At 40.0% G+C, this 107,296-nt stretch overlaps 3 protein-coding genes across 11 annotated transcripts; 1 reads left to right on the forward strand and 2 right to left on the reverse strand.

The window, feature by feature from the left end:
- Window positions 1-18,460: 18,460 nt before the first annotated feature.
- Window positions 18,461-21,445, forward strand: ptger4c (prostaglandin E receptor 4 (subtype EP4) c). The gene is made up of 2 exons (XM_042429625.1): window positions 18,461-19,701; window positions 19,822-21,445. Exons 1-2 carry the CDS (start codon window positions 18,838-18,840, stop codon window positions 20,416-20,418), a joined length of 1,461 nt encoding a protein of 486 aa, XP_042285559.1. The 5' UTR covers window positions 18,461-18,837; the 3' UTR covers window positions 20,419-21,445.
- Window positions 21,446-21,869: 424 nt separating this feature from the next.
- On the reverse strand, window positions 21,870-40,260 carry LOC121909184. 2 transcript variants are annotated; one of them, XM_042429627.1, is made up of 5 exons: window positions 40,094-40,260; window positions 39,122-39,430; window positions 25,308-25,378; window positions 23,868-24,087; window positions 21,870-23,653 (listed from the first exon to the last, which is right to left on the reverse strand). In XM_042429627.1, the coding sequence occupies exons 2-5, from the start codon at window positions 39,234-39,236 to the stop codon at window positions 23,145-23,147; spliced, it is 915 nt and encodes a 304-aa protein (XP_042285561.1). In that variant the 5' UTR covers window positions 39,237-39,430; window positions 40,094-40,260; the 3' UTR covers window positions 21,870-23,144. The 2 variants fall into 2 exon arrangements, with proteins under 2 accessions (XP_042285561.1, XP_042285560.1); XM_042429626.1 differs by lacking the exon at window positions 40,094-40,260 and having other exon boundaries at window positions 39,122-39,749.
- Window positions 40,261-46,224: 5,964 nt separating this feature from the next.
- On the reverse strand, window positions 46,225-91,623 carry st3gal3b (ST3 beta-galactoside alpha-2,3-sialyltransferase 3b). 8 transcript variants are annotated; one of them, XM_042428518.1, is made up of 13 exons: window positions 91,464-91,623; window positions 88,620-88,767; window positions 81,060-81,122; window positions 80,512-80,553; window positions 79,243-79,285; window positions 77,873-77,965; window positions 74,142-74,236; window positions 68,466-68,529; window positions 68,273-68,368; window positions 67,872-68,058; window positions 55,909-56,055; window positions 53,878-54,024; window positions 46,225-49,701 (listed from the first exon to the last, which is right to left on the reverse strand). In XM_042428518.1, the coding sequence occupies exons 2-13, from the start codon at window positions 88,726-88,728 to the stop codon at window positions 49,612-49,614; spliced, it is 1,176 nt and encodes a 391-aa protein (XP_042284452.1). In that variant the 5' UTR covers window positions 88,729-88,767; window positions 91,464-91,623; the 3' UTR covers window positions 46,225-49,611. The 8 variants fall into 8 exon arrangements, with proteins under 8 accessions (XP_042284452.1, XP_042284451.1, XP_042284453.1 ...); XM_042428517.1 differs by lacking the exon at window positions 91,464-91,623 and adding an exon at window positions 91,245-91,457; XM_042428519.1 differs by lacking the exon at window positions 91,464-91,623 and adding an exon at window positions 90,565-91,206.
- Between the last annotated feature and the right edge of the window lie 15,673 nt (window positions 91,624-107,296).

Genomic DNA, 107,296 nt, shown 5'->3' on the forward strand with positions numbered 1-107,296 from the left:
ACAATTTAATCTGGGCCAACGTGTCCTGTACCCTAAGCCAATTAACTTTCTCAAAATGAGAGGAAACCAAGTGAGTGGCCAGTGGTAGCCCCAAAACAATTCTGACAAACTTGTTCTGTGACATCTGAAGTTTATTTTTGATTACCTTTGAAATACCATCATACCAAGCACAACAGGTGTAGTACAGGCGACATTGAGCACCAGTTAAAAATAAGCCCCAAAGTCCAAAAATATTGAGATCCTAGCCAAAAAATATATCCTATGATTAACTTTTGTAAGCACCTTCAAAGCCATGTCCTCTCCAGATAAATGGTTATCAAATATCCATCCAAGATAATTAACTGTGGATTTTCATCAACACCAAGATAGTAGCGAATGCTATCATTTTAAAGCTATCAGACTTCCTTAAATCACATCTAGAACCAAATAAAATAGACTCAGTTATGCCAAGATGGAGAGATAACTTATTTTCACTACTAATGAGTCTCAATACCAGCCATCTACCAACCAATGTAAGTTTTGAGCAAAAGGTTTTTTTCAATAACACTTTAATCTTTGTGCAACATAAGTAAGGCAAAATCATCTGCATAGAGAAAGAGACCACATGAACACACTGATTTTAAATCGTTTACATAGAGCAGGAAAAAAAGAGGCCCCAGGATGCTTCCCTGGGGAACTCTGCACTCTCGGATTTTGGGATGGGATAGTAATCCATTAACATCCACCATTTGTACTGTTTTTGAGATAAGAACCTACCCATTTGACTACTGACTCACTAAACTTATTAGCTTTAATACTCTCTATTCCACACCAGACAGACCTTCAACACCAGCAACATTTATTTCCCAGCATTATGTGGGAATGGAAAAATACACCTAATGTGCATTACAGGAGATGATATTTAAAAGCTTTAAGTACTAAGTGCACAGTGCTCTTTTATAATGATTTGGAGCTCACGGGGTCCATTTTCCTCATCAGTGACATGCATTAGAACACATTTTCATTAATGATGAGTGTCTGGTTTTATATGTCAAGTGGCACAGGAGGACACTATTTGCATTTCTCACCTGATTTTTAACACTCCCATCATTAGGTGTGGAAATGGTGAATGTTTGTGCTTCCCACCTCCCTCAGTCCCACAGTGACCTTATTGATGACCAACAGGACATGTGTTGATATCAAATTATAAACCAAATAACTATGACTCACTAGATTAATGTATGTTTTTTATACTTAGTATAGTTGGTGCTGATGTGGTGCTCCACACATCAGTTTCACACAATTTTGAGGCTAAACAAATACCAAGCAAAGTAATTTAATACACTGTATTAAATTGCTTTGCTTGCCCGTCTGGCATTACCTATAATGAAGGTTTTTTTCTGGCCCTGAGGACAAAAACACAGAGCAAATGTGCTGAAATGGTGTTATATGAGAGCAACATTTTCTTTCTAACAATATTTTCTTCCTGTCTTGCCTCTCTATGGATCTGTCCCTTTTTTCCCTCCAGTCTTCTTGCCCTCTTGCGGTGCCTTGGTCACAATGTGTTTCTGTACAGTAATAGAGCTACAGACAGAAACAGAGACCTTGCATGTACCCTGTCAAAGTAAAGGGCACATCTACCAACTATCCACCTATCCACCCCCATCCTCCACCCTCACACACACAACCATTAACTAATATTCATACCGCAGAGCTTGAAGGTGCTTCCCAGTCCAGCAGCTCATTATGTGTCTCTCTATAATATGCAGTCTAAGATGGGAGAGAGAAGCTATCCACAAAGCAAGTATTTTGTGCTGGTTCTAATTTAAGGCGTCCAGCAGTTTGAGTGATTCACAGTGAATTATTTATGCAGAGGGAAAGGATCAGGAAGGTCTAAACCAACTGTTAGAGAGTTGATCTCAGCAAAACCTTCATGTTCTAGATGAGGGTAAAGAGAAGGAGGATTGTCAAATGCAATTTAATCTTTATATACAGTAACATGCAGTTTTCTTTAAGTCTCAAACCTCTATCATGTCTGTTTGTTTTGAGTATAGAAGTCTCTGGCTGCAGGTGGCTTAGCATGATTTACTATATATAATGGCATCATATGCACATATACACACCCTCGACTGTATATCAGAGATTACCAGAAAGTGGTTGAAAGTGAATATTTCAGCATTGACTAACTGTTCCTTTGTCTTGGGTGCATTAAAATAAAATAAAAATAAGGAAATTAAAAAGCTGTAATTAGAGAGGAAAGGAGAGTGCTTTAACTGGAACAAATGCATTTCTGCTTTTCAAGGCTTACAGTAACTTGAAAAGGAAAGAAAAAGGAAAAAGTCGAAAACTAATACCCTCTGCATTTTGCAATATTAAAATTCAACAATACACCTCCCATTTTCATTTTTACTGTTCATTATTATCCTTAAAATGCAAACTCTTGTGACATAAAATATGCAATCTACTACACACAAACTGTAGCACACTACTGCCATGTGTAGAATGAAACTCGTGTGAAACAGACTTTGCATTTGCATTTTCAAATTGGTAAACAACATGTTACATAAACCTGAATGAAAATTCAAACAGTGTTTTGCTTTAATAATACCTTGGACATCTGCATTGTATATACATGCAAAAATGTTCAGTTTCTGTAGATGCAAACAGTCTGCATACAGACTGTCTTTTTCTGTATGCAGTAAAATCCTGCACACGCCTTTGATATAGAAGATAGGATCTTCACAGAGGAATAATGGCTCATTATTTCCGAACTGGAATGATATGGCTTATTACTCACCTTGCTGTATCTGAGTATGCAAATGCAGACTATGACATTGGTCCCATTACAGTAATAACCCAATCCTTTACTCACATCTTGGACTGCCTCTAGCAATTAGATCATTTGATGGAGAAATATCTTGAAAGAGATGGAAGGTACACAGATTAGGATGGATGGAGATATGAAGGCTAAGTGCCCACCAAAGATGTCACAAAACGGTGACATCAAACACACAAAGGAACCAACTGGAGAACAAAGGAGCTAAAAATGTATGGCCACGGTAGCAGCCTGTCATTATAGACAGCATACACTGCACTAGAGACAACTTACTCATCTGATATAACTCTGCAAAGGTTCCTTGGATCTAACTGTATTTCAAGGGGTTGCAAAATTTACAGAGTTCTTCCTGCGGGGAGCTTGAATTTCAGCAAAAAACATTGTAGTTATCTGCACAAATTAATCTGTGATTTTATGTATGAAACAGAAAAGAGTTAATTTGATCATAAATATCTAATGGAGCATGAATGTATTTACCAAATGTTATGTATAGCACCTTTCAGGTTTTGAGGTACATTAAATACAACTGTGAAGGTAGAAAAAAAGGTCAGAGAGTGAGTGAAGATCCCCTCCAGACATGTTTTAAAATATATAAAAAATACTGCTTGGAATAATAATATGTGTCTGATATGGTTTACCACCAAAAAATTCAATTATCTCCTCAAATTGTATTAAAAAATGACATCTAATCCTTCTCTCTCATTGAAAAATCCAGAATGTACAAATATACAAAAATGTTTACCAGACAGAAGATGTCTCCTACCTACTACTCTGAAAAGTCCATTCTCAGGCTGCGTCCTGAATCAGTCCCCATAGTGCTCTACATTTACCCCCCGCAGTGTTCAATTGCTGAGTGTGCAAATGTATCCACTATGTAGTGCCCTCAAAAATTCCACATTGGAACAAAAAAAGTAGTGTTCATGACATGTACATCACCTTCTGCTACAAAATCCCACAATGCAATGCTCCACTTTTTATAGATGCGAAAATTACCATTGCACAACTCTACAGCTGATGGTGTGGATGCAAAATGACAAATTGTCCAAAATCTTCATTTGCTGCTCGCTACTGAATAAACCACTTTGCATCTGTTATGTAGGGAGGAGTAAATGAGTGAATAAGGGAGTGATTTTGGACACAGCCTCAATGTACGTGCACTGGAGGCTTCAAGTTTCCACATCACACCCCTGTAAGATGCATGCTGGACCGTCATTGGCTACAAGCTACTTCTGATCTCACAAATCATGCATGTACAAATGTCTTAAACTCAACTTTAAGTGTTCTAGTGTCAAACTCTGCACATACATCATTCTGCACAGTGAAGCTCAATGTTGGAGATGCAAAACATTTGATTTTCTGACTGCACCAGATTAAAAATGAAGGGATCACCAGAGTCACAAAGATTCATCCTGTGTGGAAAGCAAATGTCTGTATTAAATTTCACACAATTCAAAGTGTTGCACCATCTCTCAAGCAGAGAACATGTATCTTTTTTAGAGTGAATCCAAAATGATGTTCTGGACTACTTGTTCCGTAAGATGATAACAGTCAAGATAACGGAGATGCAAGGAAATCCAGTTAGAAGTTAGAATAAAGAATTTAACAAATATGGAGACAGATAGAGAGCAAATTATAGAAAAGAGTGAGTGCAGTGACTTAAATACAAGTAAACGTTGACAGTAATTGCCTGAATTTTAAATGTATGCTTATTTTTTTATAGTTTATAGTTTAGATCTTACTATAGTTTGAACTCTAATGGAAGGATAACATGTTTGAAACTCTGGAAAAAGCTATTTAGTGAGCCTTCAGTCAAGATTTTTGTTGTCAAACTATGGTTTCCAAGGTCAAGAATGAACTTTCAGACTCATATTCCTCTATGGTTTGTTAAATTCTACTAACTCCTGAGTTTATGAAGCCATTTCAAATCCCTATTGGAAAAATGTTCTTCTCTCGTGTGAAATTGAAATTTTATTTACACCTTTTTTTTTTAATGTGACTGCAACGAATTCATGTTATAAAACTCCTGATTGTGTGGTTGACACGCTAGTTTATTCTTTTTCTGTCTTCATTTTGTTTTAAACTTGAATCATCGTATGTAATTTTCTATTCTAATTAGCTTCCCTTTCTCTCACAAACAAGTTTTGTATTTAAAAAATGTTTTGTGCATCTACTGCAACAACAGTCTTCTCTTTTCATTTGGTGATTTAGGACTTAATTGTTTTTGTTATAATGTACGTATCAAAACTATGAGTTATTTGCTATAGTAAAATTAGAAAGTTGTATGCAGCTTATTTTGAGTTGGGTTAAGAATGCAGGTTTAGAGACTGATATCCAGTGACATGTTTTGAGAAAAAACTGCAATGACACATAAATTATCTCAAAAATGTGACTTTGTATCAGCTTGTCTCAATGTTGAAGTGTTGCGACAGTATTTTTTTCCTTTTCTCCTACTGAAGTACTGATGACATGTGGCAGTGACATCATATGTTCAGCAGCTGGTTATAAGTCAGAGGTGCTGGCAGAGAGACTGCTATGTTGTCAAGTTTTTAGTAAACACACAGGCAGACAAATCATTGGAGAATAATTCTAAGAGCACTTTTAGGCAAATATTGTGTCAATTTAAATGCATATATAAATACAAGCAGCAGCATCTCTTGGTTTGTCTATAGCAGTTTTTCACAGTTAAAATATTTCAATTAGTGGGATCAAACAGACTTGTGAGCTTTGGTGGCAGAGATGATGACAGACTTTTTTTCAGTTAATTAGTTTGCCTGTGGCACCATGTCTCTGTCTCTCGGTCTTTACTCAGTTGCGCTGTTTACTGTAACAGAGGTGCTAAACTGCTTTTAATTGCTTTTGAAAGTGATTAAGCTCAAATCAGTTTTTATTTCAATTATTTTAATTATTTTATTTCAATTAGGAAGTCTGTTTCATACCTTTACGATGCTTCTTATCTACTTACGAGATGTGTCGGTAGCGGGGAAAGAAGTGCATCTGTGATCTTGTCTGTGGTGGTATTGATGATGTAGTTTGTCCTAATCCCTCTCACTTTAATGAATGACTATTGATCAATTGCTGCTGTGTTAAGGAAAGGCTAAACCAGTAAACAAGGGTGAGACTAAGCAGCGGATGACAAGATGAAGAAAAGAGGTATCGAGATAAAGAAATATCCAGAGTGTCTTAATTTGTCCTTTTAGTTCAACACATGGATTGCATAGCCTGAAAATGATCAACAAAACAAGAACTGTGGAGACGCTCTTTAACATTTGTTTCTCAAATGTCTAGTTTCATTTTGTTATTTGAATTAATTTTAGTTAAACCTGCATTAACTGATTTTTGGCCTCTTAGAGGCTGTGGAAACAATTTGTGAACTCGACACTGACACATCAAAATATAGAACTATTCCTATAAACTCTCTGTACTTATATTAATAATTTAAGGATGGAGCAGTGATACATAACAATACTAAACAAATACTTTGTTGTGGTGTGCTTGATGAAATCACCATTTTAACTATTAAATGAGAATTTGTTTCAACTCATTAAGTATTTAAAGGTTTGTAATAAATAATGACTAATGTTATTTCAATAACTATAAGTAATAAATTATACAAGCACTTGTTGCATAATGTCCTTCCTGTAGATATAGTGGGAGGATGACTTGCAATTGAAAACAATTTATCCAGTTTGTTGTACATTAAATGTGAATGAAAAACCCTGGGAGTGAAAACACAGCAGACAAGTAGCTCTAGGAGATATTCATCCCTCCCACATGCACAGTCCCACACACACACATTCCCCCTAACACAACCACTGATCTCTTGTTCCAAAAGTTCAAGTCTTATAGCCTACAACTCTGCTTTTAGTTGTTCAACCTACACACAGCCCACTGTCCATGTAATTTAACCCTCATGAAATCTAGCTGCATGTGTGTTTTGTCTTTGGATTGTACAGATATTTTAGCAATTACCTCCGAAGTGCGGATATACCCTTATAAAAAAATCATAATTTTGTTTTCATTACAGGCAATGAAAGATGATGTGACTCTTCCCATTTGCTCTATAGTAGAGATATGAAATCTAATACTCATGCCTCATGAAGTAGTACTCAAAACCAGTTTTATTAAGCCTCCTGGTTTCATTCAACTTGTCAAAATTCTGGAGATAATGTGATTTCTTCCTCTCACTGGTGTAGTATTCAACCAATTTGCATTGTGTGAAACCGATACTTTAAGACACCATAACGGCATTAAGATTAAATGCTTCAGCAGTGCAGACTGATATTGCTTGTGGATTCCACTGGAGGAAGGATGAGGTGAGATGATACCAGTTGGTGTCATATTAATAATACCTTTGGAGGTGATGTGGAAGCAAGCTGCAGCCACCAACCTGTAGTTTAACAGAACGTTAAACCAAATGACCCTGAGGACACTGCTGTATTGTGCATTTTGTGTTTGGTAGACTTTCTTCTAGGTAAAACTAAATTTCTGCAAAAGAAGCAAGAATTGTTCACTGTGGCTATGGACAAATTACTTTTATCAAACATTTACCAACAACTATTGCATTTTCTTCAAAATAACAAATTCATGAGAATTTATAAAAAGAGAAACACTATGTAGTTGCCTGAGCATTGTTCACATCATTACTTGACTTAAATGTCTTGAGGAATAGTTTAACATTACAAATACACTCGTTAACATATTTGACAATGAGAAGATGATACCGAACTCATGTGTATTTACATTTATTCATTTATTTACCATACACGTTTATATGGTAAATATGAAGCTACAGCTGGCAGGTGGTTAGCTTAGCATAAAGACTGGAAACTGGGGGAAACAGCTGGCCTAGATCTGTCCAGATTTTTAAAACACCTGCCTACCAGCACCTCTAAAGCTCATTAATTCATATGTTATCTCTTGTTGGTTTAATCCATAGAAATGTGGGCTTACAAGGGTTATGTGACTATTGTGACTATATATGACTATTTTTTGGCCGGAGGCAACTGCCAGGCAGTAGACCCTTTTCACATCATCTTTGACATTTTGATTTGTCAAAGCAGGAAAAGCCCAGGTGAAATTAATAAGATTAATGTTGGCTGCATTCCATTTAGGTGAGCCAGTTTCAGGGCTCTGGTACTGTTCATATTCACTCACCGACATGGCTTACAGGGACAATTAATGGAATGGAGCCATCGTTAACGCTATCATTTACAGCTGTGCTTTTCCTGCTTTGAAAGGTCAAAATGTCTGCAGTGAAAAGGGCCTATTAACCACAGATGTATTCAGAAGAACTGGATACTGCACTCCAAAATGGTGTATTGCTGATCCATGCATTCCAACACAACACATAGTGTCTGTTTTGGACTAAAATGAATGAAATTCATCATCACGCGTACGGCTACAATAACAAACAGGTGGTTATCTCCTATGTTGGCCAAAGAATTCACCCTGACCTCCTCCCTATGTGTTCTTTATTGCTTTAAAATGTCACCTCCTTTGCTCCTGTCATAATTACTACGGCTGCTAGAGGCTTCTGTCACTTGAACATAAATATGTGTTGTTTGTGCATAGAGGACAGATCTTGTTGTTTCTATTGCGAGGACAGCCTCTAATAAAAAGAGTCATTTTAGGTTGTTTGTGATGCTTAGAAAAATGTAACCACCTTTTCACAGCTGCTCCTTCTCTAATGATTGCGCGTGGGAAAATGCCTTCTGGGCCAGTGTGCATTCTGAGATACTGCAGTACTCAGTGTGGCCACCATGCCAAAATAGCCTCATAGAGGCTATTGCAACCAGCAGAGACTCCAAGAAGTCAGTGCTCCTGGCCAAGAAATAGTCCAGCACATAAAACTCCCTGTAAAACAGCAAATTGTCATTATTACACTTCTTTTTTAAGATTAAACAAAAGAGATATAATATGCTAATTAGTGAGCTTAAAAGGTGCTGGTTGGTGGACTTTTTTACCTTTAGATTCAGGGTACCTGTTTCCAGGCTTTATGCTAAGCTAAGCTAACTGTCTCCTGCTACCTCTGGGCAAGAAGGCGAATAAGCATTATTTCCCAAAATGTTTATTTTATTCCTGTAATGTGGCATAAGAGGACCTTTCCAATTAACTTATTAGGTCCTTTTTCTGTGGAGTTGTGAGACTAACTATTTATTATTTCAGCCTTCAATGTAAGGTTGGAATACTGTCCCACAGTTCATCAGGTGAGGATTAAACTTTTTCTTTTGTTCTTCTTTTGTTGTGGACCAAGAGTCAACTGAATACTGCAGCAGCTTATTTCACCCTTTGGTTTCTTCCCTGTGTTTAAAAGTGTTACGTGTCAGGAAACTCACCAGGTGCACTCTTTGTCTGAGAGGAAAACTTACAGCCCACCATCATGCCACATGAGTGCTCATCCTTGTTACTGAGGCAGCTGTCAATCAGCATGAAATGCCTTCACAATCATATAAATTATAACAGATGCCAAATAGGAACGTAATGAGAATTTCTAATTAAAATCATCATAACATTGACAAACATCTTATGTGAAAAATACAGATAATGTCTTTGTATTTGAAGACTGACACTTTTACATCTGAGCACACACAGTCACATACACACATATAGACATTGTTTTCCTGAACACATGCTTAATGAGTATGCGACGCTATTTCATTGTGCTCCCACGTCAGAAATTAAGAAACTAATTAAAGCTGCAAGCAGCAATGAATGGGCCCTCACGCCCCATGTACGTTGGGCTGTGACGTGGTCAGGGGGTCTGCATGTGGACTTCTTCATACGCAGGCGTTTTTTGGGCAGTGCATGAAGTGGTGAAGCTTTTGGGAGCTAGAAAACATCCACAAAGTAACAAACATACCTGCGAAATAAATGCATGTTGTAGTTTATGTTGTTGAGAACATACTATGTAATATCATGCAAACCTGATGATGTGTGTTGGAAGGCAGACTTCCTGTGTTCAGTAGGTGGCACAATGAGAAAGAGACAATATGGAAGCATAGTGAGTTTGTGTCTAAAACAAATTTATTTCCTAATTTTCATCAAGTCTATTTTTAGAAAAATAAAGACTTTTAATCCACATGACCTGGTCAAAGTTTGATTGAAATGTGTACTGTCAGGTGTTGAGAGACAATAAGTAAATGCAGCTGGACACAGAAAAATACTGATATATTTGAATGGAGAGTGTGAGTGAACCGCTAGGTGCTCGGGCCCTAATAAAGGAAAAACTGCAGTACAAAGCTACAAATTTTAGTTTTGATTTTATTCTTCTACAGCACTTTATCACTAAACTGTCACCCTCACTCCATTTTTTTCCCTTCCCCTCATAGGTCATCCCCACTACTGAATTATACATATAAGACTTATAATTGTTGTAAAATAAATGATAATAACACCAAACTTCATACAAAGTTTGTATATAATGTACTGTACGTATAGACCTTTCTGCTGTATCCTACAAAAATGAGCTCCATTCAACCCCCACACCCAACCCATTGGGTTAAGGTTAGGGTTAGGGTGAGAAACAAACAAACAATCAAACATAATTACAAACTAATTACGCAACTACGCCAACATATTAAACATCACATCTGTTGTTCAAAAACTTGGCACAGATCAGTCAGTAGCCAGAAATGTGTTTTCTGTATGTTCATCTGTGTGATTAGATTTCGTGTGGCTTACATGATAAAAATGTCTAATATCCTGCAGCCACCTCACACATAAATGGAAAAACACAGTATGGAGGACCATTATCACTGATGGAGGCACTTTGTCTGGCAGTTATCAAACCAGTTATCATCTCCACTGAGAGAGAGAGTGAGTGTGTGGGGGGTCTCCTCATAATGAGGGGGATAATGATGAAATTTCTCTTGGCATAAATACTAGAGTACAAACACTCAGAGATAAAACTTGTTTATATTTAAATTGAAGTGTTAATTATTAATTAACATTATAAATGCCAATTTCTTGGGAAAAAAATGTAGCCTTCCACCACATATACACTCAGTGTTTTGCATTTTGGTGTATTTTTCTATCAGTCTACATATAATGATATATCATTATATGCCTTGAAATATATATATTCAAAGGCTGTTGCAATATTGTATCACATTTATTCAGTTTGACACACAATGAGCTGCTTTTAAAGCACATCCAGAGAAGAGGCGGCCAATGACTATGCCAGTTACATTGACTTACATTCATTTCCTGGAGACTTATTCTAAACTTAATCATAACCACCACATGCCCAACCCTAACCCTTACCCGAACCTCAACATAACCCTAAACTAATCTTAACTTTAAATCAAGCCTTCACCCTAAAATTAACAATTTACATTAAGAGGACTTGCTGTTTGGTCCCATAAGGGCAGTGAGTCCCCACAACATAAGGAATATCTGGACCACATACACACACACACACAGACACACACATACACACAGATTTATTTAAGTCACTTTTGGAGACATTACATAGATTTACATTCATTTCCTGGAGACTTACTCTGACCATAACCATAACCACTACTTGCCTAAACCTAACCTTAACCTAACCCTAACCTTAACCACTGCCTCAAAAATCAGCATTTTACCAATTGGGAACACGGCTTTGGTGCCCAGTTGCACAAGCCATCCCCAGTCAGCTAGTCTTAAGTCTGGTGTGTGTCCCTGAAAGTAACTTAAGTCATACCTACACACACACACACACACACACACACACACACACACACAGACACACATTTTTGTGCATGTGTGTGGGAGGAACAGATTTGTATCGTGCCTGGGTTTATCACACCTGCATCTAATGTACAACAGACCATATTGTACGTTCAAATCAGGCATTAAGTCATTCAAATCAACAACTACATTAACAGGAGAATGACACTAAACACAATAAAAACTAAATTTCCCTCCTCAATCAGCCTTCTACTTTGCTACAAAGCTGGAAGTATTAACAGAAAAGGAAAAAAGGAGAAGAGTCAAACACTGGATGGAGAGAGAAACAGAAAGGAGAAAAATAAATTGGATAGAAGAGGGGAGATGAGCCTTAGCTCCCTAGTGTAACGAGCTTGGCAGGCTGCAGCAGAAGCAGCCGTATGATTGGACGTCTGTGCGGAGAGACAGCGAGGGAAGAAGAAAAATCAGATAAAACTGGATGATGACGTTGCAGTGGCGCAATGCCACCTCCAGCACTGAGCTGTATGAGGGAGTAAAGCATCACCACCAAATTACAGCAGCAGTGCTGACGTCACCAACATGGAGCCATTACCACATCTCGTTCAATCACTTCACCCAGAAAGGAAATTTGTCGTCACTCTGACCACTTGGGAACAGGACTGAATGATAGGATGTGAGAAAACTAATTATTTGTACTTTTTAAATTGGTAGCAGTTAAAAAAGTAAATTTGGAGTGTTGTCTTGAATACTAGGACATCCTAGTGGAGAGATCTGAATACTGTTTTGTCATTTGTATACACACATTGTACATTATGATACATTTACCCAACATTTTGAATCATGGTGCTGCTCATTGCCCTCTCAATTGACACCTGTATAAATTGTGAGGATTACTGACATTCAGCAACATTACCTTGATACAAAATTGATGATTTAGTGACTGCAAGGAGGCATTTAACAAGACACTGCAATTACTTTGTTAGCTACTAACAATGAAATTTAGAATAAGAGCAAAACAGAGAATTAGATGAGAAGATTGATATGACTCTTGTGTTTGTTAAATCACAAAAAAACATATTTTCCCGTACGTTTTTAACTATTTCTCTGTAAAGCAGCCTGGCCTGTAGAACTAAAGGTGTTTGGGAGGCCACACAAACACAAATACCGATTGATTTATTTTTTCATTTCAAGCTGAAAAGGTCACAGTGGTGATCATTTGTGTTTTTAACACAAATAAACAGAGCATGTGATATCAAATGAAAAAAAAAGACTTGTATGTCAGCGGTCAGCCAGGTATAATAACGCTCTGTGAATTTGTGATTGCAGATGTGTCACATACTGATCAATACTTAACTTGGATATTGATTAGGCCCACACCCAAGACAGAAAATTGATTGTAGTGTTTTGTCTGTAATAAGCAAGGAGAATCTTCTAACGCTGTAGAGCTTTATTGCTCAGTGAGAGCTAAGATCCCCACTCAAACCATTAAGACCATTCATCCAGCCAGCGTGGTTTCCATATATATCAGCCTCCCCCCTTGACAGCTAGCCTAATGAATGTGTATATCAGCATCTCAGCATCTCAGCATCCCTCCAGACTGCACATACCCTCCAAAGACACTTGATTATGGTCACTGACGTCTGTAGGCTTTGGGTTATTACAACAGACTTCAACCCACAAACACAAACACACCCAGGAGGCATCTGTCCATGAGAGGAGGAGAGGAATCCACTTACACAGACAGAGACAGAGAGCTCCAGCCTCTGCCACAGTCCACCATTAGACAGACCTTTCCTCCATAGTATATGATGAATTCTTTAATTTCCACTGATTAGATTATCCTGCTGCTGAGCTCACAGGTGTGTGTGTGTGTGTGTGTAAAGAGTGTAAATGGTGAAGTTTGCTTGTATAGTAGGCCTACTATGAACACACTATACCACTATAATTTGTTATAGTACCTTTATACCACATATCATGCTATTTAGAACATATACTATGTTACAGTATATTAAAAAGCACATGTATCTGTAACATCTTCTCATCAGATCCATGTAGCTTTTCACACCATCAACAATACAACATACTGAATACCGTAAACCTCCCAACCTTTCTTTTGTCTAACTGAATAAATGGTTTATAACACACTATTATGTGGTCATAAGCAGATATAAGACATTTTAAAGTGTTTTTTAATGTAGGCTACAGTATTTGTCAAGGATTATAACTAGAAAATTATAATCATAACTCCAATTAAGATACGTTCTATATTATTACTACTATGTGTAATCTAATAAACACTGTATAGGCCTACTGTACCTCTGTTGACAACTACATCATACTGTGTTATGACCTATTTATTAAATGTTTACATACTGATATAAATGCTAAATAGTGGAACTTAAAGTGGTTATAATCAATACATTTTATAACAACGCATCAAAAAACTCTGCAGCTGTCCTTGGCTTTGGAGCTTTACAGTGAGTTTCAGATCATTGTTTAGCTGTCCAGCCCTGTAACTTTACTGTTTCGGTGCATTCTCACCACACTCACACACATTGTTTTCAGCTGTTTTTAAAGGAAAAGCTCTAAAACCCTGTTATACACTACCTGCTCAGCACCAAATGGCAAACAGTTTGGCACAGTTAGAGACTAGCTGGTGAACATAGTGGAGCATTTAGCAGCTAATGAGCCAGATATTTCCCTTAAGAGCTGATAGAAACCAAAAACTGAGGTAAAATAGAGTGAATATTAGACTTACATTCACCACATGGACAGAAACATGAATCTAAAGGAATGATGCCTAATGTTGCTCTGTACCTGCTGGATGTATAAATAACCAACTGTTTTCTAACAAGTTCAACATGTCAACTTAAAAGTAGAGATGCATCAATACCGATACTGATATCAGAAATTGGCCTGATACTGACTCAAATAGCTGGATCAGGTATTGGTTACAATGCGCTGATCTGGTATCTGATACCATTATTTTAATAAATAACAATTCAGTAAATTTATCTCTATGTATTTAGTTGTCACATTTCGTTTTGCAATGTTTAAGTCAAGCCTGATGTAGCATTACACATAAAAGAATGATCCCAGTCTCTTTCAAACAGTGAGACATACAGCTTATTAATTAAACACTGGTATCAGATCAGTACTCAGTATGGCCGATACCCAGAGCCCAGGTATTGGTATCAGGACTGAAAAAGTCGGATCAGTGCATCAGTACTTAGAAGGTGATGATATGTCAATGTATTGTTCACAACTTGTTTCCACTGCTTCAAAGTGACCAAAAAAATCCTTTAATGCAGGTTTAAAGTTTTGTTTGTTCAATTTGTTTTTTGAAAATATAATTAAACTGTCAATGTTTAGGTAAGTTAGCATTTATTACTATTACCACTGTGAGTGGCCAAAGCATGAGCTTTCAACCATTTATCTGTATCCTACTTTTAAATAACACATTTGAAATGTTCATCCATGAGTTATATTTTTATGTTTACCCATCAGATTACTATTATCTCATTATTTCAACTGTTTATCCATTAACACTTCTGGTTAATTGTCACAAATGTTTATAGATTACTTTTAGCCAACAACTGAAACAATAATGTATCCAGTACTTTCAGCTGTTTCAACTTCTCTGCTCACTTGCTATCTAGTTTCCATGTAATCTCCATGACAACACGTGGTTTTAAAATGTTAATCTGACATTCAGGTTGGTGAGAGGTCTGCACTGTGCACTCCACCTGGTAGTTTATTGTGACAACAAATGTACTAATCTATCTAATATATCACCATCACACCAACTTGTAATTCTGTTTGTGGTTTAATTTCCCACCTAAAGACAAATACAGTAGGAGGATCTATTTTTTAATCAAATCATAATTTCTTGGCCCTATTTTTTCAAATTAGCTGTGCTTCTCTACAGTCTTTCCCAATATCTCCTATCACTGCTCAAAGCTAAAACCCCATAGAACTGCAACTTGCTTTTCACAGTCACTGACATATTGACATAATCTGATGATTAAGGAGGAGCAAGCAACGCTACACCTGGGGCTAGATTCAAGTCTGTGGCGCTTTTTACATTCAATTTGCGCTTTCAGTCTGTGCTGTTATTAGCGCCCGATTAACAGCCAGCAGGTATTTGTGCAGTCAGCACCGGGATTGCCCTGCAGGCGCAGTCTGCAGACTGAGTGTAAAAAAGAGATGCTGCATAAAAGAGAACCATAACAAAACCAAGCCCGCAGTACAATTTCCAGATGAGAAATACTCAATTATTAATCATGATTACTCACAAAATTAGAGTACAACCTCAGCCATAGGCCTGTTTATACTGTAGGAGTTATTAAACGAACTCCAAAGGAAATGAAAAAAAGAAACGGAATTACGTAATAGGGCCCACAACGCTTATTAAAAATATATGATAGAGAGGAGAGAGCTGAGAGAGCAGCAGGGGCTGTTCTGTGCGCTGGTGATGAGGCTGATCATAATTTCACACTTCATTTAGCATCAACTTCAAATATTATTTTAATGAACACACACACACACAAAAACGCCACTCCCCTTCTCCTCTTTGTTTGGTGTCAGTCAGATGTTCATTTATCTTCTCGGATGAGTGTTTATTTATTTATTTGTATTCATTTGTTTACTTTTAGTTAATTCAGTGCAGCTCTTTGTATATTGTTGTGCTGCGCTCAGTCTTTGTCTGAGATCTACGCAACAATAAATAAACATATATATATAAAAAAACATATGAATTAAAGCCTCTCTTCCGAAACATAACCTTCGTTTTAATACCTGCTGAACGCTTTTCCATAAAACTGAGCCTCGCAAAATGAGCAGTTGTTCACACTTTTGCCAGTTTGGAAAAATACGGTGCAAAAGGCTTGCTGGAGTTGAGATCCATTGGTGAAAAACTCCAGACACATCCATGAAGTGAAATGAAAGCATGGCTCAACTTGATTTGACACCGTGGTCATTCATGTTAGACTTTTCCTCATTAGAAGTCGCTGTCTGTCTGAGCTGTCAGCGATGTTTTGTACAGTGGATTCATGTTTTATACTAAAGAGTGGAGTGTAGTTAAAGAAGACTTGTAACTGACCCTTTAAATTTGAACCTCCAGTGTTATACTTTTGGGAATTAATTTGTTTAAAATAACAAAAGAACAGAAAAATAACAAAGCTGTTCCAACTGCCAAAAAATTTAAATTATTTCTGTCGATGGTGTTTCCTTCTCCATAAATAGAGTTTGAGCTGTGAGCTCACAGAAACTCTTTTGTTGTTTCAATAAAGGACGCGTTGTGTAACAATACCCGGAGGTCAAAAGCAGTCCACAGATAATCATGAAGGGCCATAAATATATTTAACCAATAACATTGACAGTTCGTCCCCATGAGTCCTCTTCTACAAAGCAGGCATGTGGAGCTGCGCTGTCAGTGATGGAGTTTATGAACAAGAAGCTTTCTCACTGTAATATCTGGGCTCTTGTTCTCATCAGACTGTACTTTGTTTTAACATCAGATTACAGGATTGCAATCATATCAGAAATACTCTGGATGCATGCATTGGAAACATGTTCAGGATTATTTTTAATGGATGTCGATTGTTTTCAAAACGTTAAAACATTTCCTGATTGCATTATCCGAGGACAATAGATCATTTGTGTGTTTTCGATTGGTTGTGTCATCGACTGCAACTTTCAGGCACACAGTCAATACTGGGTTAAATGCTGCGTTTATGGTTTCAAACAGCAGCAGCAGCGTGTCTGTTCATGGTGCTGATTGTGTTGAAGGTGCTGACCTTGGTGCTGAAGTGGACCTGTGACGTGATGTACTCCATTTCCGTGTCTTTGCTTTTATTTCTGGATCATATGTGGCTACGGAAAGTACTTTTGTTTTCCTGAATAAGTTAGCTAGTCTATAGAAGAAACCCAATCGCCAGAAGAAAACGCTGGCATTGAACGTTTCTGCAAACCACAGAAACGTTGAATATATACGTTTCAACGCGTGAAATAAGTATCATATTAACATTTCTACCCGTTGAATAATGATGTTTTATGGTGTGACAACACTGTGGCTAAGGTCTGGTTAGGTTTTGGCACAAAGACCACTTGGTTAGGGTTTGGGACAGATCGTGGTTTGGGTTTAAATAAAAATAAAAAGATAAAATAAAAACGGCCAATGTCTCCCTAAAAACACCAGGTTTTCTCGCCAGAAAAACGGCTGCAAATGTCCGGACGTCTCACTAAAAACACTCGCTTTGCCGGTTGAGACGGGAAGCGGGCATTGGTTTCGAGGTGGTCTCGAACCGTGTTCTTTGCTGACTTCCAACTTGCTGCCAAGAAACTTACTAACCATGCACCGACCTCTCCTCCCCGTAACAGGAAAGTCAGCTCATATAGATCGCATGTGAAATGTTGAGATGATACGTATTTTGGAAATGTTGATATGATATGTTTTGTTGAAATGTTATTATGCTACGTATTTCACGTGTTGAAACGTAGATATTCAACGTTTCTGTGGTTTGCAGAAACGTAAACTGCCAACGTTTTATTCTGGCGACCAGGCTGATAGAAACCCAGGTAATGATAATCCTGCGCTCCTGTGCTGAGCCACCACATGCCTCCATTTATGGGAATCTTGCAATAGTGAATCAGATGGATGACACGCCATGTGGCCTAAGGCTATCAATTCAGAATAGATTTTGCAGTTTTTGTCATTAGAATTTAATGGTTAGTAAAGATCAAGCAAACAGGCAGAGGTAATCATATTGTCGATAAAGAGAAGATTTCAAGACTAGTATGCTGGTGAAACTCTGATTATTATTAGATGTATTTATAATGATCATAGAAAATATTAGTGTTTAGTTCATGGTCCTTGTTTTTTTCTGAAGTTTGAAGCTTTTGAACTATTTGATACCAGATGTTGGCATTTTGCTCTTGGGTTTTGTGAACTGACGTTGTTGGCATTTTACCTCTAATACGTGGCGAGTAATGAAGTGTTGTATATTGATTCTTTAGCTGCAGAAATGTGATCCTGGGAAACCTGGATCGCTGAGCCTACAGCCCGCGCGTCACTCTCCTGACATCAGCACACAGCTTAAATACCCGCAGCACCAAGCAGTGTAAACACAACCAGGCACACCTTCATATGGGCGCATCGGGAGCCAAACACACTGCTGGACACAAGAGAGTCACTTCAATGTGATGCACTTTATGCTTTCACTGAAATAAGATTTTCACCATGTAGTATTACAATTAGTGATTATTTACTTGCTCTATATTTCCAGAGCAAGTTTTCTGAACATTAGAGAAGGCTCCTGTACTTTAATTCTTGTGCATTATTTGTTTTAATGATGATTAACGACACACTTGCGTTTGGAGAACTGGACACTAATGTTTCTGAGCCGCTGCCGCCTCTCTCTCTCAGCCAAAACTACAGTGGGGTCCCAGCGCTCCGACTGGAGTCAAAATCTCTGGTCACCTCAGCCACGATGTTCGCTGTGGGAGTCCTGGGGAACCTCATCGCCATAGTTGTGCTGTGCATCTCCAAAAAGGAGCAGAAGGAAACAACTTTCTACACTCTGGTCTGCGGGATGGCAATCACCGACCTTTTGGGCACATGCTTCACCAGCCCGGTGGTGATCGCCACCTATGTGGCCAGCCGCTGGCCTGGAGGAGCCCTGCTCTGCCACTTCTTCTCCTTCTCCATGCTCTTCTTCGGCTCAGCCGGGATGTCCATCCTGTGCGCCATGGCTGTGGAGCGATACTTGGCCATAAACCATGCCTATTTCTACTCCCAGCACATAGACCGAACCATGGCGCGCTTTGCACTCCTGGTCACCTACTTGGCCAACATTGTACTGTGTATTATGCCCAGTTTTGGCTTCGGGCGGCATGTCAAGCACTTTCCGGGTACTTGGTGCTTCCTGGACTGGAGGGCGATGGATCCACTCGGCGCCTGCTATTCCTTCCTGTACGGCGGAGTGATGCTGGTGCTGATTGCAGTGACAGTTCTGTGTAATTTGGCGGTGTGCAGGTCGCTGGTGGGGATGAACCAGAGAGCAGGAATAGTCAGGACGGAGCTGTGTGAGCAGGGAGGCTCACGTCGCCGCTTCCCTCGGCTGCCGTCGGTCACTTCTGCAGCGGAGATCCAAATGTTCTGGCTTCTGGTCTTCATGACCATCGTTTTCCTGGTCTGCTCCATCCCCCTAGTGGTAAGGACAACAGGCTATTTTATTTATCTATTTTATGAGGTGCACGTGCATATAGGTGCATATATTATTACACTTCATTACGTCTCAGTCATTCTCTGTCTCTGTATGCCTATCTGACAGGTGCGAATCTTCGTGAACCAACTTTATGACCCTGCTTATATTTCTGCTGGGGGGCAGCCTGACTACCGGAGTGACCTGATGGCAATCCGCTTCGCCTCATTCAACCCCATTTTAGACCCCTGGGTGTACATTCTGTGCCGGAAGAACCTGCTGCTAAAGGGCTGCGAGAAGCTGAAGAGGTTAGTGACCCGGGTTAAACAGGGCCGTAAGGACAACATTGTCTGGGTGGGAGGTCAACACTCCCCTCCTTCTTTAAACAGCGACGACACCAGTTGTGCGTCATTACGCACAGCCAGCCACAAAAACGACGTGGAACACCAGGTGTCCATCAAGATTGAATCCTTTACAGACTTCGCAATGAGACAAGCGTGGGACTACGACACCGCCCGGGTCAATTTCCATCCGTTCAGCGTCGAATCCACCGCGATCCTCGGGTGTGAGGAGGAGGTAGTGGCTGATTCAAAACAGGAGGCGACCGCGAAAGCTTCTTCAGGACGCAGCGCCACGCCGCTGCTCTCTGCACACGTTAGAAGAGGAGACATCGTCACCTGCACGTTCAGCACACCGAGTTCCTGTCACTCAGTGAAATGCCTGTAATAGACAGTTCATAATAACATCACTTTAAAACATCCCAGCAGAAGCAGCTACTTTATGTCAGGTGCAAAGCAAACTTTTAAAATTACACTTGGAGAAAACGCTGCCGGTGTTGAAATTCACACTATTATCAGTGAATTTATCACTAGATGGTTTTAAACCACCAAAGAGCCATATCTACTTCATTGATGAAATACTTGACTCAGAACTTAGCAACTGACTGTGACTCAAATTAACATTTCAACACGAGCACTGGGTTATCATGCATTTCTTGCACATAATTAAGTCCTCTGCAGAGAGGTGTCTAAGGATAAATACTCAGCACGTTTTTAAAATTTTAACCAGAATGTGTCTCCATTTAGATGAAGTCCAGAAAACCTGTGCCAGAAGTACACCAAGCTCCAAACAACTAGAGTTTTGTTCAGTTTGTATAATTGTTCACCTATCTTATATGATGTGGAGGTGGATAAAAAAAGGGGGCGGGGTAGCAATGGTTTGGGGGTCACTAGAGGGGCACACATCCAATTTGCATCCTCTAGGAAATTTAGCCAATAGTTAAATTATAGAGGACTCTGCTGCTGAAAGTAAATTAAGTCAGTTGTGAAAATTTCCAAACAGGGAAATTTATACAAAATATCATCATACCCTACGGGTACAAATAAAAATGTGAATGTATGAATCTGTATGAATCTTGAAAATGTGCTATTTGTGTATTCATACAAGGCATCACTCATGTGTTGATATTACACTGTATTTCATACTTTTTATCTACTTGCTGCTAATTTACTCTGTGCCATTAAACAGTGTTGTATGACACAGGGAAAACTGAATGTATATCTTTTGTTAAATCTTGTTTTATATTATAAATTTGCATATTATGTTTTGATAACTGTTGTTGTAAACCAGCAAAAGTGAACATATCACCTGTTAAAAAAAGAAGAAAAAAACAAGTGTTGCTGTGAGTTGTATGACCTGTAGTGTTTGCTGGATGTGTTGATGGGTCTGTGCAGAGAAATAAAATGACACTGAAGATGGCACACTGCCTGCTCTGCTGTTTAAAGAATAATGAAATCATCTTTTTATAAGTAAACATTCCCAGTTTATCAGACAGGTGGCAGGAGAGTGATAGCCTACTACTGTCATCTTAAAATGGAGATATGAGGTTGACATGTGGCCCTGTGCACTTTCAACCAGCAGGTGGTGCAAGAACATTAAAAAAAGTACAGGTTAATCTGTAGAGGGGAAAAATAGTGTTAGTTGTGGTCACATCCTGTACTCTGTCATTGTAAAGGTAAATGTAATGAACAGTTATAACCAGGTGTATATTAAAAAAGAACTTTATTCCCTTCGAGGATAATGCCATACAAAAATAAATTTATAATAATAATAATAATAATAATAATAATAATAATAATAATAATAATAATAATAAATGACATACTGGTAGTGTGTAACTGAATTACTCAACCACTTTAAGATGAGAAATGTTGAGGTCCTGTAGTATAAATGTTTCAGTTGTTTGCTGTAGATACATTCTGGACACATAAAACTGATTTTCTGTTTCCATTATAGTTCAGAAAAGATGATAAAATGACTCAGTATCAGCCACAACAATAGAGATCAGCTGTCAGACTCAAATGTGTGAGGTACGCTTAAGCAGATGTATTTGTAAGTACACCACATCATTTCACTGTGGGTCAATTTGTTTCTGAAATCTGTTATTTATGTTTTTTAATAAATGTCTGTCTGGGGTGAAATGTGAGAAAGTGTTTTTAAGCTTTGGCATAGTGTTTTTGTTTTCACATTTCAGAAATATAAATGGCATCCAGTCTCGTTCCACTCAGAATCAGCTGTTCAATCCAGGTTTATGAGGCATTTGACAGCTCGGAAAAAGAAAATCAGCACCTTTATAAACAATGTACGGGAGCAGAATAACTGTCAACATGAAATCTAAATCTTGGCAATAAATAGATATTCATCTACAATATAGAGTTCGTAAAAACAGCTCTCATATGAAGCTATAATAAATAAATAATTTATCAGAAATAAATATATTTTTACTTTTATACAGTAATACATGAAGATGCATGGCATCCATTTGGCTGAGTTCACCTGAACATAGAAAATGTAATGTCCCTGTTTTTGTGTGGAAAAAAAAAAGATATTGAACTTCTGGGAGGAGCTGTCTTCACTGTGAATAATAGTGAACATTGTATCAGTCTCATTTTTTTAGTTTTTTTAGTCTGAGTCAGAATATAAACACAGTGTCAGTCCTTTAACTGTGTCTTTTCTTTATGTCTCTTGAGCTTCAGCCTTCGGGTCTCACCCAAATCAAAACAGTCTTGTTCACATAAAGAGTCTATTTTATGAGTAATAACCGGTCTGGGGTATACTGCTTTGGGTACCAGTTGAAAACAATTCACTCTTTGAAGATGCAAACAATAAATCCAGACTGTGATTCCCTGACGACCTCCCCCTCAGTCTCTGATTTTGACCTTTGCCCTCAGTTGTTCAGCTGCACCCAGACCTCTTCCTCCTTAACAGGAAGTGAACAAGTGGTCTCCATCACTTCCTCTGCTCTGTGTGTGTTACAGCGCACCCTCTCTGGCTCTTCCATGCACCCCAGCTTTCTCGCACATACTGTAGCATCCACACTGAGCCTCCTTTCTGTTCAAGACGGACAACAGCTGACCTTTCCCTTTTTGTCCCCCTCTCCCTTGTTCATTTCTTCAGCCAATACACATGCAGCTGGCAGCAGATAACGACTGGATGGTCCTCCACGTGGTCTGAGCATCCATGAAGGAAACTGGCTCATACCGGTCGGGCCGGCAGCAGGGGTGGCTGCTGACCTTGCGGGTGGTACGCCGGGGCAGCGAGCCGTTCTCCAGCAGGGCTTTGAGTGCCAGGTCGTAGTTTGTTCGTGAAGACTGACAGGAGCCCACGCAAAACTTGAAGAGGACAATCTCATCTGAGTCAAAACCCAGTCCTAGGTCCCGAACCTTCATCTCTCTCTTCTCCACACGGCAGTCCCTGCTGCTCTGCTTCGGCTGTTTATTACCTTTACCCTTTCTGTCTCCAGTTCCTGTCTCTTCCTCTTCCTCCTTTTCTTTCTTCTTCCTTTTCTTCTTTTTCTTTGGTGATCCCTTGGGTTGAGGTTCTGAGGGGTCAGAGGAGCGTGGAGAACGCCCCACCCAGCGACTACTGGGATGGTCGTCCACCTCATCCATTACAAAGGGGTCTGAAAAAGAGAGGAAATAAAAGGAGTGGTGGACAGGGAGAATGACAAGTGAATAGAAATAAAATACACCAAAAACACCCCATGAAATCATATGAAATACATTTTGATGGCTGGGATACAAAGCAGATCCCTGAACCCGCACCCTCTTTCCACTCTAATACTGTCTACTACAGCAGATGTTCTGTAAATTACACTTTCATAAAGGCTTCAGTACCATATAGAGCATGCCAAGTAGAGTAAGGGTCACTGTCATCTTTCTGCTCCTCGTCCCCCACCAACTCTGGCAGTGTCACAGGAAGCTCTCGCTCGTCCTGGCCTCCCAGCAGGCCCACAGCAGGGCCCGAGTCTGCTCCCACACCAGCTACACCAGTGCCAGCTTTCATATGAGCTCCTTCCGCCAGAGGCAACAGAGACAGGAGCACCCACAGCAGCACCTACAGCAGGCAGAGGACAAATGAGAGACAGACTTCTTTAATTAAAGAAACAGCTTCCTGCCACAGCTGGAAACAAAGCTGATGAGGACGGTGAGAGTGAACCATAACATTAAAGTTGCTGGCTGTAAAACCAAAACAATGAGCTGAAAGATGCTAAAACACTCCATAGAGCTAAAGGGAACAATAACACCATTTACGTAACACTTGGAGATTTTTTCCATTGTTAATATAAAGATACCTTTACCTTTAACACAGACAGGCTAGCTGTTTCCCCTTGTTTCCAGTCTTTATGCTAAGCTAAGCTATCCACCTGCTGAATCTATAGCTTCATATTTAGAATACAGACATGTATTCTATTTATATTTATATATATATTATATTCTATGTATATTTCCCAAAATGTCAAACTATTACTTTAATTTTTAAATATTTGTTTCTTTAATTTTTGATGACCCATTGTACTCAACTACTTCTAGTCAGGCAAGAATCACAGAGCGACGTAGAGTTCTGCTTTTTGCTTTGAGCTCTTTTCTTTCATAAAGAAGCTTACTTACAAAGAAAAGATAGTAACAGTCAGGATGCTGTATTGGTGCTTTCACGGTGACCATATAAAGTAATAACACTTATAACTTTTATTTATGTAGCACTTTTCAGAAACAAGTTTACAAAGTGCTTTACAGATTAAAAAAAACTGATAAGGATAATGAGATAATACTCATACAAGCACATCAAATCCAAAAGCTGTATGAAGGAGCTACAGCTACTTTTACTTAAGCCTTTTTCATCAAAAGTGATCTCACTTACTCTTAAGTAATACTTAAGTCAAATAACTTTCTTTCCACCCCGGATCGAGCTTTGTCCACTGGCTTATAATTTAGCAATGAAAGCTTCGGCTCTGACATGGTTTTATGGAAAGCTCACTTCTGAGCGTGGTGGGAATGGATTTCATTAACAATTTATACCTACACATAACCCATCCTCTGGTTTATAGAGGTCTGTAGAGTTGAAATGAAAAATGATAAAGGGAGGTTATTTGCAGAGATGGTGATTTCATAGAGGACGATGGCAAATAAGGATAGTGCGAAAAATGGAATGGAGTGGAAGAGGAGAAGGAAAGTAGAAGAAGAGATAGAAGATAACAGGAAGAAAAACAATATGATAAAGAAGAAGAGGAATGTTTCAGGGTGATCTTTTGGCAGTGATGTCTGTTTCTGACAAACCTTGGCCTTTGCTGACATTACAGAAGTTATCTCTTTTCTATCCTTCCTCCAAACCCTCCATCGGGTCCCACCTGGAGAGAAAGAGAAAGAGAGAGAGAGATAGGAATGTAAGAACAAGAACAAGGCTTCACTCTGTCAACTTTCCTCCTCCCAGAACTCTCTTTGAAAAGGGTAACATAAACTAAAGGCACAATATGCGGGCAATATGAAGTCTATACATTCACAATTGTCCAGATACTGTAAAAAAAAAAAAACAGCCCTGTGGGCCCCTGAGCAAGCCGACGTGTCACATAAATCACGTCCTCAATGCATGAGGATGGCGTGTTTGTTGCCGCTTCAGTAAAAGACCAGTGTTTGCTGCCAGCCAGTGTGGCTAGTGTTGGCTTGTCAGTTCATACATCCATGCAAACAGCCTCAGTCCGGCAACAAAAGGCAACATCTGCGATATACTTGTCAAAGGCATTCTTCAGGGTTATTCCTGTGGCAGAGGTACAAGCAGGGGGAACCAGGCATAGCGAGAGCACTTCGCGGAGGTCCTGGACAAAAACCACAGAGATGCAGGACAGGTGATAAGAAATGTCACGGATGGAGATGTTTATATATAGTACGTGCAGTGTGGAAAGTTGCACTGGCTGCAGCGTGCCACCCATCCTGTAACATGATGTCATTATGTGAAACTCAGCGGAGATTAGAGCATCGTGTTCGGCAAAAATGGGAGTGATGCTCAGTGTTAGGTAATGTAGATGTTCCTCGTGTATGTTACGTCAATTTATTGGCATTAAGAAGCATTATAAAGGGTATGAGAAGAAATGAATGGTTTTGTCAGACTATTAGTCCAAAACCCAAATATACTCTATGTATTCAGTTGAGACTGAAAGTTCATTCTTGATCTTGGAAACAGCAGCTGACAAAATAACGTCACCACAAGGCCAATCAATAGCTGTTCTGGACCTTTTGACTGTTTCACAGGATCCTCCTCAAAAGTTTGCACAGTTCTCATGAACTGTAGATGTTAAAATTTCCATTTTTCTGAGCATTTTAAACTTGCATTAACTGATTTTTTGGCCACTTGGGGGCAGCCGAAACAAGTTGTGAACACAACATTGCTATATTCACACCTTTTAAGTTCATATGTTGAACTTGTTAGCAAGCTGTTGCTTATTTCCACATCCAGCAGTTGCAGAGCATCATTATCATTCATTTGGAGTCATGTTTCTGTCCACCTGGTGAATGTAAGTCCAATATTCACTCTCTTTTAGCTCTGTTTTTGGTCTCTATCAACTTCTGAGGGAAATATCTGTCTCTTTAGCTGCTAAATGCTCTACTCTCTTCACCAGCAAGTTGCTAACTCTGTCTGTTTGCTGTTTGTGGCTGAGCAGGTAGTGTACAGTGTTTTTATAAAGCTTTTTATCTGAAAACAGCTGTCTACTGCCGATGAAAACAACACTATGAGAGCAAACAAAACAGTAAAGTTGTATCCAGGCAGCTAAACAATGAGCTGAAACTTGCTATAAAGCTCCGTATAGAGGGCAGCTGCAGAGTAGGGTGATGATTATCTGTAGGTTCACCACTATTAGTGACACCTCTGGTATTACACATGGTCATTTGATGTTTTTATTATGAAAAATATATATAATAGCCAATTTAAGGGCTTCCTGTGCATGTATATTATATTAATAATGATATGGAGGGTCAAGCAGCAGGCTGCCAGTGATGGCAACACGCTAGCTAGCTTAAGACACTGTTAGCTGGTTGTTGCTAAAAGACAGAAGTGAATATAGTTTGCTTTTTAGGGCTGTGTCAAATATGTGGTTCTGTGATGCCTGAACACACTGTTGAGCCTTCTCAGTGTCGTGAGTCCAACTCAACAAAACACCAGTTCTTGAGAGGATGCCCCCCTGATGACCCCATAGACTTTCCTGCAATCTTACACTCAAATACAGACACTGCAGGGCCCGATGATAGGTCAAAACATTTAACATTAACACCAGGTAAATGCTCACCCAACTTTTGGCACAGTTCACTACTGTATGTGTGTTGATAACTTACATATAAAACAGAGGAAAGCAGCAGATCCTCACATTTGAGAAGCTGGAACCAGTAAACGTTTGTCATTTTTGCCTGATAAATGACTTAAACGATTATCAAAATTGCTCTTGACTAACTTAATAATTATAATTTCAAGAGTTGTTGTACCGTCTGACCACTGGGAGGAGCCTCTGGTTTTCAGACCAGAGACTTCTGATTGTTCCAAAGTCAATACTCAAAACAAAGGTGATTACTCTATTGCTGGTGTCACTCCAAGCAGGCCCTCCCACAAAGTCTCACAGAAGCCAAATCAGTGCACAAATCTTTAGAAGACAGCTTGTTTAAGATTTAGCTATCAGCAATAATCTGTTTAAGTGTGACACGAACAACAGATTTGTGTAACAACATTATGTCTACAGATACACCCAACATCTCTGAAAACCACATCTGTCATCTCTCCAATGCTTTGCATAACTTTGGCACTGAACTACAGCAAGACCATACGCCCATAGTAACGTATTCAAGCATGTACTGTTCATGTATTTGGTAGATTTCACTGATATGTAGTGTACCATGTTTATTTAAAAGTCAAAAACAATCCCAGCAGTTCTGTCTGTGCAGCGAGATGGAAGACTGACAAAGCGTTATGGATCACAGGTCACGATAAGAGCAGTTGATGCATTTATGCAATCCTGCATGGTCCAGCTGTAGTGATCCACTGGAAAGAAAAGGCTGCAAAGTGAAGTTACAGACACTGAGGGGTGAGAGAGGGACAAAGAGACAAACTGAGCATAATTCAGACAGACAGACAGAGTACACGCCACGGCTGCAACCTAAAACCAAACTGTGCTGACTCCTCGGCCCTCCATCTCCCTCTGTCTCCAAGTTGATTTAAAACCTGACAGCAGCGCGAGACGGGACGTAAGGGGATGCAGCATGCAGGCCTTGCTCCACAGATCTTCACTGGGTCTCGGGAGAGGTGCCATTCTGAGTCCCTAATGCCACAGCTGGGAGTGTTTAGCTCCTTTTAGATCAGCGAGCGGGGAGTCTACGTGGGCCTGTCTGCTGGTTCATTTCACCCCAGCACTCTGAAGCTGTTTACAGCTTGACGCCTCCAGCCTTTTCAGGGATGAGGTGGGTGGGGGAGTTGAGGGGTGGAGAGAGGAGGAAGAGGAGGAGCGGGACACTGGTCCTGAAGACCTCCAGACTGACACAAGCCTGCTGATGGCATGTGTATGTACAGTTTCAAATCCAACAAAGTTCATGTGTGTTTCTATGTGTGTTTAGAGAGCAGAGCATGTGTTTCTTCCTTGTGTGGCTGATTAAAGCCTTTGGTTTGTACATCAGGCTGGATGTCTGCAGCAGGGGAAGCCCTCCCTAAGCAAAGATAACCCATAAAGATGGAGCCAGCTACTATTTCCAGAGCTTGTTCTTCTGTGCGTTGTTATTCCAAATACTGTTTAAGTGCTTGGAGAGGATATAGGTGGATTTTGTTTTGAGGGTATTTATAAAGTAGGAGTGGGGAATTACCTTTAAAACAAAGGCAGCCACCACAAAAGTAACATTAGTTTACTGAATTTTTTCACTGAGGAGCAGTATGCACTAAATTAGGGAAATTAGAGTTTTTATTCATCATTACCAGCATTTGGTCCTTCAACTGACAGTTTAAACTTCTGACTATCCTGCCCTACAAAGCCAAAACACAGTAATTGTTTTACCATATAAAAATTATTACGCCACAGAAATGTGGTTTCTGGTGGGAAAAAATGTGCATGAAGTAGAAAACGGGTAAAATCCAAACTGCAGTGGCTGCAATCTGGTTAGTTAAGGCTAGCTGGTGAGATAGCCTCAGCGAACGCTAATTTACCCACATTTTTCTGTTTCCTGCAGTTGGAAAAATACATTTAGAGGATCCAACACTTTAGTAAGTGAGTTTTATGCCACATAAATAAGTCAGTAGCTGAATATAATCATAATGTAGATAAAAAAGTTACACCAGATAAACTAGTCCTGCTAAAAGATTAGCCTAGCTTAGCAGAGTAGCAATAACTGCCGGCTCTGCGGTGTCTAACTCTAACTTGGGGGAATTCATGTGATTTGATGTGGTTAAGCAGCCTTAAAATACATATTTGTTTGTTTGTTAATTGCAGAATAATTTAATACATAACTTCAGTTGTTCAAATCGACAAAAAAAGCTGAAGAAGAAACAAAAGCATGTTTGTAAATCCTGCGTTTTCCCTGAATGTTTTTTTAGGTTTTATGTAAAGTCTGTGACAGTTATTGATAATCAGCCTTAAAGACATAAAATAAAGGTTTTACAGCTTTTCAATCTGTTACACATTTGTCTAAAAGCAAACTTCCTTTTTAGCCAACATCACTGTCTTTCTCTGCCTTTGTACGGAAGCATAAGTAATACAATAAATCAATAAGTTAATTCATTTTAAAGATGTTATTCAGACTTCTATTATTATTGCTACACGTGTTTCCTAAGGAAAGAAGCAGGGCAACATAACATAAATATGTTTCTTATTAGTGATCTTGGTGCCTACTGTATACTATTACATCGTCAGACCCAGGGTTTGCCCACAGAGCCTCTATAAACCTCTCACGTAGTAAAAAAAAAAGAAAGCTCTGAGCTCTCTGGTGTTTCACCTCTCTCTAAAAGCCAAACTTCTCTGATAATGACCTCCTATTAGAGACACAATATTGTTCTCTGCTGTGCGCGCATGCATGTACGCGAAATGTTCTGACCTCCAGCTTTAACCTGTCACTACTGCAGTGCCTGATTGCAGGAGCGAAGAGGAAAACAGGGTACAGTAAATCACCGCCGGCTCAATAAAAGACACCTGCGGTGTAAGAGGAGATGCGGGAGAGAGAGGCAGAACACCAGGAGAGCCGTCTGATCACTACCAGACACTGAGAAATCTGTAGAAGTCCCACAAAACGCAGCACAATGATATCTGCTATACATGCACGTGCCCCACAGCTCTGCATACATGCATCCAGAGCAATGTGAGAACTTGTTTTTCCTCTAATCTTGCTTGTGGCGTTCTAATGACAGTTCTTGGCTACAGGGTGTAACGCCAAGCACTCACAATCTGACGTGATTGTTTCTTTTATCTTTATCTGAACTGAAATTAGTCTGAGGATGGATTGTGAAATCACAACAGATTTTCTTAGACTTTAATGTCTAGTAGTCATGTTATTCTGTAGAGCGATCTGCAACTATTTTGATAATCAAACCATTTTCATTTTTAAGTAAAAATGCCAAACATTTGCTGGTTTCAGCTGCTCAGATGGGAGAATTTGATGGCTTTCTTTGTTTTACATGATAGTAAACATAATATCTTTCAGTTTTGGATTCATGGTCAGACAAAACAAAACATTTGAAGATGTCATCTCAGACCATGGGAAATGATAAAGAGCATTTTACACCATTTTCTGAACTTTTATAGACAAAGTGATTAATGGATTAATCAAGAAAATAATTGTCAGATTAGCCAATAATGAAAATAAATACATACCTATTCATTTTAATTATGCTTCATTTAATGCTTCATACACATTAAATGTATTTTTTTCTAGTTTAATGTTCTTTCTTCTCCTTTCTGACTAAACCAATTTCACTCTTCTGCAAATAATGACAGCATGTCTTAACTATTCAAGGCAGCCACAAAGTCACAGTCAGAAAAGCTAGAGGAGGAGCGATAAGATAACAAATATTGGGGTGAAAAAATCACAAGGAGAAAAAGGTGAAGAGTAAGGGGAATTAAAAAGGAGAATGTTTTTTTTTTTCTAGAGAAAAAGATAATTAGACCACTAAATGGGAGAAGTCTAAAAGCAGAGATAAGGTGAACACAGGGAAGCGAGGGAATGGCCAAATGAGAGTGCAGAAAAAGAGCGCAGACTGAAAGCCAGTCAGTCTGTAATCCCATAATCCCTGGCAGGCAGGCAGGATGTAATTGCTCGTTAGTGCCAGTTTCCACTCTGAGGCCTGTCACTGCTGGAAAACCACAGAGCGCCGCCAAAATGAGAAACAGATAGCAGATCCCATGCCTCGGTTCAGATCGGTAGGTAGGCCCCCCACCCATACCCCCTCCCGTGAAATACACACACATGTGTGCACACACCGCCTCACTCTTTCTGTCTGTTATCCCTTTTATTCTCCTTCCTTTTACTCATTTTTGGTCATTTTTCAGCCACAAACACACACATACACACCCTATCTTTGTCAGTTTCTCTCCCACACATAAACTCAAGCACAGAGGGGGCCAGGGTAATCAGAGGTGTGGACAATACAGAGCCTGGAGGAGGATGGTGAAGAGTGGAGGGAATCTGTATGACCTCACTCCTCGTTGCGTTTCTCCCACCAAGAGGTTTTATTAACTGACTGACAACATCTGAGCTGTAGGTGTTTGAGAATCTTTCAGGCCAGTAACAGAAAGTAAAGTGTGAGAGAGAAACATGTGGGGAGGGAAACACCGGTTAGCTGAGAGAAATCTTTCAGGAGCAGCGAGCGTGACGGTGATTAACATGAACCGGGTTTGACTCCAATCTCTCTCCAAAAACCACAAGACAGTTTATTCACCAATTTATTAGTGCCAACAAAAATAATTGAATAACTGACTAGATGGTTGATTGAAAATTAAAATTACTCACCAACAATAATAATCAATTGATAATTTATGTTATTTATGGAGCTAAGATACGTGACATTTACTAGTTTTAGTTTCTCACGTCTTCCTCTGTTTTGGGTCACAGTGAATAACATTTAAATTGAATATTTCATTGACTGTTGGGTTGAGCAAAACAAGCAATGTGAAGATGTCACCTTGGGCTTCGGGAGGTTGTTATTGGCATTTTTCACTATCTTACATTTTATAGACTAACCGATTAATCAAAAATAAACATATATAAATAGTTGTACTGTTTTTCATGTAGCTGGGAACAAGTCTGAACCCTTAATCATTTGCATCATTAGATTCATCTTATATCACCTTGGAGCTATGGCTTACATGCTAGCAAACAGTTGCTTATTTACACGTCCAGCAGACACAGAGAAACATTATCATTCCTTTGAAGTCACGTTTCTGGCCAGTATTCACTCCTTTGGACTCTGCTTTTGGTTTCCACCAACTCCTGAGGAAAATACCTGGCTCCTTAGCTACTAAATACTCCACTATGTTCACCAGCTAGTCGCTAACTGTGTCTTTCTGCCGTTTGGTGCTGAGCAGGAAGCTAACAGTGGGTTTATTTTAGCTTTTTTGCTGAAAACGTGGCTGAGTGCAGCAGCAGTGGAAAGGGATCCAAAACAGGAAAGTTGTGGGCTGTTAAACCAAAACAATGAGCTGAAAGATGCTAAAGTGCTCCATAGAGCAGAGTTTGGTGATAATGCTCTGTGGGTTCATCACTACAAACAACACCTTTCACATTACATCTAGTCATATGATCCAGTGCTAATATAAAAATATTGATTAGAGCAGCTTTAAGATGCTTTGTACATATTATTATGATGATTATCTTGCTGATTATCTGCTTGTGAAGGGTTAACTAGCCGCCAATTATGGGGAACAGTACTTCTTTCAAGCTTTGCCTGTAGGGTTAGACAATACAACCTGGATCTCATTAGAAGTACCTATTAGAGGTAAACTTATTGGTTGCCTGATGATAAACCTGAGTGATTAGTGATTTACCTCATTGACCCTGCAGCTTTCTCTCCATACCAAAGAGAAGAGCTCCAGACAAAGGTGTCTAATGGTTCTTCCATGGGATAAATGAAGCAATTTCCACAGAGAAAAATGTGTTTGAAGTGTAACAGTTCTGGATTAACACCCTCACACACGCAGGTTCAAGCTGCCAAAGGTGCTGTGGAGAGTTACTGCAGGTCATCAAAGAGCCAAGATCAGTGGGTCACAACAAGCACATACATAAAAGAGTACATAAAAGTGTCATCCGTGACCAGCACATTAACCTGGAGCTGCAACCCTGATGGCATTATTAAGACAGAAAGAGCTGCCACTAAAGCCACCTGGCTCCACTAATGGAAACATGTTCTCACTGCGAAGCATCATCACTGTAATAGAGCTCACAGCAGAGGAAACTAGCAGATAGTATGGGGCATTTGGCAACCAAGAGAGCATTACAAAATGACAGCGGTCTCTAACAATATCAAGTAAAGAGGAATGAATATCAGTCCTGAAATATATATGTATATTATGTTGTATTATGTTTATTTAGTTGCATAGATGTCTCAGACACTCCCTTGATGTTTCCAGTGAGCTAATCACTGTAATTGTTGTGGGAGGGCACTCTGCCAACTCCTTCTCTCATAATATGCGACTGTTGCTGTCAGTCTATCAATAACATCATTATCAAACATCATTAAACTATAGTTGCATAACAGTGCATCAGTTGCATAAAAGGAATGTATCGTGCACGTTTCCAGGTCTATATTTTTATCCTGGAATGTTTTAGCTCCTGTCTCTTTAAGGCCCCCCTACCCAATGAGCCCACTCTGTTCTGATTGGTCAGCTCCCGGGAAGCTGCTCTTCGGGAGACTTTCTCTGGCTACGGAGGCTACATCAGCAAACAGTAGCAGGATTTCAATTCTTTTTCTTGTTCTTTACTCAAAATCAACAAAAAAAAAAAAACTCTGAAACTTTTCAAATACATCCACACATGTTCAAATCCAATCCAAAATATGCAAGTAGACAACACAAACAACCCATGGAACAACGTTAGCAAAACTCTAGCAACGAAGACTACAGAACGATCTGATGTCACTTTGAGGAGGAAGTAGAGGTAACCGTAAATGAAGCGTTCACAGAAGACTGCAGGGCTTTCGACTTTCAGGTAGCATTTTTACATACGTTCACTTCATGTTTTGGAACTTAAACTATATTTAACATAAACATCTAGCATTAAAACAGTGTAAAATGAAATCAAAAAAAGCATCTTTAAACTGGTTTAGAGTACACAACCAGAAAACTGAAACAATGGTAGAAACTGTAAAACATGGACAGCAAAGGGTTTCTGGTACGGTAAGGAGCTATAATGATCCTGCTGTAGGATTTTCCACATCAGCTGTAATGTCCATGATGTACAACGGCCTCTACAAGATTAAGCGTGCAGGGTCACTGGAAAGTTTAGCTAATGTGCAGTTAGTGCTAATTACCCACACAGAGACCCACAATGCAACAGACTTATATGTGTCTTGTGATCCAATCAGATAAATTGGACGGGACACCATCATCCGCTGAGCTGGGCCTTTTTTTTCTCCCATGAGCGCTGAGATAAAGATGGCCTCCTGATGCGACACATCTGCGTCCTCACCGTCTCGCTCTCCTTCACCTCGTTTCTCACTGAGGCAGTTTCCCTGTGTCCCTGACCCTAATAACCCAAATTCCTGCCTGATTAAGTTGGTTTTAAAAGGAAGCCACACAGAGAGCGGTTGGGTTAGCCTCACCTTAAATGGGAACACATTTTAGCGGTGTTGGAGCGGTGATCAGAGGGTAGGATTTCATTTTCCGTTGTTTGTAAGGACGGCGGCGCTGAAAAGGCCGCAAAGGGGGCAGAGGGAAAGAATGGAGAGGGACGAAGAGGAAAAGATAGCAAACACACACACACACACACACACACACACACACACACACACACACACACACACACACACACACACACTCTGAAATCCAGTCTCCCACCCTTGCGACCTTTTCTTGCTCCCATTTCATGTTGTTATTTCTCCAAATTAAGCCCACACTGAGCCCGAGAGTAGCACTCAGAAAAGTGGCCATCAGTGACTGACACACACACACACACACACACACACACACACACACAAACACACACTGGTCATTATTAGCGTGTCTTGTGTCTGAGTGAACCAGCGCTCTCCAAAGTGTTTCCGTGTCGCCCGCTTGCGCCCCAGACAGGCTGGGTTTAATGACCTGGCCTGATAGTTCAAAGCAGCCCTCAGACGCTATGATTAATGAATCTGACCTGCTAATTTCAGAAGAATACAGCTTATTGTATCAAAAAAAACTCTCACAGACACAAACACTGCACTGGGCTAGTTAACATTCTTGTGCATTTTGAGAAAAAGTTGTTAGTTTAAGGAGGGAGATTTTACGATAAGGACAGGAGTTAGCTTTATGTTTCATCAGCGGCTCCACAAGTATGAACTGCTGCTTTGTTCTAAATAATTTAAGTTGTTTGAACTTGAAGAAGCCAAAGTGCTCAACAACAACAAAACAATTCAAGATCAGAGAAAGAAATAATTCCCCTGGCATACTTACACAAGATTGTCTGCTGCTACGAAAGCAAGGCACCCAAAGAACAGAAGTAGCATGGGAAGCATTTGTCTGAAGGAATACATCTAACAAATTGAAATTCCTTGTTGTCAGATCATGCCTCCTTCAATTTGCCCTGAAGGAATCACTGTGGTTCGCTGCGTACTCTAAGCACTTCCAGATTGAAGTTGCCCTGTGGCACTTCAGGTTGCATAATCAATCTCTCTCACTGCACTCTCTCCATTAGCGCCGGGGCAAAACAACCAGAGTTACGTTACACGTTGAGGCTGAGACCCAGCTGAAGATGAGACACACATCCATCTTTTAACAACTGATGTGCACTAATCTGATGATGTACACCACTTTAATGGTTAAATATTTAATTGCATTATTGCTATAGAGGGAGCAAAAAGCCTGAATCTGTTGCCTGTAGAATCGAACCGTCACTGTCTCTAATGATGCTCTTTATGTTCGCCATAGTTTTGTGCCTTCTAAGCAGTCTGTACAGTTCATCCTTTGTATTAAAGGATAGGTTCACAATTTTTCAAGTCTGCCTTAAAACAATGTTCAGGCGCCCAGATGAACATTGAAGTAGTTTTTTCTTGCTGTAATCATTCCTCCTGATCATACAGGCCAAGAAAATATTGTTTCTAAATGTGCTTCCAATGTAAGTGATGGTCCTCCTTCTGTGTAAAAATGTATTTAAAAGTTAATTTAAAGTTAATATGAAGTGTCAGCTATCAAAATTAGTCAATATCAAGTCAATATCTTTCAACGTTACAGTCTTTTTAGTGCCGAATTCCCCTTTTTGTTACTTTCCCTCCACTGCAGCTCACTGTCAGAGAAGTTGCTCTGCAGAGTAACTTTTATGAAACCATTAAAGTTACATTACAAGACTTTGGACTTCATTGGATGATTTAATGAGCCGTAACAATATATAGATTGTTTGATCTTACTGTTTGTTCCTGAAAATGGACATGATGCCTTATCAGATTAAGAAATCCAAGCATTATAGCGAATTTGGTTAATGGAAGAACAAGGTGAGCAGAAATAAAAACTATGCTGTGAAAACGGAGAAGTGAGGAGCAAATGTTAATTTTATTAAGTCTATATGTTGTTTTCTGAACATAGCTAAACATTTTTTTCCACATAGCTTCCATATTGCAGAAATGTTATTTCTAATTATATGGATGAATTTATTATGTTCTTAGCTGTGCTGAAACTAGGGCACTGAGGCAACATTTAAACTCTTTTTTTTTAATCACATTCCATTCAAGTGTACCAGTAGCCATGACAATGTGACGGTGAGTCAGCATGCACAACACCAGGACCATGAAACTGAAGCAGCTAAATGGAATCCAGCAATCATTAATTTTATTAATTACACCTGTTCATTTCCTACTGAGACATGTGCAAATGTCACTCCTGAAAAAGGTTTATTGAGGTTTTGTGCTCATGATTGATCAGGTTTAGGAATCTAAGCCTTATAGTGAGTCTAGTTAAATGAAGACAAGGTCAGCATGAAACTACCTTATATGGCCATGAACATTTTTTTAAAACATTTTGGAATATTTATTAAGCTCCAAAAGTAGATGAATTTATTCTTCCTTTCAGCTTTTTCCAATTCATTTCCCCTGGCTGTAAGTTGAGGTAGATTCTTATGTTTTTCTTGGCTTCTTTCTTTCAGAGTTACAAAAAAATAGGTTCTTTACCCACAACATGAGTCTTGAAATGGAAAAAATTTAAGTTATCTTTGGAAGTAAAGCATCAGGTTCTGCAACTGAAAGCTCAGTGAGTAATGAGGACAAACTGTGTTACAGCCTGTTTGGAGCCACAATGGCTCCAAAATACATTTGTGGGGATCCTTCTATATAAATGAGTGGCAATAACAAGAACTTATTTTGTCGTTTTTATTACAAGTGTTGAACTGACTCTCTGCGAGCCTGAGGAGCAGCACAGAACAGTACGAGAGCAAAAGAAGAGTTAAACCCCTAACACCAACAAACGGCTCGCTGGCTCTCGTAAAGCTGCATGCCAGTTAAAACAAACCAGACCACACATCAGGAGGCTGCTGGTAAAGAGAGCACGCCAGCCCCGCCGTACCTGACCCTTGACAGGGCCGCTGACCCCGTAACCTTTGACTACAGGAAGTGAAAGCTATGGCAGCGTGACGGGGGAGTGTGAGATGCCTGAAGCAGAGGCGATGCTCTCATGTTCAGCCTGAGAACGAACCTGAGATTTTCAGAGACACGAGTGAAGAAAAGGTTGTTTCATGACATTTTTTTTTTTTTACAGGCATTTAGTGGGGGGATGCCAGCTTGGGATGTGCGACTTGTCTCAAAGCTCTTGCACACTCATGCTGAGGAAAAGAAAAAAGATGAAACATCAAAGCAGGATTCAACTCTGGACATCAGTCCTCTAACTAAACCTTGCCTGTGTTCTGAGTGTGTGAGTCAGTGGGTCATTGAGTCAGGCACTAAGTATGAAAGTTCATCTACGAACGTGTGAGTCAGTGAGGCATCATGTTGTTTCTTCATCTTTAAGTGGATGAATCCTGACAGAATGCACAGTTTGGGATGGAAAGTTCCACAAACTGAAACCGTAAGTGTGATGAAGATAAAAATCCAGTCTTGAAGCTGCGAAAACACTTAAAATAGGATCACTACTGATGAGATCAAAATAGTTTCATCTGAGACTGAAAAGAAACTTGCTTGACTTCCAGCACGTCAAAACACCTGAAGCTTAAAGACTTCATCTGCCCCAGATCCCCTCAGAGGTACCAGAGAGGAGGGAAATGGATGCAGCTGTGTGTGTGTGTGTGTGTGTGTGTGTGTGTGTGTGTGTGTGTGTGTGTGTGTGTGTGTGTGTGTGTGTGTGTGTATGACCAGCACTTTGATATTTAGATTTGCAGCCCACCACAGAAGAGGGTCACACTGGAAGACTTCCTGACTGCCACCGTTTCCTTGCCAGCCAGAAGAAAACACACACACACACACACACACACACACACACACACACACACACACACACACACACACAATCACACTCTGATTTATATTTCTCCCCATTTCAGAATCATCTTCTCGCACCTTCAGACCACAAATCAAAAAACTTCGCTTCATAAACACAGAAAACAAACACCTTCACCATCCTCCTCCCAGAGGGCGTTTCAGGAACACTTCCAATAAACACTGAATTAAGTCCAAAATACTTAAGTCCAGGTCACAGTGACCCCGAGAGTGAGAGGAGTCTGAAACAGCTGGCAGGTGCGAGCAGGGAGGTTTGGAGCTCAGAAAAAGCCACTGATGTGAAAAGAAATCAAACAGCCACTCCAGTGTTGTCACAGCAAACAGAAAGACAAGAGCTCTGACAAATGACATCACAGCAACATTACGGAGGGAAAATCTAGTGATATTCAACAATATTCTTCGGGAAAACTTTGACATTTCTCACTGTAGTTGATCAAATCACTATAAAGACATCCTTAAAGAATCTTACCAGCTGTCCTGTGCACACTCTGCTCCAAGTGCGCACCAGAGAGGACAGGAAAGACGCTTGTCCCACGCTGGGTGCAGGTCATGTTTTTGGCTATCCATACGCTGCAATGTGTCATGTTTTTCGCCTGATTGTCACAGCGTGCAACTCTTGAGAGCAGGCTGTCCCCTGTGAGGCTGAAGCAAACATGAAGAATCCATCTAAAAGCGGCGCTGCTTCAACGCGAGAGGCGCCTCCTCCTCGTGTTTGCGCGGCCAAAATCCTTTTCTCTGGCCGGTCTCCTGTCACCGCTCCTCGCAGAGTCTCAGCACCCTGAACAAGAACAGAGAGGGTGGTTAGTGGATATAAGACAGTTAACCTGCGAGCTTCCAAAGATGTTGTCAAGGTTTATAAAGGCTCTTTAAGTTTGGGTGAAATATCACTACTGGATGCGAATGTTTCTCACGTTTTTTTTTTTAATTTATTCATTTTTTAAAAATCAATTTCCCAAATCAAGTATTATATAAAATCAACTGCCTCTTTATGAAATGAAACAAGCCTAATTTTCTTCATCTGCCACCTCCTGTCTTGTTTCAAGACACTTGTTTCTAGAAAAATCTTGAAACAAGTCCCACTCTTTTTTGGAGTTATGTCAATAGCATTTCAGTTGTTTAAAGAAATGCGTATTTTAGGTCGGAATCTGAGACCAAATGAGTTGTTAGGATGGACATTTTGCAGACGGAAAGCTACCCGGGACAGTGAAAATAAACTTTACAACCGCCTGGCGCACGCAAGCTAAAGCCCATATTAAATCTAATTAGGTAGGAGATTGTTTGTGGTGAGATAAACAAACAGTGGGCGGGAGAGGACAGACAAACAGAAGTGTAAAAAGAAAATTTTACACTTCAATTTGCTACTCGTCTCCGCTGACTCATGTCCAACCATCGCTTAATGAAATGAAGCCAGTTTTTCAGGCACGACTCCCCGTCTCCTTACCTCCAACAACCTGTTCAGTCTTGCCTCCAAACAGCTCGTGTGGATAATGAGTAAATAACACCGCGGGAAATTTCTCACAACATGTTCTGCGTCTCTTTAAAGAAGAAGTCAAGGTCGAGACAATATCAAAACCTCCAAGGAGACTCTCTGCGCGCCCCCCTGATGAAGGACGAAATCGCAGAAAATATCTTTGTTTTCTTCTTTTGTGTGTCAGTTGGTCTTGAGCAGATCTGAATATGAAGTTCAAATTGGAAAAAACGCTGTCCTGTCTGTCAAAATATCTTTCGTGAAAGTGAAAAGTCCATGCGTCACGCCTTTACGCAGCGTCTCCAAATGTGCCTGACTTGCTTTCTAAAAACTCTCTCTTACTTGGGACTCAGGTATCCGGTTATCAGAGCCTCTGTCGCTCCAGTATCTTCTCAGGAGTCTACTACACAGCTACTAAACAATGTCTACAATGCCCCGCAGGACTGGAGGCTATGCGTAAAAACAGCGCGCCGCTCTGCCTGTCAGAGACTATGTGAAACTGGAGCGCGGTGGCCGCTGTTCAAAGTGCTGTGATTTTTCTTCCCCATCCACATAGCTCAGATGTCTTTTTGTTCCTCCGCGAGGAGGAGGAGGGAGATAGAAGTGTGGGGGGGTAGGGGGTGGGGGATTATATAGACAGGGATCATACAGGACGGTCACGGAGCGTTTCTGGAAAACTGTTCCAGTGGAAGAATCCGCCGAGTGACATCTGTCTTTTACTGTTTACACTCACAGTGTCGTAAATGTGTTTCACTACATTCCGTTTGCCATTCCACTAGGAGCACACACAGAGTACAAGCATGGTGAGACACACATGAGTGATGAATGCGCGCACTGTGCACACACTTATGGGTGTTTGCCCAGTTCTGCTCTGGCTTCTTCAGCAGACTGATTCACCTGCTATCCAGCCTGAATGATGGACAGAGAGGAGTGGAGGAAGGAGCTGGGACACACTACAGACCCCTGCTCACTGCGCACCGGCCCGCCCGGTCCCCTCTCCACCCTCCACCCTCCGACACACGGAAAGGTCCACCAGCTGAGGCACTCCCTGCAGGGCAAACACTGAGGCCCGCCGAGTACAAAGGCTGGGTAAACAGCTCCTTAGCTTTCCTCTCCGGGCCCACTCTTCGCGCCGAGGCAGAGACAAATGCAGGGAGGATCCCTGGTCTTTGCCACGGCGCTATTAATAGTAGCGACCAACAAGGCAACAATGCACACAGCTGAGGCGCATGACATGCAGGAATGTACCGTCAGATAATAAGGATGAGCTCAATAACAACAGGAGGGCAATTAAATGAGAGATCAAGAAGACAGACTCATGAAAAAGATGTACAAAACTTTCTTTTCCTGATATTAACCAAAACACAGACCTACTTTACTCCTTAAACACACTTGAAACATTATAACACACATCACACTGATGTGGCTGTCAAATCATGCCAGTCCTCCCCTCTTAAAAAGATCAGATAATAACCCCCAGAGTGAAAAATGTCCTCAATAAAATGAATCACTGTGTAAACTCAAGACAGTAGGCGGGTGGCACACATAGTTTCTGCAGAGGGCACCACGCTGCACCCAGCCCCACAAATTTAAGAAGTGTGTGTGTGTGTGTGCTTTTCAGAAGTGTGTCATCCATCACTGTGAGTGATGGCGATGAACTGGTTCGGCATTGTAAGAGGCTTTGCAGCTTGACACTGTTTGTACACCCACAGTAAAACCCCATGCAAGCACAACACACACATATATCTTCAACACACACAAACACACACACACACACATAGGTTTAGTACACACCTCCTCTCAAGTTCCAGGAACATGATGCCATCTGTTGTGGAATTTCATTTCCTTCTAAAAATTTAAAACTGAATTTATGAGGACAACATTTTTAACTGGGAGATATTAGATTTTTATGATTTGTACTATTTATTTATTGAAGGTTGACTTTTTATTCTCATGAAAGTGCTGCTGTTGCTTTAGGATGTCCATGCATGGCGGTTTCCATGGATACAGGGTGCTGGTCTGAGCCTCTGGAGCTGCTTTAAGTCCATGCAAGTTCAGGACCAGATAGGGGAGAGGGTGAGATTTTGGGTGGTGACAGAAAGACAGAAAGGAGAGAGTAGAGTGGCTCTCCAGATGTAAAGGACAGTTAGAGGTTTTTTAAATTCCCTCCAAGGTTTCTCTAGTTTTTTTCTGGAGGCACAGGTCACTGCCCTCAATGCTTGTCCTTCCTCTCTGTCCCTTTTGTGCTCTCTCCATCCAAAGGTGCCTTTCTTTCTTGGGCCTCTTCCAGCTCCCAAGTTTGTTTTCACTTTTCAAGTGGAACTCCCCTCATCCAGCAAAACTGTCCAAAAGCCCCCTGGCCAAATCTGCAAAACAAAGCCAAATCTGTGGGACAAAGTCATAGCTAGAAAGTGAAAACAGTGAGCTCCATAACAACACGTTTCCACATTAGCTGAACAAGTGAATGTAGCACAGATAATCATCTCTGCAGTGATTTACACTTCATCAGAGCATTTCAAGGCTGCGTTCCCACAGCCGTCCTCCAGATTTGTTTGGATCACTGTTCATACAAACAAATCATAAAGCAAAGCACCAGCGTGTGGCTTGATTAGAGGCGTTATAATGTGGATGGATGGAGGGTGAGCAGAATACAAAGCATGGGAGCTACAGTGAGCAGTGGTGAGACTTCAGTATGTCACTCTGGCCTTATTCTTATCTCATGAATAGACAGCTGAATTGGCATCATTTTTGATAATCAATTTACCATTTCATTCATTTATCAACCAAAATATATAATAAATAATTGTTGTTTTTTGTTTTATATCAATTTCAATAATCTCACCACAAGATCCATTTAGTAGCTGTTCTGGAGCTTTCTGTTATACCACATGATCTTCAGCAGATGGGGTTTGCCCAGTTGTCATAAAATTATAGATTTCAAATTTCCAAAATTCTGGTTCTGAGCACTTTAAGGACTTCTCGTGCATGTTGACTTTTAAATTTAGATGAAAAATTCATTCTTGACCTTGCAGCTGACAAAATAATCTCACTGCAAGGTCAATTTAGTTGCAAACCATATGCTCATCATCATGCGATATGATCGAAAGCTCCAGAATAGCTACTTTCACAGGTCAAGAATGAACTTTAAACTTTTTAGGTCCAACTGATGTCACCTTCAATCATCCCTCTTTGCAGTCAAAAATAATGTCAACATGTTTTTTTTAAAATGTTAATAGTTTTGAACCATTAGAATGATGAAAAAAGGTCTTTGGGGAAATATCAGAAAGGCGCCTTTTTGTCTCTGCTGGCTGGGCGGGCATGTTGGAGGCTTGTTTGATTGACGTTCGCTGGCAGGCTACTGCTGTTACACTGTACAGAACAAAGTAAACAAACTGCCTTAGTTACACGTCATAGTCAGACAGTGTGTTGCTAACAGGGATTTTGAAGAGCAATGACCAAAACAGCATCTAACAGGTCCGAAGTACATTTTCATGCATGTTAACATGTTTAGGGTGCTGCAGCTGAGCAGCTAATTAGCTAAGTAGCATACTAACTGATGTTAGCAGTGCACTTTTCCCTGGTGAATGTTTGGCTCATTCATCAAGCTAAGGTGCAGGACAAGACGTGCGTCCATGTTTGCAAGTTAAATAAGAAGGAGGCTTTAGCAGGAAAGCTAATGTGGGTTGTGTAGAGGGCTCTTGTGTTGTGTAGCAGGATGCTATCAGGCTCAGTGTGACCGTCTGCTCTGCCGATGACAGAACGCCACGTTATCTGAATGGTTAATTAAAATAATGAAAAATTAAGGGGCACAATCATGAAATCAAAGAATTTAAAATAAAAATTTTGTTCCTTTTGGTTTCTGGTTTTTTTCTCAGGAGAACACTGATTTACAGAGCAGATATGTATGCTATAGTAGACTAAAAAGGCAAGTTCATTTCAGTTGGACTTTAAGTCAACATGGACGAGAAATCCTTAAAGTGCTGAGAAAAAAACTGAAATTTGAACATCTACAAATCCATGACACCTGGGCAAACACCACCTGCTGATAAAGATCATGTGATATGGTCAAAAGTTCCAGAACAGCTACCTTGTGATATTTGTCAAAGATTTTTGGGTTTTCAGTTTGTCAAAACAACTAAATTGAAGATGTTGGGCTGGGAAATTTAAATGGACACTTTTCCCACTACTTTCTGACTGACTTCATTTAAAACTGTAGTTAGTTGCAGACACAAAAATGATTTTGTCAGCTGGATAAAAATAAAGATGACGTCAGCATGAATGAACACAATATCGTCAACTTTACAGCTGTTCAGAACTGAATCTACAGTAGTTACATTTGAGTCTTATTTTGCAGTCTTCTGCAAAGGTGCAATGTGTTGAAAAATGCGCTATTCATAAGGAGCAGAGACAGTAATTTGTTCTGTCTTCCTCTCATACTTCATCTTAAAGGATACATCGCTGACTGAATGAAGTGTTTTCTGATTTACAGATGTTCAAACTTACAGATGTTTCTAACTTGCTTCTTGCCTCTGAGCACTTGTTTTTGTGATGTTTCCATTGCAGCATTGTAGAGAAACAGAAATCGGAAACATCCAACACAAGGTCTTGACATCTTTTAACAATTCAGTGTCATCTTCAAAGATTTCTGTCATCCTGAACAGGCCTGTAGGCGTGTCACATGCAGAGACAAAGGTAAACTGACTGAATGTGGGACACGGTGTGGAGGGTATGTTGTTTTCCCTCATCTCAGCTGAACCAGCATTAAGTAAACACAAGGAGAAAAGGGCCCTGTCTTCCTGCATGGGTGTCTGAATGGGTGTTTTCTCTCCCCATTCCAACTCTTTTTACGAGGAGTTTAAATTTCAGGCCCGGAGGTCATGGCCTCTCCGTTCCAACCCTACAGAGAGGAGGTGGGGCGGGGAACCTGTCGCCGAGAATAAAAGGCCCGTCGGCTGAAGAGGTGCAGGCGCGTTCATACCCCTGTCTGCCGGACGAACAGGAACGACCGCCTCCAGCCGCTCAGCCAGCTGCCTCGGGGCAATCCCAGGTGGCAAATATCCTCCTGCCAGAGGCGTGAGGGAGCGAGCATTCAGTCCCACCCAGTGCAGGTCAGGAAATCTGTTGAGTCAGAGTAGTCAGAGCTCAGGGAGGTTTTGGTGACCGGTGAGGCGTAACGTGTGTGTGTGTGTGTGTGAGGTTGAAGTTTCTGGAACCCCATTAACAGCAGGATGGGACGGTCCAGCGGTGCTTTAAGGGCCCTTGGCGTCTTGTCCTCTCTCACCTCACACCAATACTGACTTACAGCAGCCGCAGCTGGACGAACAATACTCCTCTGGTTTATGGTGATGTTGTGGTGTGTGAATGTGAGTGAGAGTTTCACGGCTGCAGCTGAATAGTTTGTGTGTGTGTGCGTGCATGTAGTCTAACCCCACAACAGGTCTCCAATGGGTCCCTCATGGCTACAGCAATGAAACAAGATCCATCTCAGAGTTGAGCAGGTGAAGAGAGAGAAATACACAGCACAGAGATGGGAACAGACAGCAAAATAAAGGGTGGGGGATGAGGGGAGTTTTGGGGAGGGGAAAGTGACAGTCGGAGAGGGACAGACATAAACACACAAGAGAAAAGGAGAGTACATTAGGGAGGAAGTCCTGTGGATGGGGATTGAAAAATGATTTCCTCTTAGCTCTGCAGGTAGGAGATACAGAGTACAGAGCAGGAGAGGAAATCCCCTTCTCCACGCTCCTCCGTTCCATCCCTCCTTCATCTTTACTGTGAGCTTCCTGCAGTTTGTAACCTCTCAAACAGACTAATGGACACACAGACGGTATAATAATACCTGTGGTACGCTGCATATGAGGCCCCATCGACTATAAGCACAGTAGACAGTGGAATTGAAGGCTACACTCTGAAGAGCCATCTGCAAAGAGCATCAGCTGTCACATTTAGACAGAAGCAAGGATGAAAAGTACGTCTGTTGAGATAAAACAGAAAAGTAGACTGTACAGAAAAACAAAACAGAAAATTACTGTTGAGCTGTTTGGGAAAAATGTGTCCAGATGCTCCGCAGAATCCATCAAAAGATGCAAACATGCACAGGCAAATATCCTTTACAAATGTATTTATTGAGTTGCAGAATGCCATTTATAACTGTATATAAAAAAACACTTTATTTTGATCACATAACTTTTGACTTCCCACTGATGATGGTCAAATGTTAAAAGAAACAAAAAAGGTTTATAAATATGATGAAATGCTCGAAGCGAATACATTCTGCTTTATTATGAACAGGTTATTAGAGGAAAGGATTTGGGCCCAATCCATCTGAACACCTCCAGCATTCATAAAAATTCAAAACCGTGGAAAAAAAAAAAAAAAAAAAAAGAATAGGGCTTAATCCAACAAAGGATCTGCTTAGTCTCAAACCTTTAAAGACCATACTGGTGGTTTGGCACGTTTTATCCTGCCGAGTACAAATTGTACATATTTTACATTATGAATGACCATTTTCCAAGACATACGACAAGATGTGAGTGGTTTCCAAACATTTTAGTACTGAAAGTCTACCTTCAGAAAAATCAAAGTTGTTAATGATATGTTATCTATGACAGTCGCCTTCTTTTTGGTAAGTCACATATTATCATGATATGATAGTGTGGCTGTCCTTGCTGGTGCATTCAAGGACTCTGACAATTGAGCATAAACAGTCAGCTGCCGGAAAACATAGCACTGATGAGCCATGTTGTCTGAAAATCAAATCCTTTACACAAACATACGCAACCGCAGACAAGACAAAACAATTGCTGTATAGCAGCCAACATATATGTGGATTTGTGGCTAAAACATACAAAACCACCATTATGGGGGCTTCAAGTCGTACTATACTGTATATAATGTGCTGTTTACACACCACAGATATGAATTGGACTGGTCCCAAATCACAGGAATGAGTGACCTGTCCTGACCTGCAGCTGATCGGCTGCGGTTACTTTCCTGTGTCAAACTCCCCGCTACAGTTTCCATATGATGAGGTGTAAGGCGCTGAGAGCGCCTCATGATAGTGCAATGGTCAGCTGTTCCCTGTACCTTTGCTCTGAAGGTCCCAAGCAGGGCCTATTTACGCAAAAAGTGATGCATTCATTCAAACCCAGCAGCCCGTTCTGACAGGACTGACTGAATGATCCCAGCAGTGTTTGTGAAATGAAAAAAATGTAGCAACATAACAGACATAACAGCAGCTTACTGATTGAGAGGAATGGAAGTGAGCCTGTATGTGTGTGTGTGTGTGTGTGTGTGTGTGTACAGTAAGTACGCACTTCCAGAGAAAAAATAGATACAGAAAATAGTTGAAAATCCCATTAAACTGTCATGTGATGAAGTAATTAAAAAAAAAACGGTAAAACAAGAAAACTGCTTTTGTGAAGCAGTATTTAAAATGCACCGTCACTACATAAAGCTGATTATCGCATTCATATGTTCAATTGACAGGCAAACATAAATGTGACAATGTGACATTCTCACATTGTTTTTTTTTTTGAGGAGGGGGGGAGCCAAAGGAGAAGTAAAAGGTTTGATTGTGTAATACTGAACAACTGCTGCGCTTATGCAGTGTCAAAATACTGACACCCACGTGGCAAATGTGACCATGCCGTCAAAGTGCAAAGGCGTGATCAACACATGTAACGTTGATTTAAATTGAACGTGGCGATTCACTCACAACTTGCAGATTCTCTAAATTTTGCCAAGAAATTAAAAAAAAAAAAATTTGCTATTGTATGTCCATTGTCACAAAAGAGCACAAAGCAAAGAAATAAAAGGCTGCTGACTTAACAACATTCAACATTAAGCCAATTAAAGACAGACTCATGTATGGATTTAAACATTGCTCTTGCCACAAACTTAAAAAGATGATGCAGTCTCTGAGGAAGCACATGGTGGTGAATTCAAAAGAAACACAAACTTTTGTGTTTCCTCTGAACAAAACAACAGAAAGCAGGCCTGCCTGTGACCAAAACGCTGGGACCTTGTAACGAAATAAATAATTTAAAATCAACCTAAAACAAAAATATATATATTTATATTCTACAATCCAAGATTTCACCAATTACTGAAGAACAAGGAAACCTGCAGCAATAAGGAAGATGGAAGAGGGATCCGGCATACGGACAGTCTGTGATATCTTTGACCAGGACAGGACACGTTACTGTATGTCTCAACAGCTGATGAAGCGGTGAAGACTGTACCGTGACATGAATGAACTGAGAGGAAGAAGGATTTACATAGAGACGTAGAAGTGGAAGAGAGAGAGATGCTGCATTGCTCAACTTCAGGGCTTCACCTGTCAGAGCTGGTAAACTATATAAAATTAAAGTCCCACAATAAAAATAATTTAGACCAAAATAATTCATATACCTTTTTCCTCATACCTGTTCTCAGCGCCACTGCGTGTAAAGAATCTGATAAAGCTAAAATGATTACTAAAACAAGCGGATTTAGTTTTAATTTAAAACTTGGCCTCTCAACTGATGCGAGCTGCCATCAAGACATCAGGAAACAGACGTAACCGTTCTGTGCAGAGTCAGCTTAACAGGCAGCAACAGCCAGGTTTACGGAGTTACTGCTTTGATTTGATTCCAGTGAGTTTACAGAGGTCAACACGGCAGCAAATATGAACAAATCCTCAAACACTGATGTCTGTATATTCCTAAAACACTTGAACGATAGTGTAAACCAGCCAGTGTGACAGGTGACCCTCACTGATTTACCTCCTGTCATCTGGCTTGGCAAGTGTTAACTTTGGACTCTGGACAGACAGTAAAAAAAAGTGAATGAATGGACAAATGGCAGGTGGGGGGAGAGGGGAGGGCGCTGCTGTAGCTTGTAGCACAGTAAAAATCTTTGATATTTACACTGAGGAAGGTGAATACATTCAGGCAACAAAAGGAGAGGAGGACCACCTCTCCCTTGTTCGAGGTACGTTTGGCACTGCTAATGCTCGACCCAATCCCTGCGTGCTCTCTGTTTCAGTCCTTTTTTTAAAAAAAAAAATTCCGTTTCTCTTCAGTCCCGTAAGTCAATAGAAATCCTGACATCTGTCACCATGTCACCTCTGCTCATGCGATTCAATCATGTGATACTCGGGGGTTTGAAGTGGCAAACGTCAAACGCTGAAGTGTGGGGCCGGCGCCGGAGCTTTCCAGTGACTGTCCTTTTGATAAGACAGGAACCGGGCAGATCCAGTCCTCCCCACGTCGCCCCCTGCTTCTATCAGCAGGAGTCTTTGGTTCAGAAGGCACATGTGTGTGCATCACTCCACAAAAACCCTCCTGTATCTTTTTCATTTTTAAAATAATCTCCTTTGATATAAAAACCCCGGCAGTGTGCAGGCCACCCAGACTTTAAGGGTTCTTTCTCCCAAAGTTGATCCATTTCCCAGCTTCCTGTTTTGGAGTCCTTTGGGAAAGGCAGAAGGAGACTGGGTGGGTGTAAACTCAGATACCGTTGGTCAGGTCTGTGATGACATTGGCCTTCACTAGCTTGCGGAGGAACTCCTTCTCCTTAGCTATGTTGTGTGTCCATGACTGTGGGAGAATTAGAGGAAAGAAGAAATTCAGAGTCATAAATACAATCACAGCTACAGGAGGAGGATAACTGATCAGGTAACTTATGACCATTGAGAGAATACTTCAGAAGGAAAACCTGAGTATACTGTTCATTGCACTGAGGAGGACATATTCAACAGCCTTTATACCAAAAGTATTGCTCTATGTACTGATGTACATGCCTGCTGGGACTTGTGTGGGTGTACATATATATATGTAAAGCCACACTGGATCAGTTTTCCTCCCTGCCGTGCTATGAGGATTCAATCCACTGGGCTGATGTGTAACCAGAGCCGGAGGTTCCTGTGTGCTGCTTTGGGATGCGGAGACGAAGGAACAGCCAGAGAGCAAATGAAGGAGGCAAAGGGTGGAGGAAGCAACACACAGGAGGGAATAGGAGGAGAAAAGAGGAGAGCTAGGTTGGGCCCTGTAAGACTCATATTCAGTGTAAGACTCTCCCTATAAGCTCCAGGTCTGTCTGGGTCAGACCTCCTACCACTGTGGGATGGGGTGCACCAGGACCTCAAAGAACAACAAGCTGCAGTTGTGTTGGAAATCAACATAGGAAACAGGGCTGTTGTGTTTACAGTCCAATTAAAATCACAATAGCTCATCCTTTTTTGCAAAAATCATATCAAAGTGATTTTAAAATAAATTGTTAAACATTTTTATCATTACAAAGGAAGAAAAAAAGGTCCTCAGATACATCAGAAATGCTTCTGTAGTCTCCCAACCTCTGGACAGGCAGGTCAGGGAACGTGTTTGATTGACAGCTGAGACAAGGGCACAACTGTGTGCTGGTAAATATAACTTACAGTTAAGGGCAGAAAATGTTTTGTTGGCAGTGATGTTGAAGAATAAGGACCACCATCATTTAGTAACTAAACTGACTGATCCTGACCTTTGCAGTATTTTAAAAGGGAAACTTTATATAATATTCAGCCATGACTTTGAAAATCTTTTAGGTAACACTACGCTACGTTTTCTGTACTCCAACATAAACTCCTCCCGGCACTCCTCTCTCTAACTCTGTCGTGGCTGAATATTTAGCTGATTTCGACAACAACTCGACTCTCAGAACAAGACTTCTCCTTGAGTGAGACTTGGTTAGACAAAATAACAAACAGACCAGATCAAGCGAAAGGAAAGAAAACCGTTTTATTTCTCTGTTTGGTCGTCTCCATAATGTTGTCACACACTTATAATAACAATCTGAGCCTGTCAGTGGCAAAAACAAGCACATTTAGTGGACGGACATTGATGGGACGCCATTGCCCCAAAGGATTACATTATAGCTCATTTTGTGGCTGCTGGCTACAGTGCTCTCAATACTGGACCAATTTCAAAAATTGTTGTCCCCATTAGTCACTTAGCCACAAAAAGATGGGAAAATAGGGTCCAGGTTGAAAAATATAGAAGTTTCCCTTTAAGCTTTTCAATATGAAACTCATTTCAGTAGGACTTTAACATTCTGTGTATTTCCACTTTCCTTAGACATCAAGCAGATATATAGCAACATTAGCATTCTCCTTTGATCTCTGTTTTGCTCTCCACTAACTCCTGAGGGAAATATCTGGCTCTTCAGCTGCTAAATGCTCCAATTTCTTCAGTCGTTAACTGTCTGTCTGCTGTTTGGTGCTGGCAGGCAACAGTGGGTACAGTGGGGAAACAGAGCATTTTTGCAGTTGGAAATGAGGTTGATGAGTGGATCAAAACAGTAAAGTTGCAGGCTGTAAAATCCAAACCATAAGTTAAAAGTCACCGAAAGCTCTGTAGCACCGAGTTGTACTGCGGAGTTGGGTGATGATTCTCTGTGGGTTCATCACTATGAGCAACCCCGTTCACATACACACATTTGTTCCATTGTTAATATAAAAATATTGATCATAGCAGCTTTAACTGAATCAATTATAACCTTAATCATCTTCAAGATAACAGAACTGAGGATAGAATAAAAATCTAGCTTCTCATACGCCACAGCAGGTGACCTCAGCAGCACTGCAGTGTCTCAAGCGATGAATGTAACATTTTCTCATCAATTTTTATATAGTTTGTCAGGTCACATGATTTCCGTGGAGCTTTAAAGCATCCAACCAAATAGGAAACAGGCTCTTTCTCCAAAGCAGTGGAATAATATGTGGTTGATTTCACAGCTCAGCAGCTGTAAAATCAAACAACCCCTGGGACTGGCAGTGGTTAAGAGTTCCAAACAATAAAGCCAAAACTTTTCCCATTAATTAACCATGTGTGGCTGATGATGACAACGTTGATGAAGATGATGATAATAAATGCCAAAGGTTCACTGGGAGTTTAAAAAAAGGTTATCATCATACTGAGCTCATGGTTTACACACGTCAGCACATGGGTGACATCTTTGATTCCACTGGGTTTCAGTGTAAACAGCGGGAGGAAGACTTGACTGATGGAGAGGAGAGCGATCTGTCATGAAGGCATTTAGAAAATGATTGTTCAAACAAAGCACTGACAGAAAAAAAGACCAGTACCACTCAAATTTAAATTTTTAATGTTTTAGTTTCTGTTTTCTGGATTATGATTAAGTTTTTGTTTCAGTTTAACTTTTTTTTTTAAAGTTTTAATCTAGTTTATAGTTTTGTCTGTTTTCATTTTCCATTACTCTAAACAAAAGAAAGGTTTTGGGAAATTAAAAATCATATGGAACAAAAAATAGGGTGATTAAGTACATCCCAGGGTCTAACTGTGCCACTGACAAATATTTTAATCAGCATTCTACTTATTACATTCAAAAGTGGAATCATATTTAGTGATGAGTGCTATGTAACTGTCTACTAATGGCAATAAATACAAACTTAGCAAGTCACGTGTGACAATAAAGCTGACAATATCATGTAAATGAATCTTTCTGACAGCTCTCAGTCTTCCCTATGGCTGTTGAGCTAACATTAGCTTATGTTAGCTAACATTAGAATTTCACAGACTGACAAGGCAAGCAGCTGCTGAGCTCTCAATGTCCGGAGATCCCGATTTAAGTGATGGCATATATTAATGCTATTATGAAGTAAAGTATAACAGAGATTCATTTTGTTGTTTATTATCTGCTAGCATAAACTTATATAGCTTTAGATAACCTAGATGATTCAGAAGGTTTGCAGGACAAGTACAGCTGATTATCATCAGCATAGCAATGAAATGAAATATCATGCTGTTTGATAATGTTGCCCAAACGGAGTACATAAAGAGAAAGTAAAATTGGTCCTAGAGTGGAGCCCCGTGGCACCCCACACGTAGACGATGCTTGAGGGGAGGTAAAGCCATCAACAGACACAATGAATTTTCTGTAAGAAAAGTATGAGGAGCGGCGATAAGATCAAGCGGAACCAGTATCGAGCAATCATCCTGCATCAGCCTTCATCAAGATATCATTGACAACTCTTACAAGAGCAGTCTCTGTGCTGTGTTGCTGCCGGAAACCTGATTGGAGTTTTTCAAAAATATTGTTACTGATCAAGACCTCCAGCATTTGATTTGAGACGATTTTCTTGAGGATTTTTGATATGAACAGAAGCTTAGAAATCGGTGTATAGTTGCTATGGTCAGAGGGATCAGAACCAGGTTTTTTGAGAAGTGGCTGGACACTAGCAGTCTTAAAATAATCGGGAACACATCCAGAAAATAAAGAACTATTGATGATTGAGAGCAGGCATGGGGAGAGCGGATCGGCTTAATGACTCCTTTTAGTGCACTTCCACACATTTTTCCACCATGTTCATCAAGTTTAAACTGTCATATCACTGGATGTAAAAACAGAACCTAAGAGAAGTTAAGTTCATGCATAATTCCTTGGCTAATATTACCATCAGATTAAAGAGTGAATGCTTTTTAGTGAATGTATTTTGGCTGCAGGCCAGTTTAAATCCCCCCTCACCCTCCTCCACACAAGTGGTGGTCCCTCCTCATCAGAGATTACAGTTTTTTATTCTTCAGGGAGGAAGAAGCCATAATACATTGTTCTCTTTCACATGGGGGAGAATGTCACACCTGATTTCATTTTTAAATTTGGTAATTTAAGAGTTCCACCTTCTAAAAATGAAGATTTTAACTTTTTGATTAGCGCAAAACAAAGCCCAAAAAAAGATTCTGCAGTGAAGTGCTGTGTTGAAATGTTCAAACACTCACCTCTTTAATGGCTGACATTTTGACAGTCTCGTAATAGTGCAGGGGTGCGTGGGGCGTGTTCATGTCGTAGCCAAAACCAGCCACCGCCACCTCATCACAGTTATGTAGTGCCATCGTTATGGCAACTGTCCCTAATGTTGGAATGTTCTGTGAAGAAAGAGACACAGACAATTACAGCTCACATACACCATTTACTTCATGTACTGAGAGACAATTATTCTTTGAGGAATACAGTGTGCATTTGTCAATAGGAATTTATTTTTGACAAACACATGGATTGATATAAACTAAAACATGTGTTGTATTTTCATTTTTAGTCAATTTTGAATTTCTGACACCGGTTAAGAGACAGATGTCCACTCCTGTATCTGCTTCCCTCCCTCCTTTGTACCTCTGTCTTTGTTCTCCTCCACTGCTGCTAACTGACTTTGAGCACTTGGTGATTAACTATTACTTTTAAGACGCGACCCCTGCTACGACACAGTGATCTACAGGGTTGAACTGTGCTTCCTAACCGCCTTGGGCTGCCAGAGATCTGGGGGGTACAGCTTGTGTGTGTGTTGTTAGAAGAAAAAAAAAAAGAAAAAAGCGGGTGCAGAAGAAAGACTGAAGGGAGGCCCCATTTAAACCATTACCCTGATTTGCAGCCCTCGGGGTAGGTGGAGCTGAACCAGCAGCTGGTCAACCCCCTACTGTGTGTTCTAATACAGATTAATTTACACACACGCTCATAGACACTCAACATAAACACTTGTATAACAAATAGACCTACTCATTAATTTCCACATACATAAACATACACTATGATGGTCAGGAGAGAGACAGGAAAATGTGCTAGGAGAAAAAAAATGCTAAATCATACAACTCCACAGCTTGTATTGTATGAGACAGCACTGCAAACACCCAGACACAAACACAAATGCGCACACACAAATGACCACACCACTCTCATTCATACACACACACACACACACACACAGGCCAGATGCCCACATGTTGAACACATGTTGCAGAGTGGAGTTCATGCAGGGGTGTTCTGGTGGACCCAGAGGGCAGAGTTATGGTGATACACTCCTCATGTCCCCTCCAATTCTCTAACAATATTCCCTCTCTACTTTCCAACAAAACACACAAACACACAACTGAGACAGCAGTCTCATGTCAAGACAAACATGATTCATGAGTCAAGAACATATATCAACCTCAAATCAAACAAAATGGTAAAATTTAATGTAGAACAGGGTTGCAGCAGCTACTCAACAAGTCTGCAATGTCAAAGTCCTCTTAATTTACTTTCTTTCTCCTTTTCTGCATTTTGTAAATGGTGGAGGGACTCTGCATTCTGAGGTTAAGAATGTTCAAGAAAGCCTATAAAAGTACAGAAGTACTGAGGTAAAATACAAGTGAGGAGCAGATCATGTCATCATCTGCGAGGCATCTTTAGAAACCACCTTAACAAAAAGTACATTTGAATCCAAAGCTCTGTTACAACTGTTCCCCGGAGCTCCTGTCCTGAGTGACAAACATTCCTCATGAAACAGCAGATTACGTTATATTTGTATTTTTTTCTTCAATCAATAATTCAAAAAAGACACATGCTGTCTTCCTCTGATCTTGGCTCCACTGTAGTAGTAATGAGTTATGTTCATTGAAGGTTTCCTGTGCGGTTATGACAGAACAATGTGCTGTTGAGTATTACAATAAACAATTATCAAAATACTTGTTTGATGCAGCCCAAGTCTGGATTGACTCATCCAGCATCCAGATTTTTCAGTTTATTTGTTTCCCTTCAAAAACAATGCAAATGCTATGCGTGTGCATTTTTCTTGATTTTTTGGTACACTCACTTTCCATAAAAATGTGATTAGCTACAATGTTTAAGCAAATTTCCCCTAAAAAAAACAACTCTGCAAAAGAAGATGCAAACCAGTGTTTTCATCAAGTAGTGTCATACCAATATTTTTTATAAGGCTTAATGACAGCAATTCTTTAAATCTGGCTGTTATGTCTGTGAGTCTGCATGTGTCTTACCCCTTTGCCCATCACGCCATTGTTGAAGGGCAGGCCTATGAACTGGAAGGCGGCCTCCTGGATGAAGTAGGGGTTGAGGATTCTCATCTCGGTTGGCTCACGAGGCACGTAGTGGGCCACCGACTTCCAAAAACCCTCTGTACCCCTCTGATGGAGACAAAAAAAAAGAGGGAAAGCAGAAACTGTGCATTAGTCATTTTAACATCAACAGCAGAGTATTTTTCTCATGTGCATAAAAACACAAAACTAACATCCATGTGATGACACCTCTGCTGGGTCCAGCCAACTGCAATTTACCTACCAAACATCAAAGTGAGATTATCTTGTGCAACACTGACATAAAACACAGAGGCCAACCAGGAGCCAGACCCCTACTAGCACTGATTAGGAAAATGGCTTTTGGACCTTTAATGGATGAAGTCAGGGTGAAGGGCTCGCAGGACATCAGTAATTACGACCCCAGTTGGAGCAGAGTCTAGCAGTGGGTGAGGGGTGCAGCTGCCCTGGAGTGCTGACAAGGTACTGCTTTACTGTCCCCCTCTTCAAAGTTTCATTAGTTGTGGGGGAAATGGTTGGGACTGTGGTTAATATGATCATCCTTATTATTTCAGTTGCATTTATCTGCATTTTAAGAACCAAAATGATTCCAAAAGCATCTTAACAGTTTTCAGTGTAGTATTTCTGAAAGTAACAGCAGATACAGAGTTTTACTCTACTCTGTCTCCCTTTTATTTAAAAAATTACTACTGCATTATTACTCTTGCGTATCACTCTTGGCTATCTGACGTAAAATCAGACAACAGAGAGAAAAATCACGACTGAAAGAACTTTTAGGACGTAAAACCATGTTTACACCCTCTGGCTCAAGATTTTCCTTTCCATTACTTTCATCACTTCCATTACGTCCCCACTTCTTCTTTTCTTCATCTGGGTTCATCCCCCAACTCAAGATATCCTTATAAGTTTCCTCCTTGACTTTCTTATCACAGTTTCCAGTTTCTTGATTGTGACATTTACCCTCCCTGTCGAACAAGTTGCATATCCAATCAGTTGAGCTCATAGGACAATCCCGTATTATAATCGGCGATCATTCCTTGAGTGGGGGTAGGGGTAAACACTTCACTGAGGGCATCAGGTGGGCACCCTCCTTCCTTGGTGTTTTGTTGATAGGCCTACGCAGCAACAGAACTTCAAGATGATCAATCGAGTCTGGGTTTCTTCTAAAGTGGTAGTGTTCGATGGTAGTGATTGATCACGCTTGATGGAAGAGTTTGCTTTACACTTAATATTTGTGTCTTGGTGAAATCACAAACCCCAAAGCCTTTTTCCTGACCAACGTCTGAGGTTAAATATGGCATTTGAGAGGAAATGGTTCAAATCACACCTTGACCTGAGGGTGTTCTGCGAGACCTCAGGTCTTTTTACACAAAGCAATCATCAGTCGCTGGGGCAACCTGTCAGCAGGTAGGCAGCACCACCTGAATGAAATTATATAGCTCTAATGAAATGCACTTGTTCAAGTGAGTCATACCAGAACAGCCACTAAATATCGGCATACCTTTAGACACAAAGTCACAAACAGGTACCCTACACAACTGTAGTGCCAATACATAATATTAATTAATACCCAATTCTGACATCTTAACAAAAACAATCAACATGATTACACCTCCAACAAATCAGTCCTCGTTACAACATTACTACTGTTAAATGGTAAACTAATTGAATGTGCAACAAACTAGCAGTGCGTGATTGACTTGCCTGACAGTGAGTGTGATTTCCTAAAAGGCATGAAGCCAATCAGGTCAGCAGATGTAAATGGGAATCACCTGTTCAAATAGTCAAGCACCCGCCCGGCCGCCTTTGATACAGCAATGCATGACTCTGTGTGTGTGTGTTTGTGTGCGTTTGTGTGTGTTGGCAGAGGCAGTAGCAACAAGTCTGCTGGCTTTGTGGCTACAACAGTGGCGGCTCTTTTTGAACACAGGCCCGGCTCTGTGCCTTCGGCAAGCTGCAACAGGAACAGCAGCTCATCTCTCCTGTCAACACAGCTTGTGTTTGCCAGGAATCTATTTAGCAGTGCTGTTTGGATGTGTGTGTGTCTGTGTACGCTGAATAAAGAGAGTGATGCATTTTTTTCTTTATTCTAGGACGGAGAACAGCTAATGACACACAACACACACCCCTCGCTTTACACAGCAATGACCTGACATGTACACAGACACAAATGTCACGGGGTGGGGATCTCTTTGAAGATATTCAGACAACTGGCAAAGTACAGGTGGCTTTGAGAGATGTAAGAGCAATTAGTATGTAAGGATTTAGGACTGTCAGAGGGAGGGGGTTGTGTGGGAAGTGGGGAATGTGGGCAGTTGATTACAGTAGATGTCACCAGCTCAAACCTCCACCATTTAGAATAGAGAGTAAAGGTTTATGATAACCGTCCATGCTTGTTAGATAGCATCCAACAGGGTGCTTAGAACAGGGCACTTAGCTTTTTAACTACCACAGAGATGTAAATCTGAATTAAGTGACACGGGTGAAGACTAGAGCCTGGTTCTGCTTAGGGGTTTTCGTCCTGTTAAAGGGGAGTTTTTCCTTGCCGCTGTTGCCAAGTGCTTGCCCATGGGGAAATGTTGGGTCTCTGCAAAATAAAGAGTACAGTCTAGACCTGCTCTATGTGAAAAGTGCCCTGAGATAACTTTTATAACTGTTATGATTTGGCACTACATAAATAAATTTAATTTAATTTAATTTAATTGGCTGTGGGTTGCTAATAGGTATAAATATTAAAAAATGTGCAAATGTGATACAGGTGAGTTTTAAAGGTGTTGTATCTTGCAGATTTCCAGGTCTTTTTTTTTTTTTTTTTTTTAAATTTGGGACACTACCGGAATACCTTTTCATGATTTACAGTTTAAAAAAAACTCCTTATTTATTTTATACTGGCCCTTTATACAGCCCCTCAGTTCAGCATCTGTCTGAAACAGGCTGCTTTAGCTCCTGTCTCTTTAAAGGTCACCCTTCCAATGAGCCCACTCTGTTCTGATTGTTTAGCTCCCAGAAACTGCTTCTCGGCAGACTTCTGCCATCTCCGGAGACTACGTAAACAGTAGTAGTAGGATTTCACTTCATTTCCTGTTCTTTACTCAAAATACAAACCTCTTAAATACATCTGTACATGTTCAGGCCCAAATCCAAATTATGCGAGTGGACAACCACTTAGCAACAAAGGCTACGGAATAGATGTGGGCATGCGTGAATGATCTGATGTCAATTCATTGTGAAGTACAGGTAACTTTGCAAACTGAGCATTCAGAGCAGACTGAAGCCCTGGCTTTGGACTTGAAGACGATATTTACATTCACCTCAAGTTAACAGTATATACATGACAGAAATTTTTAAAAAGCATGTTATGGCCCCTTTAATAAGAATTTAACCAAACCATATCAGGGTAAATTAAAGTTAAAAGAAAATTGTAAATGATGGAAAATAGAACTGAAAACTAAAAACTGCTGAAATGCTGAAAACATTGCCAGGATGGTGGGAGCAGTGCTCAAAAGTTCTTGCAAATAGCCTCAAGGGAACAGGATGTAGCTTCCACTGTGCACTGACCGCTAACCTCTGTGTGAGTGCGTATTAGTTTGTCAGGAGAAACACCACTGCACGGACAGAACAGGAAGTGGTCCTACACCACTTACTCACCAAGCCCTGACACACACACACACACACACACACACACACACACACACACACACACACACACACACACACACACACACACACACACACACACACACACACACAGAGCGCTTAAAGGTGAACAGAAGTGTGTAGCTTTGGCGTTTGGGCTGTTGCAGGGATGTGGTCCGAGAGGAAATGGCTGTTTCCCTTCTCCGGCGACAGCTTTATGGTTAAATTGGCCTGGATTATTAGATTTAAGTGTGTGTAAGACTGTGTGCTCCAATAAAGCACCTGTTAAAACAAGCTTTAACTGGGAGAGTTAATTATTTGCAATGCAAGGAGACAGACTAAGACTAAGATGAGAACAAGTTTGGTTTAGAGAACTAAATTTGACATTAGAACTCCACTTGTGTTGACATTGGCTATCAGAGGTTAACAGCCTTTCAAGTCTTTACAGGCACAGATACATCTTGAAATTTAATGTTGATTCCAGAGGAAGACCTAAAAAAGTGCCTTTTGTTGTCAGGATATTTTTTGGCAGTTTTTGGTGCTTCTGAGATTAAGGGTAAACGAGTACTTTTGATGTGTGACAGATTACAAGAAAAGATAAGAATGGTCACAGTCCCTTGCCTCACATTTAACAGAGCTCGACAACAGACCACAATGAGGTCTCACTTTCTGTGCCAAGTTGCCCTCTTCTGTGAATCCAGGTAAAGTTTGTCAATCCTCATGAGCACATATTTAGCAGGAATGTACCAAAAACTGCTGCATCGAAGCTTCAGAAGTGAGCCTGAGAGAAGCAGAGGCTGAGAATGGCTGAGTAGCTTTAAAAGCCTGAATGAGAGCCAAATTTGTATAATTTGCAGTAAAGCTCTTCATATCCAAGGGGAGAGTTGTCATCAACAGTTGCAGTATTTTCTGAAAACGAACTGATGAATACATGGTTCCCATGGACAGCAGCAAGCTGGCTTATATACCTGTGCTTGTATATGTATGTAATGTCTAAATAGATCTTTAATGCTGGTGAGTTTCGAAGAGACAAGACTGGAAAGAATTAATTTATCGTGTATGATAAAACAACTTCATTGCTTTGATGCCTATGTTGCTAAGTTTTATTGATGATCCTTCTTTGGTAGGGTACTTCAGGATGTAGTGTTAAAGCGGTACTGCTTTGATTTTCCACATCAAGACCAGTTTGCTTGTCATGGGGAGTACATAAGTAGTAAACTACAACAAGTAAACTAATCTAAACTAAAAAATAATCCTGATGATGGCTGGGCTCGGGTTTGGAGACTAATTAAAAGGAAGCCTGTGTTACAGTCTGGAGCTATGGAGTTTGAAAGATATGGGCATTTACAAGGAAGATAGTTGCATTATGGAAAGTGTAGGATCCAGTGTTTTTGAGTATGACCCATACTGGAGACTAAAAGTCAATATACCTCATTCATTCTTTTATCTTTTACAAGTCCCCCAACTTTATAGAGTCTAATGCTTAGTCACTTGAATCCCCCTTTAATGCATTTCAGAGCATACACTAATACCATAAAACACTCAAGTTTCTCAGTATTTGTCTTGTAATTTCACAGATGTAGGAATATCACAGCCATACAAAACCATCACCAAAGGAGCTTAATGCTCAGGATTAGAGCAAGACAAGACAAATTCAAAGGGTTACGAGAAAACCTACTGTAAGCCAATAGAAGTGAAGGATAAAACAGATGGAAAAAGTATGTGAACTGAGAGATAAAGACGGATAAGGACAATGAGAAAAGGGGTACTGAAATGGAAAATGTACAACATTTTAAAATGCTAAACTACATACCTATGCCATAACTAATGGTTAGTGGTGGTGAAAGACTTAAATTAGAGTGGATATATACATGATGACATACATCACTTTACAGTGACATAAAACTGAAAAATATACTTCAGTTGCACTTTCACTCAATCCCCAAATTAGAAACAGCTTGGTTTATAGCCTGGTCTTATCCAACTTTGCATTTATAGTTTTAAATGTGGTTTGGTTTCAGTGTGGCTTAAAGCTCAAGCCTATGAAACTTAACTCACCTTTAAACTGAAATGTTTCTCTGTATTGAGTAAAGCAGCCCCTCAGGAGCTATTAACTGAGCTTCAGTCTCCGAGTGCAAAAGTGGAGCACTGAACAGGACTGTAATATGAGGGGAAAGAGAAGAACAAAATGTTTCACATCTGCAGGGTTTTCTACAGGTGGCTATGAATCCCTTCGATGTCAACAAACAAAACCAAACTTCACTTTTGTGGCCACAAGCAGTGAAGCCCGACCATCTTGTCACCAGTTACAGTATGGCTGATTTCAAAGGTCTTATTTAGTACTCTCTGGAATAATCTCATATCCGTGAAATTAGGGAGTTGTCCTTTCTTAGGCAGCTATCATAAAATTAGTCTCTATCTGGGTTCTTCAGTCCTTTAAACCACTCTCTAAGGATGTGATTGTGTTTGATGTTTACGGAGCAGACGACTCAACCGAGATGGACTTGATTCCCGGAAGGTAGACTTAAAGCAATTTAGAAACAAAAACGGCAGCCCCAAACTGCTAACAATCACAATTAAGGTTGTCTGGAGGTCATTAGCACTGTGTACATGTTGGACCTTTGAGTTTTACAAGTTGCAATGTCTCACCACACAAATGCTCCACTGAGAAGGAAGCATTTCAGAAGGAATGTTTGAAATGAGAGAGGCTTTCCAAAGTAGGTGGTAAATATGAGGTGCACAGTAGAGGGTTATAGTTCGTAAGCTTCAGAGAAGTAAAATTCTGGACAGCTTTGGTGATTTTATTCCTTTTGTTAGCCAGGAATCTGAAGCATTCGCCAATTTGCTTTTGCTTTTCTTGACACATACCACAACCTCTGCCCTCGTCAAGGTCATGGTGGTTTCTCTTTTCCTGGCCTCTTGGAGGTTATCCGGTGTGTGAAACCCTTGTCTTCACACTCCCATGACGGCAAACCCAAAAACAGTGTGAACGTTTGACAAAATTGTGACCCTAGGTGGCATATACAAAGATCAGAAGGCTATTGCTCCATTGGCCCACTGGCAGAGTCGGTATTTTGTCCTGCTGTTGGCTTTTTACAGTAATAAAAAAAAAACCAAAACAATCAGTCCTTCTAGTGACTTATTTTGATACCTTAAACTTATATAAATACTTAATTACCCAACATCAATTTTATCCATCAGAACACAATACTAAAGGAACCCAGTGTACTGGCTTGAGTGTTAATCATCTCTTTCTAGGAAGGTGACTCATTTGTGAAACACAACACCCATGGTAATCAGTGACATCCGGACCCTATGTTAGTCACTTGGTTCATGTTCAAAATCCATGTTTACAAGTATGTAAATGTTTATGAATGCATGTATGCATGCTACTTTAGGCTTCTGCACAGATGTTTGGGCTTAAAAAAGAGCCATATAGCTGTTATTTCTGTCTAGCGGTGCATCCTCAATGATAAAGTTACAATAAACCTATTGGCTACAATGACATGTCTATAAACTGGAAAACCTCAGTGTAACAATAGGGAATCCTTCATAACAAAATTCTGGCTAGAGGAAGTTGAATCGGACATTTCTCAGTGATGTGGCGCAACTTTAATGTTCTTCCAAACTGGCTATTTTAGTAATTCCCTGCACACTTCATTTCTGGCATTGCCTGAGAGATGTGCAGTGTTTATGAAATATTGGCTTCATCACAATATTATGATACTTTTGAGTAAGAACCCTGGCTGAATTTCTATTAAAGGAGAAGTACTCTCTTCCTCAAATTGTCTCCATCCATCATTTATCTCTCTTGCCTGCAGAGCGCAGGGAGAGCTCCTGTAAACAAACAGCAGAGATAGAACACCGACACTCCACCTTCGAACCCCGTGTTTACCACCGGCTGTATATCCTTCACTGGCTCTGTTTGAAAATATCCCCGCATATACAAACAACTGTGGCTGTGTGTGCATGAACCATGAGCGCGTGCTGTGCATGAGGGCAAAATCAAAATTAGACACGTAGGAAAAAGACAACAATCTGCAGAATCATGTTTGAGCACATTTGTAAACAGCATGTAACTGGGCAATCAACCTGGCTGTGGTGTCTGTGGGGTCAGACTTTCAAGTAGAGTGACAAAGTTGAGTCGTAATCATGCAGACCTGCTGTAATGAGGGATTAGGGAAGTTAAAATCCTTGTGATGCTGTAGTATGGTAATTGTATATGTAGTAGACGACTTCACTGATCTACGATGCCGGACACGCTCATGGAGAGAAGCCTAGAATCTGATCAGGACCGAGGTTGAGTTCCCAAATCTGAACTTGGTCTGAATTTTACCCTGAAGTTTATGACTCTGCGTGCGTGTGAGTATACGAGGGAGAGTGAGTGGGAGGTTGTGTGTGTGTGTTTGTGAGAGTGTACGAAACACTAAATAACAGATTGGGAAATTGCCTCGCTAATTTGAATTCTGCTCAGCCATCCAAGACTGTGCTGTAGGCATCTAAAAAGCCACAATAGCGCAGGAGAGACAAGCACACTGACCACTGACTAGATGAGTCACTTGCGGCTACACAACTGCGTACCACCCACTAACCTTTTAAAGAAATACACTTGCTTTCATAACCACTGAAAGAGAGTGAAAAGGTTTTGCATCCCCTCCAGCTGGGAGTGTACAGGTTACACAAAGAAAACCCTGCTGGACTAACAGATGTAAAAGCTGCCAAAGGACAACTGTGCCAAGTTACATTAAGGCTCTCTTTCTCTCTATCTCGGATGGACTAAATGGATAGGGCGATGGGAGAGATGCTTTCTACTAAGTGAAGTTAACCTGCTTCATATTTTAAAGTATGCACTACCACTCCCTGAACCAAATGCGTCTGTAACAGCTGCCAGTGTCTTTTATTGATGTAGATAATTGATGTTGTCAGGTCATAAGTGGAAAGAAATATGTAAAATAAAAATTTAAAAAAAGAAATATGAGTCACTGGTGCTCTAAATGTGTCCCTGAGTGCACAGAATGCACATGTACATACACACAAGAGCACCTCCTAATGTTTATGTTTCCACTGCATTAGTCTATGCTGGATGTGAGTCACATACAATGAAGCTAGGATACCAGTCTTTTAACAGGACTTCAGTTCCTTTCATGTTGCTGCTAAGACTTAAAATCCACTTTCCATAGTAAACAGATATTGTTGCCCTGGTAACAAGTTTTCTTATTTCTGCATTTCCCACTGCTTTTCCAGCTACTTATGTAGCTACCAAAATCTACTTGCCAGTTGCTTTCTATGTATGAGAAAACAAAACAAAACAAAACAAAAAAATTAACCAGACACCTGTTATTTAATATACATATACAACTGTCAAATGACAGCACAGAGGGAGGCCTACAGTAAATAACACCTGCTCACACTCATAACAACACCTACCACAACCAAGCATCTAACGGCACAATAGCAGGCACTAGAGAGAGCAACACAACTCATCACACTCAACTGGTCCAAATGGTTTAAACCAACTGACCAACACTGCCATCCTTGGAGCCCGGACTCTAACTAACAAGGCTAAAAATGGTGTTCAGTCTTTTGGAATCATTGTTGCTTTTTATGTGATATGTGTCTATGTATGATGTTAGGGAAGCATGATATCCTGATATTTTCTAACTCATTTTGGCTGATTGCCGATGCCGATATACACACTTTTTATTCACCTGGCTGAAGAGACTATTACACATGCAATCATAGATTATACTAAGTATGATCAAGGAAGACAATATATGAAGGAAGAACTTAGGAAGAAGCACAGCCAGGCCGCGGAGGAGAAGGTGACGAATTGGCCTGTCATATTGGCAGAAATCTTCATTTCGGGCCAATGCCAATAATTAATTTTAAAGTCTTTACTGGCCAATACCAATGACGTGCCAATATTATCGTGCATCCCTGTATGATGTTAAAACTATGAGCTGAGTCTATCTACAACATTGGACCCAAAAGTCAAGTGGTTATTAAAGTGGAGTAAATTGCACAGGAAACATGGACATAAGGTGATGTGTGTTAATTGAGGTGTGTTTATATGACAGTAAATTAACTCCTGCATGCGTATAAAACAGACTATCCATAGGTCAAATACAGGTGCTTGCACATCTGTCAGTTCTCTTCTGCCATATTATCATCAAGGCACAAACCAACCTGATTTTTAACCCATGAGAAACATTCTTCCTTCCTAAGCAGATCAAAGAGGGCTGAGTTGGACGCCAGGGGCCAGATCAATTATCCCAAGCAGCCATTTCCACTGTCCTCTCCTTCTGACACACTAGAAAAATCTGGGCCCTATCAAAGGCTGAAGGGGGCCATCAGCCAGCCAACCAAGCTATTTTCCTCCATTTTACTTTACCGTTACCTTGCACTGCTCATTTTCTTTTCCCCAGCTATTATCCCTTTACTCGGTTTCACTTCATCCTTCCCATCCATCTTTCCTCTATCCTGCCTTGTGCTTTAATCCACCTTTGCACCATTACTTAGTTTCAGCTTGACACTGCATGCCCTTTCCATCCCCTATTGTAACAGTATTGTCCTTTCCTCTTTTTTGTCCCCCTTCCTTAACTCATGACTCTTGTATTATGACAAATGTCACCTTGTAAAAATTCCAGCTGGCAGCTGGTTGCTGAAAGTCAAACAGCTGTGCTGGAAAATAAAGCAGGTTTCCCCATTCTTGGGTTGCCCAATTAGACAGAAGCATCCTCCACCAAAAATGAGGGGAAAAAGGAGTTGAGCTTTTCTGCCTGTAAAGAACTTGCCATTAAGGACTGTACAAGTGCTTTTGCATGGTTTAGCCCATTTACTTAAGCTTCACATATCTATATTTGCAACTTCTCCTTCTTCCTGCAATAAATTACTTTACCTACATTTGGCAAACACTTTTGTCCAAAGCGACTTACAATAAATCCAGTCAAAGGTCTGTCTGGGAAAACACATTTACAAATCTTAAACACTCTATGCTTTGGAAAATGATCAGATATTGTCTGAATTTATAAACATTTGTAGTAAATGAGCAAAAGCATGTAAAAAGAAAACTGGAATGGTCCTTTAAAAATGATTTTTTATGACTCTATGAAGGGCTTTTAATACGTAACCCCATTGTCTGGGAGTTGAATGGACTCAAAATAATCTCAGTCCAAGAGATACTAGAGACTGTTCAACAAGAACAAAATGAAAGTGCTTACATGAGCTTTTTAATGACAAAGGAAAGAGAGGACATAGGAGCCATTAAAATGACCCTCTGTAACACTTAGAGATAAGGGAAAGACAGTTCTGTCTGTCAGTCAGACCCTGCTGATTAAGAGGCCAATTCACAGCTTGTCATATAACTGTGGCAATCATAAAGTTTCAAAGGACATCCAAAAGAGCTGTTAGAAGGAAAAATTATAAATGAATTGGTAAGACAACATCCAAACGAGCCCAATGGGAGAATACAGGTTAAGTTTACTTTTTAACAATGTAAGTCAGGCGAAATGGCAACATAGTGTGAAGAAAATTCACTATGTTGCCAGAGAAAGAAGGAAAAAACTCAACTGTCCTTTCCACGTTAAGCATTTAAACCATCTAAAACATCCAAACTATATAGTAGACAGTCATGTTGTCCTCTTAACCCCTTTACAAAAATGGCTTACATTTCCAAAGGAAGGAATGTACAGTATGTGATCAGAGGTTGGGCTGCTATGCTCTGCTAAAAAAAAAAAAAAAACCCACATAACTCAGATACTCAAAACACATTTAGACACCCAGAAAAGTAGAAATTTTCGGCACAGTATTGTAATCCAGTTGGGTACTGGTCAATTGCAGGTGTAATGTGAAAGAATGCTAAATAAGAAAGGGAGCATGATGAGACAGAACTTGCAAAAATGTTGAAATAAATGAGAAAAAAAAGCTTTTAAATGGGGGTTTGCTGTGTGTCAAAACCAGTTTTCATTTTGGATTTAATCACGTTTGGACATACTTTTGAAGTATTTCTGACGTGTATGTAAATCTGTCAGCTGTGAGTCACCAGTCCTTTATCTTTTGTGACTGTGCGACTCCCCAAAAAATCTGTAGTGGCTGACCAACTTGATATTTGCAAACTACTGTGAACCTCAAAGGAATATAAGAATGCCAAATGGTAAATTAACACTGCCAACAGTCAAATATGGCACAATCTACACAAAAAAAAGTCTTAAACCAGCATTAGTGGGGTTAAAGATGTTCATTTTTTATAAATTATTCAAATATATCCTTACCAGTTTCTCCTTGAAGACCATCTGTCTTAGCCACTTGAAATCCAGTGGTTTGAAAGCGGAAAAAACAAAAAGCGAGTCTTTTTCATAGTTTTCAGGCTTCTGAATAGCTCCCTCGGGATAAGTAATCCGCAAGGTAGTTTTGGTCCCTACATCCCTGCTGTAACCAGCTACTGGAGCTTCATTCAGCCTGTGAGGAAAGAAGGAGTATTAGTGAGTGAAAGTTGACTTTCAGAAAAGTCAGAAAAGATCCATAACACTGGGAATAAAGTACCTGGGATGTGGTTAAGTTACATTTCATCAACTATGTGCACTTAAATAGTGTTCTTTAAATGAATCTGTGTTGCGTGACAAAATGCTCAGACATTCTTCACAGTGTCTTTGTCATGAGAGAATCATCTCACCTTACGACGACATCATAGTCATCGATACGGGAGCCCAGAGACTTGTTGTACAGGATACCCCCGTTGCCCACAATGATGCATCTCTTACAGCTGAGACTGTAAGGCAGGAGGGTCAGAGATTAGTAGTATTAAGAAATGATGGATAGACAAAACGGGATTTCCTGTTGATGTGTGGGAGAGTAGCAATAATTACCTGTCCAGATCATCTCCAAGTCCATAGTTTTTTGTGGCAGTTAAAATGCTGTCGATGACTCTCTCTGCAGAGGGAAAAAAGAAAGAACCATTACATTTAGTTGTAACCCCCACTGCATTTTGGTTCACAACATTAAAAATGTACTTCTTACATGAGCATGCTAAATATAGATATTTGAGTAGGTTACTTTATTGCACTGAACAGTTTGTGTATAAACACATTAGTGGATTAATTGCTTTCTTGGCAGTGAAGGGGCAACTGAATTTATACAACTAGTGTCAAAGTCTGTATTTCGTAATTTGTTACCAGAAAATGTACTGTTATCACCATAAGCATTGACTCTTTATGAAGCAGTGCATCAGATTGGATGGTAGAACAAGGTCAACTCTAATATTAAAATAATGGGATATTTGCAAAGCCAAAATTGAGGAAATTATCCTTCAAAAGATCAACAAACTGCCTAAGACTTCACCATACCACTAGAGGCATAGCAATCTAGGTGGTCTTAAGAGGAGTTGGAGGAGAGAACACACCTCTCCGTTTATTCAGTTACAGATAAGGAGTGAAACCAAAGAAATAGCGGTGATGGGATTATGGAGGGAAAAAAGCTGTTGAGTTCTTGACAGGAGTGAATCTGGGAAGGAAGAGACATACAGGGTTCAAGATGATATGTGTGTATATGTAGAAACTCTCCCATAAAAGCACTCAGAGAGGAATGCTGTTTTCAAACAAGCACATTCTCCTGGTTAAGTGGGCGATGTTGAGCTTGTCTCTCTGCGTGGCTAGCACCCTTCTGATCGCAGGGTGAGAAACGGAGATGTTTAGCCATAGCGCACATTCCTGCCATGTTCTAGGGGGCATTCTGCTGGAGTCATGCTTCCAGCATTACATATTAAACATATTTGTATCTTCTCCTGACCTTTTTTAGGCCTCTCACACTAATTCAAATATCATGACATCCCAATATGCAGATTCCATTACAGCATCCACTTTCCTTGATCCACGTTACATTTGTGGTAATACGGAAGCACCATAGAAGGACTACTTGGATGATACTACTGTGATGGCAGTTAATCAACCTTTATTTATCTGCATCCCACATGGAAACACACAGTCAACACTGTGTCATGTTTTTAAAAAATGAGTGGCATTTTCATTACCCTCTCTACTTCACTTAATATAATCACCATATAGCACATAGCCTGCCAAGGGGGGCCAAGAGAAACAGCAAAAGTGAGAGTAAGGGAGAGTGAGAAGAAAAGAGTTTAGACTGGGGCCTCAAAGCAGTTTGTAAGACATATTACAGCCCCATTCACCCTGGCTAACGATCCTAATGATTAACCTGCTGAGGAGAGGCGAGCAAAGCAACAGCCCATTGTTTGGATGTGGTGTCGATGTCTGGCGTCAAGCACCACCCCGAGCAGCGTAAACACAAGGCTGAGGACCACACCTGAATCCAAGCGGGTGAAAAGTGAAAGATCACAATGGGCAGGACTCTCTTCCAGAGGACGACATGGAAGCTAATTGTTATAAGTACCCGGGATAAACATTTCAGCAAAGTATGTCTCGTGGTGCAGCTAAAGATGAATGGCTGTAGGTCCAGACATTAGTTACAACACTGCGCTTGAATGACAAAAATCTTTACTGGTAACATCAAGGAAGCTTGGAAGCATCATATAACACATAAACACAGACACATTGTTGGGAAGAGTGTAGTCTAAACAATATAAAAGAATCACATGATGAGAGAATGGTATTTGTTAGGCTTGCACTTAAAATAGGCTTTTGATTCAATGGCAATTGCCATGGTGAGAAAGAAAAAAAGAATAACTACAATTTCTACATTTCTAGCTGAATCATGTGTCCTCCTAAGAGTATGTTAAGTTGCGCAAAGGTGTGGATGCTTCTTTTGCAAATTATTTGCATAAGAATTGTTGCAAAGAATTGCTGCAACTACAAATTGCACTCGTTACAAAGAACATAAACCTCTCATTTCTACATGCACATTAAAAGTGTGATCATGTGACTTAGGTAGAGCTCATGGAAACAGTATACTCTGGGTATGTTACAGCAATTGTATTCATAATCAAAATAAATAAAATATTGGTATAATCTGCACTCTGCTAAATTAAAACCTGATTTATGTTAATATCTGTCACCAACAACTGATAGTATGAAACACTGTGCAGGAGCTGCTCTTACAGGTATCTAAATCTTTTTAGTCAACAGAGGTGGAGGGTGAGACAAGTGAATTCCATCTCTCTGCATCCTCTAACGTGACGGCAGTATCATTCTGGGGACTTCATGCAATGTGGGTACTATCATTATCTGAAAAGTTAACATCAGGTTTTGCACAGGTACAAAAGCTTCTCTAATCTTGTTCCGCTCATCTTCCAAGTGTTACACACCACTAAAGGCAAACGATAACAAGCCTGGAGTTCCACTGAACAGACCATTTGAACCACTCCACTTCACTCTAAACCTGCCTCTTCACCGCACTGTGTCCTTCTTACCAACAAGTTTCCCTAAAATAGCACATGAAGCATTGCATTTTGTACCTAAGCAGCGGTTTTCCGAAACTGACTCAATTTTCATGAGCTGTAATATAAAATGTATCCACTTTAACAGTTTATCGATACAAATTACAGTAGTTGGTAATGATACTGTACATACCTGTCAACCTAACTGTAATGATAAAGAGGAAAAAGCTGATGCATACTACCGAACACCATTAAAACATTTAATGGTCTTTTAACACAAACATTAAAGGACCAGTGTGTAGGATTTAGTGGCATCTAGTGGTGAGGTTGCAGATTGCAACTAATTGATACCCCTCCCCCTTCCCTTCAAAGCCTGTGGCTGCGAAACCCGCGAAAAACAGGGAAGGCCCTCTCTAAAGCCAGTGTTTGGTTTGTCCGTTCTGGGCTTCTGTATAAACATGGCGGTGCAACTTAGCAGCCTCCGTGGAAGAGGACCTGCTCCCTATGTAGATATAAAAGGCTCATTCTAAGGTAACTAAAACACAAAACACCTGTTTTTCAGGTGATTATACACCAATCAAAACATACTTATGAATACTATATTCCATTTCTGCAAAGTCTGTTCCACTCGATGCCACTAAATTCTACAGACTGCACTCAAAGAATAATATTTAACAGTTTTTGACCATTCAATGGCCAACTGCATCACACAGATCTAACAAGAATGGTTTTTCTCGAGGACAAAGAAAAGAACAACAAAACACAAAAAAGAAAAAACACCCTAATCCTGTGTGCCAGATATCTCTTGGCAGAAAAAAAAAGTAAAAATAAAACTCCTGCCCTCCACAACTCCATGTTCCTAATTTGGAATCCTTTGTGGTGTTCTATTCAAGATCCACACGTATCATCGCTCCACATGAGTACCACTAAAAGGGAAACCCCACTGCCATCGCAGTCCGTGGAGAAAACAGAAACCAGGTGTAACACTCATACAGGGAGTGCTCCTTTGATAGCAACTGTGACAGTGTGTGTGTGTGTATGTGTGTGTGTGTGTGTTCGTATGACAGCAGAGGACTTGCCAGAGCACAAAAGGTAACATTCACTGTACCTTCTGCTTCTAAGTATTGGAAAATGTGACAGGGCATGTAACTGAAGCCTGATTAATGTTATCTCTTCAGTTCCCACGGCATTGCGCACTGGTTTGATATCTGAAGGGCTGGAGTGTGTTGAGGTCAGGGAACAAGTAAAAGCGTTGTGTGTGTGGATACATGTAAGTGCTGTCCCAGGAGACTAAAGCTTGTTCAGACTGCAGGCAAATCAGATTTGTTTCTCAAATCAGATCTTTAAGACAGACTGTCTGCACTGTTATTTGAAAGTGATCAGATCAGATTTGTGTGTCCAGAGATCACCAACTTATCTGCATAGGTTGCTGTGGTAACGATGTAGCCGTCAGAAACTACGTATGCTGGTGACGCATCTTTCCGATACAGAAGCATGAGAAATGGAGATCAGTCATCCCCCAAAGTGCCAGCACACAATTTATTTCAGTGTCTGTCCACAGACTGTTCTCTGAGTTGTCGTCCATACCCCTCTGCTAGTAGCAGCATGGATTCTGCTTAGCTGCTCTGATGCACTTCCGTCCCTCTGGATTTGACATTGTCGTTGTGTGTCGTGTTGCGAGCGTTGCAAAAGACACTTTGAAATCCGATTTGAGCGGCCAGAGCATCCGAACTGAGACACATATGTAGAAATCCGATCGGAATCACATTTCAAACCACCTTCAAATGTGGTTTGGATCCAATTTGCAAAAATTGCATTTTGTTTTTTTTCTGTCCAGACTTTCTAAAATCAATCTGGATACAATCTGGATCTGCCAAAAAACAGATTTGGGCTGGCAGTCTGAACAAAGACAAAGTCCCCTGGTCCCAAAATAGAATTCATCTGGCAAACAATTGCACATTACTGTAAAGGTTGTTATATTTAAGGATACAACAGCATAGCTAAAATTGCAAATAAATTACTTAAAAGTGTTCTTATAATCTGGTTTATGGACATAGTTCAATAAGATTAGTATGAAGTTATGATAATATCCAGAGGCTGGGGAGGCTGAGAGCTGGTAAGAGGTAAGGACCAAGTTAGGGCCATATAGCGGGTCCGTGTAATCCTAGTATTTGAAGAGTGAACCCTGCTTTACGAAATCCTCCTTTTTAAATACTCTCCAGCTCAAAGAAAGGACAGTTTTAGGAAACATGTTTTAGTGGTGTGCTCAAGGACTCAAATCAAACAATAACCAAACATAGAAAGTGTAAATTTGTCCATTTGTTGAATTAAAAAGGCTAATTTTTGGCAACTTACTCTGACATTTTCAATGTCAGGCCTTCCAAGAATAAATCAATAGTGGGAGTTCTCAAATAGTCCCTGCTTAAATTGCTAGTTGATGAGAACATAACTTTGGCAAAAGCTTAAGGTGACTAAATGTACAATGTGATGGATCACTTATCTCACCTGTGTCTTAACAAAGACAAAAACGCACCCCAAAACGCACAAAGTGGCAGAACATTGGCCACATTCTCTACTCATGAACGATTAGAATGAAATGATGAAGAGGAGAGCTTAAAAAGAGCAGGCAATTACTGCTCTTACTTTTAATTACTGCCCAACATCTCTAATTCTTTTCAGCCATTCAATCAGAAAAACAAAATGGCAATTCAGTCTGATTATCAGGCTACAGAAGAACTAGTGTCTTCGAAGATGCAGACAGTGTGTTGAAAGGTCTCACAAGTTACAGTGATGCCACAAGTAGATACAGTATGAGCAGCAAACTGATGTCTGCTGATAAGGAGAGGTGCTTGGCAGCTCTCACTCTTCATTTGGTTTCACCTCCTTTTTTGACCCAGGTGTAATGTTGGCAAACCAGAACAAAATTGTAAATTGCATAAATCCTCAAAGCTGAGCTTAATAGCAATTAAATCAGATAGTTTATTTTGAGATGCCAAGCACTGCTGGCAATAAACACCTTACTAAGCAGCCACTGTTAAGCTCCCACATGGCATCTAAACCCGTAGAAACAGTAGCACTGAGAACACAGGCTCAGAGTTGGCTTTAACACAAGCATGTCTTACACACCAAATCAAAATGTCTAGCGTTAGTGTTTTCTTTGGAGAGTAAGGTAAATCAAGTAAGCAATATTTCTTACCTTGTGTTTTGAAACCAAATGGAGGTAAGTAATTGCTGACTTTTGCAAGACGCTTGAAGTTCCGATCAAGAAACATGGGTGCTGGTTTCACAAACCTGCAATGAGACACAAGAAAAGGAAGGAAAAGGAGGAAAGACAGAAAAAAAAAGTTTTATTAGCTGAGACAAAGAACCCACTCTGGTGACAAATATCCTATAAGAATGATCTATTCTAATGTGCATCTCCCCACCACACTTTTTATCCTGTCCAGTAGTGTTAATGTCTTGGGCAAAGTTTAAGGCATACAGTGATAACCAAATTAGCTTGTTCCACTGTCATTAATCTAATGGCATCCCCACTGCTTAAGCTTCCCAAAACAAGCAAAGCCTGCACAAACATTAGCAAGGTAGCTAAAAACTAAAAAGGGGTGATACTGAGAGGCAGGGATAGACACAGAAGGCGGCTGCAGTGCATAAACCATCAACATAACCTCTCCACCCAAGCCTAAATCACAGCTGACACACGGTTTTGATAAATCTGCAGAGACAACATACTCATGCCAGAATGCTTTTCCTCAAATGATCTGGGACAAGACTGTTTATACAAACTGAATTAGAGTGGAGGAAGTTACCCCACTTCAGGGGAAGACACACTAAAAAACAATAAGTAACCAGAAAATTCACAAAGGCAAAAATGCCACAGTTTAAACTGCTCCAGCGAGAAGACGGTCATCCTGCCACACTGAAAAAGTAACCGAGTTTGATATTCAAAAACACGCCTGTGACCAATGTTTAAATGGTCTGTGAACTATAACTTCCAGCATCGCCTCTTCCTTATCCTGTGTGTCTGTTTTAGTATGTGTGTGTGTCCCACTTTGATTAATTGCAGCTCTAAAATCAAAAGCATCCATTTCCTCTTAGTCACGCCTGCGACCCCAGTGCTGGGCTACGTGCCACTTGTGCGAGTGTGGCTTCAGGATGGATGTGTGTTTTTATGACCTGCTGTCAAGCTGGGGGGGGACACGGAAGGAGAGAGACAAGTCAATCTGGTTGTCTCTCTTCTGATGTTAATATGCATGGAGCTCCTCAGCAGCACTTCTACAAATACAGTTACATGTCAGATGTAAATGATCATTCAGGAAACACACATACACACACACTGAGAAGACAATGCCAGGTGCCTTGTAAAGATCTGTTGAGCTGGTGTGTATTATTATGTTTATGAAAGAGACTGTTGCGCTGTCTCATTAGCTGGAACCAGACCATCAGTGACTTAACTATTGCATCTTGCTGAGAGGCTGATGATTGGCCGCCCCGCACACACAAATGGTTGCTCTTCTTCACCAAGTATTAATTATGTCTCCCTGAGATGACATCAACTAGCAAAGTCATTTTAAACTGTGGAATCAAGAGAGGACACATAAGCATGAACATACTCCCTCGTTTCTCGGCAGGAACTTGGATAGCTTGTTACCATAACAATGCCGTGGGTTCACAAGAAATATGAGGGGCTCTACAGCACAATGACCAAACATGGCTGACATTATCGGGAGGCCTTCCGGTTCCCTTGTCTCTTTTTCAAGCACTCTAATTGGTCTTTGATACCCTCATTATCCTCCGTCTTTAAAGTATGCGAGCAGAGAGAGACAGACTCAGAGAGGAGAAGCAGTTATGTATGGCTCTCTCTCCTCCTCACATCACCTGACAGGAGCACATACACTCAGAGACTTCTGACCTGCCAAAACAAATGGAGATTCATTGAACCCAAGACTTCTGAGGCCATAAGGGGCTATAAATAACACAGGACCATTGCAAGCCGCTGAGCCCTGACCAACAGTCAGTCACTGACATCCTGACAAAGCAGAGAGACAGGGGGCTGCTTGTTGTTAAATACAAAGTGAGGGTTCCCAAAACAGCCAACAGGCTGGGACGCATTGTACTCATTTCCTTTGCTAGGTCCATCTCTCACTGGCAATATTTTCATAACCGTACTGCTTCAAGTTCACTGCCAACACTTGATTTAGGGCTCCAGTACAAACAGTTTTAGGTAAAACGGAGGGGAGGGGAGGTGTGGAAAATAAATTGGATTCTGCAGGGCAGGGGCTTCAGAGAAGACAAACATGGAGGAAGCAGGAGATGATTAGAGGGAGAGCCACAGGACCTCACTGCTAGAGGTTAAGTAGGTTTTCTCTAACAGCTGAGCAGCACGCCACGCCTATTTACACAAAATGCTAACAAGAACATTTAAATTGATTTGGTTTTTTTCGCGGTAAACTAAATTTTTTGAGATTTTTTTTTAAGAACAAACAAGTTAACAAACAAGATGTTAATTGGTTGACTCTCTTTCACGGAGGATACAATAAATCACACACTTGGGCACACAAACACAAATACATACAAACACATACACACAGTCAAACTTTCAAAAAGTGCAGCATTAATTGTGCTCATTGACCTGTGTGTGACTGGGTTGAAGGTGGTAGTAATCAGTGGGCTCCCAGTGGGGGTTCTGTGTTGTACGGAACTTTGATCCGACACGTGCGGCTGATTAGAGGAAGTCATTACGAGGGAGGACATTTTTAACACGTAGTCTCTCAGATAGGTAGAGGGCAGCTCCACAAAACTGCCTCTTCTGTCTGGTTAAGCAGCGCAGCAATTTACAGCCAACAGTGCAGCTGATGGTGATGTTTAAAGTAGTTTGTGTACAAAAACCCACACCGACAACTCATTCAATATAGTTTATACTGTACATCTTATGTCATAAGCCTTGGATAACCCAGCTTAAAGCACTTAAGGGAGCATTTTATTAATATGCATTTCCCTTGTAAACAGAGAAAGTACTTTAAAATGTAAAAATATATAAAAGAAAGTAAAGCAAGTTTTATAATATATTAGAATTTATTGCGAAACAGATATTGTGATTTTTTTCTTTTCATCTAATGCTTAGAACATCTTCAGGCAAAAGATAAATTAGGTTCAATACTCAATGCTTGGAAATAAGTTGGCGAATTTGCCCCATAACTAGGTCAAGTACTGCATTGAAGTCCCACTCGCTATTGTTCAGCAATGTGGAAAATTACCCCTCTATTAGCTTAGCTCCAAGAATGCTAATAGGACAATGTCCTATAGATTGAGCTGAGTTGGGCGGCAAATAGAGGCCCATAATCAAAAGAGTCAGTGACATCGGGCAGGACCGTGGAGGATTCAGTGGACTGTGTGGGCTGGGTACCAGGATGCTCGTGGTGAGTCATGGTATGATGGACAGGAAGTTGGTTTGTGTCGCTCATAGAGAAAGCCTCTAAGGCTCTAGGACTTGATAGGAGAGAGATGGGAGACCTTGTGCTCAGATAACAATGGTTCTGTTGTGTAACAGCGGGATCACAAGGACACAGTCAAGTTTTTGTGATGGGGGAGATGCTGGTAGAAACATGATTGAAAGTGGGGAAGATTGCATAGGAATGTGGGGGCTTCTCTGTTTCTGAGTCAAAACCCTTAAGGCGAGGTTGGCTTGAGAAGTGACATCATGCATCTTGGTATGCTTGAATACTTCGTTTTTGGCTTTTCTCATGCTGACATGCAATTAAAATGATTTGTTTGCAAAACTCCTGAAATTGTATGTGGAGACATTACACTTGTTTGAAGGAGTCTGCTTTGTTCGTTTAGATAAAAGACACTTGAGGACATTCAGTTAATTTAAATGTTGTCTCGTGACATTATGTGTACAAAAAAAGAAAGGGGGGCGATTTTTCTCACTTAGGATAGATGGCGGTCATCTTGGCTGCTGCGTATCCCAGCTTGCACACTCCTTCGCTGAGGTTGCCATACTTGTATGCCAACTCCGGTGGCCTGCACATTAAAAAAACAGAGGGAGAGATTAATCCAACACATCGTGATAAGTGATTATTAATTATACTGACACATTTTCAACCGTCAAAAACCGAGCTTGTCAAACAATCTTGCTTGAGAGATAGGGAAACGGCTTGCTTAGGAAGTTGGAGAACTCAGCAACAGCTCAGTGTATCACCTGTGTGTGGCGAGACAAAGCAGAGGGGCCTTGCAAAAATAATCATACTGACAGGGCTAAAACTAGAACTGCCCGATTACCAGCACCATCATTAATAACTTGATGTATGCCATGAATCTAGTTCAAATAAACAGGGAGAAGGGAGAGAGGCCCAGGTCTGCCAGAGCTGGCAGAGGAAGCAGCTTAACTGGGGCCTGCTTGTACAACATCTGAAGCTCTCCTATGCTAATATAATACATTTCAGTTAGCTGGTAAGTGACTTGGTGAGGTTGAAACCTAGGGGACACCTTCAGAAGGAATGAATTACCAGAGTCACAAAACTAATTTCAGTTTTGAGGTGAATTGCATTCATGTATGCATGTTCTTTAAAGGTGTAGTTAAGGAACACTGTACATATAATGTAAAGAGATGTATCACCCATGTGAAAACCACCTTAAAGTGTGTGCTGACATGGTGCTTGCAGTGTGTGTGCAGAGTGTGGGCAGACATGTCCTGTGAGAGCCAGGGTGGTGATGGCAGTATATGATTATTGCCTGTATGGTAATGTGGGGGGGAGGCCTTATCATGGCAGTTTAGAGCAAGAGTGTCAAACCAATTCAGGGAAATATATACATTTCAACAGACACACTGACACCACGACAGCTGCATAATGACTCAATGTAGCACATTCCCACCCTGACAAACCACAGCTGCTCTGGAATAAACGAGAAAACACTAACTACAACTCAAATCACACACATTTCAAAATGTATTGCTCAGGCCAGCAATCAAATAGGTGCATTTGTCACCAGGTTTTGGTTAGGACTCCAATGAGATGTTAGGTGTTTATTTAAAAAAAAAAATCAAGTGAGATTAATTTGCTGAAGGTTTACATTTTCATGTTTCATTTTTCCCCATTGATCAATCAGAATCTGTGTGAATAAGTATTTAGTGAAAATAGCTGTAAAACATATCTAAACTAATGGAGTTGACGTCTGACTGGGAATTCAGCTGTTCTAAATATAACAGCTTGGAAAAATCCCACACAGTGTGTGATGGAGAATTGCTTAACGTGCTACATGAAATGACAGGAGTGTTTATTAGAAAAAGATGCACTCACAATTTTGTGTCCAGCTGAAGCAAAAAGCCCTGCTTATCATACACTGGAAAAGAAAGACAAAAACAGAGATGGATATGATCCATTACTAACACAGGTCTACATGGAACATTGTTAGAGAGTATGGCATCATTATATGGTTGGATCATTAGCACTGGTTCAATCTAAGATGTACCATATTGCGCAACTATCAGCTCATTAGCTGTAGTTGTAAACAACCTGTGCTTTTTTTCCATACAGAAAATAAAATAGCAAATGTAAATGTAAAAGCATTAGAATTAAAGATTTGTGAAAAACAAGCAAAGTTAGGGAGAAGCCAGCCAAAACAATCTGTTGAGTTTAAAATAAAGTTAGAAAAGAAGTTAGAGATCACCTATGGACAACCGAAGGGGCAGCCAATAGGTGCCTGGTGAAGCGTTGAGTTAAGGCCATTTAGAAGACAGAAGCACAGAAAACGAGGAGGTAAATCTTTATGGTGAGATGAGAACTTTGTCTTGAATTAAATCATTTGAGTATTTACTGCAGGATCTTCTATATTCTATAATGATACTTACATACTTCCATAAAAACACTTAACATTGATTGATGTCTGTCTGTTAAATGCCATGATTACATTGAAATGTCAGAGCGCTACATTTAACATGAGCATTAGCGGAAAGTAGGAAGAGTGCGGTATTGCTCCTGTGGTTGCGGATCTTGTCTTCACAGTGAAGCTGGGGGAGAAAGATAAAGAAAGAAGAAAAAAACAATGGCAATGTGTGACGGCTGGTTAGGGGAGGATCCAAGCACTGCCCTGGTGGATGAGTACTTTTGCCATAGCAGCCAAGATGAGTGAGTGTGAGTGTGTGTGCATTATGTTTCTGTTGAGAAGCATAAGGCAGCCAGAGGCAACAGCTTTGGAGAAAATTAAAGCAGCGGGGTCCTACTAGTTAGACAAATGTTACAATATATGCACCAAAACTCCCGCACACTGCTTCACTTGCCAACCATTTGTTACTGAGCCAAGACAACAGAGGGCAGTGTTGTATCACACTGCAGCTTCATGTGGAAGAGGACTACTGAGCAGATGCTTGATTTCACAATTTGTACCAAATTCAGATTTTTCATTACAATAACAACTTCACTTGTCTTTCAAAAAATACTGATAGTTTTCAACCACAAATGTGGCTGCTGAAGTATTGCAGGGTTTTAACAGGTTCTTTAATTTGTTTTAAATGGTTCAGGAACAAAATGGATGGGCAGGGGTTCAGCTGGTTTGGGCTGCAGATGTACCTGAGCCTACTATTCGTCCCGCGGTGATGTCTGTTTCCGACTCTGTAACACAAAAGGGTCAGTTAGCACCGTTTGAGGTCAGTCTGTTATGGCAGCATTGGACTTGAAGATAAAGCCAACTGCAAATGTCAGGCGTAACAGAGTACAAGGAGGAGGAGAAGGCGTGATTAGTAGCTTTAATCCCAGTAGGCTGAATTATAATTCTGATTCTCAGTCTTAATTCAAAGTTGAAAGCCCAATGAAGTGGAAAATTAACTGCAGAAAGCCCCCATTGTGCTTTTGTGATTATTATGATAGTGGTATATTGAGAGTTACCCTTACAGATTGAATGAGTGAATGAGCACAAACAGCTTGGGTAATTAAAAAAAAAGAAAAAAAAAAAAAAAGATGAATGGTAGATTAAAATGATAAAATGCAAAGCTTTCATTGTTCAGTTAGCAGAGATTTATATTCCATTGGGAGAGAAAAAACCTCTACAGCCCAGTTTTAAAATCACCCGCTTCACAACAGTCACCCAGTATAAATGGGCAGAGTCTCAGTGCCTCTACCTGTTATCCTTTTCACTTCAGCACCTTTAGTCAGGACTACAGGTGTCGCTTCTGCATCACTCTCTGAAAACAAAAGGGGGTTAAGACACTGAAAAAAACATCATCACTGTAGAGCTGTGGAAGCAACTATTAACCATACAACTATTCATCAAGACCTAAGTACTCAGAATATTATTAAAAAATATATATGTTTTCAGTATCAGCTTCAGCAAAACACACACCGCGGCTACGCACAAAAACAGATGCACACAAACGAAAGGCAGACACAGAGACAGAAAGAAACCAAACACATCAAAGGTTTACTGCTAATCCTCCAATGTTTGTCTACCATCACGGCAGTGCCACTCAGAGTACTGTAACAAGTCTTATTACAGACTTACAGGACAATGTGGAATATTAACACCCTTTCTGTAAAATGATGAGTTAACAAAAACAGATAGTCCAACAGTAAATGACTGTGACTTACTCTCAGCACCCTTAAAAATGCTGAGATTTTGACAAGTGCTGCACATTTCTTCTCTACTTATCTTTTCAAGTTGTTAATATATATATTTTTTTTTTAAACCAAAAAGATAAAAGCTGGGGATTCTAATTAACAAGGTTGGCTTCAAACAAAAAACATCTAAGGAAAAAAGTTAAAAAATGTCTCCTATGAAAACAATCAGAGGACAGCTGACGTGTCATTTCATCCAAATGCCAATGATTAAGTATGACACTACTACAGAGCCCTCTTCAAATCAGAACAAGGACAAAAAGTGCTCCTTGTGACAAAAAGACAGCATAACATTTCGCCAGAGGCTGCATGTACAACATGCATGCCATGTGAGGGTTTCGTGCAGATCAAATTCCCCAATTAGTAAACCTCAAACTCTGTTCCAGCTGAAACTGTATAGGCGTATCACTGATGACTACAACAGCTCTATAGGACATGAGAAGACAATCCCTAAAGTTGTAAACGAAGCTGGGTGTCAGATATATTCAGAGCACGCTCCTGGAACAGCGGCTGGTCTTACTGCTAACGAAGCACTGAGAGTGACAGGGGGAAAGGGAGTCACGTTTTGAAATATCACAGATTATAGATTTATGAGCAAAGCATAAATACATTCTTAAGATCTATTTTAGAAATACATAGAGAGATTCACTATTGAAGAAACAGCTGGATTATCTCATATCATCACAACTGGCGTCACATTTTCATGAGGGGTGAAATTAATAGAGTTGAATGTTATGGCTTGTTGGCTACTGCAAATAGAAAAAAATCTCAGCAGCTTGGCTGGTGGCACACATTCATTTCTCACCCTGCAGGTGTTAATTCCAAGTGTGATTTAACACCCTGAGGTGATGTTCCTGTTACTAGCAGTAAAGTAAACCAATTATAAGCAACTGCGCTGTTGAGAAGCACTGAAATAGAGACTTGAAAGTTGGGAGCGACCACCTTACATGCCAGAACTTCAGTGACAGTTGAACCTTGAAGATAATGGGCCTCACACAAGCCTCGGCCAATATTTGAAATGTGTTACATGTGGGCAGACCCTAATCAGACTTGAAAAAGTGAGATTGTGGAAACTTGTGTAAAAGAGGCTCAACGCAATGATCATGTTCACACTGAGGTGGATCAATCTGAAAACATTCACTTGTGAAAACAACTTTTTTTTCCCTATTTTTAAAAAAAGGTCTTCTGTTCAAAATGCACTGAAACACAAAAACAAAAGAATAGCTTTATCTTTACTTCTTCCTCTTCTATTGGTTTGCAAACAACAAAATTGTACATTGCAAACTTTTTTCACAAATTACTTATAGTGTGTTTCAATAAAGCTGAACACACAATGGAATTGTTCTGATATGTTTCTGCTGTCAGACACCTCAACCTCATAAATGCTACCTCGTAACAAGGCTAACTCCTGCCCTGCTGCACTGACAGTGGATCAAATCCCTGTTTTATACTTATAAAGTTGTCTCACAACTTGAGTACAGATCGATGACAACAGCTCTTCTATTTTGTTGACGTTCGCAATAAGCAGTTGCAGAGAAAGTTTGCTTCGTTAACAAATTAAGTATCTGCTCATGTCTGTGCAGGCACACATCATCGCTTGTTCAGCTGCATAATCAGTGCACACAAAACAGCCTGTTCTTTAGGTTAACAGTGATTCAGCAGCCTCTGTGAATTTATGTGGCTGTACAGGCTTTAATGTGATTTCACAGTTGAATGATACAGAGAAAACCGCTAGAGATACAAGTGGCAGCTAACAGGCCTCTATGTGTCAGCAACAGCAGTTCTTGACTATGTTAACTGAGAACATTACAATGAGTAGAATTTGGAGACTAAAGCCTCTTTCACACTTAGTTCCTGGTAAATTAGTGGGAAAGCCTTTCAGGCACTGCTAGTGACTTTCACTATTCACACATGCTGCTACATTCAGGAACATTTCTGTCTTGCGCATTTTCACACATGACATGGCAAAAGTTGTGTGTGTAGCGAGTGTGGTTGAGAGAGAGACAGCAGGTGTGGAACAGCGACTGCCAGACCGGAGCAGAGAGTATGAAGTTAGCGGTATAATGTTAGCTGTGAACGTCAGTGCAGTGTGTGTACAGTTTAGGCTATGTGTCAGTGAATAAATGCTCCTGTAGCTACATTTAGAGATGTTTCTGGTGGAGCGGCATGTTCATCAGCAGGAGTGACGAGAACATTTTAAATCCTTAATCACAAACCAGTTTGCCGTCTCTTTTCCATGGATCTGACACCCCATGTCTCCGTTCTCCATATGCCTGCTCACCAAAACTTTACTCTACGCTCCATAAGAGTAGTTAATGTTATGGATATGATTTGTACTGTGATATTAAAGATAAAATAATGTTAAATGGAACATGATGCTGTGATACTGTCGCACCAAGCACAGACACACAGACTTTTAAAAGAGAGCTTGAGGAGAGGAGACATTGCTATTTTTTGTGTTGTGTTTAAATATTTTAAATAAAATATTCACACTCTTTTGTTAATGTTTATTCACATAATTTTAATGGTATTGCTTTCATAAAGTCATATCGATTATTCAAATCTCCATGAGATTAAAGATTTTGAATAATCAGCTCGAGCATGGTTCACTGTGTGACAGAGCTTTGAATAATCGATACGGCTTTATGAAAGCAATACTATTAAAGTTATGTGAATTAAGATTTACAAAAGAGTGTGAACATTTCATTTAAAATATTTAAGCATTCAAAAAATAGCAATGTCTCCTTTATTCAGTGGGGTCTTGTGATTGGTTCGCTCGCCTGACGTGAAATCGTCTTTTGTCAGACGGACGTAACCCTTAACGTGCTTGTTCCTGCAATGTTACTGCTTTCAGTCACAACACAGCCTTACTGGCATCCCTGAAATGTTACTAGGTCTTAAGGTGGGAAATTGGCAGCACAGATTTAGCTGAATATCGATCCCTGCTCCCATTCACACATGACCTCATCCATGCAGGAAATGTTCCTGAACATTTCAGGGATAGACTGCATGTGTAAAAGGGGCTTAACTAAATTAGGTGGGAAGAAGATAACTCTATTGTTAGAAGAACAGGTGAATTGGACCGGAGCTGCTCAAACTCTAGCCATACAAGAGTCACACACTCCAGCTGCCACAGGAATGACAATGGTAACATGAACCTGGTTTGAAATTCACTCTCTAAATGTAGTGAGGCAGAGTTTAAAAGGTAACCAAATAATAAGTGGCCATAGGAAATTCTGGCATCAGTAAACACCAGCAAAAAGGGGATGTGGCCCAAACCTTCTGGATGTGGTGACCATCTGGTGGATCTGTGTACAGCAGCTGGTTGAGCCTGGCTCCTGCCACAGCCCACAGATACAAGCACCACACACACACACACACACACACACACACACACACACACACACACACACACACACACACACACACACACACACACACACACACACACACACACACACACACACACACACACACACACACACACACACACACTTTATACAGGAAGCCAGCTTGTAAATGCATGGGCTTGTTGAAAATACTACTAACACAGAATTGAAGGCTTTGATTCTGTATTGAGTACTGATGGAGTTGGCATCACCACCCTGAGTCATCATATTGCCTAACAGAAACATACTCCCTCTAGCTGACATCAGTGTTGTGAAATGTGTGGAATTGTTAGGGGTGGGAACATTCCTCTTTAAGCCTAAAACTAATCTAAAGTGGTTAGATGTACAAATTTAAAAATCCAAATCCAGTTCCATTACAAAACTTTACAGCCAATATTAAGATATCAAGGACACCACAAGCTGTACACTTTAGACAGCATGTTGTCCCTCTAGCGAGGCTCTCAATCTGGTTCAAAACACTGGCGTGTGTTTTCCGTGCTACACGCTGCTCCCTGAGCTTGTCTGAAACCATGGGCTTGTTGAAAATACTAATAACGCAAAATCAAACGTTTTGATTGTGCATTAGTAAGGCTCGTCGTTTAATTTTTTTCCCCATTTTCCCTTGTAAGTACCCAGATGTTTTTAAAAGTTTAGACAGATTTTCACCTGGATTTTATATCCCAACGCATCCAAAAGATGTGTTTTCTGCTGCAAGAGGATGAAACTGAGCCCTATTAATAAACATCTACTACATCCAACGAGCAACGAGTACCATGGTACCAAAGGTCTTCATTTATGTATACAATGAGGAAGGGATAAGCCTCTGTATGTTCCATTTGTCCCTGGAGCAGTGACTTAGTCTCTAACACTCAAAGTCAAGAATGAGGAGGAAAGATTATCCAGATTTGATCCTCTCAGTGAAACAGTATAGCTTAGCTGACCAGCGTGGAGGACAGGAGAGACCATCAACATGCTCATCTTTCCCCTTTGAGCCTCTTTAGGCCAAACATCTGGCACCACAGTGCCGTAGAAAGCCAATATCTCTCACTGCAATCAAAGCTCCTCTCCTATTTGTGCTGTTTGAAAAAAACCAGCTCCATTCTTTACATCATGCAGTTATGAAAATAAACCGACTGACAGTACAAGGTTGAAAGCATTTGACTTTGCCGCTTAAAAATTTAGCATGCAAGCATTGAATCTAGATTAAATAGAAGGGTGTCCCAACAGAAAACTGGAACCTAGTTACACAGAGACCTTGGTCACAGCTTGAGAAATTGTTGAGTTATGAACCACAGACAAGGTCAACTGTTCCTTGGGAGTGCTGTCAGTGATGCAACAACATCACACAAAAAGAGGATGTTTTCAGTGAAATGGAAGAGAAATGTCAAATCCAGTGCATTAGTATGTGGAGAAGTTTAGAAGTTTATCTATATTATTAAGTATATAATCTACAGTATACAGTACCAGTTTGGACACACTTTCTCATTCAAGTAAATGGGAAGTTGTGTCCAAACTTTTGACTGGTACTGTATATACACTAACCTTTACAAGGTAGAGGGGCAGAGAAAGGTCAAGTTCAACTATAAAGACAGTTGGAAATGCTATGGTTGACACAGCTTTATGCACATGTGAGCCTGCTAGTTGTTACTGGGACCAGAAACAGGCCATGATGGGTTACAATAACGGTGGGCACAGCAAGAGACAAAGTTGTAGTGTATGAGGAACCTGAAGTAAACTGCACAGGTGTTTTACTGAGACTAGTATTAGCTAGCATTATCTACTTCATCATAAAATAAACATTAGTACACAAAGACTTAATCTGTGCTGGCTCTGCAGCCCGTTTCAGACAGTCACACTGCAGAATTCTTCACTCTGATTAAGGATTGTCGATCGGCTTTCACAAAGGTCTCCGTTACAGATAGAAAATCAAAGCTTACACCTTGTACATAAGACAGGGGAGATCTGACGCCATTTTTACTTGTGTCGTCACCACGGCGGGAGAACAGTGATGGGTTAGGAAGAAAGTAAACTACACCAAAGAAGAAGAGTATTCTCAGTTGTCTCACAGGCATCCTCAGTAATAACAATTATTTATCAGTCTGACGTTATCTTCATAGCTTGATTGCTTCAGAAGCCTCATGACTGCCTGAGCGCAAATACTTTCAGTTACATAATACAGTTTCATAATTTACTATTTCACATGAGACATTTAGGCCTTATATCACACTTAAAATGTGGAGGAATATAAGAAAATATTACTGGCTATTTTCCTGAACGACTTTAAAAAGGATAAAAGTTGGGGGTTTATCCCATACATGACTTTGGACATGTAAAATTTTCTGACTATTGAGTGAGGTATGTCTGAGAAGGAGCTTATAACAAGTATTCCTAATATAACCATAGCAAGAGCAAAGTCAGCTGACTATAACTGGAACTGGGGATGGAGTTGGCATCACCATCCTGAATCATCATATTGCCTAACAGAAACATACTCCCTCTACCTGACATCAGTGTTGTGAAATGTGTGGAATTGTTAGGGGTGGGAACATTCCTCTTTAAGCCTAAAACTAATCTAAAGTGGTTAGATGTACAAATTTAAAAATCCAAATCTAGTGCCATTACAAAACTTTACAGCCAATATTAAGATATCAAGGACACCACAAGCTGTACGCTTTAGACAGCATATTGTCCCTCTAGAAAGGCTCTCAATCTGGTTCAAAACACTGACGTGTGTTTTCTGTGCTACACGCTGCTCCCTGTGAATGTTTTCCCAGAAGATATACTCTGTAGGTGGTAAAGGCATGAACAATTCCTCAAATTTGAAGTTTTTAAGAGAGATCTTCTAGCCCCCTCTGCTGGTTTTTAACAGCTGTTTCAGGGGGTTAAGAAGCCTAAAATGGTATTTCTTACTGAATCAAACAGCAACAGTATACAAACATCGAGGTCGCTCATCACTTCTTCTCTAAATATGGACAGCATATCCAATTTTACAGGGAAATCGAGTCATAACCAACACTCAAACATACAGAGGTACTTTTAAGTGGAAAGTGGAAGAGATACTTCCTCAGAATGTTATGAATGGTATTGTGAAATAGTATTTTCAGTTTTGGTTGTTAAGGTTTCATCATTTCAGTGGGAAAACCTCAAAACACCCTTTCCTCCTATTTACAGAGACAAAATAGAAAATAAGTAGGCAGCTTAAGACAAAGTCAGATGAAACGCTCTTATATCTGGGTTAAAACACAGGCACTCGTATTGTAGTGTAGGAAGAGGGCCATCAATAGATTTCCCCACAGATGGAGCAACTAACGCTTGATGTACAAGAAAATCTGATTAAATTCTCCCTGTAACATCCGGTGCTCTGGTGAAGTGAAAGCTAATGTAATAATAACAGAGAAAGACAAGTTTGAGACACCAACAAACAGCTTGACATACTAACGGTTCAGCGGAGAGACTATGAAATAAGAAAACAGATTGAAATAAACAGACGGTTAACTGGCAGTCAGCACAGAGAGGCAGACAGCAACACAGAGAAAGGTATCAAACAGACTTGTTCAATAAAAACAGATAAAAACGTGGTATCAAAAGGTAGGTATCAAAAGGACTACAGACTATGACACATGGTTGATGAGGTGATGAATCAATGTTTCAAACGGTCAGACTGAAGATGTCACTTACGAGGCTTCTGGCCCCATACGTGTAGATGTAGCTTCCCGGAGGAGTAGTAAATAAAGCCCAGGACCAGCATGGGACACAGGACGAACAGCAGCTTGTGTGTGGGCTTCATGGTCTTCAGTCATTCACATGGCACCATTCAGGTCATCACCTGAAATGACAGAGAGGCACTGCATTTACAGATCCCGGAGGAGAAATGCCTTTATCAGCAGCAAGAGAAATAAATTGACAAAAGAACATCATCCAGATGTAGCCAACAAGGCAATTACATACAGCAACAGCATAGGGGAACACGCACAGGGAGGAGTGTGGAAAGAGGAGGAAAAAAGGTGGAGTCCAAATAGAAGACAGGCTGGAGGAGACAGGCTGGTGAAATTAAAAGAAAATAATGTAGGTAAGACATGTGAGATGGGAGGTAGTTTTATAAAGATTGTTTTTGGTCTAACTTCACCAATGCTGAATTTCACATATCATCCTTGGCTACATACACCATCCTCTCTCACTGAGGACAATTCAATCATGTCTGGAGGATAGAGTCTCCTAAGTATTCTCCAAAAGCAACAGAAATTTACGAGAAAATAATTTCTGCCTTTATTGGACAGTCAACAGTTAAATGGCAGACAGGAAACATGCTACGTTTAGTTAATCCGACCTTTCAGTTAACGTTAATCGACCAGCCTCAGGCACACATGATCTAGACTGTCCAGATCAGTATCAGAAATACTTTATTGATCTCTGAGGGGAAATTGGGTCATGTTACAGATGCTCATATTCTAGAAGAGAAATATATGGAAGCATAGAGAAAATATAACAGAAATAGAAAATAAAAAAATATGTTAAATATGTGCATTAGAAGATACAGATATTAAACCAGCAAAACCTGCAGCCCTGTTTACAGTGAATCATGTTCAGACTAGATGTCGCCTGTCAGCAGACAAGACAACCCAACCCATTAGTCATTTATGTGTCTGTGTGGCCTGGTCTCTGTTTTGAACAAACTCTGCTAATTATCCTTGTTGTCCACAGTCTTACAGTCTTATGGACTGTTACCCAGTACTGTGCAATTTCTTTCAACCCCAGACATAGTTTTATTTTAGCATAATCTACAGCTTTCCATAAAAAAGGCCCTGCTGAAATTCAACACGTTTTTCAGAACTTCTCAGATGTCACATGTTAAAAAAGAAAAATCAAATTCAATCTGGGTCATCTTTGTTTCATCCTGAGAACTGCTAGAGGCAAGTGTAAATTAGGGACTATGAAGCTTTTAGCACAGGGAGGTGTTGAGTTGATCCCAGATTGTAAAACCATGCATTTCAAAAGATCAGATCGCAACCCACGTGATGCAACAGATGCTATCCACCAGGTTAAAAATACAACACGTTAACGCTCTATGGTTTGTCTTACATAACATCCACTTTAACATTTATTTAACAGTTATTTAAGAAAACTGCCAATTGATAATACACCTGAAAGTTATCTGACAAACAGCCAACGAGTCAGATTGATCATTCATTATGACTAAGCTTGGGGGGGGGGAACCCACTCAACTGAAAAATAGACACATGTGGCATAATGTGGCGTCCAACAGCATTTCCTGCATCAAAAATGTAACGTTACAGAGGCATGCAACGAAATCAGTGAAACTCCGGGGGGGAGTCCAGGCAAAACACAGGGTTAATTTCCACTTACAGCTATTGCAATTCAAGATGACTGGCCCAACAACAGTTAGATTAGATTTGTGACATGAAAACAGCAAACGGTAACGTAGCAACAGGAAAAGCTTAACCACGACTTAAGTAACTGTTCCACACTATTGTGTTTTAACTCACAGTATTTCTATGGAACTGTGGCCACAGAAGTCCCCCGCACAGTTTCAAAGGCGTTATATTTCAAGTCATGTCGAAGGTTGGGTCTCCACTTTCTCTTTTAAGTGTGTTTTTTATCTTACCTATCTAGCAGGCAATATGAGCAGTCCACACGAAACCAAGTCCAGCAGCTAGCAGGACAATCATAACGGAACTTTGCTGTCCTTTTATTCAACGCTAACGTTACACCTCCGTCTCTCCAAATACAATGGCTACTTGAAGATTACCTGGAGCTTTGTTCTTATTGAAATGGTAAACGACACTATGGTCAGAATTATTACAATATGTTTACGAACAGAGAAAGTAAGACGTGTAGAAAAGACAACGGTGAATGTCGAGCAGCTAAGCCTTAACGTTAGCTTTGGTTAGCTGGGGTCGCAATGCTAGCAACGCTACGTTGGCATAGTGGGAAATTTGCCTTGATCCGGTCGGCAGGCCTGCAGCGTAACAACACAGCACTGGTTGGGAAATGTTGTAGCCAGACACGGGCTTATACAGCAGCAAGCGCAATAGGTGGGCAAACCAGTTTAGACATGTAGGATAATAATGGTATGTAACTAAAGGCACCGAGCGTAACGTTACTGGAGTCTGACAAGAGAACAATACTGAGGTAATCCAGTTAACGTTAGCTGATGTTGGGAGAATACTAACGTTACACCAACGGTTTGCCAAAATTAACCACCACCATCATTGTCGAGTAAAACACGGCGTAGCAACGTCTCATTTGGCATTTCCAAATGACAGGGATAGTAGTAAATATTACCTTTTCTTTTCCGCTTGAGTCCTCGGGTCGGAAACAATACCAGTCTTAGTTTAAATAATGGACTGGTGGATAAAACGACCGTGTTCTCCCTCCTCTCCAAGCCATCGTGATGAGATCCGTGAAAGTACCCTGGCTCTGTGAGCACAAGACGACCAGCCAGCCAGCCAGACTGTGTGTGTGTGTGTGTGTGTGTGCGCGTGTGTGTGTGTCCTGTCTCACCAGCTGTAGTTTGCATCAAGACTGGCAGAAGGAAAAAGCACTCCCTCCATCATTATCATCAACAACAGCAGCGGCGGCGGCAGTTCACTGGTCAACACTAACACTGTCACTAACCGTCACATGAGGTATCTCAGTAAATTATGTTGTACTCCCGCCCCCCTCTTTTAGTAAAGTGAAAATGAATGCACCTTTTCATCCTCTTTTTTCACGTGGTGCACCTCTCTGCTCGTCAGATGTTAAAATCGCATTGTGGCTGGGTTTGCTTTTGCATTTATAGCCACCAGACATGTGAACATCCCACACAACTGCAACAGTCCTCTTTCAGCACAGCAGCAAATGCTATAAAGTGTAGAGCTTGTTGAACTGCCTGCCACACACTATAATGGTATGTGCTTAACCAGCACTATTTTTTGATTGACTAGGTGAGAGGCATGTTTTTCACCTTATTGCAATGGGTGAATTTGCTGAAATCTAAGGACCTTACAGATTAGAAGTGGTGTTGAAGTAGTCTATAGAGTATATACAGTGGTGGAAGAAGTATTCAGATCCTTTAAGTAAACATAACAATAAAGCAATGTAAAAATACTTAATTAGAAGTAAAAGCCATGCATGAAAAATCCTACTTAAAGTCCCCCTCCACCCAAAAATGTGTTTTGTTTTTTGTTCCTACAGTTGGATGTTTGTGCTTCGCGGAGCAGAATGATGTATGTGCAATGTCTGAGACTACGAGGCTGTTTTCACGTTCATCTGCTGAAAGTGGAAAGTTTCTCTGTGCTCATTTACAATCTGTTTAAGGGGTGGGGCTATGAGCATGATTTGACAGCACAACTAGTTTGGAGCCAGTTGTGGCCCAATATTCAAATTACACACAAGTGTGATGTGTGTGTGTGTGTTTGGAAAAACTATATCAGGCACACATTTTTGATCCAAGCAGAGTATTTCTGTATATCTTAAAACATGTCTAGAGGGGAACTTTAAGTAAAAGTACATAAGTATTAGCAGCAAAATGTACTTGAAGTGTTGCAGTGAAAGTAGTGATTTGGTTCCTCTGACTGATATATTATTATATACGACATCATTAGATTATTAATACTAAAGCATCAGTGTTGAATGTTGTACTGAATTATTTTCCACCACTGTCTATAGAGAAATTCAAAACAAGAAACAAGCTATTCTAGAGTGAACTCCGTTTTGTATTCCTTTCCTTTTGAGTATTTTGACATCAAGCCTTTTAAGTAAACAATTTTCTCCAGACAGTCCTGAATGTCTTGTGTAGACACTGGCCATGAGCAATATTGGTCTAAATCAATATCCATCTGACCTTCAATAATATTGACAGTCAAAGTGTAATATTCTAAATATAAAAAACACCATCATCCAGCCTTCCATTAGTGTCTGCATTTGGTGGCTCTGTTCAGGCTGGAAGTGCTTTTTCTAAAATCTTTAGCTCTGATTATCCCTTAGAGGACTAAAAATAATTATTACTTACAGTGGAGTAATCCCCTTTGCTCCATGATTCATCTTGAGACCAAGCTCTTTGTCTCAACCTATTATTTAGATTCTTGTTTAGTGCAAATAAAAGACTGTGGGATCCAAAGAGGCAGTTTCTACTGTTGTTGTGAAGTCAAAGAATCCAGGTGATCATCTGGAATCGCTCCAGATCACTGACTGCAGCATCCTAAAAATTAAACTACCATTTATAAAAAAGAAGATGAAGTAAGGTGATAAAGCTCCCAAGGTGGTCACCCGTTAAAACTGAATGATTGTTGAATGTTGAATTGACCTGTTGAATTGAACATTGAATGAGTACAGAAAGTCCAAAGTGAGATGGGTTTGAATATTCCTTCTGTAAGAAGTTAATATATGTTATATATATGTATGTATGTATGTATGTATGTATGTATGTATGTATGTATGTATGTATGTGTGTGTGTGTGTATATGTATATATGTATATATATATATATATATATATGTATATATATGTGTGTGTTTGTGTGTGTGTGTGTGTGTGTGTGTGTATATATATATATATATATATATATATATATGTATATGTATATGTATATAGGGGTGAGTTAAAAGCAGAAAACATTTTTCAAGCATCTGTGGCGCCACAGATCTTGTTCTGATAGTAAGTGGTCTTAGCCATTTTTAAATCGGAGGAGAATGATGCTAGGAGACACTGATAGTCATTGAGGTCAGTGGACTCTCTGGATTTACGCTATTTTCTCTCTGCCGCTCTGAGCCCCACCCTTTGCTCTCTGATGACTTCAGTGAGCCATGGACTGGGGGGAGGGTTCTGGATGTGAGAGGGCAGAGATTGTTAAGAAAGGAGGCTGGTGAGGAAAGAGTGTGTCTGTAGCCTCATATATATATATATATATACACACACACACATATATATGGTATGAAAAAGTTAAATCAACCAAATAATGTATTGAGTATGTGTGGTCCAAGATAATGTTGGAAAAGCAGCTCCCTCATACAGAAGCCACAGGCCCTGAGGGCCCATCACACATGCATACATCTTTGAGTTATGAATGAGTTATAAATCAGGGTCACTCATGTTAAATAAACAGAGGCATATAGAGGACCAAGGATGCAATGCAATGGACTATACAATATGTATAGGAAAGTAACAGGAATCACTAATGAATTTACAGTGCTGCTAGGCAGTTTGTAAAAGCATGATATTTGCTGTCTACTCTCATCTATCTGCCACAAACAGGAAAAAAAGATCTCTGTCAACAAGCACATGGATAACTGTTCTGGTTTTCCACATATTCTTTGGGATGAAAATAAAAATACCCAGTTGTTTCTTTTATTTCTCCCTTATTTTCTTTCATTATTGACCTTTACTCATACTCCGTGTCTTGTCTCTGTGTCAGACCAAGTTACTCTTCCATCACTACCATTATTTTAAAGGGAAATGCTATTAATGACTGCACATGAAATACCAGCCCATATTCCTGTGCACACATGTGCAGTCAAGCTCATGTATGTAGAGTCAGAGCCTGGAGTCAAATTCAGTTGTCTGTACCTGTTTAAATCAGTCCTCATTACCAGCTGTCACTCTCACTGTAAAATGAAGAGCAGCATGAACATGACGGTTCCACACCGTCATGTTCCCATGAATGTGAATAGACACTCTGTTTATCAAGCTTCTAAGAACAGAGGTAGTGATATTTATAGGTAAATAACCTTTACTTGTCAAACCTGCTTTGTGAAGATGCTTAATAAACATGTACCTTGTATGTAGTTTGGCTTTTATCCTATCATGTGGCTGCTCACAGCAGATTGTTGTATGGCATCAAATCCATAGTACTGTCCTCCACACCTGCTCAGGTTACTCTGATAATTCACTTTTCCTGTCACATCTTGGGTCTTATTAATGCATTGACATTCACAAGGCCTCGTCATATCCTACATAAGCAGTTGTTGGGCTTAGAGCCAAGGCTTTGAGGGGAGGGGGGGGGTTGTGGTCTTCTGTTTTTGCCCTGCAAAGAGTGTGGCAGAGTAGCATACCGATCTATTAATATTAAATCAAGCAGGAAATACAATCTGCTCACCCACTGCTCTCCATCTGGAGTCAGGAGATTAGCAGGAGCCAGGACAATAAAATACATACGCAAGCAAACCATGAGATGTGTACATGTACATACATGCACAAGTCTATCGAAGTGTCCAAGGATCACAGGCTGGCGTGAGACTCCTGGTGAGTTGCCAGCACTTTATGGCCTTTGTCACACAGATAATTCATTTACATCACTTACAAGAGGCAATGATCAATCGCCAGAGAAAACAATGCAAGGAGCTGACATGTTCTTTCCTCTAACCATTCCTTGGAAGCACACAATTATTCATCTGCCTGTAAGGAGCCATGTTCCTGAAGAGGAAAGCACAGTTTGTTTTCTAGCAATGCATCTGCTACAAGATAACAACACATCCAAATTAATTTGATCCTTCAGGGCTTGAAATGTGACTCAGTCATTGTACAATTGTGGTTTTCCTTATTCTTCTCCGTCACACGCCATTGCCCTAATTGGTTTAAAGCTGGCAAGGGCATAAATGACAGACCAGTGTAGCTTTCAGTGACAGGTTTCTCATGGTAACAGAAATATTCTTCCTTCACTCAGTGTAGACTTTCAAATCGGTGCCACTAGCAGCAATACCATTAGGTCCATCACTGGAATTAACACTCCCACTCCAGGAGCTTAAAGGTACAACAGATCAGTGGGAGATGGAAACAGTGAAATAATGTCTAGGAAAATTTAATGCCTTCCACATGCTTGTATTAATTGCAGCTTTATATGAATCCAGTTACCACTAAAGTAGTTTGAAGGGTTATTCAGCTATTTCTATTCTTCAGACTTTGAATACTGTATAGTTTACACGTGAATTATGATACTGGAAGATAACAGCTGTGCAAAAGCTCAACCTTGGGAAAGAAGCTCGCCAGAGATAGATAAAATCAGTGTACTAATATACACGAAGACTGAATAATAAATCCCTCTTTACAGGCCCATAATCTTGATTCTTTTCTTTCACCTCTCTTTCAAGCTACTGTACATCATCTGCAATCAATTCTAATAAGACATACCATTAAAAAGTGTATTTTAAACCCTAGTATATAAAAAAATAACACCTATAATTTAGCAAACACTGAACAGAATAACAAGATCTTTGAACAGACTTTTTCATGTTTGATCATTTCATGTCTCTGAGTGAAAATCCTACATGAATAGAGCCAAACTTTACTGTGGTGTAATAAATAATTGATTGTTGTATCATCTGAATCATAGATGAACTATCTGCTCAGTGGTGTGGCTTTTGCTCTAGCCGCTAGAGCAGACAGATAAAATGGGAGAGTGGTATCAATCTTCTCATCTAACTCTCAGCAAGAAAATTAATACGTATTATGTATTGTCCTTTAATGATAATGCAATAGTTATATTTAGTATTGAGCTGTAATCAATCAAATTCTCTACATTGTCAGTTAGCTGTAGTTAACAACAACATATAATTTCCATTAAGAATCATTTGCTTGCTCGAACTCCTGCAAATAGATGTGTATGTGCAGATATAGTTTATGGTTATGAACAAACTCTGAAATTAAAACCTCAAAAATATTTGCTTATTTGCAAACTCTAAAACACAGCATTACTCAATGTGACGTAGGGTATACACATGGCTTCCTTATGGAGCGTACAGCTCACAGAGTCACTCTCTACCTTCGTAGAGAACAGACAGCTTATTTTAAGCCCCACTAGGCCAAGGTCATGGATTCATCCTTGGCCCACAAATAATTCCTGTTTTTGTTTCAAGGCTCTATCTATGATGGTGAAGATACTGTATCTTAAGAGACAGATTATATTGAAAAAACATTCCCATGCAAACACATAAACATTACTGTACATCACCACGCTGAAAATAATTTTGAGGTTGATATATTGTACATCATTTGAGGTTTTAGAAATTTGTCATACACGTAATTTTGATCTTATCTGACAATACAAAAAGCTATCGACATATTAGCAGCATAACAGGGCCTCTGCAGTGAGGAAGTGACTTCAGGGTATTTCCTTTTACAAAAATAGACTCGAAAGGTTTTACTGTCACATGACAACACTGAAGTCAGTGAAATTTTTATATAATAAGATATTTACAATTATTTAAGAAAGGAGAGACAAACGTGTGTGTTTTTGGTGGGGGGGGATTATGTGTGTAGGAGAGGACGAGAGAGAGAGAGCGAGTGTGTGATGTATGTTCACAAAGTTAAAAACAGTCTTAAGGCAACTTTAAAGTTAGTGATTTGTTTTCAAATTTGTTTGTTAAAGTTGTAAAATTATATCGCTATGGTTTATGACAAACATTACCTTCTCAGCTGCGGCTGCTAGTTCTCAGTCTGGGATGAAACAGACAGAAAGTACCTGCTGAATGACTGAATAAATGATCACACAGTCACATAGAGCGGTATTTCCAAAAGAGAGAGGCAACGCCAATGACACAATTTGATGTGGTCACTGTCCTTTCAGCACCGTCTGCAAACATTGGTTAACCAGTAACAGAGAATATTTGAATAACAGAAAAATGGGTGCCATAGATAATTCTCATTAAACACAACCAGCACAGTATACTTGTGCTGTCTGAAAACATTGGTTAACCAGTAACAGGAGGGATGGGGAGATCTGTGTTTTCTGTTATGCGTTAAAAGTATAGCAACTATTCTGACATATCCCAACAACTTTTATCCAATAGTATTTCATAACACATCTGGATTGAATGTTGACCTTTGTACTAGAGGTCAGCCAGCATACTGCAGGCTTGTTTAAATCTGCTTATGTTGTGAAAGATATTTTGTGGGATTTGGATCACTTGCAATTCCTGGCATATTTGTCGAAATATCATGATTCAGTGGTATTAGAGATTTTGCATATTATTGTCTAATTTTTGGAAATTATATACACATAAAAATATAGCTACAAGACATGAGCTCCATGTACTGTGTCACTTCTGTTCTTGTATCCTTTACTTATTTGATCCAAAGCATCTTTTTTGAATTTGCGGTATAGATATATTGATATATTTCCGGTATTTACATACAGTATTTTGCATTCAGCATACTGAACTTTTGATGTACACGTGTTTATATACACGTGAAAAATGTGTTCTACTTGCTTTCTACTTATTTGTTTTGCATCTATGCAAACAACACAACCAAACAGACCTGTAATCTGAGCCATTAATTTGAAGAAATGTTCACAAAGCCTGTTTCAGAAATCAAATTCATCAATATGTGGATATGCAAACATTTTTACTATTTCATATTGTGTGGGGCCTGAGAGTAATATGTTCACTTCTGCAAAAATAGCACATGTTGATATCATGACCTTTGCGAAATGGTAAATGTTTACCTTCCAGCTAATCCCCACAACCCACCAAGCACAGCAGCAGGAATAAGGTCAAAGAGCATGCAGACCACATTGAAACACAGAAGGTTTTCTACACCAATTTAGAAAAACTGAATGACATCTTCTCAACCACCACGATCTTGAAAATTTGGCTATTTTGGCATTTCATTTGTGGGAGGAACAGCCTCACACAACATATTTCCAATCCATGCAAAATGAGAAGTGGTTGTACTGGAACTGGGAAAGATTGTGTGCTTGCAGACACAAGATTGCTCAGATGATTATGGGCTCGATCCATCATGTGATAAAGTAGGGCCAAAGTAGAGCCTTAGGGAAACCTATAGGCTTAGATTGCTGCAGTCTGCTGCTTAATGAGGTGGCAACAAGAGGAAGTCCCATTAGAATGAAGCAGACAAAATGCACATGATCTCAATAGCAGCACAGTACATATAGTATGTATAGAAAATGGGAAGTAAGGACATAGTTTATATGAGCCTAGTATGACACAACAGAGTATTTTCCATCAGAAAGGATACATATGATTAATTTCTTATTCCCTTTGATATCGGCATCATATGCAGTGAGCAAAGTAGGGCAAAGAAAAAATAAAGTGATGTAATAAAGCCAAAAGAATAAGATGAATACATAACACTGAAAAATAAACTTGAAATGTACAGTGCATCTTGAAATATGTACAGCCTTAAACTGCAAATGATACCATAAACAGCAAAGTCAAAGAAAGTAGCTTGTGAGACAGTGGAAGAAACACTGAGCGTCAACTTTCACATATCTCGCCGCCGTTTTGTCTACCCAGGGACATGTTAATCTATTTATCAATTCACAACTTAATGCATCTAGACTTTCTGTCTCTGTCGCTCATGCGAATACACGCGTACGCTCTTTCCTTTACATCCTCATCGTGTGTGTGTGTGTGTGTGTGTGTGTGCACATGCACGTACATGCTCGACATTTCCATCCAGGGCTGCTCAGCAGGATTGCAGGGTGTCAGCAAAACAGCTGCAGAAATGTTGCAAAGCCTTTCATGTGTTTGAGGGGACTTGCAAGTAGGAAGTGGAACTTTAACAGCAAGCATGTTGTGACAAGTACAGTGGTTATACTGAGGTTACAATACAAGTGATTAGCCTACTGTCAGGTTTCGTCTCAGCAGCCAGCCATTGGGCATCATACAGGAACTGATTTCATACATTCTACCAGATTTCTCATTTCAGTAAGTGTAATATCACATATGTCATCTTGGTACTTTCATTATAAAATCTGTGTGCGGTGTTTGGCTCACTTAAAGCTGCATAGAAGCTTTATTGTTGTGTGTTACTGTGACTTTTAAGACTGATAAGTGAGGCAGCAAGAGGTCAACTTTTCTGAAACTCTAATTATGTAAGACTGCAAAAAGTTAGGAGTTAAATTAGGCTTTCCAGCTCGGTTCACTGCCTTTATAATGTCATCTGCTTCCTTGATTTTTGATTAGAATCACCCGTTAATGCAGGGTTGATATAATTTCAGCTAGACAAAAAGCAACCACTATCAGTCCAGAAAGGTAGAAGGAAATTGAGTCATACATTTGCTCACTGGGGTTGACGTAATTCCTGCTTGCACTGATTCGTAGCTCACCTGTGTGTAGACTGTGGGAGCGTGTAACCATAACGGTTGTCTCTCAGCCCTGACTTAAGCTCAACTGTCACAGCAACAGCCCTACATTTTGAGGTGTTAAACACTGTTCCTGTTTCTGTTTCTGTTAATGGACAAGTGACTTAAGTCTGACTTTCACCACATGAGGGGCTTTGGTTAGAAAACTCCACTGTATTTGACATTATGCCATGGTAATGATTAATGTGAGTGCAATTAACTTTTACAAGCATAGAGGACAAACCAACAGCCTTAAAGCTAAAGTAACAGCTACTGACTATGTGGATAGAAATGAGAATCACTCACCAAGGAAAACAGGAAGAGAACATGAATAAATAATACTGGGATCTACTAAACATCATAGAGTAAGGTGTCAGTTTACAGCTAACAGTCAGCAGGCTGTTCTACACTGTTGTTGTTTTTTAATCACTCCTCTAAACCAGTTTCATTGAGGAAGGATAATGTTTCCTCGCAAGCCACACACCCAATGACAATGCGGAAGTTTCAGCACAAAAACTCTCTGCTTCCCTCAACATCTACAGCACTAGCGAGTAAGGTGGCATCCCAGCTATTTAAAATTATTTATTTTGTCAAATGTGATATCTCAGACACCAGCGGTAGGACTTAAATAAAACCTGAATTTATCAAGTACCTTTGTGTTGTCAAGTGCCTGTGATGTCACAAACATGGCTTGACATTTGTAAGTTCATTACAGGAAACCAATACCAACAACGCTCCTCACAACACATGTGACAACATCTGTCTACACACATCTCACATATGTTAAATACATATTGTACGCACAGACAAATATATATATGTATAAAACCATTGCCCACAGTACTCCAGAAACATCGGGAAAAATCACCATCATACTAACCACTGAGTTATGGAGCCCCCAAACTGACAAAAGGCAGTAAAAGTTGAAAGTCAGCATACATCAATAAATAATACAATAAATGTAATAATAAAGTGTAAAAAGAAATCTAAAACTTTACACTTTTCCTTTAAACTCCAGTCACTTGGTAAAAATAGAACCTTAATATTTCTTCCTTTTTTTCAATTAGTTGATAAAATAAATCTAAACTTTTTTTTTTTATTCCTCTGTTTGTCTTTCCCTAATGTGTCTTTCACTTCATCAGCTCCCATTTTCCCTTTTTTTCATGCTTATATAAAAATTGACAAATGTGTCCAAGTGTGGTGATGTTAAACACATCAGTGTTCTCAGTTAACTGCTGTATCTACAGCAGCTGCAGCTTACTACAGTGTATAAACCATAGATATATACACATAGATGCCTCATTGGACCGGGGTTTGGGCTGCTCTCTATCAGACTTGTGTGCTGCATTTCGATGTTCCAGGGAAAAAAAAGCCAGAACAAAGGTACAAAAGAAGAGTGTGCATGTGGTGGAAAATAATTAATTGTCATAAGGAATTGTAAAAACCTCTCTTTGTCAAGCATGGATTTGGCCTTTTTTTTTTTTGGTTAATACTTGTGCAGACATCCCTAAATAATATAATTTAATGTGCATGAAATGTGCAGAAAGTTTCTTACATTGTGGAAATGGAAGTAAACCCAGAAGCTAGAAACTTTTTTGGCGTATGAGCCAGGTAGGCAATTCTTATTGGACTGAATAGGCACCATTTTCGATCCGGTATCCAGCTCTTATAATACATCCATGGTATATATCTATGGTATAAACTACAACAGTAGCTAAAGAATTTTTAACAGCATGCTAACAATTCACTTGTAAGTTGAAGCTAGGCAGTTATCTGAATTGACTAGCACTCAGTATGTTTATATACCAGTGTTTAATTAAAAGTATGAAGCTTTATATTTGTTTTTTCCTTCATGTTAATTTTTTGGTTAAAATCTTATTTATTGATGTATTCAGATATTTTTTCACTTGTCTGATAACCTTTTACTACCTTTTGCCAGTTTCATGTTTCCATAAAGTACATATATTGGTGAGGTAGATAAATAAAAATTTATCTAAAAATAATTAAAAAAAAAAATCTAAAATACTGAAATCAAATATAGATTTAAACTGATTAAACACCACTATATTAGTGAGCTAGAAGTTATACAGTGTGCACAGAAAAACAGACAATAGACCAAAAGACTGTGGATGTTAACACATCGCCCCTATGTATTAACACTGGTTATCTGTTATCACCCTTACTGTGCAGTGCGGTGTAGTATAGTATAGTTTTACTTTTCATTGTGAGGATGACTAAGAGTTTTGACTTCAGGGAGTTACAGTATAAACTCATCAATGACGAAATATGAAACAATGAGGTGGAGGTTGGTCTGCTCTAACAAACACTTCATGCAGGCTGCTGAGTCTTTCATCAATAACATGCAACAATTCTGTACAGAGAGGCTGCCGTCAATAACAAGCCAAGCCATTCGACTAACGGATGCAAAGCCTCAGCGTGTCACTGTGGATTGACTGTCATTATTTCTTTGATCTTGCAAGAGTTCCCAGTGTTATGATGGTTTTTAACCTTACAGGGACAGTTTGTACAATGACAATGACCAAAATTTACACTCCATCAGCCCAAACCTGCCTTCCAATAGTTAATACAATAAATGAAAGAGTGCCACTGTGCCACTGTGTTCTTATGATGATGCAAACTCTCTGGCAAGAGTATAGACAAAAGCAATGAACCCTTTTCTTGAGATACTGAGATCATCTGTTTCTACCTGAATGGTGAGGTAATATTTTACAGCAGTATGATGATTTATTCAGCTGATGTTATAGTCATAATGTCAGCTGTTGAATATATCTGTAGCTATGTGAGCTATGGAAAGTCAAGAGGATGTGGTCTTGGGTAACGCAGGGGTTGGTTTGCTACTTCCAATTTGATGTGGGTTGAGATGCCATGCCGTGTTGGTGAGGTTAAATTCATTAACAGTACAAAAGCACAGTATTTCTCGGCGTCTTTGCACCGTTCTAGCTTCTATAGAAAATAGACTGCAGAATTACCATAAACAATATAAATACAGTTAGCTCTTTAAAACTAGATCTTGCACATCACAGAGATGACAGGTGCTGGTTACACCACAAGCTGCTACTACTGTGTGAACAGACCAGAGTTATTGTCTGTTTGCAAAGACAGTCAAACAGTTGCATGCTGCGTTTGAGAAACAAGCTCAGTAAAATACCAGTCAAACACCAAAGTCTTAAAATCAGAAATCAAGCTCTGTCACTTGACTACCATGTGACTGGTCTGAGGCGGTTGCAGACAATAATACCCTACTAACAGAGGGACCTGAGGGAGCCACAGCTGCAGGATCATAGAGAGGGGGTGGGAGATAGTGTGAGAGTTTAGATATGAAGGCATGCTGAGAAATAGAGCGCCGGTGTGAAAACAACAAGACAGCCATTGGCTTGCATGCTCTTGCTGTTTCCTATTCTGCGTAAAGACAAAAAAAACTACTTTTGCACCAAAGTTTGTGATTGTCTGCGTGTTTAAAGAAGATAGAAAATGAAGGGCTTAGCAGAGCAAATGGCCTGCCACAGATGGTAAGGTATCAGAAAAGAAATGAGGAGCTAATATGGGAGGAGTATACAGGGAAGACAGCAAGTGTAAAAATTAGAATGGAAGAAGCAAAGAAAAAAGGAGACTGTCATCATCAGCTGCATTTTAACTAAGCTCTGATATTTTTCTTCACATTGTCATATACATACATATTTTTTCTGAATAATCACAGTTGCCTCCTACTTTCTCTAGCAATATGGTTTGTATTAGTACAATAAATGTACGAGCTGTTGTCTTAGCTGAGCCTCTGTACAAGTCAAGTTGAACAGGTTATACCAAGGAAACTGGCACAACACAAATTCACATGACCCCGCTGTGTTCAGTCACAATAATCGCTTTTCTATTACCCCACATAAAAATCACTTTGTTCTTTGTGATGATCCACTTCAGCGCATCAGATTCATTGAGTAGTACTTAACCACACAGTAGCTCTCTTCATTTTATTTCAGCTCCCACAGACTCGTTGAAAACAGCCGCTGGTGATAAATAATAATAGCAGAGCAGACCGAAGCGAAAGCAGCTAATTGTAGCACTCAGCATGCAGTCATGGATTTCTGTTTTGTATCTCAAATGAGAAATCCATTAAACTCTCTGTGAAACACTCAATAAAGTGAAAAAGATGCCTGTTAATTATCGAAAGCATGAAAACAGTACGCTAGAACACTGAAACCTTCTGATGAAATTCGCTGCTGAATTGCATGTCAACTAGGAAATCATAAGATGAAAATAAAGAGATTCCTTACTAGAGAATGCATGAAACAGAAACAGTTAAAAATGTTGTTTCCACTGTGTGAAGCCTTTCTATAACCTTCATAACCTACATATCATTACACATCCTCTCCAAAAAGATATGGTAACCTTGAAATGTTTGTTCTATATCTAAAGGTTTTTGCTTTAACTTTTATATTTATATTCTTTAAGTAACTTTTTACAGCATTCACATCTTTTTACATGGTGCCACTGACTTCCCCACACGTGGCGGAGGCTTTGGGGGCGAAGGCAAGCAAAGCTGCTCGAGCGGGCTCCATTCCCCATCTGTCAGCAGATGTTATGAGCCTGTGTAGACGTGGAGGATGCATGGGAAAGAGCACACAGCCCTAATGCAGGTGAAAGGCATCTAATGCATGTGGTTTACTGGCAGTCTATGTGTGGGCGGGTGAGATATCTGACCACCCATCTCTCTCACAACATTTACGTTTGTGCTGTTCTGTCTGTGTACTAATGGGACTTTTTTCTCTGCCTTCATTCCTCAGAGCCTGATTGTCAGGTATATTTCATGGCATGAAATGGAGATACATAGTTTAAATCCAGTTAAACAAGATTAAATCCTACATGCTATGGAGGACCATTTCTGCCAGAGAAAGAAAAAAGTGGGTGAAAAGTTAGATGTGATGGAAATCAAAATACGTAAGTAAAGAAATGTGACCTCCTAAATCAAAATCATTAGATAACAAGATTTACTAAGTCAAATGACAAAATCATGATTTAAGTCAACTAATTTTTTTTTAGTTTTTAATTTAATTGAGTAAGTCAAAGGTAATTGTAACCAATGAAGTCAAAATTACCCATGAAAAAATTATATAAAAATTTAAGCCAAAATTAATTTTGACTAACTATCACTCATTTTGAATTACCATGAGTATTTTTAATTTTTAGCACATGTAACTTCCTTTTCCTGGCCTAAATGAGCTTCCATCACATACAGCAAATGTTGACATCATAAATTCTAAGGTAACATTTACGGCTCTTCGCCTGGTGAGAAAATATCGCATCTCAGCAGCCGATACTATGACCAAACCCTAAACTGAGAGATGCAAGAATGGCATATGAAAAGCAGAACATGCTGTCCACCACAGCTCGAAACCAAAGAGGTGAGAAAAAAAACGCTCTGAAACATCACAAAGGCATGTTTCATCATATTTGGAAGAGGCATCATTGAGAGCACAAGTGCAGACAAAGTGCAGGTGGCAGGATGTCAGCGTTCATTTCTCACTATCGCTATCACTGCCCACAAGTGAATGACCGCATCCCACCTGTCTACAGGCTCTTGTTGAAGTTTTAGCAGAATTTCAAGGTTATACTCATGGGAGTTTACATTAAGAGAAGTGAAATAGCACACCTACGCCGTTTCTCTTAAATTGAAGCTGAGTCAATTGGTCTAAAAATTCCCCAGAGGTATTTCCTTGAAAGTTCAAGATTGCAACTTGATACCTGAAACAATGCTGACTCATATTCACAACTCTTATGCATATTGTGCCTGAGTCAATCAGCCAAACAGTGTGAACTGTCTTGTGTGAGTGTGTATGTGTACAGACTCAGATATACTCAAATTTTCTTACATTTTTCATTTAAATCTGCCCTCCAAATGTGAAGTTACAAAAGTGATCCCACAAATATGTACATAAACCTACATATACAGGAGTGTACAATAGAACATGTACATACTGTACTGTACTGTACAAAGGTCACAGAGATCGACATATCTCGCAAAGATCAACATGTAAGATCAAATGTGTGTGTTAAAATATATTTTAAACACCACCAATTTGCATTTTTAAACAATTCATAAATTGCTTATAACACAATATATTGCCATTGCAAGCTGACTGTATTGGGTTGGATCCATGACAAGCTGTCATATAGTGGTGAGTAATGGAGTCCATCAGTCATTTTGAATGCGTGCTGCTATGCACTTACATTACATCCCTTCAAGCAATTCAATATATCTTGTGTGTCAGCTACCAAACAGAAAGGTGTGACGGTACTCCAGTGGTGAAGAAGTAAATTGCCGAGCAGTGTACAGCTGGTTCATTTATAAAGGGTCCATTAAAGGTGATTATAGGGGTCCAGGCTGATTTAATGCGCTGTGTGGATTTTGAGGAGACAATGGATAACAGGGCACAAGTCATCTTCACCTTGAAGAATCCAGCTGATTTTGAAAGTTATCTCCAAATATTTTAAAATAATTTTATCAGCTATCTTCTCAGTTTGGTTCTGACATATAGTCAGTAGAACTAAAATATAACATAAAAAACTTCAGCTGTATAAGATTTCTCAGTGTTAGTTTGAAGTCAATAATTCTGGGGTTGGAGTTGTTTTCCCAGTGACAGAGGGAGTGACGGTGACATTTACAATGCAAACCTGTTAAAACATGTAATGCATGAGATATTTTATCAAAGGTCTTCTCAGAAAATCTTAATATATTTGCAATTCAAAAATGTTGAAGATGTTCAAAATGGTGCCTGTGAAATTTGACAGTCTGTGAAATCTGCTGCGCAAATTAAAAAAAAAGAAGCCTCTTAAAGGGAATAATTATGTTACACATGAGAACCAGACTGTATTGGTTTCTGATTGCTCTGTTTCTCATAAAACTGGCACATTAAAAACAAAACAATTCAACAAGCATGTGATAGATAATTCCTACCTCTATAGAGAACCAATATGTCATCACTGGTTGCCTTTATCCTGTATTTTCTGTCTCGTGGACGAGATCTGATGCAAGCACAAGAGTTCTAATGGGTGAGGCTATGGCTCTATTTTTATTTGGAGGAAGGCTACCGTCATTATGTGTCCTAAGTTTTCCCATGTGATCAGACTAGTAAGACCGGAAGCTTTTATTTCACTTCTGTTATCTGCTGACAGGAGAGGCAGATGTGCAGAATTGGCCTGTGACAAAGATTTCTCAGAACGATGACTTCTGACACAATTGCAATTTTTTGTTGACTTTCCT

Source organism: Thunnus maccoyii, chromosome 12 (genome assembly GCF_910596095.1).
Source record: "Thunnus maccoyii chromosome 12, fThuMac1.1, whole genome shotgun sequence".
NCBI classification, from domain to species: Eukaryota; Metazoa; Chordata; class Actinopteri; order Scombriformes; family Scombridae; genus Thunnus; species Thunnus maccoyii.

Bases quoted from the DNA above. Each gene is read 5' to 3' on its own strand.
- ptger4c (XM_042429625.1), top strand. From the start codon at position 18,838: ATGATGATTAACGACACACTTGCGTTTGGAGAACTGGACACTAATGTT. The intron at 19,702-19,821 runs GTAAGGACAACA...CCTATCTGACAG, and splicing joins TCTGCTCCATCCCCCTAGTG to GTGCGAATCTTCGTGAACCA.
- LOC121909184 (XM_042429627.1), bottom strand. From the start codon at position 39,236: ATGACACATTGCAGCGTATGGATAGCCAAAAACATGACCTGCACCCAG. The intron at 25,379-39,121 runs GTAAGATTCTTT...CTTTCTCTCCAG, and splicing joins GAGTGTGCACAGGACAGCTG to GTGGGACCCGATGGAGGGTT. The intron at 24,088-25,307 runs GTTTGTCAGAAA...TGCCTGCTGTAG, and splicing joins TAATGTCAGCAAAGGCCAAG to GTGCTGCTGTGGGTGCTCCT.
- st3gal3b (XM_042428518.1), bottom strand. From the start codon at position 88,728: ATGAAGCCCACACACAAGCTGCTGTTCGTCCTGTGTCCCATGCTGGTC. The intron at 80,554-81,059 runs GTAGAGGCACTG...TTTGTGTTACAG, and splicing joins TGAAGTGAAAAGGATAACAG to AGTCGGAAACAGACATCACC. The intron at 68,059-68,272 runs GTGAGATGATTC...CTTTCCTCACAG, and splicing joins GACTATGATGTCGTCGTAAG to GCTGAATGAAGCTCCAGTAG.